The sequence below is a fragment of the Rhipicephalus microplus genome, chromosome 9 (assembly GCF_043290135.1).
Source record: "Rhipicephalus microplus isolate Deutch F79 chromosome 9, USDA_Rmic, whole genome shotgun sequence".
Classification (NCBI taxonomy): Eukaryota; Metazoa; Arthropoda; class Arachnida; order Ixodida; family Ixodidae; genus Rhipicephalus; species Rhipicephalus microplus.
In genome coordinates, this window is record NC_134708.1 from 72,850,561 (window position 1) to 72,994,739 (window position 144,179).

Genomic DNA, 144,179 nt, shown 5'->3' on the forward strand with positions numbered 1-144,179 from the left:
GTACCGGATTTTTAACGTGCGTGTTGGCGAAAATGCTCCCACGTTGTCCGCAAAACCCGAGTATGGAAAGCCACAGAGTTAATATACTGACTCTGTTACATTAACTTAATGTGGAAAGCAGCTCTCAAACACGGCGTAATCACAGAACACCTACGTGTAATCTCAACGGAACTGTATGACTCAAACCAATTGCAGCCAAGGGCATAGCCAGTAAAGTCTGACAACACACCGGCCCCCCTTATACCGAGTGTGTTCTATGCTGTCTGTGCCGAGTACGGCGTGGGCTCTTCGGTTAATGTGTAGTACTAGAACTGTGCTACGGTGAAGCAGCGCTTTGAGGCGAGCGCTTTCCGACTCACCTGAGCGCCTAGTGTTCGTGGCGTACATCGGATTCTTCGACAACCAAGGCAGGTGTATGCATATGATAACAGTTTCGATTCGCGCAGTGCCGCTGGCCTCATAGATAAAAGAACGATACCTAGTGTGTACTCATCGCCGTTTACTTTGAGCCGTGTGCGAGCTCATGCATTGTGATGCACTGCGTCTCGTACTCTGCGATTTAAAAGGCTGTTTCGTCTGCACGTAGTGTTTTTCTCAGCTGTCAACGAGCGTGGTTCATTCGTGGATGTGTTCTAAGGTGGTCGCCTGAGACAACGGTTTAGCTCTAAAACGTGCCGTAGCGAATGTGGGCTGTAGTTTTGGATTCAGGTTCGCTCGAAGTAGAATGAAATTTCCCAAGCCCACCACTTCGGCGTTATAATAGCGGTTTTAGGATGCTGGTTGGGATCTCAACTAGAGAAAGGCTGATTTGTCGCCCACGTCAATTAATTTCAGTTTGTATGATAATTGCTGCTCTACTACTAAACACACTTAGTGTACCTAGAGCTTTCTTTGGTCCAACTGCCCGTTTTGTTCGTTCTACTGTGCGCAGCAGTTGCTTTCGACAGATAGATAGCACTGGTATTGGAGAGTACTGCTCTTAATAATAATTAGTGCTAATGATAATCAGCACGCTGTGAGACATAAAAGTTACTCAAAAAGATAACAAGCGAAAAAAAAATGGAAATCCGTCATTAATGTCGTTTTCTCGCAGTCCTAACCCGATAAATTTCAAATATGAACTTAAACCAGCAACTAGAGACCGTATGCCAATAAAAATACTTAGGTGCGACGATATCAAATAATCTCGACTGGTGTGCGCATGTGAAGAACGTTATTGCATCATCTAACAAAACATTTGGTTTTTTCCGACGTCAATTACAAAGCGCTCCACAGCATGTCAAGTTACTAGCTTACAAAACACTAATACGGCCCAAACTAGAATCCGCATCAGCCATTTGGGATCATCGCCAGATATTCCTCACAAACACCCTTGAGGCTTCTCAGAATCGTGCCATTCGTTTCATTCATTCCGCCTTTTCATACGATATCAGCGTAACATCCTTGACATCGGAATTCGGTTTACAAACAGTTTATAATCGACGCCACATTGCTAGTTTGTCATCATTTCATAAATTCTACCGCAGCGCGCTAAATCGAGCACTGTATATTTTGCCACCATCACGCATATCCTATCGCATTGGTCACTCCTTAAACGTTGCCCGCCCTGAAGCTCGCATAGTCACCTTTGCATCTTTTTTTTCCCTCGAGCAGCCAAGGACTGGAACGGCCTTACACAAGAAATCGCTAACTCAAGCCCTACTGCCTTCATTGAAGCGATTACATCACATTAAATTTATAATAAAGTGTTCAACCTGTTGTATATATTGAAACCCATTCTTTATGTAATACCCCCTGGCGGGGTCTTTAAGGAGTAAAATCGAAAGTGAAATTCAGCTAAACCTTTATAAAACTTGGGAGTCTTATGAATTGTAATTTTAAGTACTAAAATGCAATACAGCAGTAAATGAAAAAAAAAGAAAGTGCGCAGTGTGGTGTTCTTGCTTTAATGGAAAGTGAATAAAAATTCTGCTATACTGTTGAACATGCTTAAATTGACAGTAAATTTAAGCTAAAGTGCTGAAAAAGGTTCCTATAAATATAGGATTCACGAAAGGGAAATTTACTTGGCTGTGAATAACGTATTACAATATTGTGACTGGCAAATCTACATAAATAGCAAATGAAAAATGTGCGGTAGAAGCCGGCTGCTCCATTCAAAAAATAGATAACAATATTGAACGACATTCCTAAGGTGATAGCGTGGTTTATCGCCTTACATAAATGGTCTGTTTGGCGCCAAACAGGCCGATACTGCATAATATATAAAATGAAAAAATGTAAGCACGCTATGTGCTAGGTGAAATGAATATTTCAGCTTAAAGTTTCATATATAGTTTGATTGTAGACATATTTTCAATCGTTGTACTTACTGCACCTCAACGGTTTGCGCACCTCCGTCATCCTTAATAGGTCATTCTGATTTCAAATTGATCATTGTGGGCCGAACCTGGTACAATGCCAAGACGACCGGTGGCACCGGCGAGGCAAGCTCTGTCCTGGCACCGCGTTACATAAATATGACTAAAGTGCCAACCACTGGCACGCGTACGTTCGCGTCTACGCGTCAAAAGCGTCAAATGCGCCTCTCGGCATCGACGTCGGAGGGGCATACGCGAGCAGGCGCGAAGGATCAAGCCGGGCTTGATATTTCGCCTCGCGTACAGGGGCGGCGCCAGGATGTTTTTACTGGGGGGGGGGGGGCAACCACGAAAAGTGAGTTCCTCCGGGGGGGGCAAGCTAGCTCTGCTCCTACTAGGTTTTCCATATATGCTTCCGGGCACTTGGGTGGGCATAGGGGGGGCAGGCGAGAATTTTGGGGGGGCTCCAGCCCACCCTTGCCCCCCCCCCCCCTGGCGCCGCCCCTGCTCGCGTACGCTACGTCACCACGCGTACAGCGGCGCCAACTAAACAGAGGCCACGCGCCAACCAACCAGAGGCCGCGATGACTCCGAATGCTGTGCCTTTTGGCCGCCGCTTCGAAGGCACAGCCGAGTGCTGAAAGCAAGCATGAAAACTACTCCAAACGTTCCTGAATGACCGCTTCGTAATCTAGAACGACAACGAAACGACTGCGAGTGCTACCAGCGTGACGCGGTTTCGTGCCGAGTTCGAGCGACACCGACAAATCCAGCGGAAGCCGGCCGGCTATGCTAGCGCCGGTCCCGTGTGCGATCGTCGGCCGAGCGAAAGGAGCATGTCAGCGTTCTTGTGCTTTGATCTGTGACTTTCTGTGCAGAAAACGAGTGTAAACAGACTTCGGAGGTTCGAAGGTTTGAGCGTGAGCCCTCGCCTACCGCGGAGGCAATTCAGATCGGTGTCATCTGCATCCAGTGCAGGCCTCTACCATCTAGTTCGTATGAACCAGCACATGCGAGGCACATCGGCTGAAAAAACTCTACGGTAGTTTCCGTCGCAACATAGACACCATATACGACGCCCGAAATATCGCGTAGTTCATACAGAGGAGTTTTTATCTGCACTGTGTTTGTTTTCAACATCAGTATTCATCATCGCTAAAAACGAACCTCGCACTAGCCAACACATTTCCGTGATTTGAAAACGTACGTACTTATATAAGTGTATTCGCGAATTGTATGACGCGGAAACATTCGTTGGCTTCAGTGCTAATTGTTTTCGTGTGTTGCCAAGCTAATAACAAGCGTGCGCTGGTTGGTAGCAGCAGTGAGATGTGACTTCGTGTCGGGAACCAGCGACGCTGACACATTGAGCTGTCAGCGGTCTCATTTCCATTCACGTACAAGACAGAAACTCGAGCGTGCGTTGCTGTGGTGATCGAAAAAGAAAGTTGCATGATTAAGTGCTGCTGGTATTGCCTGCTATTTCACTTCTCGCTTCTTCTGCTTTTGTGCCATGCTCAGTAGAACATACGTTGTTTGGAGGCATTCTAACACACACATTCTTAATGTATAGTTCATTCTGATAATCATAGCTATAGGCATACAATGGCGCTTCTCCATCGTTTTACAGTTTACTATAACATAACGCGCGTTCTGTTTACCGCTGGACAGATAACTGAAAACCTTGTGAGAAGCACCTGATTTGAAATCAGCTGCACGATGACACGATTGTGGGAAGAGAACATCACATGTATGCGCAGAATGAATGAAGGTGCACTAGTATGGTACTGCTCTTTGTATAGAAGAAATGCAAAAAGTACCTCATGTGACTTATAAGACCTTTCAGAGCTGTGCATGTATTTACCTGTGCCTCCAGACTGTAATGAGCTGAATATATTCGATGGTTTCGAACATTGAATACTTGTATGTGTTTCCAAGGAGTCCTTCATTTCTGTTCGGTTTTTTAGTATATGCATTAACTTGGATTATATATACGCATTCACTTAAGCATATTCTGTTTAGTTCTGTTGGAAAACTTGCCAAAACTTCTGTACGGTGCTCTGGTGCAATCCTTTGATCAGTATCTGTCCCATCAAAAATTTTTGGCATGCTTTATTGCATTATAGGGTATTTTGACAATTGATGACATGTGAAAGCCACAGTGCTTGGCTGTAATCTCAAAACCAATGTCTGTCTCATCAAGGAGTGTCAGATGCATTTTGTAGAGGTTAAAGGATATTTAAACTACCAGCAAAGTGCTGAAGTCTTCAACACAGCACTGATCCGCAATCACCACCCAGCTTAGAAGTCATTTGTAGAGCTCTCTAACACGTTCAAATAAAGTTATCAAACACTGGATTGATCTACTTGGTTTGATTCCCAATACCAGTGTGTCTGACTTTTTGGAGGCACTTGTAATAAAATAATGTCCTATTTCTCTCATTTATTACAGGGGTACACTCAAGGGTAGTGATATTTGTTTACCTTGGCACACTTAGTGTGATATTACTGTTTAAATCCTTTCAATTTGTATATATGTACGCCACTTTTGCAGTAGCCTCACAGTGAGTAGCCATATTTGAAAATAAATAAATATACCATCCGAAAGTGTTCCACGCTTTGCTCGGTTCCAATCTGGTCACTAATATCTGTTGCATCATGATGTGTCGGGTGTGTTTTATTGCATAGGAGAACATTTTGGCTGCCTTCCATGAAGGGTTCAGTTCCAGTATTATGACCGATATCTGTGACTTCATGAAGAGTTGGGCGTCATTTGTCGTTTTAGAGAATACTTTGACTAAAGACAACGTCCAGAAGTCTTCCATGCAGGATTCAGTTCCAATATTATGACCAATATCTGTGACTTCATGAACATTTGGGTGTCGTCTCTTGTTTTAGAGAATACTTTGACTGAAGACAACGTTCAGAAGTCTTGCATTAAGGTTTCAGTTCTAATACTATGACCGATATCTGTGACTTCATGAACAGTTGGGTGTCGTCTGTCGTTTTAGAGAATACTTTGACTGAAGGCAACGTCCAGAAGTCTTGCATTAAGGTTTCAGTTCTAAAATTATGACCGATATCTGTGACTTCATCAACAGTTGGGTGTCGCCTGTCGTTTTAGAGAATACTTTGACTGAAGGCAACGTCCAGAAGTCTTGCATTAAGGTTTCAGTTCTAAAATTATGACCGATATCTGTGACTTCATGAACAGTTGGGTGTCGTTTTAGAGAATACTTTGACTAAAGACAACGTCCAGCAGTCTTCTATACAGGGTTCAGTTCCAATATTATGACGATATCTGTGACTTCATGAACAGTTGGGTGTCGTCTGTCGTTTTAGAGAATACTTTGACTGAAGACAACGTCCAGAAGTCTTTCATTAAGGTTTCAGTTCTAATGTTATGACCGATATATGTGACTTCATGAACAGTTGGGTGTCGTTTTAGAGAATACTTTGACTGAAGACAACGTCCAGAAGTCTTGCATTAAGGTTTCAGTTCTAATATTATGACCGATATATGTGACTTCATGAACAGTTGGGTGTCGCCTGTCGTTTTAGAGAATACTTTGACTGAAGACAACGTCCAGAAGTCTTTTATTAGGTTTCAGTTCTAATATTATGATCGATATATGTGACTTCATGAACAGTTGGGTGTCGTTTTAGAGAATACTTTGACTAAAGACAACGTCCAGCAGTCTTCTATACAGGGTTCAGTTCCAATATTATGACGATATCTGTGACTTCATGAACAGTTGGGTGTCGTCTGTCGTTTTAGAGAATACTTTGACTGAAGACAACGTCCAGAAGTCTTCCATGCAGGATTCAGTTCCAATATTATGACCAATATCTGTGACTTCATGAACATTTGGGTGTCGTCTCTTGTTTTAGAGAATACTTTGACTGAAGACAACGTTCAGAAGTCTTGCATTAAGGTTTCAGTTCTAATACTATGACCGATATCTGTGACTTCATGAACAGTTGGGTGTCGTCTGTCGTTTTAGAGAATACTTTGACTGAAGGCAACGTCCAGAAGTCTTGCATTAAGGTTTCAGTTCTAAAATTATGACCGATATCTGTGACTTCATGAACAGTTGGGTGTCGCCTGTCGTTTTAGAGAATACTTTGACTGAAGACAACGTCCAGAAGTCTTTTATTAGGTTTCAGTTCTAATATTATGATCGATATATGTGACTTCATGAACAGTTGGGTGTCGTTTTAGAGAATACTTTGACTAAAGACAACGTCCAGCAGTCTTCTATACAGGGTTCAGTTCCAATATTATGACGATATCTGTGACTTCATGAACAGTTGGGTGTCGTCTGTCGTTTTAGAGAATACTTTGACTGAAGACAACGTCCAGAAGTCTTTCATTAAGGTTTCAGTTCTAATGTTATGACCGATATATGTGACTTCATGAACAGTTGGGTGTCGTTTTAGAGAATACTTTGACTGAAGATAACGTCCAGAAGTCTTGCATTAAGGTTTCAGTTCTAATATTATGACCGATATATGTGACTTCATGAACAGTTGGGTGTCATTTTAGAGAATACTTTGACCAGAGTCCTTCAATACTTTTCTGGTCACGAAACTTCTCCGTAACGCTATGGGAGAGCTTCATATGGGGATCAAAGCTCCCGCGCGGTGGCGCTACGAGTCTGGTGAAGGCGGCTTGGACGGCGGCGGCCGCATTTGCAGCGTTTGCAGTGCGTTGGAGCGCGAGCTTACTGGTTTGTTTGTTGTGTGGTATAGCTGTCTACACTCATCACGGACGGCAAACTATGTGAACTACCATGCCTCTGACGTGCTGCGTACCTGGTTGCCGCTCTGGCTATCGGAGTTGTACAGAAAAAGCTTCGCTGTTCTGCCTCCCAAGCGACCGCGAACAACGCGACAGGTGGAAGCGAGCCATTCCACGACAGGAGACGGGCGCTTTCAACTTCGAGTCGAAGGCCGTTCGTGTGTGCGAGAAACATTTCGACACCACGGACATTATTCGAGCCGATGAGTTCAGAATAAGTGGACAATCTGCGCTTCTGCAGCGCGAGAAGCCTAAGCTCCACGTCGGTGCCATACCCCGGATATTTGAAAACCTGCCGGCGTATCTTACGAAGCCCAAGCCACGGTCGCGCTCACAGCGAGAAAATCCGCCTGCAAAACGTCGTCGCGTTTCGTCGCCGAACAACGATGGCACTGCAGCTTCTGTGAGCTCCAGCACAGAGCCCTGCGATCCTGAAGCAGCCGGAGATGATGGTAAGCCTCCATTCGCGTTGCCTTGTTTTCTTGTTTCACTATGTTGAGAGCCTGTATTGCCTGTGTGCTGCGTGATGTCGCATTATATTGATCCATATTTCTTCGTTTGACAGGTGGAGTGATAAGCACTGGAAGCTGCACAGAGATGGCATGCTAGACAGAGGGAAATGTCTGCTCCATCTCAGAGCTCCACGCAGTTAAAGACCAGCTTCGAAGCACTAAGCAGCAACTTCGCTTGTGCAAAGTGAAGATTGCGAAATTGACAGTGCAAGCGAATAGGAGCAGAAGATCGCACCAAGACGTTCAGAAGCTTCCGGCTCGCGAGAAGCTCATTTTTGACCACTGGCTCATGAAAGCCAACGCGGAGTCTGCAACAGCTGCGCGGTAAGTTCCAAATACCCCATCACACACGTAACATTGCTATTGGATTGCCCCTTTTGCGTTTGAAAATGTTATCTCAAGGTGTAGCCTTCATTTATTCATCATGTATTTGTATCTGTTGTACCGCAAAACAATATGCTATTGAGGCAGACATTAGTTTGGCCGTTTTGTGTAGTGTTATTTCTAATTTCGGGAAAAATTGCAGGTTTGTTTGGGCAAATATACTTTCTTCAGTTTTTATAACACCATTCTCATTGTTTTTTGCTTCGCATGAATAGTTTCCAACACGCTCATTGTGGAAAACAAATTTGCAATTCATTCTCTCCAGGTACAAGAAAGAGTGGATTTATGACTGCTTGCTGCTAAAGATAAAGTCCACAGCAGTCTACACTTTTCTTCATGAAAATGAATTTTTCCCCTTCCAAATCCCCGCACCCTCTATGGCTACCTCAAAAATCTGAAAGCTGATTTTGGCTTCGACAGCACTTTGTTCACGGTTCTGTGTGAAAAGCTAGAAGCAGTTCCAGAAAGAGAGCGTCGAGGTAAGAAGCAGTACTCATTTTTATAATTGTATTATATTCAGCAGCGCAATTGAGACAAGATGTTAACCTACCCAAAACTTTTCAGGAGTGCTCATGTTCGATGAAATGAGCATCAGAAAAAGCGTCCACATTCGCGAGCCGGACATGGCACTGCTGGGCAAGGTGGATTTCGCCGAACACACACGACCAGGTGACCATGGCAAAGACGGCGACCACATGCTGGTCTTTCTGTTTCGGCCTTTTCTGGGAGGGTGGTCACAAACTGTGGGCACATTTTGTGCTTCTGGTGCGGCCCCAGGATCAATCGTGGCGAAGCTCCTTTTGCAGTGCATTGTTCACCTTACAAACGCTGGTGTTGTTGTTGACGCAGTGGCCTGCGACAACTCCACATCAAACCAATCGGCCTTGAGATCTCTGGGTACGTCTTTTCAAATTTTATTTAGCTGTGGTTAGTGATGTAGTAGAAAAACAAGTGTACTATTAAACTGTTTTTCTCTCAAGGTGTCAACGGGGACATGCACAAGCTTCAAACGTGTTTTGAACACCCGTGTGAGCCCTCAAAGCAAGTCCACGTTGTAATTGATCCACCGCACATATTTAAGTGCATCAGAAACAACTTGCTCAGAGTGGGCAAGTTTTTGGTAAGTAAAAAAAAAGTTGCATGTGAATGCCTTGACCTGTGCATAAACTATTCAGTTTAAAAAAAAATTGTCACTTGTCCTTATGTTGCAGCTCCCTCAAGGACAGGAGGTGTTCCACTGTCACTACAAGGACTTACTGGACTATGAAGAAGAACAGGCTGGACTCCGGGCTGTACCGAAGTTAACGAAAGCCCATATTTTCCCCAATGCGCTCCAAAAGATGAGCGTGAAGTTGGCTGTCCAGGCAAGTCATGCACGCAGCTATGTTTAGTGCAAAGTGTATTTCAAAAACATCTGCTCACACGTTTTGGGAAGTAAACTTAAAATCCCTTTTTTCCACACATTTTACAGCTGTTCAGTGAGAGTACTGCTTCGGCCATAGAGTTTTATAGCGAGCAGGAAGACTGTAAGAAGCTCCATGGGTCGGCTGCAACATCGCAATTCACAAGAACATTGAACAAGCTGTTCGACTGCCTGAACTCTCGGAGGCCAGACCATGTTCGATTCAACGAAGCACAACACATTGCTGTGAGATTATTACATGTGTTATGAAGTGTTTTTCGTGTACTATAGATGAAGCATAATTTTATTCCAGGTGTTGAAGGACAGCATTGCATGGCTGGACAACTGGGAGAAATACATCAAGACATTACCGACCCAGAGGCAAGTCTGCTTTCTGAGTAAGCAGACATGTGGAGCCCTCAGACTGACACTGCATAGCTCAGTTGCACTCATCGAGAGCTTGCTGTTGTCTGGGTTTCGTTACGTTCTCGTTGGGAACTTCGGACAAGATCCTCTAGAGGTAAACATGATGACTTTTATGTGTATAAATGTGCTATGAATTTCTCATTGTTGCGATAAATTGATTTTTTCTTTCTAGAGGTTTTTCGGCATCGTCAGGCATGTTGCTGGTGACGGAGGGCAGCCGACTGTGCAACATTTTTTGTTCATCTATCGGATGCTCTCTGTAAACAACCTAGTTCGGCCGCCAAAACGGGCCTCGGTCGAGGGAGATGGACCCCAGCTGTTGCTCAAGCTCCAGGGCCTCTTTGACAAGGGAAAACCTGCCTCCAGTCAGGTAACGTGCCCCTTGCTTTTATTTATTAGCTCTAGTTTTTTTTTTCAGGAGGAGTTTCACTACACAAATGACCAAATAACCAAATGAAACATAATGTATTTTTGCATTCACGAATCTCAACTTATACATTGAAAGATTTGAAACTTGGAATGTATTTTGCAGATTGACATGTTGGCGGTCCTCTTTGATGACGTTCTTGAGGAGCCGGGAGAGGCAGTGAACAATGCATCCGTGCCTGACGTTACGCTCTCCACCAAAGAGTGCATTCTTGATTATCTTGCCGGTTACGTGGTAAAGAAGTTTTCAACGATAAGCTGCACTGACTGCGTGGGAACACTCAAGAGCCAGACACGAGAGCCAACTGACCTAATCCAGAAGAAGTCAAGAGGATTCCTGCAAGTGCCCTCATCCCAGCTTCTCAGCCTGTTGCGCATTGTGGAAGGACATGTTGAAGAACTGACTGTGGACACAGTTGCATGTGCCGATGTGTATGCGAACATTGTTGACCAAGTTTTGCTCGACAGCCGCATTGCTTCTGCTGGTGTGGGCTGTAGGTTGCACTATGTGGGTACCACAGCAGAGGTTGTTCATTTTTTCTTGAGGTGCCGCCTGCACTTTTACACCAGGGAAAAAAACAAGCTGACACGAGCGACGCGGCGAGCAAACTGCCCAGCAAATGGTGGCAACAAGCCCCATGGGTAGCAGATGTTCTGTTTGTCATGCTATGTAAAGCCCAACTGTTGTGTTTTGTGTTTGCTAGTGACAAAAAACACTTGCACATTTGTGTTCCTAGTTGCTTGTGTGACGTTGTTTATTTCCTTTATCCGCCATGCTATTGCCGTAAACTTGTATGAATAAACACCTGCACCACAGCCGCGGCGCGTTTTCCAGTCATTTGCATGCGCTTGGCAGCTGCCTGCGACGATCAGCAAGTGGCCAGTCAGGTTACTGTCATCTGTGTGGCGGAACCAAAATCCACGGCGGCGCCATTTTGATTATCCAATCAGGTATTTTGAATTTGCAAAGCGGAGCATGGCTAGCTTTGCCTGTATTTCTTTTTTAATTTTTTTAGTGTCCCCGCCGCGGTGGCTCAGGGGCTAGGGCGCTGTGCTGATGATGATGAGCCCAAGGACGCGGGTTCCCAGCCGCTTTTCTGATGGAGGCGAAAAGAGAAAATGCCTGTGTTTTAGAGATTCCCGCGCATGTTAAAGATACCTGGGTGGTTAAAATTATTCCGGAGAGCTACACCAGAGTCCTTCAATGCTTGAAAGACTCTGGCTACACTACGGCGCGCGCCCGATTGCCTGCACAGCGTCAGCGCTTTAAACCTCATAACCAAGTAATCAAATAACTTGTCGTTTTGGTGGGACGAGTGTGTCAGACACTGACCATACGAGTTTTTCTGTTGACACCCTATACCTATGTTGGCAGCCGGGAAAGTCGCTCAAGTGTGTAGCATTTACTCCTACGCGCGCTCATTATGCTGCTTCCATTTCGTGAGCGTTTTTCTTCATCATGTTGATGCTCACTTTCCAAACCTAGGTTATTTTTGTACATTATTAGCGCGCTATAAAATCGCGCAGACACAGCGCTAACCCAACGTGCTGTACGTTTGCACACCTATTTGCTAAGCGCAGCATGTCGCCCAGGGCTGTATATACCGATTTAAATCTGGTGCTAGTTAACTAAAATGCAGGAAACTGCAAAGACTACTCAAAAATCGAAAACGCCAGATGTCCTCCTTCTCAAAGCGAGAACGTAGCGGGCGTGACTACCGCAACGAACGAACGCTGCAACATATACGACTCAGTAACACGCGTGGCCTTGCCTCTATTTCACAGCTAAGCTAAGCGTCAACTGAATCAAAAACACGCACACTTCGCTCGCGTCGCTCGCGTTTTTACAGGTCGCGTTTTTACAGGTGGAAATGAAGAGCAGATGAAATTAGGCGCATTGCCGACGGAGAAACAGCCGGCCCGCAAGCGTCGCCGGCCGCCGGCGAAGCCTTCACGCTAACAGGGGCGATCCTAGCGGCAGCTTTTGTCCCTGAATGAAACTTCGGCCGGAGTTTCGTGACCAGAAAAGCATTGAAGGACTCTGCTTTGACTAAAGACAACGTCCAGAAGTCTTCCATACAGGGTTCAGTTCCAATATTATGACCACTATCTGTGACTTCATGAACAGTTGTGTGTAGTCTGTCGTTTTAGAGAATACTTTGACTAAAGACAACGTCCAGAAATCTTGCAATAATGTTTCAGTACTAATATTATGGCCGATATCTGCGACTTTATGAACAGTCGGGAGTCGTCTGTCGTTTTAGAGAATACTTTGACTAAAGACAACGTCCAGAAGTCTTCCATACAGGGTTCAGTTCCAATATTATGACCGCTATCTGTGACTTCATGAACAGTTGGGTGTCATATGTTGTTTTAGAGAATACTTTGACTAAAGACAACGTCCAGCAGTCTTCCATACAGAGTTCAGTTCCAATATTATGACGATATCTTTGACTTCATGAATAGTTGGGGGTCGTTTGTCGTGTTAGAGAATACTTTGACTAAAGACAACGTCTAGAAGTCTTGCATTAAGGTTTCAGTTCCAATATTATGATCGATATTTGTGACTTCATGAAAAGTTGGGTGGCATTTGTCGTTTTAGAGAATACTTTGACTAAAGACAACGCCCAGAAGTCTTCCATACAGGGGTCAGTTGCAATATTATGACCGATATCTGTCACATCATGAAGTGTCAGGCACAGTTAGTTGCATTAGCGTACATTTCGACTATGGAAAATGCCCGAAGGCATTCTATGCAGTATTTGGTTCCTATCTTATGACCAATATCAGTTGTATCAATAAGAACCAGGTGTGCTTTGTTGCATTAGAGGATATTTCAAACACACACATCAGCCCAAAGCCTGCTAATCTGGCCTCAATTGTAGTCTTATGACTGGCTTAAATCTGTCAGATTATGAAGTTGCAGGCGTGATTATTAAGTTGACTGACATAAAATATGTTGTGTAAATATACTGAAGGTACCAGCATATGCAAGATATTGTTAGTAACTTTGGTAGTGCAGGTATAGAAAGCCGGTGGTTTGTAAACGTGATCAGGAGGGCAGCCACGCCTCATTCACCGCAGAGAGAAGAAGGGGGAGAGCTCAATGTCAACTCCATATATTAACATAATAGGGAGGGGGTGCTAAGTTAGCCCTGGGGAGGGGCACTGGGACAGACTTTTGCCCCCCCCCCTCTTCCTTAAGGAGAACCCTGCACACGCACATGATAGACGTACAGTTACAGTGTAGTACAGTATGCTAGACACGAATGTTCATTCGCCGGAGCAGCGCACGCACTGATGTTGATTTCAGGTGCATACCGCTGTAGTTACTTTAGGCACTGAAATGTCAATTACTTCTAAAATAGTCTAAACTGTGGTGGTTGAAACACCATCAAGTTGTTAAGGTGTTCTCATATCCTCTAAAACATACATTCCCGCTCCAGTTGAGAACGTGCCGCTCTGTGCTGAACATGGACAGTTCTAAGCCACAAGATCAAGCAACGTTGTGCATCGGCCTTGGACGCGTGGGCGTCAACGCGTGCCAGTAGTAGCGCGCCCTTTTCCTCCACAGGCGCGCCTAGACGCTTTTGACGCGTAGGCACGTGCATACGCGTGCCAGTGGTCGGCACTTAATGTCATGGGCCCGAAAGGACCAGGCAGATATTAAGCTGGTAAGAACAGATACTACGCATTTACGTACAGTAGTTTGCAATTTAGAGTACTAGGTACTCTACTATGGGAGAGCTTGAAGCCGTCCCGTGAACCAAATATACATAATTGTTAAATTCGACCACATGGGCCGAGCAGCGACGCCCTGAGCTGTTGCTTGGTTTGATTGTCTCCCAGACAACCTCAGACGTGGAACTGGCCAAGATCAATTTTAAAGACAAGAATCATGCGTTATACATTCACTTAAACAAGTAGAATGGTTGCTGTCGCTTTAGGTGGTATAGGCTTAAAACAACTTTTATGCCAGCTTTTTTAGAATTGCACGAAAAAACTTTTCAAAGCGAAATATATCTGCCGAGTGCCGTCCGAAAACGTGATTCGAGCGAGGCGGACGCGGTGGCGCTGCCGTCAGCTGCGAGGCCATCGGCGCGGGCGGCATCCGACGGCGCGCGCGACTGCCAGCCCAACGTTTAGCAAACGTTGTTCCAGCCGCCGTGGCTACAGTGTTCTGCAGTTCTACGTTCTACCGTGGCGTAGAACACAAGAATTCCGTGATTGTCGCTGCGGCCAAAACGTTGATTCGTGGCATAGAAAACTGCGTGGTTCGTGGTAAGCAGATCGAATTCTTTCGTTCACATCTCATCAACAGCAGGAGTCAGTGTGTTTGTATTGTGCATTGTCGTGAATTGATGTTTTAATTTAATTAATTGATTTTGCAATACTGTCAACTGTCTTGCGATGGTCCCTACAGAGAGGGTAAAATAACAAAATATTATAGTAAAAAAGCGCATCATTAGCAAATACACAGGTTAGGCTAAGATCAAGCGGTACACTTGTACAGATAGTCAACGACAGTCTGTTAACATTTTGACAAATCATTCTGTTCAACAACACACACCGGATATTCATTCCACGTTTCGATTGCGTCAGGAAAAAAATCAGTATTTGAACCTATCAATACGAGTCCTGTACGCTTGAATGGCCCCGTTGTGGTTGCTTTTGAGCTCTGTTTACCTGGCGGCAGTAAGTGGTAGTTGCTAATATTTAATGCTCCATTTGGTATTTGAAATAAAAGCTTAAGAGCAATTTTCTGCCTGCGCGTTTCTAACAAATGTAGGCCAGAAGATTGGAGCATTTCCGAAACTGACTCTGTAAATCGCACCGCATAGCTCTGAATTTCTTAAAATTTGTTTCTTTAAATAATATTGAAGAGGACTCCATACCACCGACGCGTACTCAAGAACAGTTCTTACAAAAATTTTGTAAGCAGCAAGTTCCACATCGGCTTTCGCATCTTCTACTCTTTTTCGTAAGAAACACAGCCTTCCATTTGCATTTGAACAAATATTGTCAATGTCTACGTTCCAGGACAGATTTTGCGTTATCGTTGATACTAAATATTTAAAATGCGCAGTGTTAATTAAACACGCGTCTCCGATGGCATACGAAAATAAAAGGCGGCCCTTCCTTGTTGTAATATGTGTGTATGTCAGTTTAGAATAATTAATTTTCATATTCCATATTTTCTGCACCATTTGCTTAACGTCTGTAAAGATTGGTTAATTGTAACTTGATACTGTTCGTTTCGCACTGTGGAATAAAATAATCAGTCATCTGCGAACGGAGTAATTAAGTTGTACACCTGGTTCCATGATAGCAGAAATGTCATTGATACACATAAAAAATAAGAGTGGTCCATGCGGGACTCCAGAGAGCACTGCCAGTCGATCGGACACATGGCCATCTATTCTTACCTGCTAGTTGCGATTAGTCAAGTATGCCTTTTTTTACTGATATAATATATAAGGAGATGTTGGCGCACCGTTATGGCGCCGGCTACTCCTTTGCCGTTGATTGAAACTTGAACACGTATCTTGAAGCAAAACATACAAAGCAGTGCATGAAAAATAGAAAACTCGGGCACAGATATTCTTACGAAGCGCGCCTCCGACGACGTTACGAAGGGCGCCACGCATCTCACCGCTGCAACCACTGTTTCGAAAGACGGCGACGCCAACACGGTCCCGAAGGCGCCACTGCTCCGATCTCCGCCGACATGGTCACCAGCCGTTTGGTAGCGTATGTTTCTCAGCTCGCGACTGCTTCTGCGCAGAGCTGATAGTCGAGCGGACGAGACGACGGTGAGTTAAACAAGGTTTATGTACAGCATATATACAGAGGCATTACAAAGTCGGCACTGGGGCCGACAGCTTAGGGACCCGAAGAGCCGAGCTCTCCTCTCTAAGGCCGCGTTCACACTGAGCATTCCGGCCGCCGAAAGATCCTCCGAAAGGGCCCTCTCCGCGCCGATCGCTCTCGGACCAATTTTTGCGGCGTCTGCCGCCGAATTGGTCACCGCGGACCAATAGGAGCGCGTCAAGGAATTTTGAAAAATGGCGGCGAAGCCCTACTCACTTGCTCTGCCGCCGTGCACGTAACTGAATGTTGAAACCAACGGGAGTTTAAGCTACTCTGTGACTACTTCGCATCCGTATTTCATGAAAGAGGTGACCGAGCTTGCTGTTGGCGTGACGGAGCTTGTTGCGGTCTTGCAGAGCAAAACGAACCCACCAACGCCGCTGGCGTCGGTGGTTTTTCTGCTCTTCGTGCATTACAAGACAGCCACTTGCCAGCAAAGTAAGCTGTGCTGTCTTTTCTTGCTTCTTGCGTACGAGAATCGTCGAAGTATACACCACCGAATAGCGTAGTAACGTTTGCGAGCTGCGACAACAACCGCGTGACAGCGCATCCATCCCGCGTTCGCCCCGTAGTAGATGGCATATTCAGCGGCGCGGGGCGCGTCCAGTGCGAACGACGCTGCGTTTCGGCGGCAGAGGAATTTCGGTCGCTGTAGAACGCGGATGTTTCAGTGTGAACTAGGCATAAACTGCCAACCACTGGCACGCGTATGCACGCGCCTACGCGTCAAAAGCGTCTAGTCGCGCCTGTGGAGGAAAACGGCGCGCAACCACTGGCTCGCGTCGACCGCGTTGACGCCCACGCGTCCAAGGCCGATGCGCAATGTTGGTTGACTTTTTGGCTTAGAACTATCCAAGTTCAGCACAAAACGGCACGTTCCTAACTGGAGCGGGTTTATATGTTTGAGAGGATACGAGAACACGTTAAAAAATTGATAGTGCTTCACTGCTTCACCCACCACAGTTTAGACTATTTTAGAAATAATTGACATTCCAGCGCCCAAAGTAACTACAGCGGTATGCACCAGAAATCAACATCGGTGCGTGCGCCACTCCCGCGAATGAACATTCGCGTCAGGGATACTGTACGTCTGTCATAGGAGTGTGCAGAGTTCTCCTTAAGGAGGGGGGCAAAAGTTTGTCGCAGTGCCCTTCCTCCATGTAGGGGCTCACTTAGTGCCCCCGCCTTATTATGTTAACATATGGAGTTGACATTGAGCCCCCCCCCCCCCTCTCCTCCTCTCTTCGGTGAATGAGGCGGCGGCTGCCCTCCTGATCAGGTTTACAAACCACCGAGTTTCTATACCTGCACTACCGAATTGATTAACAATATCTTGAATATGCTGGTACCCTCAGTATATTTACACATCATATTTTATAGCACGCAACTTATTAATCACGCCTGAAACCTAATGATCTGACAGATTTAAGTCAGTCATAATACTACAATCGAGGCCAGAGTAGCAGGCTTTCGGTTGATGTGTGTGTTAGAAATATCCTCTAATGCAACAAAGCACACGTGGTTCTTATTGATACAACAGATATTGGTCCTAAGATAGGAAGCAAATACTGTATAGAATGCCTTCGGGCATTTTCCATAGTCGAAATGTGCTCTAATGCAACTAACTGTGCCTGACACTTCGTGATGTGACAGATATTGGTCATAATATTGCAAATGAACCTTGCATGGAAGACTTCTGGAGATTGTCTTTAGTCAAAGTATTCTCTAAAATGACAAACGACACCCAACCATTCATGAATTCACAGATATCGGTCATAATATTGGAACTGAACCAGGTATGGAATACCTCTGGACGTTGTCTTTACTCAAAGTATTCTCTAAAACGACAAACGACACCCAACTGTTCATGAAGTCACAGATATCGGTCATAATATTAGAACTGAAACCTTAATGCAAGACTTCTGGATGTTGTCTTTAGTCAAAGTATTCTCTAAAACGACAGACGACACCCAACTGTTCATGAAATCACAGATATCAATCATAATATTAGAACTGAAACCTTAATGCAAGACTTCTGGACGTTGTCTTTACTCAAAGTATTCTCTAAAACAACAGACACACCCAACTGTTCATGAAGTCACAGATATCAGTCATAATATTAGAACTGAATTCTTAATGGTAATATTAGAACTGAATCCTTAATGGAAGACTGCTGGACGTTGTCTTCAGTAAAAGTATTCTCTAAAATGACAGACGACACTCAACTGTTCATAAAGTCACAGATATCGGTAATACTAGAACTGAAACCTTAATGCAAGACTTCTGGACGTTGTCTTTACTCAAAGTATTCTATAAAACAACAAACGACATCCAGCTGTTTGAAAAGCCACAGATATCGGTCATAATATTGGAACTGAACCTTGTATGGAAGACTTCTGGACGTTGCCTTTAGTCAAAGTGTTCTTTAAAATGATAAACCACACCCAACTGTTCATAAAGTCACAGATATCGGTCATAATATTGAAACTGAACCCTGTATATCAGGCTCTAGAACGTTGTCTGCAGCCGAAATATTCTCCATTGCAACAACCCTCCCGTTTCGCTTCATGATGTGACGGATTTAGGTCATGAGGCTGTAATTGTGCCCTGTGCGGAAGGATTTTGAATGATAAGCGTATTGGAAATATCCTCTAATGCAAGAAACCGCATCTGGCTCTTAATGATACAACAGATACTGGTAATAAGAATGGAACCAAGCACTACGTAGAATGCCTCTGGGCATTTTTAGTAGTAAAAATATTCTCTAATGCAGCTAACTGTACTTGAAACTTTCATGATAAGACAGATATTGGCCATAGGACTGCAACTGAACCCTGTATGGAAGACTTCTGGACGTTGTATGTAGTTAAAGTATTCTCTAAAATGAGAAACCGTGCCTAACTCTTCATGGAGTCAAAGATATCGGTCATAATACTGGAACTAAACCCTTCATGGAAGGCAGCCAAAATGTCCTCCAATGCAAGAAAACACACCCGACACATCATGATGCAACAGATATTAGCGATCACATTGGAACCGAGAACAGCGTGGAACACTTTCGGATGGTATATTTGTTTATTTTCAAACACGGCAGCCTAATGTGAGGCTACTGCAAAGGTGGCATATATATATATATAAAAAAATGAAAGGATTTAAACAGTAATATCACAATAAGTATGCCAACGTAAACAAATATCACTACACTTGAGTGCACCCCGGTAAGAAATCAGAGAAATAGAACATTATTATAATGCAAGTGCCTCCAAAAAGTCCGACACACTGGTATATGAAATCAAACCAAGTAGATCAATCCAGTGTTTGATAACTTCATTTGAACGTGTTAGAGAGCACTACAAATGACTTCTAAACTAGATGGTGATTGCGGATCAGTGCTGTGTTGAGGGCTTCAGCACTTTGCTGGTAGTTTAAATATCCTTTAACATCTACAAAATGCACCTGACACTTCCTGATGAGACAGACATTGGTTTTGAGATTACAGCCAAGCACTGTGGCTTTCAGATATCATCAATAGTCAAAATACCCTATATTGCAATAGTGCATGCCGAAAATTTTTGATGGGACACATACCGATCATAGGATTGCACCAGAGCACCATACAGAAGTTTTGGCAAGTTTTCCAACAGAGCCAAACTGGATATGCTTAAGTGCATGCATATATATAATCCAAGTTAATGCATATATTAAAAAACAGAACTGAAATGAAGCACTCCTTGGAAACACATACAAATATTCAATGTTCAAAACCATCGAATAATATCTTCAGCTCATTACAGTTTGGAGGAACAGATAAATACATGCACAGTTCTGAAAGGTCTCATAAGTCACATGAGATACTTTTTGCATTTCTTCTATGCAAAGTGCAGTACCATACTAGTGCACCTTCATTCATTCTGTGCATACATGTGGTGATCTTCTCTTCCAACAATCGTGTCATCGTGCAGCTGATTTCAAATCAGGTGGTTCTCACAAGGTTTTCAGTTATCTGTCCAGCTGTAAACAAAACGCGCGTTATATTATAGTAAACTGTAAAACGACGGAGAAGCGCCATTGTACGCCTATAGCTATGAGTATCAAAATGAACTATAAATGAAGAATGTGTGTGTTAGAATGCCTCCAAACAACGGATGTGCTACTGAGTGTGGCAGAGAAGCAGAAGAAGCGAGAAGTGAAATAGCAGGCAATACCAGCAACACCTAATCATGCAACATTCTTTTTCGATCACCACAGCAACGCACGCTCGAGTTTCTGTCTTGTACGTGAATGGAAATGAGACCGCTGACAGCTGAATGTTTCAGCGTTGGTGGTACCCGACACGAAGTCACCTCACACTGCTACCAACCAGCGCACGCTTGTTATTAGCTTGGCAACACACGAAAACGATTTCCACCGAAGCCAAGGAATGTTTCAGCATTGTACAATCCGCGAATACACTTCTGTAAGTACGTGCGTTTTCACATCACCGAAATGTGCTGGCTAGTGCGAGGTTCGCTTTCAGCGATAATGAATACCGATGTTGAAAAAAAACACAGTGCAGACAAAAACTCCTCCTTATGAACTACGCGATGTTTCGGGCGTCGTATATGGTGTCTATATTGTGACGAACACTACCGTAGAGGTTTTTCAGCCGAGGTTCTTTGCATGTGCTGGTTCATACGAACTAGACGGTATAGGCCTGCGTTGGATGCAGATGACACCGCTCTCAATTGCCTCCGCGGTAGGCGAGGGCTCACGCTCAAAGCTCCGAACCTCTGAAGTCTGTTTACACTCGTTTTTAGCACAGAAAATCACAGATAAAAGCACAAGAACACCGACATGCTCCAGTAGTCTGTGCGATGTTTCCACTCGGCCGACGATCGCATTCGGGACCGGCGCAAGCGTAGCCGGCCGGCATTCGCTGGATTTGTCGGCGTCGCTCGAACTCGGCACGAAACCATGCACGCTAGTCGCACTCGCAGTCGTTCGTAGTTTCGTTGTCGTTCTATATTACGAAGCGGTCATTCAGGAACGCTTGGAGTAGTTTCCGTGCTTGCTTCCAGCAGTCGGCCGTGCCTTCGAAGCGGTGGCCATTAGGCATAACATTCGGAGGCATCGCGGCCTCTGGTTGGTTGGCGCCACTGTACGCGCGGTCACGTTGCGTACGCATGGAAAAATATCAAGCCCGGCTTGATCCCTCGCGCCTCCTCGCGTATGCCCCTCCGACGCCGACGCCGAGAGGCGCATTTGACGCTTTTGACGCGTAGACGCGAGCATACGCGTGCCAGTGGTTGGTACTTAACACATACGTCTACTACTCGCGACGCGCCGCAGGGCTTCCTTTATATGCACCGGGTGGATTCTTTGAGTAACCAAATGTCCAACCAGAAGCGCCGCTGGTCGTGAGGTCAGAATCCTTCGATGGGGTCTCTGCTGGACCGCGTCATTCTCATTGAATCTGGAGCCGCTGCGTTGCACGTGGCTGTACCCAAGGACGGGTGACGTCGCCACGCATTGCGTCAGACTCGCCAGACAGGAAGGCGCTGGCTCGCTGGCTGAGGTGACTCACTGTGCGTGCGCGGCAGAGAGGCAACGTCGCGTGATGACGCCGTTGAGTTGTTCGCGTCAGGCGGGCTCGCGGGCTGGCCTTGACCCAGATTGCCTTTTTCAGGCATGGACGTTCGCTGTCGACTCGCAGGCATAACAGCACCCCCGCTACCAGACAATGCGCCGGAAAGACGAGCTGCTTCCACGTGGCTTGGATGTCAGGCGCGCTAGTCTATCGCCAGGACCCTCCAGGTTCGCCTCCAGGGCCATGGGGAGAATGCAGCTCCAGACTCTGTTCCGGGAACACATCCCATTATTGAGGACGGATGCTAGCTCCACTGGCTTGTCGCCACAACTTGTCGACCAGCTTCGCTCGTCTCTTCTGACGATCTTTGGTCTCAGCACTTGTCAATGGTTCTGCAACTTGTCAAGAACGGTTCGACAACAGACAACACACAGCGCAAGCAAGTGCCCTCGGTCACCCGACAGAACACCAGACAAAGCATAGTACAACATATACCTAGCTACGTGTCTATCGGAATTTCGTTCCCTCTACATCAAGAGGCACATGTGGGACACAAGACTCTTAAAAATGAGAACTCATTTTTTGGACGTACAACAACGTAACGAAATAGAATAAAACATAAAGTTGGCTCTTGAGATCACTCTGGACGAGAGAGCTCAGCTAAGGCCGTTATGAGGACAAAATTTTGCCCCGAATCGCAAGCGAGAAACCGAAAGGTGGACAAAGTACTAGCACGCACGGCTCAATGCATCTGCATTAGCGTTTAGCTTTCCTTTGTTTGTTGCGAACGTCGAAGCTGTGCTGTTGGGGTATCATGCTCCACCTCAGTAACCGGCCACATTAGGCGACGATACCAATGCGGTACCAATAGCAGCCCATACTTGCGACGTTGCACAGGGGAACAACGATACGGCTTGCTAGGGATCGGCTCTTCACAAGTTGGCTTGATATCGTGTTCAATCCCCGTCATGTTTCCGGGAAGGTCTGAAAACACGTCTTCAAACTCGGAAACAACCATTCTCAAGTCCTCCTTCTTCAACTGCTCCAAGATTACCTCCCACCCCCTTTCGATTACGTCCCTAGAAGTCAAAATTTCTGCTCCCTCTTCCCCTGAAGCATTCAACAGCAGATTTACGACCGCTTGACGTTGAACGTCTGGTTTCATTGAGTTACTGTGGTAAATTTTGTTCGGCCGCCTTCCTAATTTCACTTCATAATTGGTATCAGAAAGTTTCGATATTACTTTGGCGGGCCCTTGCCAATGAACCTCAAGCTTGTTCTTTTTGAACGGCCGCAGCAGCATTACCTGACTTCCCGCTTCAAAAGCGTGCTTTTTCACCGATTTGTCGTAATAATACTCCTTCGACAACACTTGTGCAGCTTTCATGTGGCTTTCCACAAGCGCTTTAATCGAGAGGTCCTCACGTTGCTCTCGAATGAGCGTCTGTCCATCAACCCTCGACAGCTCTCTCCAACTTTCCGCTACAGGCGAGAGCGTTGCACCCCTTTCGCTCTGACTGAATGGCGTCATGTCGTCTCCCCCTGCTTCGGAAACCGCGCCGGTCACTTCGGCGATGGGCCGCTTGAGTGACTGCTCACATGACTCACACGAATAATTTCCTCTCCGAGGTTCCGTTGACTCGCCGCCAAGGTCGCTTGAAGGTTCACAGCATTGAACAAGATCAAGCTCCTGCGAAAGCTTCCGCGCTTACGATCGCGTTAGGGCCATGTACGCTAAGTTGGGGAAGAACGATTTACCCGGCTCTTTGAGAAGATGTTCTGAGTTGTTAGAGAAAAGATAAGGAAAACGATCGGGAAGCGCGGCAGACACAGCCGCTTCGGTGCTAAGCTTACCGAACGGGCCTTCAATGACAACCGTAGCGATTGGTAAGCAAGCACTCTGCTCCTCGGCGACTTGCCTGATCCACGCGCATTCTGCTGTAAAGTCAACCGGAGACACCAATGAAGGATGGACGACGTCCATGGTTGCCACTGAGTCTCGAAGTGCTCGACACGTTTTCCCATTCACACTAATGTCTTGGAGATACGGCTCTAACAACTGCGTGTTCTTTTCCGATTGTCGGATTGTTGCGAAAGCAAACTTTTGCTTACAGTTTATTGCGATGTGCCCTTCCTTTCTGCAGTTGTAGCAGATTCGCGGCTTCCGTTGATCAGGTTTCTTTGAAAAGCCCTCTTCCCTTTCATCCTTTTCAACGCGCACTGCCCTGCTATGCAACTTTCGGCGAGTATAATACTCCTCAGCTAACTCTGCTGCCCTGTTTAGCTGTACTTCACCAAGTGTGTCCTGCAGCCAAAGCTTGACATCCTCCCCGATGCAGCGGTAGAGTTGCTCCAATGCAATGCATTCTACCAATTTATCGCGATCGTCATAAACACCTTCGCCCTTGAGCCATTCAATTAAATCGGCTTTAAGACGAAACGCGAAATAAACGTGTCACTCATTCCCCTTTTTAGCATACCGGAACCTTTGCCTGAAAGCCTCGGGTGACAACCTATAACGCCTCAAGAACACTTCCTTAACCTCGTCGTAGCTCTCAAACGCTTCCCTCGGCAAGCAAGTTATCACGTCGGACACTTCGCCGGGAAGAAGAGCTAACAGGTTCCGCGCCCAAAGAGACCGCTCCAAAGCGTTTCGCTCACAGACGTGTTCAAACTTGACGAGATACTTCGCCATGTCCTCGCCTACTACGAACGGTGGCAGTTGGTCCCGAATTCTAAAACCGCTGATCTGAATCGTCGGAGAAGCTACGCTAGGCGCCTGCGAACACTGTAGGATTGCCAATTCTAGTCGTTTCAACTCGAGACGCTCCTGTCTCTCGGCCTCCTCGCGACGTTCGCGCCTTTTAGCTTCTTCACGTTCGCGAACTTCTCGCCTTTCGGCTTCTTCGCGGCGTGCTTTGATATCCGCCCAGGCCTCATCGACTTCCTCAGCCGACAATCCTCCATCCTACATAATCTCGAGGATCGCTTGCTTTCGTTTCGCACGGCCCAAAGTAATGCCGAGTTCCTCACAAATTTCGATGAGTTCCTTCACTTTAAGGTTCTCCATCGTTCACACTAGCCTCTTGCTGTTTGCCCTGTTAAGAATCTACTTGCCGTACCCACTATAAGTCTACTAGCAAGACGCGCAAGCAATTTTAACACTCCCGTGTTTACCCCCTCCTCATTAACTTTGGTTTCAAAGAACTTCGACTTTGCTCGAAACGATCAAAGCTCACTCTAATGCTTCACACAGCCCTTCTCTAAACTACTATAACTGGAGCTACAGTAGTCTGTTGAACTGAGGGGAAAACATCAGGCACTCACCGCATCAATGTCGCTGACGCCGGCCGATCCCGCAGCTGCCAACCACTGTTGCGAAGCGCGCCTCCGACGACGTTACGAAGAGGCCACGAAATCCCCCCGCTGCCACCTCTGTTACGAAAGACGGCGACGCCAACATGTCGCCGAAGGCGCCACTGCTTCGAACTACGCCGGGAATGTCACCAGCCGTTTGGTAGCGTATGTTTTCCAGCTCACGACTGCTTCTGCGCAGAGCTGATAGACGAGCGGACGAGACGACGGTGAGTTAAACAAGGTTTATGTACAGCATATATGCAGAGGCGTTACAAATTCGACACTGGGGCCGACAGCTTAGAGACCCGAAGAGCCGAGCTCTCCTCTCTAACACATAGGTCTACTGCTCGCGACGCGCCGCAGGGCTTCTTCTATGTGCACCGGGTGGATTCTTTGAGTAACCAAATGTCCAACCAGAAGCGCCGCTGCTCGTCAGGTCAAAATCCTCCAATGGGGTCGCCGCTTGGCCGCGTCATTTTCATCGAATCTGGAGTCGCTGCGTTTCACGTGGCTGCACCCAAGGACGGGTGACGTCGCCACGCATTGCGCCGGACTCGCCAGACAGGAAGGCGCCGGCTCGCTGGCTGAGGTGACTCACTGTGCGTGCGCTGCAGAGAGGCACCGTCGCGTGATGACGCTGTTGAGTTGTTCGCGTCAGGCGGGCTCGCGGGCTGGCCTTGACACAGATTGCCTTTTTTTCAGAGACATGGACGTTCGCTGTGGACTCGCAGGCATAACAATATGCAAAGACACACTTATACGCACATATCACAACATAATGGTAAGTAAATGTTCGAAAGTCAATGAAGGAAGTCTCTGGAAATGCCCCTCGTTAATATTCCGTCCACCAGCACAAAACAGCAGAGCACACGTCTGCTCCTTATAAAGATGCATTCGCTCGTATGTACATAATAGTCAACACGTCATTCATTTCACAACACACACGTGATGGGTGTCACATGATACTGTACATAATAAGTACATGTGTTACAAATGAAAGTTTGTTCTTTCTTAATACTTGTCAGCAATCCCGTGGTCTTGTAAAAAATGTGTTAATGCTTTTAAAGCGTGTGACTGTAAAACTGCAGTTGGCCATGGGCCCAGAAGTTTTTTCATGCTATATGGTCTGCGGTTCAATGCGAACAGTTCGAACTTAAGACGGCATCTAGGCGTGTCATGATGTGGACAGTCTATGAGAAGGTGACATACGTCTTCTATAAATCCACATTCGCATTCGGGAGTTTCAGCTCTGCCGATTCTGTGCAAAAAATGTTTTGTGTATGCGGTGCCTAGCCTTAATCGGTGAATTAGAGTTTTCATACTTCTATCTAATGCCAGCGTAATTTTGAATTCAATAAACGGATCGATGTGATATAAATCGCACCTCTTTGTACTTTGGTCAAACCAAGCAGTTTTGCTCATTCTGAAAGTTGTATTCTTTATAATGCTACGGAATTCATTTTTCGAAATTGGTAAACAAACAGTAACGTCTTCACAATGTGCTTGTCATGCTGCTTCATTGGCAGCGGTGTTTCTAGGAATGCTGCAATGGCCAGGTATCCACTGGAATTTGATCTCATGTTGCGCCGTCTTTGCTTTGGTGAGCTCTTTCAGCGTTTCGTATGTCATACTATCACTTATTACGGTCCTGTTTGCACTGGAGAGTGATCTTAATGCGGCCTGTGAGTCACTGAAAAGTACCCATTTTTTAGCGTCTGCTGCCGAGTTTATAAACTTTAGAACATACAGAATAGCGAAGAGCTCAGATGTAGTAGATGACGTCATGCGACATAATTTAAACGATTCCTGAATATTGAGCTGTGGTATGATAAATGCCAATGTTGAAGACGTTGTAGTACTTGAGCCATCTGTGTAAATGTGTATGTAACCTGGATACCGCATATGTATCTGATAAAGCGCTAGTTGTCGAGCAGCTTGGATGAACATGTCTCTCTTTCTGATAATGCCATCCACTGAGAATTCAATGCTTGGTATTGCAAGGAGCCATGGAGGATGGTCCATTTCAGAGCTCCAAAATTCATTCCTGGGTAATATAAGTATATTACTCTGTACATCGTTATGAGCATTGCTTTTATCTCTTAGTAAGATCTCCAGTGCCAATGGGTGGTCCTTGTGTTGCGTCTGTAAGCGAAAAAAATGGCGGCATGTTTCAATTGTTCTCATGACTGGAAAGGGTGGTTGTCGAGTCTCTGCTATGACAAGGTTGCTGGAAGTTGCTCATGGAACACCTATGCAGGCGCGCAGTCCCCTAGCTAATAGCCTTTGAAGTCGCTCCTCTGAAGTGCGGGAAAGACCGTGTAAGACTGCTGCAGAATATGCAACTTTTTGTCATAATAAAGCATCGTGAACAGCGAGCATGGATGATACAGATCCACCCCATGATGTCCCAGCAATTCTGCGGAGTATATTCACGGGCGTATTTACCTCGTTTTCGAGTTTCTTTATGTGAGGTGCCCATGATAGCTGCCTATAGTATTACTCCGAGAAACCGATGCTGTGTTACAATCATTAGTGGTTCTCCTTCTAAATTGAGATTGAAGTTCTTTAACTTCATACGAGTGAAGGGCAATACAGCTGTCTTTGCGTGCGATAGAATCATTCCTCTTTCTTTTAAAAAGTTGTTGATAATATTTATTCCGTCTTGCAATGCAATTTAAATTACCCGTATGTCCGTGCCAGATGCCCAAATGCACACATCATCTGCATATAAGGAGTATTTCAACCTGGAAGGCAGTCTTTTAGCTAAAGCAGCCATAACACAGTTGAAAAGAAAAGGGCTGAGTACGCTTCCTCGTGGCACTCCCTGTCTGACGTCGTGTTCTGCACTTTTTCCTTCGCTCGTCTGAATGAATATTTTGCGACCTGATAAAAATTTGGATACCCACCGCAAAGACCTGCCGGACAGTCCGAGTTCCAACATACTCAGCAGAACACGAGTGTGACTGACTGTGTGAAATGCCCTTTTGATGTGCAAGAATACTGCGACCGTCAAACTACCACAGGCGCGTTCATGCTCCACATACGTTACTAAGTCCGGTATTGCATCCATTGTGCATCTCTGTTTCCTAAAACCTGTTAAGTAGTTGGAGAATACACCAGTTCTGTAGCACCACCATTCAAGTCGCGCATCAATCATTTTTTCTATTACCTTACATAGACAGCTTGTCAGACTGATTGGACGGAAGGATTCAAGCATCAAGGGCGTCTTAGCGGGTTTTAAGATCGGAATGATGCGAGCAGACTTACAAGACTCGGGTACAATTTCTGGCATCCATAGATTATTTTAAATATCTAAGAGAATAGTTGTGCCTGTTGACCCAAGGTTCTTTAGCATAATTTACGTAATGCCGTCCGGTCCAGGGGCCGATTTTTGACGACATGATGCTATAGCACAATGCCGCTCCCTTAACGTAAATACAGGGTCTAGTTCAGGATGCTGGGTCCAAAATCAAGCATTAATTTTCTGGCTGGCTAACGCGACAGAATTATCAAATAAGGCACATTGTAATGCGGCGGGCCTACTGATAAGTTGACAAAATTCATCTGCTACCACAGCTTCCGGTTTGTCCAAGGCTACAGCAAGAGCAAGAAATGGGAAGCTCTGTGATACAGGGCCACTAAGTGCTCGAATTACAAGCCAAACTCTTGGAACAGGTGTGTGGGGAGTGAGCGTGCCACAAAAATCACGCCAGCGTCGTTTACCTAAATTTTCTAGCTGTCTGCGCATTACACTGGACTTTCTGTGCATTTTTGTATGCTTCTAAACTTCCGCTGCGTCGATATGCCCTTTCTGAACGTCGTCTGATGGCTCTTAGAGTTCATACTCTCCATCGACTGCAGCATTGTCTTTTGGAATCGGGAATTTCTTTGTACATTTATTCGCAATATCTTGCAAAAATTCAGTAAAGCTTTCAACTGTCGCGAGTTCACTATTTTGGTTTGTTAGGTGGTACCGAAAAGCTTTCCAGTTCGTCAGTTTGCTGTAGCGTCTGATGTCGTCATTTCGTAAGTCGGGGTGATTTATAAGAGTGGAAAAATGGTCACTCCCACGTGTTTCTACATACGTTGTCCATACCACACCATTCACTAGATCTTGGGAACACATGGTTACATCGATGCAACTCGAGTAATTATGCCCTTGGAGAAAAGTTGGCGAGCCGTCATTTAAAATTGTCAAATTGCATTTGTCTGCGGCACACTCAACAATGTTCCCACGTGCATCACATCGATCACTACCCCAGATTATGTTGTGCGCATTAAAGTCTCCGCATATAAACGTATATGAATTATAAACGTTGAAGATATTTGTTAGCTCTTCCACCGAAATGCGGCTTGAAGGTTGTAGGTAGAAATTGATCACTGTAATGCACTGCTCACCAAAGGATACTTTGCAAGCGACGAATTCCGGGAAGTCCGAATCACTTGAGTGAACTTGGTGAGAAGTTAGGTCCTTTCTTACGCACAAATGCACTCTTCTAGGACCACTTCGACGAGGTGACTTATATATCACGTAGTTGGAGAGGCGGAAATCATCATTCATTCCTGCCTCTTGGATGCAAAGTATTTGAAAGTTATACTGCAAAAGAATTTTACGAAAGTCAGCACACTTTCTTCGAAGACCATTGGAATTCCACTGATATATGGAGACATCTTTGTAGCGCTTATTCATATGTTACTTGTCGCAGGTTTGACCCGGAGATTTGACAGAATAGTGCTTCCAGATGCAGCAGGGCTTTTACTTCTGGCAGGTTGTTTGCTTCCGGTAGAGCAGACAGGATTGCCTTAAGTGCTGCGAAAAGCATTGGTAGAATCAATTGCATGACTGATGCAGAGGCACGGTCTCCATTGAATGGTTCATTTTCTGAGGCCTGTTGAGAATGACGTGACGTTTCGATGTTGTAGTAGGGGCGACCACTGGCACTGTCGGCTTTGCTACTTTCTGGCAGAGGTCGCGTGGGCGTTCGCTGTTTTGACGCGTAGGTTGGGCTACTTGAAGGTACTTCTCGTGAGTGGTCTCTCGGGTGTGCTCTTGGCGGTTCTCTTGGTGTTCTTCTCAGCTGTTGTTGTGGTGGTCGCTGAGCTGGAACACTTACAGGATGAACAATCTCAAGATTCGAAGATGGTTCATTGGGGCACGGTTTTCTTCCATAGATGAGCTCATGCCGACGCATTTTTGCAGCAGCTTTACTTTGCGGGCAGCCTGAATATGAAACAGCGTGTTTACTTGCACAGTTTGCACATTTAGGCTGAAGAACTGACTTGCACTCCTTATGATGGTGTTCTTCTGAGCAGATCTTACCCCGGCGTGTGTTACGGCAACTTTTCGCCATGTGTCCGAATCGCTGGCAGTTATAGCAGCGAAGTGCTGGACCAAGATATTCTTCCACTGGGTGACTGGTGAATCCTAAGTAAATTCTTCCTGGAATTCGGCGGTCATCTCGAAAAGTCAGATTCACTGAGTGAAGTGGACGCGACGTTACTCCTCATCTTCCTGGCGGTAGTATTTTATTTGCCGTCACGCCGATATAACCCCTGCATCTCTCAAGTACTCTAGGAGTTGTTCATCTGAATACTGCAGAGAAACATGTTTTACTTTCCCAACGTTCCGAGTGTATGACTCTGGGAGAAAAGGCTTAACTTCCAGGCCACCTACATTCGAAAGCATCAGAAGACGCTTGGCTGAACTTAAGGAAGCAACGTTGACACTGAAGCTTCCATCTCTGGTCGTTCTGATTGACTGCACTTTTTCTTTAGCAGCGGAAACTACTTCGGCTGACACTTGATTGTGGTTCACTTTCCAGAAGCTAGCACCTTCAGCTGTTGGACGAAAGACGACTGGGATACCCTCTGCCCGTTTCTTTTTATAAGTAACCAACGTAAATGGTTCATCTTCGCCCATGTCTTCTTCATCACTTAGGTAATAGGTTGACGTTTAATCGTCGAAAGGATTCTCTTCTAAGCGAAGCTTCTTGCTCTAAGCTTCATCGTCTTCTATTGCTGCTGTGCTCGCTGGAGCCATTTCGCGGTTGTGAATGAGCAACGGGCCGGCTTTATGATGCTTGGGCGCACCTGTAAGCCCCCAGGCTTTTCATTGTGTCCTGCAGTATCACTCATGTGGTTTAACGCACTTGGACGAGCATAAGGTTCGTGGCGATGGCTACCAACCACCGTAGTGGTCGCGTACTAGCCAAGTCTTTGATAAAAAAACCTTGTATCTGTAGGGCGCCGAGCCCTCGAAGTCTTCACCCGACGTCTTGTTGGCACACCGCGAAGAAATGGATGTCAGCGTAATAGTCCAAGAAAAGAGCAGAAATTGAACAGTTTACAAAAACAGCGACCGAACAGATCCACTTCTTCTCCTTCTTCCATGGCATGTAGTCATGTTGTTACATGACACGCATCTAGTGATTAACCGTGCAACTGACCCTACTGAAACATTTCGTATGAAATCTTCTGGAAAAACTCACATAATATCCATGAAGTGAATGATGATGAATGGGACAAAGTGCTGGAGAGATTCATCGCTAAACTGTGAAACCATCCGCGAATATCAGCCATTACATCCTCAAAGACGTGACAAACACTGTATGTATTTACACACGAAATTTGATTATTCGTAAGTGGTGGCTATGCGTCTCTTCCGTTCACCCTTCATTATAACTGCTTTATGGTCGGTAGAGTGGAGGATCGGTGATGGTGTGAAAAAAGAAGAGGACGGTTGGTGTGCTCGTGCTCTAACGTTCGGTTCGGCTCGACGTCCAGTGCTGCTCCTGTGAACAGATGTTGTGGTCGTTCTGTAATCACGTGACATTTTCTGGTGAAGGTGCTGGGTAGTGTTGTATGCACTGCAATCAGCAGCAAGGTCCCGACACTAGTTGCGACTTGGAAGCACCAGCTGACCTATGGCGTAGCAGGCGACAACTAAGCCTACCTCCTGAATTCGGACCATTTCCACAACTCGGCAGTACTATGGCTAGTGCGGGAACGCAAACCCAAGAAACATCAATGCTGCCTCCTCCATGGTTCTTCGACGCCCCGCGAACCCTGAAGCCGTTCCACGGTGACCCTTACGAGGACGTCGACGACTGGCTTGACGACTACAACCGTTGCGGCAGCGTCAACGAGTGGAACGAGCAGCGAAAGCTTCGGTATGTCTACTTTTATTTCGAGGACTCTGCGTGCCTTTGGTTCGAAAACCATGAAGCCACTATGACAACCTGGCCAGAGTTTTGCAACCAGTTGCGGAATACCTTCCGAAGCTCTGACTGAAAGGAGCATGCGGAACGGCTCTTCGATTCCCGAAACCAGCGTCCGAACAAGAGTGTTGCCATGTTCGTGGAGGACATGTCGCGGCTGTTCTGGCCAGCTGACTCCTCAATGACGGAAGAGAAGAAAGTGCGCCTCCTAATGCGGGGAGTGAAAGAGCAGCTGTTCGCGGGACTAGTGCGGAACCCTCCCAGCACTGTAGAGGATATACTCCGTGAAGCCACGACAATGGAGAGAATGCTAAGGCAGCGTTCGTACCAATATGAGCATTCTGGCAGTCTTTCGTCAGTGTGATCGGCCCTGCCAACACCTGACGTCACGACTCTAAGAGACCTGACGGAGCTCGTGCGTAGTATTGTGCGCGAGGAGCTGCAAAAGCTGCACGTGGTACCTTCTCCGCCTCATGTTGCTGCTCTAAAGGATGTCGTTCGTGAAGAGGTCCAGCAGCTGGTGCACCCGATGACGACTCTGCGTGCAGCCGAAGTCCAACCCATGACGGCGCCGCGTCCAGCCGAACTCCCCTATTAACGTACCCGGAAGCAGTACGTACTCCTGCACCGGCTGTTGGCTATCCGTCCCGTCCGTCTACCCTGCAGACGGCGCCGTCATTCTACTCAGGACCACCGCAGTACGGCAACCCACTTCTTACACGGAAATCCAGTGTATGGCGTGCTCCCGACAACCGGCCTCTATGTTATCACTGTGGTGAACCAGGTCACATCTACCGTGAGTGCGCCTACAGGCACATGGGTCTTCCTGGCTTTCGTCCGGATGCTCGTCGACCCAGATATGGTGAGTGGCCCTGTGCTATCGCCGAATACTTGGCAAGCGAACGATCCTCAACCCTTCCGCGTCGCCAATCCCGCTCACCGTCTCCGCGGCGTTCTACGTCACCTGGCCAAAAATCGACCTTTGCGGACGTCCTTAAAGGAAGATCGCCTAGATCCACAAGCCCGCGCGGGAAAACTAAGAACAGCGACCTCTGGGGGTGAGGCCGCTGTTGATCGACCGTTACAAGACCCTCCCCCGATCCGCCTGCCGACATCCGACGACAATCCTTCACCAACGTGTGCTATCGACGACAAACGTGTCTCTGCTCGTATCTCTGTCCTTGTCGACAACCACCCGCTGACCGCTCTGGTAGATACGGGTGCCGATTATTCTGTTATAAGCGCTGACCTCGCTGCACAGCTAAGAAAGGTAACGACACCAACCTCCGTACTGCGGGAGGTCACCTATTGACACTGCTGGGAATGTGCACTGCCCGCCTCCGAATTCGTGAGTCGACGTACATTGTTGCCTTCGTTGTATTGCGCGGATGCTCCCAAAACCTGATTCTCGGAATGGATTTTCTCCGCGAGCATAGAGCCATTATTAACCTTCGCGACCTGCTCATAACGTTCTCTAATGACCATACAGCCCTACGAGAGGATGCAGTTGCGCAGACCACAACACTTCGAATTGCTCACGACACCATCGCACTTCCACCGCGAGCCAGTATGTTGGTTACTGTGGAGAGCGACTGTGACAGCAAGAGTAGTGGCATCGCAGAAACTAACCTCTCAGTGCTCTTGGCTCGGCAGATTTGTGTCGCGCGTGTTATCGTCCAACTGAAACATCGGAGGACTCAGCTTCTGATCACGAATTTCGGCGGCCAGTACCAACACTTGGCAAAGCGAACAGCGATCGCGAACTTTGAAGCCATTGGTGACGAAGAATGCTCCAGTATCGCTCCGATTGCCACTGCTTCCGAAAGTAACACTGCATTAGCCAGTACAGTTGACGTGAATTGCCAGCTATCCTCGGCGGAGCAGCAGCAGATACGCATGATTTTACGTACGTATAGTGACTGATTTGCGTCCACCTCCAAAATCAAGCAGGCCCCAACCGTGAAGCACCGCATTATAACGGACCCTGCTGAACGGCCTGTACGACAGCACGCCTGCCGCGTGTCGCAAAAAGAACAAGAGGCAATACGTTTTCAAGTGAAACAGATGCTCGACGACGACGTCATCCAACCCTCGAACAGTCCATGGGCGTCACCTGTCGTACTTGTTAAAAAGAAAGACGGCACTTTTCGATTTTGCGTCGATTACCGGAAGCTCAACAAAGTGACGAAGAGAGAGGTCTACCCTCTCTCACGCACAGATGATTCACTGGATCGACTTCAACATGCCCGATATTTTTCATCAATGGGTTTACGCAGCGGCTACTGGCAGATCGAGGTAGATGAATGCGACAGGAAAAAACAGCATTTATAACTCCCGATGGCCTCAACGAATTCAAAGTGTTACCATTTGGATTGTGCTCTGCACCGGCAACGTTCCAAAGGATTATGGACACCATCCTGTCCGGTCAGAAGTGGGAATCCTACCTCGTGGATTTAGACGACGTCGTTGTTTTTTCCAAAACATTTGAGCAACATTTACTACGACTTCAGTCCGTCTTCGTCGCTATTAGATCCGCAGGCCTATCGCTAAAACCGTAGAAGTGTCATTTCGGCTACGCAGAACTAAAGTTCCTCGGCCACCTTATCAGTCACGATGGCATTAGACCAGACCCAGAAAAGACCATGGCTGTTGCTGCATTTCGTCCACCTTGGAACAAGCGGGATTTGCGCCGGTTTTTGTGTGTCTGCGCCTACTACAGGCGCTTTGTCCAGAGCTTTGCCAACATCGCTGAACCCCTTACCTGTTTAACGAAGGAGGATACTCCTTTTGTGTGGGACCCAGAGCAGAGAGCCGCTTTTTCCCAGCTTCAACAGTGCCTTCAGAGTGAACCCTTACTAGGGCACTTTGATGAAGATGCCGCCACTGAACTTCACACTGACGCAAGCAACATCAGTCTTGGTGCTGTGCTCGTCGAGTGGCAAGACGGCGCTGAACGTCCCACCGCTTATGCTAGTCGCATTCTGTCATCCGCGGAAACGAACTACTCGACCACGGAGAAGGAATGTCTTGCTGTTTTTTGGGCGATAACAATGTTCCGACCGTATCTGTATGGCCGCCCATTCAGAGTAGTTACGGTCCATCATGCCCTCTGTTGGCTGGCCAATCTCAAGGACCCTTCAGGGCGCCTCGCGAGGTGGAGCTTTCGCCTTCAAGAATTTGAGGTTACAGTCGTCTACAAGTCGGGCCGCAGGCACACTGATGCTGATTGCCTTTCGCGCGCGCCCCTCGCGACGACATCGAGTGACGATGATACCGATGGCCATTTTCTTTGTGCAGTCAGTGAATCTGACTTGGCCCAACAATAGTGGAATGATTAAGATATCCGACAACTTATCAAATACCTTCAAGGTCACAGCTCGAGTCCAACATCGGCATTTGCACGTTCAGGGTCAGTTTGTCTCCGCAACGACATCGTCTACAAAGAGAACTTCGAACCTTATGCGACTGAATACCTCCTCGTCGTTCCACCAAGGCTACGTGCTGACAATTTATCTGCCTGCCACGACAAGCCTTCCTCCAACCACCTAGGATTCGCACGTACCCTTGCTCAGATTCGGAGTCGCTACTACTGGCCAAAGCTCATCCAGGATGTCGAATATTACGTTAAAACGTGCAATCATTGCCAGTGCCGTAAAGCCCCACCTGTGCGCCCTGCTGGTTTATATCAGCCTGTTGCACCCCCGTCACAACCGTTTGAACGAATCGACATGCACTTGCTTGGGGTCTTCTCGAAGTCACACGGTGGCAACCGCTGAATCGTAGTCGCTACTAACTATTTAATGAAGTACTGCAAAACGAAAGCCCTAGAACGAGGCACCACCATTGAGATTGTGTATTTTTTCATCAACAACATCATCCTCCACCATGGAGCGCCAACAGTTCTTATCACTGACCGTGCAACAGCCTTTACAGCCCAGTTGATGCAAGACGCCACGAGACTTAGTGGAAGAGCTCATCGAAAAACGACCGCATACCATCCCCAAACCAATGGTCTGACGGAGAGATTAAACAAGACGCTAGCCGACATACTATCTATGTACGTCGAACGCAATCACAAAAACTGGGATGCAATTTTGCCATACGTAACGTTCGCTTACAACACTGCGATTCAAGAGAATACGGTTTCACTCCCTTCCGGTTGCTTCACGGCCGAGAAGCAATTACGATGATTTATGCCATGCTCTTGCCTGACACGACCGATATTCCTACTGATGCGAACGACTTTATCCGGCTCGCCGACACGGCCCGCCAGCTTGCACTCTAGCGGATCCGAAAACAACAACGAATCGACTCACAGAGGTACAACTCCCATCATCGCCATGTAATTTACCAACGCGGTGATCCGGTCTGGATGTGGATCCCCGTTCGTAAAAGGGGCCACTCGGAAAAGTTACTTCACCGCTACTTCGGTCCCTACAGAGTACTACGGTGCCTCACAGATGTCAACTACGAAATTCTGCTTGAAGACACAACTCGGCCATCTCAATGTCCCAGCAGGCCGACATTGTTCATGTGTCACGGATGAAGCCACACTACCCCCGAGCCACCTGATACTGCTTCATAATGCGTCTTTGTGCGTGTATGCGATTGCTTTAACTTTTAATCGGCATTGGTCATCGGGCTGGCACTTTTTTTTCCAAGGGGGGGGGGGTAATGCCACAGGCATAGAACGAGGTTTAGCCATGCCAATGCGAGTATGTGCCATTGTATAAAAAAGAAGAGGACGGTTGCTATGCTCGTGCTCTAACGTTCGGTTCGGCTCGACGTCCAGTGCTCTCCTGTGAACAGACGTTGTGGTCGTTCTGTAATCACGTGACAATATGTTTCTTTAATGCGCATCTGGATACAAGAACACGATCATATTGCATTTTATATTGCCTACTTCTCAACAGTATTTGATTTATGGTCGGTGAAGTGGTGGATCGGTGATAAGGCGTAGTGGGATATTTGCAAGGAAAAAGTAGTGGGCAGTTTAAAAAGGGAGAGCTATAGGTGGTCACGTACATACAAGGGATGGACAGACCCACGCCCCTAGGAGCTTCACCCTTAAAAATATGGACTCCGTAAACTTTCGTTATCAAGTATACGAAAAATATATATGAATTTCTAGGAAGCATGTAGAAGTTGTATGACGTATACTGAAAACTTTTTAAGGAAAATATAGAGGGATATGGAAGTCATGTTGCATATACGGAAAGTTCCTTACGGAAAATATGGAAAGATAAGGAAGTATCGAAAGCTTTACGGAGTACACGGAAACTTTCTTAAGGATGTTATACGTAGCGTACGAACACTTTCTCACGGAAATATGGCAAAATAAAGAGTGGAAGCGGACTAATAAGACTGGAGGTGTTAATGTCACTAGACTAAAATAGCAGTCTGAGTGACCAATGCCATTCGATCCGTGGTGGTGTTACACCGTGGACGAAAAAAGTATGCTTCGTTCCACTATAGGGCAGTGTGGGGGTTCGGCGAGTGCACCGTCAGGATCCGACAGCTCTTCCGATGACGCCCGGTTTGTAAGCACTCTCGAAGAAGAAGAGGAAGAATATGATGGTTAATGAGAAAAGTCACGCTACCCTCCCGGGGTAGCTTGACGCTTCGTAGAGATTTTCCTCGAAGCTATCTGCTGTGCGGGACAAAACCATGCAGACCTCCCCTCCACCTACCTCAGACGCTCTCATGGTCCTTTCATGCTATGCGGAGGATGGCCGTTGCGTTTCCTTAATTCAGCCGTGACTGTCGGCTGTCATCGCAAGGTTTCTCTTGCGTAGAACACACAACGCGCGAGGCGCCTTCATCACCCTTTAGACTTTATGCGGGTCCTCACGACGACGGCAAAAAGAAGCCTGGCCTATCCATATAATTTCTATTGCAATAAAACATGCCACAAGTCAAACACTCTGGATTTGTGTGATGTGTCTAAACATGGATCTCCAACGCCCCGTGAAACCAGCGAAAAGAATGTATTTATTCGTTGTTGCCTTCAATGAATGACTTGCTGCGCTTGCCTCGTTTCTAAGCGACACCTTGTCGCCTACAATCTCTAGATGTACAAAACCGAAGGAAACAAGACAAACGCACAAGTAGTTTATTTAGGAACACTATATATTTGTCATTAAAGTGCATTCAATAAGACAATCAAACACCAAAATAAATAGGTCAATAGACATGCATATCTTACATCTATGTACATACATCGAACTTATGTTTCCTAGCTGCTAAATCACGCGAACCTGCGCGCGACAGGACATCGGAAAACGTGTAAAAACAGCGTACGTGTTAACAAAATGCCAAGAATCCTTTAAAGAAGAAACGTGTTCGCTATCAGAGAATCAACGTCGCTTTTGCTCAAGATAAACAATTGTGCGGCGATTTTCGCAAGGCAACATTACGGGTGCACTGAATTTCAATATCAAGTTGTAAGAGGACTTCAGTTTGGAACACTTCTTATACATGATTCAATGTACAGAAACCAAAGTCAAATAAGGTGCCGTTATGAGGGTGATGTGCTTTGTCACTCATTAGTACATAAACACAGCAGTCCATTGGATGTCTGTAGGTTTCCGATTCCCTGCTTATCTTCAGCGATGACAAGGTTCGTCGAACAGTGAGGTCTCTAATGATTGAGGTAAAATATCACTCAAAGGCTAAAAATCATCTCGATTCGCATGGGTAAAAACATATAGAAATACAATGAAAACTAATATGGCCAGTGGAGCACAAAGTCAGTATAAGAACCGCTTTAAGGGCTGGCTTTGGCTTTGGCTTCAGCCGCAAAACACAGAGACTAGTACAGAACAGGCAAGGGAGTACTCCTGCGGCGTTGGAAAAGCACTGCACGAGCCGTCGTCACTCCGTGCTCCGACCAGCGTAGACTAAATATCGCAATAAGTACAAGTGACATAGATGAAGCAATTGAAATACGTGAAATGCAAATGATTCGTCATGATGAGGCACATCGTGAATAATTAGGTGTAACTTACAAACAATATGCTCGCACAGAAGGCAAACGTGACTGACTGACGGTGGGCACTTGATTGAACATCACGCGGCGATGAAAAGTGATTAAGTGGTACAAGTAAAGGCATCGATTGGAAAGCTTACGTTGATTCCACTGCCCAAGTGCAGAACTATGTCTCAAGCCTCCAGGTGCACTATGGTGCCCTCAGGAATCGCACTTGTTGCCTCCTAACCGGAAGTCACCGCACATTCGCCCCAATAAACGTCGTAGCTGACATGCAGGATCAAGTGACAGAAAGGGAACCGCACCGAAGTGGTAGCGCGAGAGTTTTATGGCAGGTTTTAAAGAAGCAGCTTTTACGTGGATGGTTTACGAAAACGTTTCACGGAAACGTGTTTCACGTTGAAACTTTACGGAAAACGTTCACAGTAAAACGTACAAAGTGGCGCAATAGTTTTTTTTAAGAATGCGAGTGCGTGAAGTCAGAGTAGTGCAACGTTCACAGCTTTTACACATGTTGTTTGCGTCGGGAGTCGCGCATGATGGGCTTTGAGAGTGGGACCCCGACAAAAGACTCGCATGCAACTGGGCTGTTGAAAGCAACTCGAAACGACGTGCATTTACCGTGAAGTCAGGTACACTACAGAGACGGAATCGCCGCACCTCTTCCTCTCTTTTCTGCTTAACAGTGGAAAACCTCACGGAGGAGCTCTACACTGCAGACAAGTGCACACTATGTCGTTCGGTAGACTATGTACAGAAAGCCCACGACAGACACATACGAACGTGCCACATGTTCGTCAGAGTTTTGTTACACAAGCACAGTCTCTCACGTCACCTTCAATGAATGTGTGAGTTTTTGTGAATGATATCTGTGCAACATCCGATGTGAGCTACATTTTGACAGTGGTGATTATTACATGTCTTTCCGATTACCGTTTCCTTCGGTCTTATAAATGACACCTTCGTTTGGGAGCAATTTTGTCACACAGTGGCAATCTTGATTAGTAATGCGCATTATTACTGCGACCGCTATTTTTCCTAATGAATGCTTTGTGAGCATGTGCTATTACTTTGATGATGCGCACTCAATGCTCACAACCTTTGCGCCTGGAACGCTACTGCATGACCATAGTCTCTCGTATTGCTTGAACGTGCTGAGGTAATGAAATCAAATGCGATCTCTTGGATCCAATATTCTAACTCTTAGTGCCAGGAACGCTATACAGAACGCACGAATCACGAAACTGCCGTTTCTTGTAATAACCTTACCGTAGTCGTGAATGTGATAATCTTCATCATTACACAAAAATGCCGAAGATTATCGCTGTGTGGCAAAACTGTACCCTGTCGGGAGCCCAGCTTACGAATGGGCGTCGCGTGTTTGAGCCTGTATGGTTATTGTCGCAGCCAGTGCCGCATTAGTGGGAGCGTGCCAGTGGCATACGAAGGACGTCTTTGGTTCATCAGTAGCGGTAGGTGTCGCTGCCCTGGAAGCCGAGGTTCGTGACACCACCGTTATGGGCGTGGTAGAGCTGCATCTCGACGGGGTCTCCGGGGCCCCACTTTCGCTCTGGCTGGAATGCCTTTCTGGGATTCTGTGAAAACAGAAGATATGGGCAATAGATAAGAAATATTTCAGCCTTATTACAACAAACAAAAACACAACGAATTTTTTGATATATCGAAGCGATTACCGACTATTACTCGCAAATACTAGCACACTATGACAACCGCTGTTAAACAGAAATTGGATATAACTAAGGTATTTTTTTGCATTGCGTACGACGAGATTCCTCTGTAGAGCGTATAAGAAATAAATTTAGCGGCTAGTATTATTCCACGCAATTTCGATCAGCATCTATCAGTGCCACCATAATTGTAGGAAAGTGTTTCTTAGCCTGACGTTCAGCACATATTTACGTTGTTATCTCAATTTCCCGGGAGGCATCGCCTTGGGCACAGCTTATGATACGGCATCGGCAGCGTGATACCATGTGCTGGCCATGTGCTTGAATTTCAGTGGGGCGTTCATAAACCACGATTGGTAGTTTGGAGACTAGTATGCGCGTTACGTTTATTTCACCATTAGCTTTCCTTATCTATACGATTTTCACTTCACCGTTATCACACGAATTGTCCATAATATTAGCTGGTCGATCGGCTAGTGTGAGCGTTTTCTTTTCTTTTTGATACAATGCCTTGTGTGTCACCAGCTCCAGTGGACCGCATTTAATTAAGCAGCTCTATTTGAAATGCCTACATTGATTTTACGAAACAGTAGACATATGCGACGCACTTCGAACGTATGTAAGCGGAATCCACTTTTTTTTCGCTAGTTTGTCTGCGTATAGTTCATTAGGTCACCGTGTCAGTTTGAAGCCAACGAGTCATGCCAGTCAGGTCGAGGTCGTGGGTTCTATAGCAAGCTAGGTGGCCGCATTGCGATGAAAGGTATATGCATAAACGCGCTTGCGCTAGACAGATGCGCGAGAAGGAACTGAAAGTGGCAAAAAATTAACCCAGAATGCACCACTGCGGAGCACCTTATTACTGTTTCGAAAAAAAAAATCTCGGCAATTCGTTTTTTCTTTTTCATTTTTGCACGTATGACAAAATGCAGCTACGCGTTCTATATTTCAGTTCATCTTGTTAAAGTGTATTCTCACCGGAATAAGCAATAAAGCGCGCATATCGCATAAACGCACCTTCCAGTTCTTGAGCAGCATGATTGTGCCCCAGATGGGGATCTGTGCCATGGACAGCATGGCCAGGAGCCAGCCAATGCCGTCGGCCCACGTCGGGTAGGACACGATGTCGTCGTACATGATTGGCTTGTGCTTGACTAGACCGTAGATGAACAGAAACTGCGAGGGAAAAGAAGCGCGGAAAACGAATTGAAGAAACTACTTCGAAGACAGCAGGACCCTTCAAAAGGACTGCGCTGATGAGGATGCGCATGGCATATGTTGTCTCAGCAATAATGGTCAGCTTTCAAGGGGTTCTAACAATTAAGACATCTTTCTTCAATTTTAATTTTCTTGTATAAATGGAGGCTCCAGAAGCTGAGTAAAACTGAAAAAAAGCGTCTTAAATTTTAATATGCGCTAGATACATTTATTCATTGAGCTTCGCCTTCTCTTCTGAGAGAATACCATGCAGTGACGTCACGAGTGCGGTGGTCACGACACAGAAGGTTTTCATGTGGCAGCAGGGTATTGCTCTACAAAACTACACTATAGGACGTTACAATGTTGTGTCGCGGAGGCTCTCTTGATCGTTTATTACACTGCTCTTGCATGAGTCTATTCTCTGTCACGACAGCACAACAGTGTAACGTCTCCTGGAACCAATACCGGCGTTGGTTGTAGAGTATGTAGGGTTGCTTCGAGGTTTAGGGAAATTTTCTAATGGTTCTTAGAAACTGGACTCGTATCTGCTGCAGAAAATGAGCAATGGAAAGTGTGCCACTGCTAGTTCAAGGCTGCTATGTTGTAGACGAAATACTTGCTACGAACGTCGAATGTTTACGCTGCGGATATTACGGCGCGGATATGTACGGCGTGAACCTTTAAAGTGCGGATTTTAACGCTTCGGATTTTCGCACTTCGGATGTTGGCGCTGGGAATTTGCGGGCTGCGAATATATGTATATTTTTTGCAGGAGGATATATACACTACAAATCTCGCAGCATAGCAGCGAGATTGCGCCAGGTTTCTGTAAAGAAAGGGAGATTACGCATCACAGTTCACTCACCCCGAGGATGCAGGGCGAGAAGACGAGCCAGCTTGCCTTCCAGTACCAGCCGATGTCATGCCCCAGCATGAGCTTCAGATCGGCGCAAAAGCGGTTCACACCTGCGGTACAAAAAAGATAAATGGGTCAAGGTCGAGAGGGAAATGAAATTGTCGACGCGCAAGTGAAAGTGTTGCATCAAATACTTGAAATATATGAAGCTGACATATTTATTAACACACGGGGAAGTATCAAGAGGGAACTTACGCGGAACTGACCGCAGAAATTACGAAATGAAGAGAAGTGAAAGCAAGCAAACAAAAAAAAACAACCTTCCACTGGCAGTACCCGAATATACTTCAGGATTATACGCGTGCGGTCAACTACCCTAGATTGTGGCAAGAACATCATATTGTCACGGGGTCGTGACGTGGCCAAAGACAGAAAACTTCGTGTTGGGATTTAACTGTTTATTTGGGCGAACCTGTGCCCGGTAAAGGGAAAGTCTAATTACAGCAGCAGTCTTGCACAGATAGCAGTCTCGGACTGATAGCGGCGAACGCAGCGTCGGCCTTCGATCAACAACTGACAAGCGGCGAAGCGCGTCGGCATTTATACCCTTGCCGTCGAATGTTCTAGCGTTATCGCTGGCGGTGGCGTAGGTTCCAGAACAATCTGTACCGTTCGCGCAGTGGGCGTGATCTTATCGAAATAATCTACTACAGTCCGGAACCTTCTCGAAACCTGCAGGCGCGGTTTGCGCCGAGAATCGTGTGGTGTTTCGGAACGATAACAAAAACTTGTGAAATGGAACGTGGCATTGCCCCCCTCTGAAAAAATGATTGATTTGTGGGGCTTAACGTCCCAAAACCACCATATGATTATGAGAGACGCCGTAGTGGAGGGCTCCGGAAATTTCGACCACCTGGGGTTCTTTAACGTGCACCCAAATCTGAGCACACGGGCCTACAACATTTAGGCTCTGAAAAAAGGCATCGTCCCGTTGCTTTAACTAAAGATGAAGGTACAATAATAATGCAAGAATGTACAATGAATAAATTACAATACAACAATAATACAAAAAAACACTGTTTCAGTTTGTTAACGTGCATGAAACGGCTTGAGGCGCGCGACATGGACGACTTCAGGTCGCGATCGGCGTCGTTGAGAGTTCGTGATGCCGTCGGGGACAACCTCGTAATCAAGTGGGCCGAGACGTCGAACCACCTTGTACGGTCCGAAGTACCGTCGCAGAAGCTTTTCACTTAGTCCACGTCGGCGTATCGGCGTCCACACCCAAACACGTTCACCGGGCTGGTATTCCACGAAGCGTCGTCGAAGGTTGTAACGGTGGCTGTCGGTCGTCTGTTGATTCTTGATACGAAGACGCGCAAGTTGTCGGGCTTCTTCGGCGCGTTGAAGGTACTCGCTCACATCGAGGTTTTCTTCGTCGGTGACGTTGGGTAACATGGCATCGAGCGTCGTTGCCGGGCTCCTTCCGTAGACCAATTTGTATGGAGATATCTGCGTCGTCTCCTGCACCGCCGTGTTGTATGCGAAGGTCACATACGGAAGAATGGTGTCCCACGTCTTGTGTTCGACATCGACGTACATTGACAGCATGTCGGCGATCGTCTTGTTAAGCCGCTCGGTGAGGCCGTTGGTCTGTGGGTGGTACGCTGTCGTCCGACGGTGATTTGTTTGGCTGTATGCCAAGATCGCTTGAGTTAAGTCGGCAGTGAATGCCGTTCCTCTGTCGGTGATAAGGACCTCCGGGGCGCCGTGACGTAGGACGATATTTCCGACGAAAAACTTAGCTACCTCGGATGCACTGCCTTTCGGCAGCGCTTTTGTCTCGGCGTAGCGGGTGAGGTAGTCGGTAGCTACCACGATCCACTTGTTTCCGAAAGCCGCCGTCGGGAACGGCCCCAGTAGGTCCATACCAATCTGCTGGAAAGGTCGGCAAGGTGGATCAATTGGCTGCAGAAGTCCCGCTGGCCTTGTCGGCGGTGTCTTGTGTCGCTGACAGTCCCGGCATGTCCTCACATAACGAGTGACGTCGGTGGTAAGACGTGGCCAGTAGTACCTTTCTTGTATCCTCGCGAGCGTGCGGGAAACACCGAGGTGCCCTGCCGTCGGATCGTCGTGCAGGGCCTGCAGGAGTTCTGGTCGCAGAGCTGAAGGCACTACAAGGAGGTACTTAGCTCGAAGCGGTGAAAAGTTTTTCTTTTGTAGAAGACCGTTTCGTAGAAAGAACGACGCAAGTGCGCGCTTGAATACCTTCGGGACTTCGGCGGTCCTGCCTTCGAGGTATTCTATTAGGGCTTTAAGTTCCGGGTCGGCCCGCTGTCGTTCAGCGAAGTCGTCGGTACTTATCGTTCCCAAGAAGTAGTCGTCATCCGAGTCGTCGGGTAGCGGTTGGTCGACAGGCGCACGAGAGAGACAGTCAGCGTCGGAGTGTTTTTTGCCGGACTTGTAAATGACAGTAATGTCATATTCTTGAAGTCTCAGGCTCCATCGTGCGAGGCAACCTGAAGGATCCTTCAAGGTGGCTAGCCAACACAAGGCGTGGTGGTCGCTCACAACTTTGAAGGGCCTGCTGTAGAGGTAGGGGCGAAATTTCGACGTAGCTCAGATGATGGCAAGGCACTCCTTTTCTGTTGTGGAATAATTTGCTTCTGCTTTGGATAGCGATCGGCTGGCGTAACTAATAACCCTTTCAAGTCCGTCAGCCCTCTGCACAAGAACGGCGCCAAGACCTACGCTGCTTGCGTCAGTATGTATTTCTGTCGCGGCGAATTCGTCGAAATGGGCAAGTAACGGAGGCGTCTGGAGGCGATGTTTAAGCTCCTGGAAAGCGTGTTTCTGTGGCGTTTCCCACTTGAACTCCGAGTCGGCCTTGGTAAGGTTAGTGAGAGGATCGGCGATGCGGGCGAAGTTTTTCACGAACCGCCTATAATAGGCGCACAGGCCCAGAAATCGGCGCACGGCCTTCTTGTCAGTGGGCGGCGGGAAATCGGCGATGGCGGCTGTTTCCCGTGGATCGGGACGAACTCCAGACTTGCTGATAACGTGCCCCAGAAACAAGAGCTCCTCATACGCAAATATGCACTTTTCTGGCTTCAGTGTGAGTCCGGACGTCTTGATGGCTTGAAGTACAGCTTCAAGGCGCCGAAGATGCTCGTCGAAACTCGAGGAAAACACGACGACGTCGTCCAAGTACACAAGGCAAGTCTGCCACTTCAATCCTGCCAGTACTGTATCCATAACGCGTTGAAAAGTTGCAGGCGCTGAGCAAAGGCCGAAGGGCATCACTTTAAACTCGAAGAGGCCGTCCGGTGTTATAAACGCCGTCTTCTCTCGGTCTCTTTCGTCGACTTCGATTTGCCAATAGCCAGTCTTGAGGTCCATTGACGAGAAGTACTTGGCGTTATGGAGCCGATCAAGGGTGTCGTCTATTCGTGGGAGAGGATACACGTCCTTTCTTGTGATTTTGTTCAGGCGGCGATAATCGACGCAGAAACGTAGGGTCCCATCCTTTTTCTTCACTAACACCACGGGGGATGCCCACGGACTCTTGGACGGCTGGATAATGTCATCTCGCAGCATTTCATCAGCTTCTCTCTTCATTGCCTCACGTTCTCGCGTCGAAACCCTGTACGGACTCTGACGGAGTGGTCTGGCATTTTCTTCGGTTATGATTCGATGTTTCGTGATTGGGGTCTGCCGAATTTTCGATGACGACGAAAAGCAATCTTCGTATTGCAGGAGCAGGGCCTTGAGCTGCTCTTGCTTATCGTTCGAAAGTCTGGGATTGACGTCGAAAGCTATGGGAGGGGCTTGGTTCCTCTGAGCAGGTTCCGCAGAATCGGCGAGGGCGAAAGCACTGGTGGCTTCGACAATTTCTTCGATGTATGCGACCGTTGTTCCTTTGTTCACATGTTTGTACCCATTGCTGAAATTCGTGAGCATAACCGTTGCTTTGCCTCCCCGCAGCTCTGCAATTCCTCTTGCGACGCAAATATTTCGGGTGACCAACAGATGCTGATTGCCTTCAACGACGCCTTCCAAGTCAGGTGATTTAGGAGCGCCGACTGAAATAATGACGCTTGAGCGAGGCGGAATGGTGACTTGTTCTTCCAGCACATTCAAGGCATGGTGTCCTGACGGCGTGCGCGGCGGTAGTGCTTCTTCTGTGGATAACGTTATCGACCTTGTTTTTAGGTTGATGACAGCACCATGGAGGCATAAGAAGTCCATGCCAAGGATGACATCTCTCGAGCAACGCTGTAGGACTACGAAGTCTGTAGGATAAATACGGCCGTTAATGGTGACTCTCGCTGTGCAGATTCCTGCAGGCGTTACGAGATGACCTCCGGCTGTGCGGATTTCAGGGCCTTTCCAAGCTGTCCTAACTTTCTTTAACTTTGCGGCGAACGACCCACTGATGACAGAATAGTCGGCTCCAGTATCGACGAGAGCAGTCACACTGTGGCCGTCGATAAGAACGTCGAGGTCACTAGTTCGCCGTCTCGCATTACAGTTAGGGCGTGGCGTCGGGTCACGGCTGCGTCGGCTTGTTCCGCTGCTTCCATGTTGCGTCGTCCGGCCACCTTCGGTAAGTGAGCTTTTGCCTTCAGGGCTTTGCCTGGTTGGGGTTGTGTTCAAAAAGCTCCGTCGCGTCGGCGTCGTCGTCGGAGGATCTTCGGTAGTTCGTCGCACAGCAACCGCACCTCCATCGGTTGCTGCCCTTAGTTTCCCGGATACGGGCTAGGAGACCGGCCCCGCGTTGGGCCAGAGTACTGCCGGGGGTGCGGTGACATGCGGCGGCTGGGCGACGGCGAACGGGAAAGACTTCGTGGTGTCCATTGAGTTCCTGCCAGGTAGTCGGCGATGTCACGTGGCCGATCTCCTGGCTGCGGACGCGGTGCATTGACGGCTAAGCCACACAGTCCCATCTGTCGGTACTGGCAACGGCGGTATGTGTGCCCGGCCTCGCCGCAGTGGTAGCAGAGCGGGCGGTTGTCAGGTGCACGCCAAACGTCCGTTTTCTTCGGTGCACTGCGCTGGCCCGCTGGGGAACGGCAGGACGTCGGTTGGGGTGGTGGCGGCGGTGGCGTCTGGCGACGGAAGTGTGACGGGGCGGCGTTTTGGCGTGGACGGGGAGGAGCGTTGTGGCGCACTGCAGCGGCGTAGCTCATAGTTTCTGGCTCGGCCGGCGGTGTTTTGGGAATTCGAAGCGATTGCCGGACTTCTTCTCGCACAATGTCGGCGATCGAATCCACTTGATGCTGCGCCGAAGGCAACAGTTTGCGCAGCTCTTCCCGCACGATCGCTCGGATCGTTTCACGCAGGTCGTCGGAGTCACTGGCTTGAGGAGCAGCGCATTCTGGAGTCAGGCGACGATTATACTGTCTGGTGTGCATGTCCAGCGTTTTTTTCGATGGTGGTCACCTTGGATACAAATTCTTGGACGGTGTTTGGTGGATTCCTCATTAGTCCCGCGAAGAGCTCCTGTTTGACCCCACGCATGAGGAAACGAACTTTCTTTTCCTCAGGTATGTTTGGGTCAGCGTGACGGAATAGGCGGGTCATCTCCTCTGTGAAAATTTCAACCTTTTCATTTGGTAGCTGAACCCGGGTCTCGAGTAGAGCAGCGGCCCTCTCTTTGCGAGCGACGCTTGCGAACGTTTGAAGAAATGCGCCGCAGAAGACATCCCACGTTCGGAGCGTGGACTCCCGATTCTCTAGTCAGGTCCTTGTGGTGTCTTCCAGGTAGAAGTATACACGACGGAGCTTTTCTTCGTTGTCCCAGTGGTTGAGAGCGGCCACACGGTCGTATGTTTCTAGCCAGGTTTCCGGGTCTTCAAACGATGAGCCATGGAACGTTGGTGGTTCCCTGGGTTGATGAATGACGATCGCGGGCTGGGACGCTCCGGTTGTCATTGTCGCTGCAGTCGAGGTCATGGTCTTGGTCTTCCGCGCCTTGTCTTGTAGCAGGCCGTACATCGTTGGGAGACCTTGCTGTCGGCGGCTCGTTCGCTGCTCTTGGTTGGCGTCGGTGTCTTCTCCGCGAAGGGGGCTGTGTTCACGGCTTGACGGGGGCGTCCGGTACATGAACGAAGCAGCACCTCCACCAGATGTCACGGGGTCGTGACGTGGCCAAAGACAGAAAACTTCGTGTTGGGATTTAACTGTTTATTTGGGCGAACATGTGCCCGGTAAAGGGAAAGTCTAATTACAGCAGCAGTCTTGCACAGATAGCAGTCTCAAACTGATAGCGACGAACGCAGCGTCGGCCTTCGATCAACAACTGACAAGCGGCGAAGCACGTCGGCATTTATACCCTTACCTTCGAATGTTCTAGCGTTATCGCTGGCGGTGGCGTAGGTTCCAGAACAATCTGTACCGTTCGAACAGTGGGCGTGATCTTATCGAAATGATCTACTACAGTCCGGAACCTTCTCAAAACCTGCAGGCGCGGTTTGCGCCGAGAATCGTGTGGTGTTTCGGAACGATAACAAAAACTTGTGAAATAGAACGTGGCAATATTCATCTATGTATGTGTCCAGTCCTTCGAGTTTTGAGGTGCCTGTAACTCAATTAGGCAATATCTTGAGGTGTTGGATGCCTGGACGTCGGCAGGGGAGGGCAGACGGGGAACTTGCCCTCCCTCAAACTACACCAGCATCTGCCCCCAATCCAAGCTACACCAGCTTCACCCCTTCACAACCTCAGCCGCGAGTTGGAACGTGGTTTGCACCCCCCCCCCCCCCAACATAAAATCCTGCCAACGCCCGTAGTTGAAATGTGTCGGATGTCCCATGTAGTAGGCTTAGCGCGTGACGCGTAGAACCAACCTATCGTGTTCGTGTTGCCTGCCACGATAAAAATATAGACCGTCAGTGTAGAAAGTCAGGTCGAGGCTGCGATGGTGACTTGTCACATCTTGTAGTTTCTACACTACACATAATCAATTCAAATGAGCGAGCTTTATCGCTTGTTCGCAACGCAAAAATATATTTGGCACAGATAGCCTGTCGTGCTTGACAAACTGTTCTAGCATGAGCTGAAACTGTTTTTGCACATACCGTAAAACCACATGAGCCCGACGATTTCACAAATGGCGATGAACAGAACAGCGCCTCCTCCAGCGTAGGTGTCCATAAGATTCAGGACGTATTGCCCACCCTGAAAGTAAAAGCAAACGAAAGAATTACATTCTGCGTGCTTAATTAAACAACAATGCAGTGGCGTTCGAAAATCACTACAAACGCAATCTTTCGTACCACAAGAACAGTGAGGTAAATGTACAGTTTAAATTGTTATACCATGCAATCATAGTTAGTACAACAAGCCTCAACTTGAGTTCACTAACATTTTGGAGTGTTTCCTTGGGCCAGCTGAAAAGTGTGGGCAAGGAAGCATACCTGTGTGACGCAGGGCAAACCGACGAGGAAGCATAGCACGCAGATTCCGAAGGTGAGAGGAACCTTGTACCGCCTGGACCTCGGAAATTCGTCGTAGAATGCGGTCAGGAAGGTCTCCAGCAGAGCGAACTGTCAATTAAAGAAAAAAAATTGTGCAAGGGCTAAAATATGTGGCAACGCTTAAAAGAGAATTATTATGCGATATTGAATGTGGTCCCTCCAACAGCGCCGTCGCCGGGCTGTGACGTTACAGACGGACGGCCCTCGCTCGGCCTTTGCGTGAATGATTTAGAAGGCGTCCAAAGACGATGTCACATGGCTACAGAAAAACAAAACGTTCTAACTGGGCCTATAGAGCAAGCTTAGCATAATTGGATTTGCGGCGGGAACCTGGGCAACTTTCTGCTTTCTGCTACATGCATTCGGCATACGTATATATCAGCGCTCCGGCCGAACAGGTATGTGCTTACCACAACGTGGCAAAAACACAAGCTCCGAGTGGAACACACAATATAAGCGAAGAAAGCCACTCACAAAAACAAGCTTACCTGATAATCACTTGAACATCCCATTGAGACGCGGACAGGAACGCCGGGCAAAACGACGTACCACAGTATATCCGCATCATACGTTGCTTCAGACACTTGTACGCAGTTAGGACGCGATCTACTAAGGAATGGTTTTAAGGAATAGTCGTGTACCATTCCAGAGCTTAATATGAGTTCGAATGAGACCAAGTACGTTTAGCTATTGATAACTCTGTATTTTTACCACACCATAACTAATGAACATGTGCGGTCTTGAGGGCATTAGGTAAACGCAAGTAGGCCATTCCAGAGCTACGGTCTTAGGACCTGGTCTCCGGTCTTTATGTCTTAGGACACTGGGCAAACCCACGCAAAATACTTGCCCTGCAGTCATATCCAAAAAAGACATAATAGAAAAGAACTGAGGTATCCTTGGCAAGCGTTCTATAGCTCAAAACGTCGGCTGAATATGGGTATTGCGATTGCGCTGGCCTCTTTCTCATAAATTGTGACGTCACTCACCTCACTGTCCAATCCGAGCAGGAAGAGCATGAAGAAGAAGAGGAAAGACCAGAGCTGGGGAACGACGAGCCTGGACAGTGCCTCCGGGTATGCCACGAACGCAAGGCCTTGACCTGCGCGTGGGATGCGTCGAAATATGTTTTTGTAGTAAGCTCGCAGCATGATCACAAAGTTAATTCTGAAGAACGAAAACCTAATTGATAAAATTTCGCATCGTGTGGTCACACATAAATTGTGCCATACTAAATCAGTTGTAGTCTCTTCTACAAGACGCAGAAAATGGTAATTTTCCTCGTCAACAAGAAAGTTTGTGTTTTCGACCCGAGCAGCGTATTGAGCCTCGACGAGTAACCTCAAACCTTTGAAGTTGCTGAATTCGGCAAATCGAAAGTGAGAACGTGGGCTATTACTGGTGCGTACTAATTCAAATTAAAATTTCATTTCATTCTGTGTTTTCCCTACAGAAATTGCACACACAAATTGCAATGATAAGATCGAAATAACGGTACATGTAATAAGAACCCGTGCTCTAAACTACTAAACTTTATTTTTAATACTTTTAGTCACAAAGACGATCTTGTATGACAGGGTAAAAAAAAGCAAAATTTTGTCGCGTAGGTGGTGACAGCGTACAGTGCTCAAAGTATATGCAGCATACGGAAAAACAGAAACATTTTTGTAACTATTATGCGCAGAGAGTACATAGAAAAACTATTTGTATAATTAAAAAAGCGACATGCTTCAATGTCGTAACGAACCAATATAGAAATAACAAAGTGAAAATAGTTAACAAGCATCAAAATCTTATACAATACATAAACACTGACAGAAAATAAGGCAAAAAAAATTAGGCCTTCTTGGCATCATTGTGTGTTAGGTCTCATTAACATTGTGTCTTACAAGGAAAACGAGACGTTATATTTATCCTTTTTTCCTTTATAAAATATACATAATCATAAATAACAATGCAAGATTTACAACATTGCTATGAAGTTAATTAAATGCAGATAATTATGCAGGCATCTGTATTCGTCTCAATGCTATACTGCTTTGGGGCAAGATGCCATGAAACTAATTTCTCGCTATAAAAAGTTCTGCTCGGTTATTGCTTCACGAAAGAGAAATTTAGAAACATTTAAAATTTAGTTCACAGCTTACCAGCCTTGGCGACCTCCTTGATGTCGATGCCTAGTTCGGTGGACATGTTGCCAAGCACCGAAAAGATGACTATGCCGCCGATGATGCTCGTGATGAAGTCCATTGTGCTCACGAACAGAGCGTCTCTGCATGAGAAAAAAAAATAATCAGAAAACGACGTCAGCTACAAAGTTAATGTTATCATAGCCATAGCGTTTCCGCACGTCAATAGTTAACAGAGGAAGTCTGCCGTTAACGCTACGTTGCAATTTTCGTTATTGCTGTCACTACCAAAATCTCGATCTTGCTTGTTATCGGCTGTACTGCGTCTCCCTTGGCAGCTAGCCTATTCTGCAGCTTTCATACACTGCCGGTTATCAGTACCCGTATTCGTAGAAACGTCTTGCGATAAAAATTGCCGTAAGAGGATACCTCAGCCAATTACGCTGCGGTACATAACGTTAGTTAAGGTGGCTCACTGATGGGAGGACGCATTTATCGAAGATTTTTGTCACTTTAGTCTCTGATGTTGTGTCTGCTGCCGCTGCATTGATAAGGGCACTCTGCGAAGTGCGCATGCGCAAATAGGTGTTAGAAGCAGAGTGCACCAGCGCCCTTCTTGCCCGAGCCACAAACACACAAGCATGGGACAACAAACGTCACTACCTGGAACTTGTCTGGTCCTTAATTTCGGCACGTCCTGTTGCAAAACGTAACACCTGATATGTAAGAATTCGATCAAGCACACGTCTGCATACTGCCGTGCTTCTTGCGTGTGCTTTCTGCCGCAGATATCAACGCGGCGATCACGTGCGTCACTGCCGTGCACGGTGCGCGTCATCACGTGACTATAGCAATGGCTACAAGAAACAGAAACCGACCCATGGTCTCTCCTCCTGGGACTCTGTGAAACCGGAACTGCGAATTGGCGCATGAAAACATTCTCAGCCGCGATAATTTGGTCATGAGCTACTTACTTCCACAGAAAGAAAAAAAAAGCGCAATTTTTGTGCCAGTGCGCCTTTAACCATATGTCGGTATTCGGTAGCTTGTTACAGGGACGAGTGAAACTGTACCAGACATGATATATACTGACCTGTGCACTGGGTTGCTGAACTTGTTGTACGAGCCGAACATGATGATGCCTCCCCAAGAGATGCCGAGCGAATAGAACAGCTGCTCTGCTGCCTTGCGCCAAATCTAAAGGGACAAAGAGTGAAAAAAAAAGGTCAGATCAAAGGACAATTGCAACTTCGGGCAGATATAGTAAACATGCACACGGGATGTGTCGTTGCACAACAGCTGCTGTGTCATTGTACAACTAGCTGCGCCATTGCTCAGCATGGTGCAATCGCCCACAGCTAGCTTTCAGGATGTCAAACCACGCGTAGGTCACTCACTTCGATCTCAAGGAGTCTGTGCCACTCGGGAATGATGAAGTACTTGATTCCTTCCACGGCTCCCGGAAGGGTGACTCCCTTGACGAGCAGAATGATCAGCACGAGATAGGGAAACGTCGCCGTGAAGTACACGACCTGGAAAATAAGGGTGAAGTTGGGCCATTGCGCTTAACATTCCATGTTTGGCGATACTATAGGAATGAAGCTTGGGCTTGTTACGTAACTTCAGTAAAATAGCGCAAGCTTAGAGACTCGAACACAGAAGTCGAGACCGCACAGGCGCTTGTGTTGCGCTGCTTGTGCGTTTCTATCTACAATTGCGCTATTCTGCAGACTTATTCCCCGTGGTTCTGTGAGATAGGCAGCAAATCGTAAGTTTGGTAGTGCTGTTTGTGTGAAGTCGTTGATATACTTGGGATATTTGTCGGCATAAACATTGTAACACAAGATTTAATATATATGAAAGATGCCGGTTCAAGATGCCGGTGGCAGCGTCTTCAGCAAAGTTAATACATTAAACTAGCTGCTAATTAGGGAGTTTTAGAATACCGTTTGCAAGCACTGCTGGCGTTGCGGGCGTTGCGGGCGTTGCGGGCGTCATACGCGTTTCAGAATAGCGTTTGCCCTGATGCGATCCGCAACGCACGATCGCAGCGACACCGTAGCCTCGAAACCAGCGCTTGCGTGTCACATGAGGGCCGCCATTACCGCACGGAATTTCGGATTTTTTGCGTGCGGTCCACGAACGCGAACGCCGACTCGCGTTACGACGCATGCGTAGTGGCAGTGACTGCACCACAAGGGCTCGCGGTGCGCTATTCTTAAACTCCCTATTGTTTTGTCGTACACAGTGCTTTCAAATTGTCTTCAGGCAATGGTGTCGAACTATGTCGACTTTGTATATATATGCTGTGGATAAAAACATGCTAACAGTCCATGCCATTGTGCGTTGTATGACACAGGAATATTGCCAATTAGCTGTATGATCTGAAGATGAAGACTGCACTACATGTGGGTATGCAGAGGAACGATGTCTAAAGACGTGGTACTGCATGCCCCAAAAGACAAAGTATGAAGGACAACCTAGAATTTTTAACACGTTCAGCGTGCCTCGTGTTATTTCCCAATAGTCAATTAAGGTTTAAGCTCCAATAGAGAATGAAACTCAATCATGAGAACCAAATTGCCAGATAATTTCCCGAATTGATGACAAAGGGCGTTTCGCAGCATTTCAGGACATTTCGTTCGACAAGTTTTAAGATATACGAACTGAAAGCTAGCTTGAAACAGGACTTAAAAGAAACACATAGCAAAGTGTGCGTGTGTTTACGTCCGCTTTGTTTATGTCTGTTCAAGCCTTCTTTCATTGTTCTATTAGAGCACATAAATCTAAACACATTAAAACCACTCATATGAACACCGCATAACTAAACTCTCTATCATCGGATGCTATTTTGAACCTTCAGAACCGAGCTTTTCCGTACAGAAAGATATTGTTGCGTACCTTTCCGGTGGACTTCACTCCCTTCATGAGGCACAGGAATACGACGACCCAGCTAGCCAAGAGGCACAGGCTAAGGTCCCAACGAATGACGCCCAAGTCATCGATACCACTGGTGATGTTCAACACGTAACGCCTGCGAAGGCACGCGAATAACTTTTGTACTACTTCGCCAAAAGTCATCCTCACATAATTGTAAAACAGTGGCTGACAGGTCTACTGACGGGCTTGTGGCAGATTTTCATACATACTCATTTTTCATGCTTATGCGAACGTATTTCTTCCCTCAAAAGCTCTGCCAGCCCTAGAGTTAGCGGGAAGGTTCATAAACGATAGAGCAGAACCACGATCTCACAAGGACGTACGAATGTGGTGAATATACCAACACGGAAGGGACGCGCACATCGACAAGGTGGTCACACCGACTGATGTTTCCTATATAGTACCTGAGCTGTATCCACAAAAATAACCCTGCTGGGCCTAAAAGAGTGCGTTGCTGTGTCTGGAATAGTACGTTCGCTGCATTCAAATGACATCGCTGCTGTGTCCAGAATGGCATTCCTGCGGAGGCTAGAATAGTATCTATGTTGTGTCCAAGTGAGTTCCCATGCTATGCCTAGCTAGATCAGTTTTCATGTTCTGTCCAGGATAATACTTCTGCTTTGTACAGGATGGTAGTCTTCCTTCGTACAGGATAACACCCTTGCTGCGTCTAAAATGGTACCTCTGCTATGCCTAGAATAGTACCCCTGTTGCGTATGAAATAGCTCCACTCTTGTGTTTAAAATAGTGCACCTGTCGTGTCTGAAGTAGTACTTCTGCTGTGTCCAAAATAAAGCAGTCCTTCTGATTGTGTCTTTCCCCTAATGTGTGGCGGCTGACTACATGTTGATGCTACTGATAGTCCGTCGCGGGTTCTCGAAGACCTATACCACTGCTTCACCGAAAGCCGTGTCCGAAATAAACCAGCCATACTGAATGCGTATTTCCCCTAGTGTGTCGCGGCTGACGGCATGTTGATGCTATACTGATAGTCCATCGTGGAGAATTGGAGATCATCGTTTCAATGAATACTGGTTCCGTCAAACTTACTCCCAGAACTGCTGACTGGCGGTCTGGGTTGCGTTGGTGCAGTTGTCGTATCTGGAAGTGAAGACATCGGTGGGAACGACGGCTGTCATGTTGTTGGCCACTATGAGAACGCCGTTTGTCACGTTGGTGATGTTCATGTACTCTCGCACCAGGTTTCCTTCCACCGACACGCAGCGCTCCTATAGACATGCGATTAAAAACAAAACAGCTGGAGATTCGATTCACTCTCGGTGATGTAACGATACACATCGCAAAGCTGAAAGGAAAAAGAAAACGAGAAAAGACATTCACCGACGTTTGCGTGCTACGTTTCTGCTTTCTTACCTCACAAATATTAGCTCTGTATACGCCCCTTTGACACAACTATAAAACAAAGTTTGCATGCTTCATGAAAAAAAAAACGACGGTAGTTTTGGCTGAACATGCCTGCGCTACACTGACGGCTTATACTATGGTGCCCGAACACCTATAATATCATTCATAAATAGTCTATCCGAGGCCTATATTACCGTTCATAAGTATTCTTTGGAGCACGTAAGCGCTCTTATCTAGCTTCTGTAAGTTCTGTATCCTATTTATTTTCTGCTTGAAAGTGTGAGATAACTTGTAGCCACTCATTACTACAAATGGCTTGATTGTGTCATGCGTTGTTACTGCAATTGTACACAGTTCTGCATTACTTTTAATTTGTACCCTCACGAAACAGCAAGTATTCATAAGCAATACTCCCAGCCAATCTCTCTATATGCGTCAATTAATAATATTTTTTATTTATTCGATACTCTCAACCCCGTGCTTGGGGTCATTACAGGGAGGGTGTCACAAAGTACATAAAGTTCGCACAAAAAAGAAAAATTCAAAAGCACATATAAATACGAGATGAAAAACCAACAACCAAAAAATTTGAAACAAACAACAGTGACTATACACATACAAATCAACGAATAAATGCTGACAACAGAATTTAGCACGCATCACTACAAAGAAAACTGGCATTTTTGAAATTCACTGATGTTGTTTGTTGCACAACCGCATTAAGTAAACTATTCCACATATCTATTGTGTCTGGGAAAAAGGAGTCACGGAAAGCATTCGTGCGTTTGAAATAAGGTTGAATTGCTCTACTCATATTAAGACAATCACATCGCCTTCTAGGGGGCTGAAGATAGAAATCCTTATTTATTTTAATTTGCCCACTTATATTCTTGCAAAGAAATTTGAGGCGGTGTTTGCGCCTGCTATATTCCTAAGACTCAAGCTTACAGGACTTTAACAAAGCTGTGACTGAGTGTGTGCGTCGGTATCTACCACATATGAAACGGATTACTAATTTTTGTATTCTTTCAATTTTTGTCACCATTTTCTGGTGAGGCGACCACACAATACTAGCGTACTCTAAGACAGGACAATATCAATGAACTACTCGTGTAATGCATCGCTATCGAGACAACCACATGGGTTATGTGTCAGAAGCGATATATGACAGCGTGGAAAGCGCTCCGGTGCTGGAACGGTTGCTTTTGGCGTTACACAAGAAGTCTTGTAGAGTTAGTTTGATAAGCCTCGTTGGCAGATATACCGCCTATTGCAAGTCTTAGGAAAAGATCTTTTAATAAGCGCATTGCCGACGCTGTCTCGCGAGCGCAAAACTATAGCACTGCGAGCGAATAACTGGCGGCGAAATTTTGTGAGGTGACGTGTTGTAGTGTGCGAAGTCTTTACTGACGTGAAGGAGTGGCTATGGTAGCCAATATAAGCCAAGGATATTGTTTCGGTAACTTCTCATTGATAGATTGTCCAAACTTGCATTACAAGATTTCTTTCTCTTTTCTCTCTCTCTCTCTCTCTTTAGTTCGGAAAATTGGTTTCTCTTATGACGATTGAAAGAGTCAGCGAAAATCTGCTTCTGAAACTCTGCGTTTAATCGCCATGATAAGTGCCCAGCACTTCAGGATTCCCTGTCGGTCGACACTAGAAGAGCGCTTACCACGTTACTGGTGCGCACATAGCAAGTCTCCGGGTCGGCGCCCCACCACTCGAAGCAGTCCTGCCAGGGAAGCACCGAGCGAAAGCTCTGAGCCATGTAGAACACGGTGTAGGCCAGGATGACGTTGTAGTAGACGGCCACGATTAGCGACACAACAACCATGGCTGCTCCCACGCCTGGGTTTCGAAAGAGCGAGAGAAAGCAAAGGCTTGATAAAATAACTACCAAATGAACGAAAGTGCAAATTTAAGGGCTCGTTTTCTTTCTTAAGACACAATATTAATGACAATTGACAAACAATACTGTCAGGGATAATACGGGGGATATTATGATTGATTGTTATATGGGGTTTAACGTCCCAAAACCGCCATATGATTATGAGAGACGCCGTAGTGAAGGGCTCCAGAAATTTCGACCGCCTGGGGTTCTTTGAAGCGCACCCAAAACTGAGCACACCGGCCTACAACATTTCTGCCTCCATCGGAAATGCAGCCGCCGCAGCCGGGATTCGATCCCACGAGGGGAATATTATGAGAAGCAATTGTAGTGTATGTGAAGAAATACAAGTGGACAAAAAGATAACTTGCCACCGGCAGGATCCGAACCTGCGACCTTCGAATTCAAGTTACATTTGATAACACGCGCTATACTTTTCCTGTCATTATTGTTGGGACGGGAAAGAAAGGAAGATTACAATCCTAGAGTACAATCGCGGATGTTGGGGCTTAGAACACCAAGTGAAGATGTTGAGGAGGAAGAGCGCGGCTTCAGAGGAGAGTATCGCTTAATTCATCCTAGCTTCCTCGATGCTAAGGATTCCGCTTAAGTTATAATGTGATAAAATATCATTAGCTATACTTTAACCGCGTGCCTAAGAAACAAATTATGAGCAGCTTCAACTGACTTAACATCGCGAAGGACGATAAAAAACGGTAGGCCTACATGAAGCACGCAGCGCAGTCACAGTTAAAGCTAAAAGAGCGGCATTTCAGAGCCTTTTCTAAACAATCTTTGGGTAACTGCTACAAGCACACTGCTGAGTTCCCACTATACGCCATAAATAATCATAATTTTTGTGTAGTTGGCCACCATTTACTATGTTATCCATCGTCGTTCTTTGGAGAAGCTTTGTGTGCTTCTCCTGGCAAGAGAAGTTGCGTGCGGCGATGTTCAGTGCCGACACTCTCTGAAGACAAGGACCACAAATCCACTGCACACTTGTTAGGAATTTTGTGCAATTTTTATGCAGTAGTTTACGACGATGAAGAATTATGCTTGAAGTGCATATGTGCCACAGTTAATAGGTGAACAAGAACAAGCTTTTGTAATGGGTTGGAACATTGGACCCCCCACTCGTTACGCTATTAGCATTGTGTGACGCTGCGTTGTTCTTTCTTCAACCTTGATTTTGCCCGCTAATAATAAACTTATGATACTTAAACATGTGACATTTGAGTTCGCATAGTGCATGCTTGTGGGTGTGAAACAGCCCAAAAAATATAGACAAGGACTGAAAAAGAGACAACACAGGCGCCAACCCGCAACTCCTGCTTGCGAATTAAGTTGCGAGTTCAGCGCCTGCAGGCGCTGTCTCTTCTTCAGTCCTTGTCCTTATTTTTTGCGCTGTTTCACACCCACAAGCATGCACTATGCGAACTCAAATGTCACATGTTTAAGTATGATAAGTTATTTATTAGCGGGCAAGGTTGAAGTTTCGATATTAAATTCCACGCCGAAATCTCCACGCGTGACGTCAACAATTTCAAAATGTATTTTCGTATTTTCGCAATATTGGTTCGACAAATCATTCTAAAATTTGGTACGTACGCTAGGCCTGTCGCGCCCACAGATGACAATGTACTTCATTTTTTCAATTGGATGCTGCGCAGGACCCAGTAGACGCCTTCGAATTCTATGACGTCACGGTGTTTGGTGCGGGAATTCTGAGGTGGCATCTTTACCCGCATTTTCTTTTAGCGCGTTTTTTCGCTTAACAAAGCGTCATGTCCTGGTATGGGTGGAGTTTTCGAGATTGTTAATTCGTACTTTACTAACATGCGAAAACTGGTTTCGCTCTTTATGTTCCCTTCAACCATGCTCTCCTTCTTGAGGTCGGGATTCGCTCTTGCAGCTGGTCTAGAACGAGGGAAACGATCCCCAGAGATTCACCTTGGCTTTAAATAGCCCCTATATAAAAGAAAAGGTTACGGCGACCCTTTAACTGTAAGTCCAGGCGTATCTCAGATTTTCTTAGCAACTCACCCTTGGCGATGGGCAGACACCTCCACACCGACATCGGGCCAAGGCTGGTGAACTGACCGACGGCGACTTCCATGAAGTACATGGGCTTGCCCACGAGTAGCATGAGAATGATGTACGGCAGAAGGAAAGCGCCTGCACGAGGAAAACAAAAGCATGTTTGGGGACCCTGGAACGTTGATACATAATTATTTTGCTGGAATAACTATATATAGACATACAAAATCATGCACAGATAGTTTTTTTGGGGGGGTGGATGTATTATACGGCTTTGAAATGCGCCTCATTTGTTCAAAAAGCTTGCCTTTTCGTAGGAAAATGAAGCTAAAGACTTTGTTTGTTATCTGTTTAATATGAATGCATTCTTTGAACCTTGACGCCGATAACATCATTGCGTAGTTACAGTTTGACGATCCATTTGAATACGTCGCTATTTTTTTCTGCACTACCGAATCACCGAGAACCTGTTACGGTGGACAAGCAGATCTTCCACATCCGTACCTCCTCCGTTCTGGTAGGCCAGGAAAGGGAACCTCCAGATGTTGCCGATTCCCACGGAGAGACCGATGCAGGACAGGATGAACTCGGCCTTGCTGCCCCACTGACCTCTCTCGATGGTCGGCGAAGACTTTTCGTCGTCAGCGACAGGCTTGAGCTCCATAGGAGGGTGGTTGTAAGCTGCGCCATTCTGTAACGCGAAAACAAAAGCAATGGAACAACACAAAGTTGATGGTAAAGTTGCGCCCCCCCCCCCCCCGTGTGTCCCTGTTAGTGGTCAACTCAAATTTACCTAGTCATTCTATCAACCAGATTGAACAGCATCACCAGGCTACGCAGTTGAGCCTCACAAAGGGGTGATCCCAATGAAGGTTCTTTCAAAAACAGGGTTTTAGTTTCAGTTCAGGCGCAAAGCAGGGAACGGTGGAATGCCGAGCTGTCTCGCGTGCACCCGCCGAGACACCGCAACCTGATCGCCCACAAGCGTCCTGCCGACCGTAAGATTACTATATATTAAAGACGATAGCTTTCGTTGGAATAATGTTTAGAATAAGGCACTTACACTATGTAGAGAAAACAAAAGTTTCATAACATTCCAGTAATAAGGGCACATACACTTCGGCACATTTGTGTACCACGACAAACATCATTACGTTGCAGCGAAAAATTCATGTACTCAAAAGCCTCAATGCGATATATCATGATACAATGGTACAATTATAAATAGATGCAATTGATCACGATTGATTACAAACGAAATCATGAATAACGACTCAACGCGCGCTGCTTAGGACCACGTCGGTCGAAAAATTAGTTGTACCCTTTCGTGTTCAACATCGACGAAAGGGCACGACCAATGCCGCAGAAACTCGTACTCCCCGAGGAAGAAAAGCTCCCTATAGAGGAACGTGAGGATCTCTCGCCTCATTCGCCCCAGTATCGGACACAAAGCACGCCGGTGGAAATTCGCAGCCACAGTCTCGCATCGGTTTTGTCAAATGGTGAACAACCCCGCAACTATGAAAAAAAAAAGCCGAGAAGCGCCCGCGTGTAAATCGGCCGTCGGACACGAATGTTCGCACACCCTGTCCCCGAAAACCAGCATGGACCGCTCGTCAAAAAAGGCGGGAAACCACACATTCAATCGTCGCATGTCAATTGGTCTCAACCATGACGCAGTTTGGGCAAGTGGAAGTGTGAACCACCTGCCATCGCTGCAACCGATCTCGAGTGGGGAGCAATCCCTAGCCCAACCACCGAAGTCCCGGAGAAGCCCTGACAACACTGCTGCAGTTACTGGTTTCCAAGGGTAGTTCAGTGTAGATTGACCATGCTGGGGCACTAATTGCCGTATAAGGGTGGTCATTGTGTCCACCACTTTAAATTCGTCCACCTCTATCACTAAAAAAGTGGCCTCCAAGCGTCGGTGAAATGCCAGAAGGGCTCCATACAAAGATGGTTATTCATTTGATTAGAGACCTTGGTTAATTTGGCTAGCCGGCAGGAAGACACGTAGTGATGATGACCCCAGATGGTAACGAGCCAGTGTCTGTGCGGGCGTACCCCTATTGCTTAGTATTGGTAATAAAGTGCGGAGGCACAAGGGAGAAGCCGCAACGGAAACGTCGGGGAATGTGAAATCGCCTTATCTCGTGGTTGAGTCAACGCTGAACGAAACAATTCTGTACCACCAGACCAGAAAAATGAACTGATCCAGCTATGCACTTTCCTGGAGACGCGGAGCGGTGGTTTTACAGAATGGAAAAGGTACCAAAATTTTGCGCGGTAAACGTTTGAGATAAGAATAGGCGTTCCAAGAGCGGGAAGTCGAAGTGTCTGGCTGTTTTTACACCAACTGCGTTTAGAAAAAAATTATTAGATGCGAAGCAGCTCTTTAACTATCCCGTGTAACGCTGTCCCTCCGTCCGCACTGCTCTTGTCGCCGCAGGTGTTGGAGAGGTGCAAAGTTGCGCACGCCCTCCTATATTCTAGTAACGTTGCTCCTAGCAGTGCGAGGTGACGTCTCTCTCTCTCGCCTGCCGCGCACTCGCCGCGTCTCAGCTCTCTCTGGCTTCACCCTCTCCACTACTCGCAACGCTCGAGCCCACTCCTCACGTGGGCATTATCTCACCTGCGCCACCTCTCTCCATATGTCGGCGAGAAGGAGCCGCGAGCCGGCAGGTGTGCGCGCTACAGGCGCCTCGAAAATCTCGCGGCGGCGACAATATGGCCAGTGTGCCGCAGCTTGACGCGCAATCGCGCCGACGGGCGGAACGCCGTCGCTGCATGCTTCCCACTAGTGTGCACGTACCTTTCCCGGCAGTCGACGGCGTTGCGAGAGTTAGCGAAGCCGATCGCGTTCGCGATTGCTGACGTCAACACCGATGAGGAGCGAGCCCGGGAAGCCGAACGCAAGCGTCGGCAGTCGAAGACCAGTGAAACCAGGAAGGTGCGAGTCAAAAACCACGAACGCATTCGAGAATACAGACGGGTAACACCGACGAGACGCGAGCCAAGGAAGCCATGCGCAAACGTCTTCAACGCGTCCCGCCTCCCGTATCTGCATTTCAAACAGACGTTCACTCGAGTAAACGCTACACCAAATTTGACTTCAAATCTGTGCGCGCCGCTGCTGCGTCACATTACACCAGAGTTCCCGTCGGCGAGATGGCCCGTAGTTTTTTTTTTCTTTTATCGTGGGATGCTACACATTTATGAAAATGTTTAGCAGAAGTTAATTCCATCGTGGGACGCAACAAACCTAGGCAACGAGCGTCTATACAACAATGTTTACAAAAAAAGTTTAACAATTTCGAGTACTTTGTACTCAACCATAGAGAAATAAAAGGTGAAGAGCGGACACTCCCGTAGACCCCAGCGGCCCAATCGACCCTAGCACACCTGGTGGTTGGTGAGAGCAAGTGGCGTGCACTTCCTGTTTCGGTTTCACTGGCGCAAATTTTGAATTTTTATTTTTTTTATTTTTATTTCGATTAAGGTATTATAAAGAGAGATGCAGGTAGTGATAATTCACTACGATTTTATTCATCGCACTTGTTCTTGTTCTTTTGTTCACTTGTTCTTTTGGAACAAGTGATCAATGTATATATCAGTCAAAGAGACAGAGTATCCGCAATGTTTTATTCAAAGGCAAGGTAGAGTCTGAGAATATAAAAAGCACAATATGACAAAGGTAGACAACAAATGCATCTCGCCTTACAATAAATTGTAACAAATATTGTAACAAATACAGAAAGAACACAGACAACGCACACATTGCTAGAGTTGGCAGAAGCCGAGAAGCTGGTGAAGTATGACACACCGGGCCCGTGGGTAAGTAAGGATCTATGGCAAAAACACAGCGCACAATGCTGAAGAAGAAGGAAGAAGTGACATATACACAGCAATGAAGTCGCGAATCACGCCTGGGGTTAACCGAAATAATGCATAGAAAAAAAGAGTGCACAGAAACCACACGACACAATATAGCAGAAAGGCAAAGCTGCAGTGTGCTGGCTGTGCTTAAGGACAGCTAGCCCAAAATGAAAAAAAAAAAAGCAGACTTGATGCCTGCTTGTCCTCAGAAAGGTAGGGCTTTGCAGCTTGCTCACTACGTGAAAGACAAACTTTATGCTAAACACTGGCAAGTCTTGTGGCTCTTCTTATCATCAAAAACTTAAGATCCCAAGTGATTTGCGTCTGGGTGTTGCTGTGACGCTTGCGAGCTAAAATAGATTGTAGTCATCACTTATCCAGAATTGTGGACCTTAATTGTTGTTACGAGAGCGGTATTACAGGGCTAATAAACAGCAGAAGGAAACCACTTTGGCTCATTATTTTTCACAAAGGCTCTACATCGTACGTTATCACTCACAAGCTATATAAAAATAAAATGGCAGCGTCCGCAGCCCCGTCAAACGCTACAAGTTTGGGTATTCTTTTGAGAATTTTGGTGGGTGAGATGAGGAGGTTGATGAGAAGCTAAAATACAAAAAGCGTGATAACGTGAACTGTGCCCACTTCATACTGTGTTCCTTACCCGCTCGAAGACATTTCAACAAGCGGTTTTGTTATCAATATATTACTTGAGCTGGAGAGATAAAGCATACACAGTGACCAAGCGACCCACAGTAAAGTGTACAGTTCGCCCGCATTTGCTACAAAAATACAGACAGGATACCCAACACTCTTTTTAAGGTTATGCAAATCACTTCGAGCGAATACACAGTGTCCCTACTCCTCATAGCGGGTAACCAAAACAATGTATGCAACGAATGAGTGGTTAGTTTGATGAGGCTGTCTCCGCAGTCTTTTGATAGTTTTCCGCTGTGCTGCTACTTTGGCTTGCAGATGTTTATTGGTTTGCTTGTACTTCATTGATGGAGACATTGTCGCTGGCACACAGGAACGCACTGCAATAAACAAAAAAATGGATGTAAAAGCGAAGAACAACTAATCCCATACGAGCACTTTCCTCGCTCTTTCAGACCCAAGGTGCACAACTTTCTGTGGTGCAAAGTTTTCGATTCCACTACCTAAAAACAAACCATTCACAATGTTGACAATGCACAAAAAAAGTGAAAATCACTGAGAGCCCACCCTTACATTTTGTAAGTGCACACGTAGTGTCCTTTTGAGGATAGTTTCCTCAGAATGTCCTAAACATAAAATAGCACATTAAAAACAGCTGCAATAAAAGCATAGTCACCATTTTCTCTAGGGCACTCAGACGTGGAGCTGTTGGCGGAGACATCTTCTGGAGGGTCTTGTGAAGCTTGTTCGGTGCCTTAGACAGTGCTGTCGGAACAATCTTGCGAGCGGCCTGCGGAACCAACAAACCCCTTTGAATGATTAGCTAATCGATGCACAATACAAAACCAGTGATACATCTCTGACCCATAAAACTCTGACTTACAAAGATATACGTCAAGACCACGTACAAAGATCTTCAGAAGTTTCCAGGCCGCTATCCCTTGTAATGCAATGGTATCGCGGCCTGGGAACTTTAGAACACCTTCGTGCGTACGCAGTATCAGCACAGTACATTGGGAAGAAAAATCGTAGTTAAAATTTGTGCGGTAAAAGTATATTGGAAACGTCAAAAAAATTTGTGGGCAGCTTGCACTAGTGGCACAAGGCTAGCGAAGAAACGAAGATAATGACCACTTGGCTGGTCCAGATTTGCCTCCGGCACACCAAGAATTATTCGTGTTGCGAGCCTTCGGGAAACGTGTCGTGAAGCATGCGAGGCCCAGCGAACGCTTCTCAATATTTTGCACCGAGCCACCGAGCCTATGACCTAGCTGCCCAGCTATGCTCAGCCTACAGACGCTCGCGTCCGTGGCAGACGCAGCACGCGTCGCCTCGGCTTGACGCCGTGCCGCCTTTGCTATACTGCATACGTTGCACAATGTTCCCGTCTAGCCGCCGCATAGAGCCACAAACTTTCTTTTTAGCGAACCTCCCAGTCCTTACAAGCTTCAGAAAAAGGTTACAACTGCGTGAATGAGACGCCACGTAAGAAACAAACTCGCACACACGAGGCGCAACGTGTGTGTGTGCATCTTTCTATGTTTGTTTCATGGTGTCTTATTCGCACAGGTGTAACCGTTTTCTGAAAAAAAAAATGACCGAACAAGACCAACAACATGTCATTCAACAAGCTTCGCTTGAAAACGTGCCTCACCTGTTATCTCACGCACGAAAACACCGACGCAGCCGACGTTGTCGAAAGCGACGAAAGCTTCTCGCTGCCAGTCATGCATGGGCTTGTCGCTGGGTGGATGGTGTTTATGACAGTACGGCTGAAGAAAAATAATCACGTGAGGTGTGTTGAATAAATTGTTTTTATGTATAAAGAACATACCTAATTCGGGCGTATAATTATTATTTTGTGAAAACAATTTTGTTTCATTGATTATAACTGTTTTTTTTTGCGCTTGCGTCCTCTGACGTTTGATGAGAGCACTAGCTGGTTACGTAATCGTGACGCACTTCCTGAGGCCAGGTTTCGCGGAGTGTCCTCTCTTGTCTTCTTCTTTCTCTATGACTCAACTATGGGAGAGCACTAAGCCGTCCCGCTAATACGTCTAAACTCGACAATCACTCTGAATGGAAAATTTTAGGCTATCTTTGTCACACGATTCACCAACCTGGTTAAACTTTAAGCACTTGCTAAACGCCCAGTCATATTGAACTGGTGGCTGCGTTCATACTTGTCAACATTAACGATCAAAAAGCAAGTAATACGCATATCTGACGCACACCGTCAGTAATTCAGCAGTAGGTGGTGCGTTCGTTTAATAGAAAATATACAGATACGCGATTCTAAAGACCTTAGTGTTTCTTAGACTGCGCTGAAAATGCTGTGCTACGCACGAAAGAAGGCCCGCAGGAGACTATCGTCTTTTTACGAGAGAGAGAACAACTTTTCTAAAAATAAAAATTGGCAGATTCCACGTACAGTGGGAATCGATTATATGCGAAGCACGAATGAGAAAGGTTGATATATCGCTTTAAAATCAGCACAACGTTACGAGGTGGATGTAAATGATGCCATACATGCCTTCCATGTCATGATTATCATGTTAGGATGTGTCATTTGCCTTTGTCCTCTATTCACGTCACGTGATACCAAATTTAGTATATGCAGAGCTAGCGAAACGCCCGCGAGCACGCTATGAGCGTGGTATGTTGCCATGTTCTTACATTACACGCGTGTCAGGGTTATCATGTTTGCACCAGTCATATATTTGGTCATCCATTGACGTCACGTAACACCAAATTTTGTATATGTGAAGCTAGCAAAACGGCCGCGAGCGCATCATCAAGGGCCCAATATACTCCAATGAAGCGTTGACGCGCGCGCACGCTGGGCACAGCGACGCTACGTTAGCGAAACGCGAGCACTCCATAGTCTGACGCCAGGCGCGACCAGCGCGACCAGCGTCCGTCGGCGCGTTCCGACAGAAACCGGTGCGAAATGCGACATCCTGCATTTCGTGCCGATGCATTACCCAGACAACACTGCATCTCCCTCTTTTTGTGAATGAGGGACGCCGGACGCGCTGAAACGTGCATGCATCAAAGCAACGCAGTGCGGCGCGCACCTCCGAGTACACGACAGGACCGGCGCCTGACGTGGCAACGCTGGCGTGACGCAACGAAATGAACGCCGGCGAGCACGCGCACCGCGTCACGTCTAAATGTATTGGCTCCTTGACTGTAGAATGTAGTCATGTTCTCACATGACACGCATCTCATGATTATCCTGTTTGCACCAGTCACATACCTTCGTCATCCATTCACATACCGTAATACCAAATTCACTATATGTGACGCAAGCGAAACAGTCGTGAGCGCATCATGTGCGTGGCATGTCGTCGTGTTGTTACATGACAGGCATGTCATGATTTTCATGTTAGGGTCCATCCCTTGTGTTCGCCATGCAATCATGTCATACCATACCAGTTTTGCAACACGTCATGTGAAGGAAACCAGCGCAAGAGGTGCAGGACCACTAAATTTAAATCATGACATTCATGACATGTCATGAATTTCATGTTATGACTAGTCAAATACGTTCTTAATACAGTCATGCTATGCCACACCAAGTTTGGTATCGATACCATTATCGAAACGGCCAGGAGAGCTAAAAGTCATAGGTGGCTAGATAGATAGATAGATAGATAGATATATAGATAGATAGATAGATAGATAGATAGATAGATAGATAGATAGATAGATAGATAGATAGATAGATAGATAGATACGCTCAAATTTGTTGAATTTCGCTAAGAAATGCTTGATTGATTGATTGATTGATTGATATGTGGGGTTTAACGTCCCAAAACAACCATATGATTATGAGAGACGCCAAATATATACGCTCAAATTCGCCAAGTTCGCGTTTAAAAAAACAATGCTTCGCATTTAAAAGAAACAGGTGAAGGCGGTGGCCCCACGAAGGCTGCAGACGCACACGTATCCCAACACATCGCGGTTTAACAGTATATATATCCGACGAAAATATGCAAGATATGCCATATGGAGGTTGCCACATTAAATCAGATGCTCTGGGACAGCGCCGAAAATCCGCAAGGTGCTTTATCCGAAACCCTTCCGCCGTGGTGGGCTGCTGCCCAGTGCAGCCCCAGCTTCGGCGACCAACTCCGGGCCGTCCAGTAGGCCCATGAAGCAGCGGTCAGGCAAGGTCTTGACGTCCCCACGCGGGAGACCTAAGGCCCAGTCGGCGAAAGCTCTGCCGGACTTCCAATAAAGTTGTTACCAACCAACCAACCAACCCCAGTCCGGGTCTACTAAAAAAAAGCCTATCCATCAGACAGGCCTATAAGTTGCAAATGCTGGAGCAGTGTCTTCATGATGTCTGGGGAGGAGTCCACCAGCCACTCAGTCCTCCAGGGTCGCAGGTCTAAGGTTTATAGGCATGTGCTTGAGGCTCTCCCACATGGCTGCGCGACCACCCGGACAGTCCCACAGAACGTGAGCGCTATCCGGGAAGCCACCGCAGGCCATGCAAGCAGGAGACCCTTGTATGCAGTGTTGAATGTGAGGTGTCATTAAAGAGTGACTTTCGGCTTGCGTTATCAGGGGGTCCTCAAGTCTCGTCATGGAATGAGGAGGATCGGAATAAACCCTGTGATTGTTGCGCATCTCATCTAATTGTTCGCCCCTGTCTAAACGAGCCATGGCAAGTAATTCGGTGCGCTTAATTGAATCCGGCCACCACAGAGGGGGGTCAGGGATATTTACGCAGGAGACGGCGTGTGCCACTTCATTCTCTCTGAGTGACCATGTATCCACTGTATACGGATATGTAACGAAGGCTGGTCAGCTAAGTGCTTCGTAAGTTTGCTGTATTGTGTGTCTGGAATGTCGCGAGGGTTCAACAGGTTGCTTGGCTATCTGTGCGTATCAGTGAAATACGGACATTTGGGTTGGGTATGGTAACTGCATCTACCATGGCCATGATTTCGGCAATGCATTGCGTACTGATGTTGCAATGGAAGCCCCATGACAATGGTAGTCCATCGGAAGCTATTCCCGTTCGAAAGCCCTCGCCGGTATGAGACGAAGCTGCAGGACCACTAAATGTAAATCATGACATTCATGACATGTCATGATTTTCATGTTATGACTAGTCAAATACGTTCTTAATACAGTCATGTTATGCCACACCAAGTTTGGTATCGATACCATTATCGAAACGGCCAGGAGAGCTAAAAGTCGTAGGCGGCTAGACAGACAGACAGACAGACAGACAGACAGACAGACAGACAGACAGACAGACAGACAGACAGACAGACAGACAGACAGACAGACAGACAGACAGACAGACAGACAGACAGACAGACAGACAGACAGACAGACAGACAGACAGATAGATAGATAGATAGATAGATAGATAGATAGATAGATAGATAGATAGATAGATAGATAGATAGATAGATCCACCCTCCTGTGGATTATTGGAGGTGTTGCACTCGTGATTCACGTCGTCCTGCTTGGGTATCTCGATCCATGTGCCGCTGTAATGGTTTGGTGGTGACCTGGTCGAGCGTCACCCATGGGGGCCGGGTTTCTTCAAATGCGACAGGTGGACATATGTCGTAAGCAAAGCGTATCCTTGTGTGGAACGTCTGAGGCGCGTGCATTGTGCTTCGCGGTGAATTTGGGCAAAGTTGTCGAGGTTTGGCAGGATCGCAGTTCCTTGAACCCTATCAGACTTTGCGTAATGAGCGGTACCCAGTATCGTGCAAGAAATTTGACGAAGCAGGGTCTCGAGCTTCGATTTTCGGGTCTTGGCGATGTCAAGGTATGAATATTGATACATGACGCGGGGAATGAATAAAGCTAAAGTCATGTTCCCGAGTTGGTGTTCCTTGATGCCTCTTAACTTCCGCGTTGTGCTTTTGACCACATTTACAACAAAGCACGCAGATACGCGGCCAATATTTTTGTGCGAAATTCTATGTAGTACGTGCTATACTATGGGTGAATATAGCCGTCCCAATTTCCAACTTTATACGATGCATGCATACTGAAGCGTGTTGGAACAATGGTTTAAGATACATATAGTAATATATGGGAGTGGGCTATCTCTAAATCAGTTTATCAGAAACACTCGATGATTTAGAGTGCGGTGTACTCTACAATGGGAGAGCTTTAAGCTGTCACGGTAGAATGAGAAAGGGAAGTTTATTGTACACCTGTACATACACAAACGAAACATCGAAAACCAGTAAAGACAGCGTATGCATCTTACAACTGAGCACCAAAATCTAGTTGATCACTGGGTATCCAAATGTTACAAGTCAAAGGAAAATTAAAAGGAATCAAGGTAATCACATTTTACAGGATAACACTTATGCATGCGCGCTAGAGTGGGCGCATGGCTAGTACAGAACAATTGAAAACTTCAGCTGCCCCTCTCTTTGAAGAAACGTGTGGGCCATCGATTTTAAGTACTCGGTACTCAACTATGGGAGAGCAGTAAGCCGTCTCTCATCGTGTGTTTAGAAAAAAAAAAAGGTTAACGATTTTCAGTGCTTCGTACTCAACTATGGGAAAGTGGTGAAACGTCCCTAATTCCCTACTACCAGTGAATGAGACGGTGACAGGGAAGCTGTGTTTGTTTAGAAAAAAATGTTTAACGATTTTGAGTACTCGGTGCTCAACTATGGGAGAGCAGTAAGCTGTCCCTTGCTGACACAAGCTCCGTCGAAGGACTTGGCGAATGCTCAATTCAATCAGATTACGTCATGTGATCTTTAGACGTTAGTTAAGTTTCCTTAACACTTCTCTTTGTGCGCACCTTTTGGCAAAAAGTGAAGGAAAGCTTTCTCAATGAGTAAGGGTGTTACCGAGCCACCACCAATCATCTCAAATCACCATCAACAATTACACCGAAATGTAAAACTAAATTTTCATCACACAACAACGATAACAATTACAACGACGATAATATATCCATATTTAAAAAAAAGATTATGCCCCGTCGCGGTTACTTGTACTGGTGGTCAGTGCGCCGCGTTTCTGGAGCTTATGCAATACGCTGTTTTTTTTATGTTTTGTTGTAACTGTCTTGTCGTCGATGTTCGTATTATCTCAACTACCCCATATAGATAAGTTCTGCCATGAAAAAATAACGAAGGTTATCCAAAATGAACGATGAGATAAAAGCCAAAACAACACACTGAAATAAGTTTAAATTACATGGCAGTGTACATACAGTTTGGTTACAGCTGTTCACACTGCAACAAAGCATTCACACGCACACCCATTTCTGCCCCTAGTATATGTACTAACACGTCACTTCATATGTCACCACACCAGTATATCACAGTGCTTATCCTGTCCAGCGTCCGCTAAGAAGGAAGATGTTCGCCTTCTTCTGAAAATGCATTTGAGGCCATAATCTAATTTCTTTAATGTGAAGAGCCACCTCTCCAAACTTGCTAGTTTCTTCCTTAATTTTGCTCTTTCAATTGCGCATTTTACGCACTCCATAACAGTATGACCAACACGCCGTTCGATGTGTTTTATGTTTGCCTTCGTATTTAGACGCACACATGCAACGCGAGAGTAGGGATGAAGAGGAAGACGAAGCAGCGGAACGCGGCCCCGCTGCACGTGGCGCACAAGCGGTCAGAAGAAGACAGCTACCGTAGCAGCGTGCAGCCACGCAACCCGGCTCCATGGCCAATGTACGGTGTTCTGCTGGCCGTGCGGCGGCCTTGGCGACCGTGGTGACGCTCGGCCTGGTCACCGCCGTCGCCCTACACAAGCTCTCCAAGGCGAACCAGGAAGACCCTGCCCAATCCAGAGCATGGTGAGCTTCTAGGCGCAGGTCCCATTTTTTTTTTTTGAGGCGATGGTACATCTGCGTAATCTGTTGAATTGCAGCGGAGCCTGTAATCGATACACGGTTTGCTCCAGTCCTTAGCTTGGGATTTTCGACTGTACCAGTTCAACAAGGACGAAGAAATGTCCGCTTATAACGGTCCTTGACCACCGGTTGATGGTCGCACGTAGTTGCAGTCACAGAAGTATAGACAACTAGCCCCAGTCAACAATACCTCGGATTTAGCGGTCTTCGTTGCTGCAGAAGTTGGTGCGCCCCCGTTAGTGGGTGAGGGCAAAAAAAAAGACGAAGTTTTAGAGGGTGCCATGCGCCATGCGCTCTATATACGGGGTGGTCGAATAAAGCTAGGGGGATTCATTCGGTCCACTGGTGTCCTAGTCACTGATGTAGACGCGCCTAGTTTCGATCTGTATGTTGCATCGTACATGGCGGCGCATCGTACAGAAGTAGACAAGCTTATAGCCTTTGTAGATACCGGCAGTGCATAATTTACTCGTACCGTTGCGCACTTTAAAAGAGCTTCAGGACGGTGTCTAGCTATAGGAGTACGGCGCAAGTCGAAATGGCTCCCAGTCTACGACTTGCTTATTTTGCCTATGCCGTGTTGATTAATGGAAGACTCCATCTTCCTTAGAGCATTCTGCTTTTGTTTTTGTTTTTTGAGTTCAGCCGATGCAGAAGAACAGTATTCGCTTTTGATGATGTTTGCAGAGTGGCAATAGTTTTTTTCGAAAAGGCCTGACTGATCGAAGAACATTTATGAACTTTATGGAACCGGACTGACGATGTTCTAGCGACAATGTTGATAGCTTCACCTCTACATTCACGGGAACTTTTTTTTTACTTGCCGTGCTTTGACGTGTCTGAAGCAGAGAGGTTCGACGCTCTTTGTCACCCAGTGCACGCATGCAACAGTTGAAGCGATGCTTGCGACGACAGTCAACTTGCCACGCAAAGGAGTTTTTGAACCTCCCAGGAATCGGACGTCGCCCAAACAGCCGAGGCTTCTAGAGATACGGGGTAGCACAAAGGGCCTCGCCCAACAGCGTACCATCACCCGACGCGCTACCGCCACCCCCGCCACCACTGCTCCTGTCGCTGCTGCTGCTGCTGCCATGGCGCCCGTGATCAGGGACGACTGGTACCCACAGTCGCCGGACGGGGCCCGCCACCACGGGCGTTCCCGACCGAGCTTAGTGTGCAGTCGTGAGGTCTGTGAACGCCAGGATGCATACGTGCACGCGAGGCTAGACCAGCAGCAGGAACCGTGCGAGAACTTCTACGCCTTCGTCTGCTCGCGAAGCTGGGCCGTGCGAAACGCCAAGGTATAGTACTGCGTCGTGTAACTGCTAGCAGCAATAATGGCGCAACACCCCCCCCCCTTTTTTTAGGAGCCACAACACACCGCGTAATAAGTTTCCGGCTAGCTTGGCATCTCGGTCTCCACGTGGGAGCTGCCTGCAAGAGAGTGATCTGTGTTTTGGAGGACCAAATAAAAGTTTATCCAATTCAATCCAATCTTTCCCCCGAAGGAACTCATTTGTCACGGGCGCCCCTCTCCCACCAGTATATATAGAGAAAAAAAAAGATCCTGGTGGTACCCCCAGATAGCTGCCCGAATGCAGAGTGGGGAATCGCAAAAAAAAATGTGTAAGAAGTCACTGACAAGATACCTTGCTTTGGCAGACTGCCGCGAACCCACGAAATCTTCGTTCAGCAAATTCCTGCGTTGATGGGGCCTAATAATTCCACTTTGTTTCTACTATAGTGAAATCGAGAATAAGAACATTTGGTTTCAATTTACATGAGACTCATGCGCAAAAAGAAATAACTGAACTCCTAGAGGTTATTACGGGTAATGAAAAAGCCAATTGAGCTTCAACGAGGCCGTCGAGTTTGTGTCCCACTGCTGCTCTAGCGCGGTTTTAAAGAAGTTTGTTTAAGTGAAATGGTCTCTTATACACGATACTTAGGGCTGTCGCGTGTTAAATTTGTTCAACTCCAAACTAAACAGCGCTGCTTTCCCAACTTAATTCATGTTTTGAGTAGTCTAGCCAATATCGCAAACCTTGGGCATCGTTTGCTTTGGTTAGAAAGCTGAGTCGTTTTTCCCGCCTGCACAATGAATTTCAGGAAACTACGTCGTGAACAAGTTTTCCTAATTTCCAGCTGTTGGTTTCATTCACGGCAACCTTTCTTTGGTTCTCGTCAACAGCCGGACGACGCGCCCTACAGGTCTCAGACGACGTCTAAACTTATGTACGACCTGCCGAAAACGCTCAAGCAGTACTTCGAGCTGAAGCAGAAGACCTACTACGAATTCCCCGGGAGCTTCATCAGCCAAGCTCTGTTCTTCATACCGAACTGCACCTCCATCTACAGTCGTAATGGCATGGGCTGGGACCCCTGGCAGGAGCTCCTCGGCAAGCTGGGTCTCCAGGGATGGCCGTTTCCGAACGTGTCGCCCGAATGGAACGTGTCCGGCACCGCGGGGTTCGTCGACGGCACGCTGGGAATCTTCCCGTTCACTGAGGTGAGAGTGGTGAGCGAGTACGCCCGCGACTACTCCGTGCAGCTGGATGTTCCCAGGACAATACTACGCCGCCACCAGCTGCGGTACACCAACGAGAACCTGTTCAACTACAGCCAGGTTGTGGCCAGGGCCCTGAGCATCCTCAGCGTGATGGAAAACGTCGATCTGCTCGCCGAGAACATCGTCATTCTTGAAATGAGGCTGGAAGAAGCCGTGGAAATGAAGACGTTTGTACCACCACTCGCCCGCAAGAGGTCTCTGGCGAGCTTGCCCCGGAGCCAGAAGTGGAGCTGGAGAGACTACGTGGACGTCATCTTCCGGTACCCGCTCAACAAGGTGGATGTCGTGGACGTGTTGGCCCCGGAGTACCTGACCGACGTGGCTGACATCATGGACAACACGTCTTACACGACGCTGGCCAACTACATCGGCTACAGGACCATGGTTCACCTGTCTGCGATGCTGCCAGACGAAGCCGAGTTCCTTGTGCCACTCAGCCGGGAAAAACTCGTCGTGGGCGTCGGAGAACGCTTCCAGGCGTGCGTCCACCTTCTAGAAGACCTGTTCCCGTTTGGCATGCGCATGTTCACCCTCATGACGCTGGGCGGCGACAACCCGCTCAAGTACTCGACCGCACTGGACAATCAGGTGGAGCACATGTTCAACCACACGCAGAACCTGATGGCCAACTTGGTTCAGAACGCGTACTGGCTCAATCCCGTGGAACGGGTCATCGCCAAGGAGAAGATACTGAACGTCAACTTCGACTTCATGGGCAACGCCATTCGCGATCTGAGCATTCCGGCGCTGTACTACGACCCCAAGGCGCCACCGTTCGATGGCTTAAAGTTGCTGCAGAGCTTCTACGCCATCCAGGCGAACACCAAGCGGACGTACTTCGACCCTTGGCACCGGACCATGGACTTGGACAACCGCCACCACGTGAGCAGTCTGCACCCGGACATCGAGTACGTGCACGGAAAGAACAAGCTGTTCATGCCGTACGTCGTGGTGGCCTTCTTGAGGGGAATGTCGAACAGTGTGGAACCCCTGTTTGTGCCAATCGTGGCGCAGTTCTTGCTCAAGGGACTGTTCTACGCAGTGGACGATAGGGGAGCTTCGATAGACCACCGAAATAGGTTTGTATTGAGGCTCGAGTATTCATACTTACGTTCATAGTGTATGTATGGGGTGGTGCACAAATATAAATATTGCTTGCGTTACCTTACACTTCAAATGTAGAAAAAACGCTTATACGCATCATAAAGCATTTATGTATCCACTTCACTAATTATTCTAATGTTTCTAATACAGGTTCTATGAACAAGTGGATACACGTTCTTTTATAAGCGCAATATCTCGATAAATGACCAACAAAAACGTGGGAATCACTATAGGTGAAGAATAAAACTGGACTAAATCTTCGCAGATATGCAGAACAGGACTGAGGTCATGTGTGGCACAGACCACTTGAAACTGCCATCAGGACCAACACAAAAACCAGGCTTAGAAATTACTATTTTTTTTCGCATGTTGACATATCTCGCACTACGCGCGTTTTGCTCGATATGCGTTGTTAGAGCTTCTCAAAGTAACGCATTTAATTCGAGAGGCATCGTCGTAAGAAGGCCTGGTGAGGAACTTGGCTTAGGTAGGCGACTGAATATCCAACTCTTGGCGCGATGCGAGAGAATCTGCTCGTAATAGCCGCTGAGCACCCGCACAGAGTATTCAGTAGCGTTACCTGTCAAGTCTGTAAATCAAAATCGTCTGTTAAATACCGTGCCAGGATCATCGACTGGTGGAGCAAGGCTACCGCCGAGAAGTACGCCCACATCCGGGACTGCTTCTTCAAGCAGTACAAGGAGGAGATGCAGCTCAAGCTTCCGGACTTGGACATGGTGGGCGACCTGGCGGACGACATCGCCGACAATGCGGCGGTGGCCCCGCTCTACGACTACTACCTGAGCCTGCTGGGCATGGATACCATGACGGCGCGCAGGACCAGGGCGCCGTTTGGGGGCTTCACGCTGGAGCAGATCTTCTTCGTGTACTACGCGCTCAGCCAGTGCGATCACCGGAGTCTGGCGTACGCCAAGCGGGTGCTGGGATTCGGCGAGACGTCGCCCGAGATCAAGGTCAACATCCCGCTGCGAAACTTCGCGAAGTTCTCGGAGGCCTTCGGCTGCCAACCGGGAAACGAGATGAGCCCGCAAGACCGCTGTCTCGTGTGGTAGCGGTGCAGTGGTCGGCTGGCGGTTCGTTTCAATAAACCTGCCGTCATTCGGTTCCGATTCCCGCACGTTGTTAAGGTTTGCATCAGATTTTTTTTTTGCGCGTGAAACACTCAATAACACTGCGATCTTTTTCGCCTGTGTGGTTTTAGTGCCGAGGTTCAAGGTGTAAGTGTTAACTGATCAGGGGTCACGACAAAGATTAATCTGCAAATAGCACGCATGTTGAACTTTAGCACTATGTTGCAATAAATACTATTCACCCTGATATAATGATCATTTTGTACTTAATATATATACGTAGAAGAGCATGGAGTCAACACAAGGACATCTAAAAGAACCCCAGGTGGCGAAAATTCGGGGTTTTCCAACGCGGATTTTCTCCAAATATACACATCGTTATTTTCGGCTTCTTAGACAACTCTGTAGCAAATTATCAATTATCCAGAGCAGCGTATACGCAAAACCAGTCGAAAGGTCTGCAGAGCGACCAGAGGTGTATATTCCAATCGTCAAACGAAACATCCTCACTTACAGTACACTTCATCATGCCATATGCTTATAAATGAGATTGTGTCAGCATGCAACAGTTTTGCACCGCGAAAAGTAATTCTCAAAAAAGCTTACTTCCACAACATGCACATAGAATAATGTGGCATGCAGCCCCACACCACTCGTAGATTAACGAACATGTGCATATATCCCACACATGTAGAGCCGGACAACTCTGGCAACTATCCTGGAGCTTGGTATCTCACGGGTTACAAGTCGCGCTCAAGGCACATTCCTGGGTAGTTTAGTGGTTGCTCAGAAAGTCGTGCATGCGAGTGAATACGCAGTGACGCACATTTCCACGTCAAAGATCAGGGCCCTGCTGATTGACCTGTTAGGTGTACGTATTGCCTCGCCACATCCGTCGTCATAAGCGTTTCATATACAATTTTCCAGGCATGATGATGACCCTGCTCTACACAACGTTACTATCCAACACCACATCGAGAACACGGGAGACCAAGTGGCTTGTCAAACAGCTGGCTAGTGAAGCCGACGCAATGGTGAATGGCCCAAACCTCTCGACACTTTTTAGCTTGCTGAAACGTCCAACCCTCTTTCGTACACACAAGAAAGCCACACGCGCGTCTTAACTTCGGCCACTTTGTGTGCTTTTTTTCCCGTTTTTTAACTGCGGGTAGGCCATTTAAAATGCCTGGATAGCTTCGAACAGATGAACTCACCACTGACACCATGGGCCCATCTGGAATCCCGCCGCGACGACTCAGACTAGCAGTCGTTTCAGAGATATGTTTCCCATTTCATTTTCTCTTGCCCTCTCCCCCATAAAACTCACGCCTTCGCGAAGCTTTAATGATGCTGTTTTCACGCGCAGTGAAAGTCTTTGTGTCGATGTTAAGAGTTGCAGAGGGGAGGAGCTATACGCCCACGTCGTCTCTGACAGACTAATACATGTTCTCGCACGTCCAGTAAGAATTTAAAGAAAAAAGTAGGGGGAAGAGCCTCCATGGCTTTGACTTACCGCGACAGCGCCATTTGTGTGGCCGTTGGCTTCAATGGCTTTCTTCTCGTCGTCTTGAAACCCCGGATTGATGAACGTGGGCACGTCCAGTTTCATCTGCGAGCACGAGAAAAATAAAAATATTGCCAAGTAAGAAAGGTGCGTAACCTCCACCTGCGAAGTGAGCAAGTATGTGTGGCGACGCACTATGTGCATCAATCGGTGCAGCCTTCACCCACGGGTGGCGCCGAAATTTTTTTACCGGAAGAAGGGGGGGGGGGGTCGGCCACGATAAATGAGACCCTTCAGGGGGCGAGGGTGGCATTGTGTTACGACTTATAGGCATTGTATTATTACTTTGTTCTCTCTTGGGGGCCAAAGGGGGTGGGGCAGGCGAAAATCTGCAGGGAGGTTCCAGCTCCCCCGTGCACCCCACTGGCGCTTCCCCTATAGCTGCATCCACCTCGTCATTATATAGCCCGACGAGAAACGCCTGAATAAGCGATGGCGCCACAGCAGCGTCACTGAAGAAATGCGTCACCGGTGGTGGCTACAACAAAACTCAGCTGCCAATATCGCCTCGCTACCCAGACGAACGTAGCGTATAGCGTAGGCATGCTTGGACGCTCCCGTTCTTAATCGAATAAATGTTTGTTACGTTTATTGTAAAGCTGACTCTTTACGAAGACGTGAAATCTCACAAGTATAACTTTGGCGGGACAGGTCTATTGCGTCAAATTTATGTCCGATCGGTCAGCTATGGCCGGAAATGCATTCAAAGGGACTGTCGCAATGCTCAACGCCGCCCAGACGCAAGGCCGACTGCCTCGCGTCGTAATATTCTGGACGCCGACTACCTGGCACGAGTTCCTGGCCGCGCACTATAGCCCTCGTCCGTCTGTCACCACGCACTTAAGTTTGTAAATCTGGATGCCATAATCTGGGTGTTGCCTGGCACGCAATTTTGGCACACTCTGCGCATGAGAGTTTTATCCGTCTATGACGAAGTGGTTTAGCTTGAAGGTAAACCTGAACGTTTCAATGGTTGTGCCGTGTGTAATTTCCACTTATTAAGTTCGCATTTGACTAAGATACCTGATCCATCCGTCCATCTGTCCGTGCGTCGGTCCATACGTCTGTCCGTCGGTCTGTCTGTCTTTCCGTCCGTCTGTCTGTCTGGTTTAGACAACTCTCCGTAAGAGAGTTGTCTAACGACAACTCTCTTACAGAGAGTTGCACCTTAACATTAAAGTGCCGCTCGTGCTTGTCGTTGAGTGTTTCTTTACTTTGTGTGTGTGTGTGTTATTTGCGGCCAAAGCATGTCAGTGCCAACTAGGCCAACAATCAGTATTGTTACAAGACAAAAGGAAGTTAACGTGTATCTTATATACGTGGCAAACCATACCAGGTAATCCTTGTTTTCTAAGAATTCAGCACTTGATCGCACTGCCACACGTTATTGAAGAGGTGGGAGGGGAGAAAATAAAATCAGGAGATCAGAGCTCGCAGAGCGAAAAGAGATCGTGCCCGCGCAGTCATTGCGACATCTCTGCGAACTGCGGGACGCTGAGGACCTTAACGTTCTCAGCAGGACAGACCCCGGATATCCTGACGCGGGTGTTGACCTCGAAATCGACGTGCGGCTCTCTACGTGACGTGGTTAAAAAAGAAATATGCGTGAGCTGTACCACGGGTGCAAGGTGAGTGCAGGGATGTGGAGGCTGTGACCGACTAAGTTGACGTTTGAAGCTAAAGTAAAAAAGAAACGCTCACGGATGTAAACTTTGAATGAGTTGCGGTTCTGGCGTAGACGAATATTAAATATGGGTGTAAGCTATATAACGCATGCGACTCTAAGTGAACTTGATGAAAAATTGTTAGGAACTGTGACTTAAGCCAACGCTTCGACCAGTGCACTTGTCTTGGTCAGATGTTGTCTTCACGTAGACAAGCCTTCTTGCCGAAACGTCGGCTAGCGTCATTCTCGAGTCAACGTTTTTCAAATCGCTTCGAGCATGCAGCTCCGCCAAACGTCTGCGCTGTTTGGTTGTACACCATATGATCCATAGCGTAGTGTTCCTTTTGCAGGCGGGAACCAAAAGCCGCGCAACAAGAGAGCGGAAATCTCGGTGGAAAAGGAAAATGCAAACGGACGTGAACAGAAGCGTTGCGTGATCTCGCAAGTCAACGTGCTCCACTTGCCAAAGCTATAGCCGGGGCAACGCAAAGAGAACGACGAACGCTGTTCTCTTTGCGTTGAGCGCGCGCGCGCGTGTGTGTGTGCAATGGCGTCAGGATATCCACAGGCGCTCGTGCAGGAAATCCGCACAACAGGAGAGGCGCGAACGCACCTCCTCCATTAGCTCTGTACTCGTCCTTTTGTTGTTCGGAGGCGGCGCAAAACGAAAGAAAATGAAACAAAAATCCCTGATTCAAAAGAAGCGCCGGCGGAGGCGGGAAGAAGGTTGCCGTAAGTGGCATGGGTTTCCTGGCGCTGAAAAAGCAATGAGCGATGTCGGCGCTACAATCGTTGCGTGCTCTCGCACGACGCAGACGACCTGCTAATAGTCGTCTCGAAGCCGACGTGTTTTGGATGAGTCATAAAGAAACGTGGCGTCGGTAAAGCGCGTCGTCTGGCATTGTGACGTCGCAATGTTGACGGTAAGCTCACTGTATACGAATGGGTACTGTCTTAATATCACACAGCGGCTTGTAGCTAAAATGAATGCACTCCCTCCCACCCTCCTTGAATATTGGTGTAGAGGGGAAGGTGTTCTGCCCCCCAAAAATATAATCAAAACAGGCGTTTCTCTCCGCAGAACAAAAAAACTTCTGTAAAACTCTGTAAAACTTCGCCAATTACCCCCCTTACTCAATGCCCTGTAAAGGGCCTGTAAGGAATTTTAAATAAATAAATAAATAAATAGTCAAGTTATTAAGCAACTGGCTCTGCACACACGCTACTGACACGCAACTGCACACATTCTCAAATGGACGAAGCGTTTATGTCGTCTAGAATGCAGTTAATTACTCCAACCTTCCCCCCGATTTCTGTTTCGTGTTCTCAACATTCGGGCAACTTCTTTTTCTTTTTAGTATACCGTGCTTTGAGCCCTTGCTGAAGTACTAGCGACGGTCGGAATCAAGCCCTACAGTACACACAGCACTCCACAAACCGGCGTGCATATCCAGTGCTGTAAGTCCAGCTTAATTTTGGCATCTTATACTCTTTCTTTCAACTGTAAACTAAACCACGAACTTAATCCCCTTATCTATACTCGTCATGGCTTTATATCTAATTGAAATGCCCTCACACATTTCCGTTACATCGCTCATATATATCGCAGGACCTTTATAAGTATACATCTGATATTTTATACGTACCAAAAGCATTATGATTGCAAAGGACGCCGTTCTTGAAGGCTCCGGAAATTTTGATCGTGTGTTTAGAAGAAGTGGTTAACGACTTCGAGTATACTCGGTACTCTACTATGAAAGAGCCGAAAGCCGTCCCTTGGAAAAGAACATAGTGAATTTCGATGTGTGTTTAGAAAAGGCGGGTAACGATTTAGAGTACTAGGTACTCTACTATGGGAGGTCATACAGCCGTCTAGAGTTCTTTAAGGTGCACTAACGACGTATACTGTATACACGGGCTATTGACATTTCTTTTTCATCGATATGGGACCGCCATGCCGCCGGGCTCGAACCCACGACCATCGCCAGATTCCCATCGAATCGCGTAGTTTGCCACGGTAACATTCGCCTGGACGGAAGATTTACGATCCCTTAAGCACGACTTTTGTCCGAATAAAAGACTGCCTAATAGACCGAACGAACAATAGCGAATTCGACGGAGCACAAAGAGCGAGACGTCTTTGAACGCCGCGGAAGCAGACCTTTTGAACGCGGCCAGCGATGCTGGACAATCGCCGAAAGCAAATTGCTCGCGTCAGACTGTAGAGGGAGAGAGGGAAAAGCACCTGGAGCGAGCGAAGGGGCATTACAACGAGCTGCACAGCGCTACGCCCACTGACTGGCCTTGTATCGGTCTGACCATGCATATTAGACTGGATATATATGTATGTGTATATATAGAAACGCTTCGTCGACGACGTACCGGTCGTGCTGGGCGAGTTATTGCTTTCGCGGAAAGCGGTTTAGTTGCGCGAGTACGTGTCGCTAAGAGAGAGGGAGAGAGCGAGAGCGACAAGTTTCGATGCAAATGGGCGCGTGCGTTTTGCTGGTGCAGCGTTGTTGCCACCTTGAGAGCCAAGGATTGATTGGTATTTTCCTCGTTCGGGTTTTTCGTTTTTCTCTGACGTTTCGTTTGACAGAACTGCTAACGCGATGCTTTTTATATGGGAAGTAAAATGGAATTTAATAAATACTTTGGGCTATCAGGAATATTCGTGAGCTGATTGGTGCAGTACTGGGAATCCACCCCCTTCTCTTCCCCCCCCCCCCCAGAAAAAAGACGACAGACAGACAACGCTAGTAACCGCAATCAGTGATTCATACTGTCTTTTAATGTACCTGATTTTCTGTGCACTCTCATTCTACTCCGTACTTCTACACGTTCATCGCCAACCCCCTCCATCGCGCAACTCCCCCCCCCCCCTTCCGATATTGTAGAATAAGTTGACGTAAAAAACTATTCATGTAAGGTTTCTCGCGATGTAGCATGTGTATACTCCAATACAAAATAGAAGGAATACGAAATACAGAACACAATATTAAAAAAAACAGCTTACAGCTTGTGTGCAGGCTATTGCGTATATTTGCAGATTACTAACAGTAAACAAGTGTTGGATACGTGTTTGCTTATTGTTGATAGACGGTTGCCTAAATATCGGTCGTTTTCCAATATAACGATGGTGATGAAAAACTTTCTTTTTATTCCTTTAAAAAGTTTCTGGGCAAGTGAGTTGGGTCTTGAGTCCTTTACTCAACTTTGCTCGACCAAGCCCAGTGAGCCGCTTGGCTTGGTCGAGCAAAGCCAGCTGACTTTCCCGATATTTGCTAGCAAGCCAGGTCACCCACTGCCTCGGTCGACATTGATACACGGGTAATTCACGAGCCTTCATCACTACAATAAATGTCAGTTCATTCTAGAGAAATGTTGGAAGTAAACTTGCAGCGTGCGGCATTGATTCGTGAAGCCCGTTTTGAGTGAAGGGCTATTGAGCGTCATACGTACCTCAGAGGCATAACATTTAGAACTAACAGACAAGAAATTCATAGAAGTATAGGTGAAGATATATGTAGCAAACATAATGTAAAATGTGAATAAAGTAAAGGGCGAGCGCGTACGATTCTCTATGAACTGAGCTACAGCGGCCGGTGGTCATCCGACCGTCCACTATATGGGATATAAATGCACACCTAAACCTGGAAGTGCTAATGAGCACCTGCGAGTGTTAATCACACTCGTCGCCATGGAAACTAGTGGCACTGTTGTGCCCTTCCAGGTTCAAGCATTCTTTCAACGTCATCTCGTATTTATGCTCATGTAAATGACGTCTGTTTTGTTATCATCGTTATTGTATGTCTAAGAAGAAAATGTTCTGTTGAGTGTTTTGACATTTGCGTTAATAAATTTTTCTAAACAAGTGCAAACATGTACACCATAAAGAAGTGTATGACGGGACGATCGCCGCCGTAGCTCAATTCGAAGGTCGCAGGTTCGGATCCTGCCGGTGGCAGGTTATCTTTTCGCCAGCTTTTCTTTCTTCACAATTATACTCCAATTACTTTGAATCAAGAACACCCCTATGATTTCCTCGGCATAATTGTCTGTCAGTTATTATTGATATTGTGTCTAACAAACAAAATGAGCCCGTTTCCTTCTTTTTTTTTCATTCACTCGTCCACGTAGTTGCCCGGCAACGGTTAAACGGCTAGAAGCATTTCGTTCACGAGTGAGATTTGTCATTTGTCCTCGTACGACCACATTCGCTAAGATAGTCTGATCGTTAACATTCTGTGTGTGTGTGTGTGTGTGCGTGTGCGTGTGCGTGTGTGTGTGTGTGTGTGTGTGTGTGTGTGTGTGTGTGTGTGTGTGAAAACAGTTAGACAGTTGGATGTTTTTCTTTAGAATTTGGGCCCTACAGTTGTGTACATGTCCACGTGTGAACCTGATTGCGAGGTGCGTGTGGTGGGACAGACATTACTTTTTGACCTCAAACCCGATGTTTCTTTGACATGTACGTACACGCATACCTACGAGGGCGTTCTTGTAATTTTCAACAACAAGGACAACTACGACAACAACAGAAACCTCAAATCAACGGACACTGATAAATCACTCCATGGTCACTATACGCTAACAAGTTCAAGTTTGAGAGGAACAGATTAAGCGCTATAGGATCATGAAAAGTTAGAACATCACAACGACATTTTAGTGTCGCGACTTCAGCACAAGGTTCCCGGAACTAGGAAAGCTTTGTCTTCTATTTTACTCATCCTAAAAATCGACAACACTCTACTCTTCTCAAAAATAAAATAACAGTTTTAAAACACCCATTACTACTGTGATCTGAGCAATGAGTGTTAGCATGCATGTGAACAGCTGCGTTGACGGCCCAAGACGGTTTCTCGAAAAGACTAAACAGCAATTTTCGTTCTTTAATTTGTATGTCAAATGTAACTCTCGCTGTGCTAGCCATGAGCCCTTCTAACGGGGGCGGTGGGCTTGTCAAGCTGTCGAAAGTCAGCGTTTATTCGCCGCTCCTCTATCTGTTTTCGAAAGTGATAAAAATAAAGTTGATCGATCGATCGATTGATTGATTGAGCGATTAAGCGATTGATTGAATTGAGGCTGGATATAAGCCTCTGATTCTAGTACTGAACTTAGTACGCAGAGTGCACTGTACGGCACAGGATGAGTGAAATGCTCGCCAGCATTTTCTTGGTGTTAAATCATCGCACGTGCACCAAGACAGCAGTTTGGATGGCTGGCTCATATTTATTGGGCAACCCTTTCTCGTACAGACGGCAAACGCGCTTCCTCAGCGCGCGAGTCTTGGCGAAACAAAAAAAAAACGTGGACGAATGCAATTTCGCTGTTTAGACGGGCTGAAGGAAACAGTGGCGAAAGCGCAGTCGATGGACCCATCAAGGTAAACGTGAGCCTGCAGTCACGGGTTATACGGGAGAGATAGCGTCAGGTCTGGGCGGTTGCCGTGCCAAGGCAGGCGTGGTGATTTGCCGGGCACAGTAGGAGTGTGGTTGTGCAGTCGAGGGTGATGAGAAAGAAAGAAAGAAAGAAAGAAAGAAAGAAAGAAAGAAAGAAAGAAAGAAAGAACGAAAGAAAGAAAGAAAGAAGGAAGGAAGGAAAGAAACGCCATGTCCTGCAGCGCGTGAACATGCAACATAAAATATTTTTTTCATTATTTTTCGGAAAAGCCCTCCAGCAAGTACTATCACGTGCTCTGCTTATATTCATGACGGAAGCGGCCACGCATTCTAGGTGCGAATTTCATATGCACCAAAAGGGGGCCAAGATCACGCGCTCGTCTACTGGTTTCGTCGCGTGCTTGACAAGTAGCCATAAAGAGCGTCACGAAATCGTGTTTTCATTTCTTTCAATACACAGGCTGATAAAAATTCTGGTGTCTTACGAGTGAAGAACGTGATGAAATTATGAGGTACACAACAGGGGGTAGTATTGATTGGTTTTCACTTCAATGGGATTGTTTTAAGTACAATGTAAGTACGTGAATGTTCTTTCATTTCGCTTCCCCGTCTATATGCGACCGCCGGGCATGAAAATTGAACCCTCGCCCTGGAACTTAGCAGCGCGACCACTTAACCTTTTAAAGGCATAATTTAGCCGCGAATTAAAAAAAAAATGGGAGAAACTCAAGTGTGGCACAAGTTTTTTAAGTAGGTATACCAACTATAGACTAGCAAACAGTCTTGTTAACCTGTGAAACTGCCACGGCAGCTGTTCGTTTTCAAGATCCTTTGCTTTTGAAAGAGCATAGATATTTCATCTCCACTACAAGACCAAACGATTCGTTGGGCAGAATCAAGCTCTTTTGGCGCCAAGTAAAAACGGGCTACATTGGTCTAATAAAGCGTAGGTTAAATAGCGCCCACCTGCGCAAACGGACGGTTATAAGCAAGGCGATTTCGTGAAGCCTTACTTACTGCGTTCCTAAGTGTGTTCTCACATAACTTCTTTCATATAGATCTCACATAAGTTCTTTCATATAGATCTACAGACACCTTATATAGATATACTGTCTAAATACATTTTGAGGCTGCTCATAGACTGTCTATATTGATTTTTATAAAGTTTATGCACCCAAAAGCACCAGTTCCTCAATCTTAATCGTATCATTATACTCACACGCGTCATGTTTGCGGAATAAACACCACTACCAGGAAAAGACAATGCAAAAACTACTACCCTGCTTATTGTATAGGGCACATGCTATGATCATTCGGCATGATAATGTTGTCGGTTGTGCATTCTGTATAGCTGACATCAATGAAGTGCAATTGAGCTCTTGGGGTATACTCAAAGCAACGCTCGACTTGCGTTTTCTTCCTCTTCGTTTTGTCATCGTTAAAACTTCCGCGCTGCTCCTGAGAAAATGTCTGATTGCAAACTCGCTCAAACGTGCATATCCTTCTAGGTAGAAAAAAACAACAACAAAATACTACGCCCGAGGCCAACTACACATTCTCTCACCCATATCCTTTCGAGCATGTTTTGCCGGGACCTTTTTGAGCGAATCATGGAAGAAGGCACATGTCGCAAGGCCTTCTCATCGCAAATCAAGGTCCATCACTCGTGCGCAAAAGGTCGCTTCCATTTCTTCCGGCCTTAACGACGGTGGCACCATTGGGCACCCGGGCACTGCAGCCGCAAAGCTTGCAGTCTCTGGGCAACGCACTGATCCGGTATTCATCCTCGCCGCATTTTCTCTACGGATGCGTTTTCATGCAGTGATTCACGAGGGTCGCGTCTTCGGGGCTTTGTGAGACGGCGCTGAATGTCCAGTGACTTCCGTTGAGTGACTCAACCTGGAAACTATGTTCTGGCTACCCCGTATAGGGGATCAAAAGCTCATGCAGATGTACGCGTACAACAAACAAACCAACCAAACAACCAACGAACAAACAAACAAACAAAAAAAAACAAATGGAAGCTTCGCACTGCGCTATAGTAGCGCTAAGCAAAGGTAGTGCGGCGTGAGACAGCTTTGCTTGTTTGTTTGTTGCCTGTAAGCACTGGCACACACCCATGCACTTTAACTGGATTGGCCATGAACGTTTGTAGTAGTCTATATGTGATGCAGCCTTCTTTGTTTCTCCTTCCCCTCTCTTTCGTGATTGTTCTCTTCCCCGTTTTTCTGTCTTTTCTTTCTCTCCAATGTTATTTTTTTCATTTTCTCCTTTATTTTTTCATATCTTGCTTGCTCCCTCATTTTGTTTTACATTTTTATACAACGTTTCACCTGCGTTTGCCCGGGCCCCTAAAACCGCTCCTCACTTCATACCCTCATCAAGGCGCTCGAAGAACAAGAGGAAGAATACTTCTCCTTGGCCCCAGCGCGATCAGCAGGTGGCTATACGCTATAACTAGCTTTGTGTGAATTGCGCCCAGCTATACGACAGCATGCATACCGCAGCCCACGTCCACCTAAAGCGCTCAGCACTTAGAAAGCTAGGAATACATTTATTTTAGGGGCGAAATCCTTAAAGCCATGGGTCTCTCCATCCCTTGTACATCTCTCCTGGTACGTGACCACCTAGTTGTATGATGCGCTCTCCAGAGTGATATGAGTGCACAGACAGACAGACAGACAGACAGACAGACAGACAGACAGACAGACAGACAGACAGACAGACAGACAGACAGACAGACAGACAGACAGACAGACAGACAGACAGACAGACAGATGGACAGACAGACAGACCATTCGCCCCACTCATCTTCATTCACTCCGCGGATATGCTGAAAAAGTGGCTTTTATCAGGAACGAGTTTTGACGAAGGCCAGTGCTCGGCCGAAAGGTCGAATATACAAAGATATACATATGCGGGAAATGGCTCGTGACTGCGCGGGTATGGATGCGTTCATGCCAGGGAATCGAGACTTGGGCAACATAACTATTGATGGCGTTACACGTACCTCACTACATACGTCTTGTGTGCACTCAATCCGCAATAAAATACGCCTCGTGTTTGTAGTAATAGTTAAGGCTTAACGTCCCGCAACCACAGTATGATTACGAGAGACACCGCGGTGGAGGGCTCCAGGAATTTAGACCACCTGGGGTTCTTTAACATGCACCTAAATCTCTAAACACACGGGCCCCTATTGCATTTTTGTTTCCATCGAATTGCAGCCGCCGCGGCCGGGGATTCGATCTCGCGAGCTGCGGGTCAGCAACCATAACCACTTGACCGCCGTGGCGGGTAACGCGCGCCTCGGCTTTCTCTGTTCGCCGCACTCAGTAGCACGTTATACATTTACAACAATGTGCTCTACCGTGTCACCTCGCACGATTCGGTATTGCAAGCGTATGTGTCTCAGTAATATGTTAGATTAATACAATGTCACGCGTTAACTTATTTGCACTTATTGGATAATGTCCTTTAAAATCCAGTTCGTATAGAAAGTACAGCGTGTAATCACGATTACTGCGTTTTATACTATATAAAATTACCTAATTATATAACTGAAATATTTCTTAACTCTACGCCAAGCTCCGCTGTCAGGGTAGATTGCCCATCTGCAACAATTACGGTGACCACAGGATTCGAACACGCAAGCAGTTGGTCGAGATGCCAATGTACCATAGGAACAGATTTATCAACAGACTCTTTTATGTTTATACCCTACTTTTTCCCTGCAATACGCTTCTTCTACCCTTCTAGTTTATTCAGTGAATCGTAACTGTTTCTCAACTGTCGTTCTTTTAACACGGAAGTATTTTATGCGGGGTTCACCACGGCTTCGCCGACGTATTTCCGTCACGGATATGACGCTGTAAAATATATATTAACAGATTGCAAAGAAAAAGTTCTGTTGCGTGGCGTCGAACTAGGGACTTACTCAGTCCGCAGTGCGTGGCGCCAACCGCCAAGCCTCGGAACGTACGTTGTAGAATTTGCTAACGGCAAGCTATTTATATACACCATATACCTTTCGGCAGTCCTCAGAGGTCCGCAGCTTTAGCGCGTTTTCGTCAGCAGCAGCGAGATGGCGCGAAGGTCTCGCGTTAAGCCCGCTTTAAAGGTCGTCGCCTCTCATGTTTCGACGAGCGCCTCCTCCACGGAACGTGGTCTCTCCTGCGCGCGCGCTTATCAGACTCGTGATTTGGGAGAGGACGAAGGTCAAATCACTCGCTGCCGCGGCCGCGTTTACAAAATGAGCATGCTGCTCGCACATGAAGTGAGATTTGTGACAATTGTTCGCACTTGTATTGCGCTTTCGTTTCGTGTGTCTTTCCTTCTGTTTGAACAGTGTGTTTTAGGTGTCAAGATGTGACAGTTGTTAGTCCGTGCACGTCCCATGTTTGCCCATTTCGTGCGTCCTTCTTGCTTCAGGTGCGCGCTGCAAATTTAGACCTGCTTGTCGTTCTTCGCGTGTCTTTGCAATGTGTTGCTGTAGCATTAATTCCTTCTCCCTTGTGGCGAAACAATGCATAATAAACGCTCAACTACCTCTGTGAAGTCACGGTTTCACTTTCGTGCTATACCGATTCCTAAAAAGAGGGATCACCCATGTTTTTTTTTTCAGTTGTGGAATGGGCAGGAACGCAAAACACGCTGCTTGAGATTGAAAGCATAAACTGTGTGCAACATCTTGCACTACAGTTGCGTGCAGTAGGAAGGAGAATCACGTCAAGCAACTGATTGATAATTTTTTTTTCTTTTTTGCTTTACTTTTACTTGCCTCGTGAGAAGCGTCAGGGAAGGAGTCGGCTGTCCACGAAGTCGACAATGAATCAAACCCCGAGCCCTGCGAGAAACCAAGATCGGCGACTGTTACCGAGGGTTTGCCGGAGACACGGGAAGCGAAAAGCGGCAACGCGCATAATACTTATCGATTTGTGGGATTTAACGTCCCAAAACCGCGATATGATTATGAGAGACGCCGCAGTGGAGGGCTCCGGAAATTTCGACCACCTGGGGTTCTTTAACGTGCACCCAAATCTGAGCACACGGGCCTGCAACATTTCCGCCTTCATCGGAAACGCAGCCGCCGCAGCCGAGATTGGATCCCGCTACCTGCGGGTCAGCAGCCGAGTACCTTAGCCACTAGACCACCGCGGCGAGGCGCGCATACGTATACGTCGGCAAGGAAAGGAAAAGGTTCACAGGGGAACAGACGGGAAACGGGAGGGCACCTTCTTGATACAAGAGTACCCGCAATTACAGGCCGGGGTGCCTTCCGCCTCATTGGGAAAACCTGGTTACACGTACCCGCGGTGGCACTGTAAGTGGAACCCAACGCCTCCCACGTTGCAGTCTGACGCTATAATCATTGTACCACCGCTAACATGTTCTCATGGTCAATTTTTGCAAGCGAGCATAAGCAAGGAGAGATACTTAGGTGTGTCAAAGGAAAGAAGTGTAAATTTATTGTCTTGCTTTTTTTTGTTAGACACAGTGCTAACGAGAACTAACAGACAATGGTGCCGAGGAAAGGGTAGAGGATCCTATAGCTAGTAATTGTAATGTAAATATAAAGAAAGAAAAGTGCACGAAAAGATAACTTGCTGCCGGCAGAGACCGAACCCGCGACCTTCGAATAACGCGTTTTATATGCTCGACCACTGAGCGTCGAGTTTCTTACAAATATTACTGGAAGGGAGTCGGGATCTAGCGTGCTTACGGTTACAATACAAACATTATGGTTAGTTGGCGTGTGTTTAAAGAAACGACACATTGAAGGACATTGACTTGAAAGTACACTACAGTGTCGAAGTTCCTTTCTTTTGTGGAGAACGTACGGACTATGTCAGTAAACACGAGTGTCTGTCAGTGCGCTTTTTCCACCAAAATATTCGCGGTGGTTGTGAGCAGCATGGTCCCTTATTCATTTACAGAGATGATTGAATAGCACAAGGACTTGCCTAACCTTTGTACGATTGGTATAACAGCAGTGAATTGTTAATTGTCACAGAATGATGCGTCGCAAATAAAAAAAAACTGGTAAGATTATCGCACAATGGCTAAGCCAGTTCATTAAGTCGACGTTGTTTATTGGCTAATGTATAGCGCGTAGCTTTCGCCGCGTCACGCTCTAAGCTTGGTGAGACGTGGTAGCACATATAACTACTGAGGTTACACGATGAAAAGAACGGCTGTAGCTGCCGCGTTGCGACACAATTAAGTGACGCATTATGATAGGTGAAATAACAACGTGCATTTTCCCCTTCACATTCCGCCGTGCTCTTGAAGCTGGAAAATCACACGATTCGGGTTTCTACAGGCGCTGTCTGAAAGACATCGACGCTGTTTCATCAGGCAGTGCTATCAGGCACTGTTTACGACGATCACTGCTCACGTCGTCATTATCCCCCAGTTTTGAAGGTATAACGCAAAAACATCTTGCCGGCTTTCTGTTTTTTGTAGCGTTAGCTACACTGGCCTTGCTGAGCCAATTTCGCGTGGCACGGGTCTGCGCATGCGCAATGATACTCCGCCGCCACCAGTGTGCGCGCAATTCGATGCGCTGCGCAGACGATCAGTGGTGTCACGCACCGGAGCCGGCACCTCCCTCGCACTCGGCCACGGCCGCGCGCGACTCACCACCGCCGGTGTGCGCTTTCCAGAGGAGGGCCGTCATAGCCTTTTTTTTTCTTTTTTCCCTCAGGCTACTATTTTACTCGACCCGTGGATGAAATTTGCTACACCAATACCGACTTCACTCACACAAGTACGCGCTAACTGCCAAGTCAACGGGAGATAAGCCGTATTCTCTCTTGGACGTCCTATGAGCAGCAGATCGGTGCAGGAGATCATACGGTGAGCACAAGGATAATTGTGTTTATTATTTGATACTTGATAAATATTTCACATTATTGTTTTCTGAAGAAACTGAGAGGGGGGGGGGGCATTGGAAATTATAGAGGAATTAAAAGGAGGACAACTCAACCACGCGCCATTCCATTGTCATAAAAAGAATGGAATCGGCACCCAGACTAACACCAAGTTATTTTTAGGGCCAAAGCTCCTTATGCCATGGGTCACGCGCCCGCGTTGTATGTACCACTACTACTAGTAGTAGTAGTAGTAGTTATAGTAGTTGTAGTAGTACGTAGCGACCTCTCATATAGTCCTTTAAACTAAATGAGAGGTCATTTAGTCAGACAGACAGACACAAAAACGCGCGGACGGATGGGCCGACGGACGGACGCACGGACGAGCGAACGGGCTGACTGACGGGCGCACGGACGGACACGGGGACAGATAGACGCACGAACGAAGGGACGGATGGACGAACGAATGGACTGCGGACGCTTCGCCCCAGTTATCATCATTCACTCGGTGGATATGCGGGGATTTTTTTTTTTTTTTGCCCAGCCTGTACTTTGTATATGAGAGAACGGGGTTGAGAGAGAGAGTGGTGTCAATGATTTTGGGCCGCTGTAATTATACTTTCCATTCTATAATAAAGACAAAGGAGAAATGCATTTTTGTCGTTTTCAAGCCAGCACACAGCCACAGTAAGTAAGACGTTGGTGGCCATCCTTACTAGACGATGGTGAAGACGTTGCTAAGCCACGTGCGTCTCGTTAGAGTTGTAATAGGCAAAGACAGGAGCGAGAGTTCCGGTGTTAATTAGCCCTAGGTACACAAAGGGGGTTTCGCCAGTGTGACTCGAAAAACGACACGAAAGAGAGAGAGTTAGGGCGGTGTGTTGCTTATTACCGGTATGTCACTTGTAACCTGATGATCGAGCCCTTATACTTGCACTGTACTGCACGCACTTATGGAAACACAAAAACGAAAAAGAAAGACTGAGCAGGTCTTCCATGGTGTGGTAAACGCCAAGGAAAGGAAAACGAAAGAAACGTGTCCTGTCTAGATTTCGTTATACCTCAACAACACTGCTTGCCTCGACCAATCACCCCTTTGGGTAAATTCCGAGTGCCGTCCGCATTGCGTCACAGTCACCCTCGCACTTAACACTCTCCCTCCCTCTAACTCTAATGTCAAAAGTGAACCACCACCCCTCGCCCCCTTTGACCCCACAGCCAGTGCCGGCAGTTTGTACGGGGACAAGCCGACGTTGGGGTGAGGTTGGTGGTGGAGAAGGCGGTTAACAGGCCTCCGATTTGATCTTGAACTGGAAAAGCACGGAGACGTGTCTCCAAATGACAGTGGCGCTGACGGACGCTGAAGACATCATTACGGCAAGGGGTTGTACAGGTGGAAAGAAAGGGGGGTGAGGCACAAATGTAAAAAAAAAAAGAGTTCGGACGCAAAAAATAATAAAGTTATGAAGAAGCAGTGCTTGCAGGCGCCGATATGGAGATTTGACCTCACTCTTCCCGTCCCCCTTTAAGAGTGCATGGCGTCCCGCCCAATGAACTCCCGCGGTGACTGCCTAAGGGGGAAAACCTGCTCCCCCCCCCCCGCAACTCTTTCTTGGCGTTGACCTGCACGCGATGGAAAAATATCGCGTCCTGCTGCCGGCTCTTCCTGGCCGGTGCTGGCCCAACACCACTCGGCTATATCATTGAGGGGATCATTACTGAAATGAAGGACCGCTTCTCATCCCAACTTTCGTGAATCGCGACGCTTCGGACAAAGACGAGACGGTGCGAAAAAAAAAAAAAAGAAAGACCCGCCGCCTCCCTCCCCTCCACCTTCCGCCGCCTCCATCTTGTAAACGTCTTTCTCGCTTGCATTCCTTCATGACGTGTTTATCCCATAACTTACTCCCCTTAGCCTGATGGGGATGAGGGAAGTAAGTTAACCTCCCCTCAGCAGGATGGGGAGCACCTGAAGGCGTTCACCATCCTGCTTTATCCTTTGTATAACCTTCATCTTTTGTTTGTGAGCTCTCTCTCATGCCTGCGAATTTTTCCTCTAGTTTGATATCACACCCCATAGTTATATGGCAGTCTCGACGGCGCTTGTACTATCTTTCACTTGGCACCATGCCAGCATTGGCCCTTTGTAAAGGGATTTACCGGTACCGTGTGGTCATCAAATGAACAATAAGAAAAAAACATATTCTCGCATAAGTAAATTGCTTTTTCACAATATCGGAATCGCCACTCTCGATGTGATTGGACTTCGCCGTCGACTGTCCCAATATGGATAGGCAGTTCGATTGATTGATATGTGGGGTTTAACATCCCAAAACCACCATATGATTATGAGAGACGCCGTAGTGGAGGGCTCCGCGAATTTCGACCACCTGGGGTTCTTTAACGTGCACCCAAATCTGAGCACACGGGCCTACAACATTTCCGCCTCCATCGGAAATGCAGCCGGGATTCGATCCCGTGACCTGCGGGTCAGCAGCCGAGTACCTTAGCCACTAGACCACCGCGGCGGGGTGATAGGCAGTTCAATCATTTTATATTGATTGAATGAATTCAACGATGCTGCTAGAGTAAGAGTGGTACACCCGATAGCAGGCGTAAAGGTAGCCATTAAAAGATAGCGTTTGTGTAGCATGCGGGCATACTATATGATAGGTAGGTAAATGAGGATTGTTTTCCAAACAAATTGAATTACTCTAGAGTTCGCCGTGCATGGTGGTCTAGCCGTTACGGTGCATAACTGCTGATTCGAGGGCCGCGGGTTCGATTCCGTCCACGGTGGTCACATTTAGCTGGCAGCGAAGTGGTCCGTGTCCAATGCGACCTCAGTTCACGTTAAAAAACACCAGATGGTCCAAATTTCCGCACTACCGCTTTCCTTATAATCATATGGTGGTTTTGAAATTGAAATGAATTTTAAAAAATCGTTATTTTCCTTTGTCAAAAAGTAGGGGGATGGGATTGCGTTGTAAAACCTCATAATAATCATTATTATCGATTACTTCAGATACTATAATATAGTATGTCGGAAAGCATCGTTATATACACCAACACCGAATTTGCTGAAAATCGGTAATTCTGCCATTCACTATTCTGACGCGTTTTACTCGTCGATGCTGTAAGGTCCTGTGTCCAGACAAGTCAGGTTGAACTCCTGAAACAGTGATTGTCGGAAGTTATGTGCTCTCTCGCCACGCGGTGAACGGTCATGTCGAAAAATAAAAGTGGGTTTGCTGTGCGATCAAACGTGGTAGTTCCTTTTCGCCCCATCGGTATACATCTTCCATTGTTTCACACGTTCCAGCTACATTTTCTTTCGTCAGTTTCCTCGCTATCAACACCTAAACTTCTTTTCTTTTTGTCTCTGTGATGCATAGAATGCGTCGACAATATCTATACTGTCCCTTGCCAGTGTGTTTCTGGCTTTACACGTACTTGAGTAGTAACTCAAGTACATGCAAAGTACATGAACCCCCATGTATCTTTCAAGCAGCCTGTTTTGACTACACCGCTCCAATATTTACACTGATATCCCCATTTTGTCGATTATAGAAAGGCGGAAGTTTTTGTCATCGAGAAAGGTCTTTCTAAAGGCGGCACACTTGTTGTGCCCGCACAAAGGCCTAAGGTGTGACAGTCCTCCAAAGATAAACAAAGAGGCATTCGAAGTGATTGGTGGGAACATTGCACACGCACTCGATCTTATCCATCTCGAGTACTCATTTTATCGCACAGTATATCACACCGTGGAGCCTTAGGTGTGTAACCACAATAGACGTGTCGTTTGAATCACTTCCTGAATAGCAGTAAATTTGAATTATCAGCACCACACATCGGAGGAAAAACCGCGGCAAGGTTTAAAAGCCCCATGAACGGCCTCTGAATATACAAAGAACGTGTGCATTATCAGAGAGTTTTAGCAAGTTGCGTAAATACGATACGCAAATATGGTACGGTATTACCGTACCGGTCGCTGACCAGTGAAGACACCTCAACAACACAAAAGCGTTTTCAAAAAAATACTCTGGGGTTGTCACGCAACGTTGTGTCCTGTCAGCCTATATACATGTTGTTAATGAAGGCCTGTCGTCCTGGGGACTCAGTGTCGCTGGAAAGGAGGAGCGCTAGCATACTGCTTTACCGTATTTGGGTACCGTATAGCGGTAACTTGCTAAAATACCCTATTTTCTTCTGGCGTTTCCCGTCTACTCGGCACTGTTCGTGATGCCAGGAATCCGTCAACGTGACGTCACGAGGAAATGAGCTCGCTATTGGTCCATGTGCGAGACACAACGGTTGAGAATTGTCCTCCGCCCTGTAATGCAATGGACCCGCGTGCCCAGCCCGTTCTGCCTCGTATTGGGCATCTCGATTTAAATATATATATATATATATATATATATATATATATATATATATATATATATATATATATATATATATATATATATATATCTTACGACCTGAACATGAATTCTGAGAGATACATTTTCAAAACGCCGTTTGTGCCAAACTTCAATGATCTGTTAATTCAAACGGTTGTTTTGAAACATTTCTGGTCCAAAGAATTCCTGGTTCCGTATGTTACTTCTCGTTCTTTAAGGCCCAAAGTACGTTACTGGAGGCCACGGTGTTCAACAAAGTATGGAAATAGAATGCGAGCCCGTTATGTCCCAACCTGTTTGAATGTACTACCCCCCAGCATTTTTCGCACAAAACCAGAACAAAAATCAAAGCAACTGCTACGGCGTATCTGTTTACAATGGTAATGCATGTCGTGTGTTATTTCATATACACTCATTAGCAAGCAGACTGGCACACGAACTAAGCCTAACGCAGCACCGGTAGACGCCGTCGCTCGCGCTGCAGACGCGGCCGGCGTCTATGCCGAACCCAGCGAGCAGTGCGACGCCCCTTTGCTACTCGCTTAACGGCTTTATCCTCGACTGCAATGGAAGTTGTTCACGTAGACGGTGAAGAAATATCGCCGACAGATGTCCGCAAGGAGAATGGCTGGCTCGAGGTTCGGGCCAAATACAAGGAACGCAAGGCGCGCGTCGCGGGCACTGACCCTGCTGCGCAGACCGCTGACGCGCTCAACGATGATGAAGCGTTTGTCAAAAGAGCAGCCAGAAACGTGCGACGACTCAGCATGGCGACCAAAAAACCGAATCTGCCGGTGGACGACATCAAGGTCATCGTACGCCCTAGAGATGGCTTCAGCACCAGGACACATCGTGCTGCTCGGATCGGCGACAGCATACGTGCCGCTGCCGGACTGAACCAAGAGGAAACCAGAGGCGATATCTTTCGCGTAAACGAAAGACAGAATATTGTAGTAGTGAGTACTCCATCGGAAGAGAGAGCCAGAAGATATTGTGAAATCTCCAAGCTAACCATGGGAGACAAAGATTACGCAGCGAGGGCATATGCAGCCGCGCCGGAAAATACAACCAAGGGCATCATCCGTGGGATTCCCGACGAAGATTCTCCTGAGGATATTGAGAGACACCTCGTCAACGAGCACAACCCTTCGTTATTGCACGCGAAGAGGATGGGAAGCACGGCACACGCTATCGTCGTATTCGAAGGAAGTGTAGTGCCGCGCTACATATACTACAACGGAACGGAGCACCGTTGCGTGCTCTACAAGAAACAGTACGAGACGTGCTACGCTTGCGGCCGACTTGGACATCGATCCGACGTTTGCCCCAACCCAGAGAGTAGAAGATGCAGAGGCTGTGGCTGTGATGATCCACCGCAAGACCACTGCTGTGAGCCCAGATGTCGACTTTGCGGCAAGGACCACCCTACCGGAGACAGGAAATGCCAAGCCAAGTACAGAACTCCTTACATAGTGAAGAAACGCCAGTGGGAAAGAAGGCAACGTGAGGAGGACGCAGACAAGAGCTATAGGGTGTACGGCGAAAGTGGACACGCCTGTTCGGCGCTGCGTGGGGAGAGACGAGGCCGATCCGCCTCGCGTTCTCGCTCCCGCTCCCGGTCCCGGTCTCACTCCCGCTCTCGGTCGAGGAACGCCGAGCGCCAACGAGCCAAGGACAGACCTAAGTCCCAGGGCACGTCTCCCGCCAGTACCGACACTACAGCGACGCGAGCTGCCGGACCCGGTGGTAACGACAGTCTACCCAAAGCCTCCAAGGTGAGCTGGGCGGCAGCCGCCTCCGGCGAGCGTGCGCGGTCTGGCACTGCCTTTTCTAACAGTGAAGGTCAACACGACATGATCATGCAAATTCAAAAACGACTCGAGCAATTGGAGAGAGATAACATTAGATACAAAAACGTAATTGAGGAACTCAGGGAGGAAAATGCTAGTCTAAAAAATGAGGTAGCTAAAAAGGGCGGAACGATCCGATTGCAGGACAATCCAGGGGAGGTACTATCTAAGGATGAAACGGTGCCGACCCCCTCGAAACGCAGGGCAGTTGAAGTGGACCCGGCGCAAGCCGAAATTCAAACACATAAAACAGAGGAAAGGGATAGGAAACGGCACGATGTCGAAGACGACATAAGCATAGTCAGGAAAGAAATAGAGGATGAAAAGAACACGCGTAAAGCAGAAATGGAACGAATGCTTAGCCAGCTTACAGGCGCGATGCAGCAGATAACAACTACAATGCAGCAAATACAGCAACAACTCGCCACCCTGCAGATGAGGGTTGAAAACAACGAGCGAAGGTTACCAGCTAGCAGCTGCGGGCCCCTCAAACAGACTGGGAAACCGTACCACAGACCAGTGGACACAGAGACTAGGGAGAACACTGGCAAATATTAAATTTTACTATCATCATGGCTACTCACAATACTAAAAATTACGTAATTTGGCAATGGAATTGTAGAGGATACGCTAGAAAGCGGGGACATCTTCAACAGTACCTGATTAACAAGGAGAAGCCAGATGTGATACTTCTACAGGAAACTAACGTTAAAGCTAAGTTATCCGGTTACAGGTCATTTCAGGATAGCGCTCCTCGGGACAAACCGGCCGTCGCGACGCTAGTCAAACGTAACCTAACCGTAACGCAGCATGAGATAAAGGTAAACGCGATACCGCACCTGTTGGTGGAGATAGTACCTCCAAAGAATCGAGACAATAGTCTTTTCATTCTTAATGTGTATAGTAGCCCTCGACTTAAGCACCGCTTCCGCGCGCTACTCAAGAAGGCGGCCGGCATCGCGGGGACCCGAGCGCTCCTCGTAGCGGGAGACTTTAACGCTCATCATTCCGCATGGGGCTACAAATACGAAAACCTGAAAGGCAAAAACCTATGGGAGGATGCTCTACTGGAGGGTCTCACTCTCATTACCGACCCCTCCGCGCCTACGCGACAAGGAAATAGTGTTTGTGCTGATACGTCACCAGATCTCGCGTTCGTTAAAAACATAACAAACGTATGCTGGACGAATACACAGGAGGATTTGGGCAGTGATCACACTATTGTAGAAATTCGTGCCAATGCGGGGCCGTGCAAAAAGAAAAGCAAGCTACTAAAACTTGTAGAGTGGGACAAGTTTAGGCAAAACAGGGAAAATAGGATTGACTCCTCGGAAAATATCGAAGATATAGAAAAGTGGACATCAATGCTGAGGCAAGATGTCGCGGCAGCAACGCATGAGGTCCCTCCTGAAGCAAACCTCCAGGTCCTAGATAGTAAGCTTCTGCATATGTGGGAGGCTAAACGTAGCCTACAAGCCCGGTGGAAAGTACAACGACACAATAGGACTTTACGTAGGCGAATAGCTAAACTGAATAGAGACATCGAGGAATACGCTTTACAGCTTTGCAAGTCACAGTGGGAAGAGACGTGTAATAGCATGGATAGTCGGGTAGGGTTCACCAAGGCGTGGAATCTCCTCAGGTTCCTGCTGGATCCAGAGGAGACTAAAACAGCATATAGGCAAAATGTCAACAAGATAATCAACGTCTACAAAGGCACCCACGCAGAACTCTTGCATGAACTCAGGATGAGATACACTAATCCGACTAGACCCGTGCTCCACTCTGAATACAAAGGCACTGCGAACGAGTGCTTGGACAGACCTTTCAGCATTGCTGAAGTACGCGCGGTGCTGCACAGGCTCAACACGAAATCATCGCCCGGACCAGACGGGGTTGCGAACAAAACGCTTCGGAATCTAGATGACACATCGATAGAGCACCTCACGGTTTTCCTTAACGAATGCTGGGAAAAGGGACGTATTCCCCGACAGTGGAAAACCGCCCGCATCGTTATGATACCCAAACCAGGAAAGCGCATACAGCTGGAAAATCTAAGGCCGATATCGCTGACGTCCTGCGTTGGTAAGGTCATGGAGCACGTGGTCCTCGCGAGGCTAACAAACTTTCTCGAGGACCACGATCTGATTCCTCACACCATGCTGGGCTTCAGGAAGAGCCTCTCCACGCAGGACGCCATGCTACAACTCAAGCACCAGGTAATAGACAGCATGACCACTTCTACCAAAGCAATCTTAGGCCTAGATTTAAAGAAGGCGTTTGATAATGTCAAGCACTCGACTATACTTACCCGAATAATAGAACTAGGACTCGGTAAAAGGACGTACGACTACGTCCGTGATTTTCTAACGGACAGGACAGCGAGGATCACATTGGGAGAATTAGAGTCAGGAGAGATAGAGATGGGCAGCGCCGGCACTCCTCAGGGTTCGGTGATTTCGCCCTTGCTCTTTAACCTCGCACTCATAGGGTTACCAGCTAAATTAGAAGAGATTGACGGGCTCTCCCACAGTCTGTACGCAGACGACATTACTCTGTGGGTAACTCGGGGATGTGACGGCCAAATAGAACAGACGCTACAGCGAGCCATCGATACGGTTCAAAGATTCCTAGAGGACACGGGCCTCACCTGCTCGGCTGAGAAATCGGAGCTACTGGTTTACAGACCTACGCGCAGAGGTCGAAAGCCCAAATACAGCGAACAAAGCGCAAATCACGCAGAGGAAGCGATACAGCTAACGACCTCGGAAGGCCACGTCATTCCCAAAGTAGACGTTATACGCGTGTTAGGCTTGTATATTGCAGCCAATGGCCACAATGGCGAAACTGTTCGCAGGTTGGAACACGCGGTAAATCAGACAATCCGACTTCTAAAACGAATTACGAACCGACATAGTGGTATGAAAGAAGGGAACACTATTAGACTTGTGCAAGCCTTTGTCCTCAGTAGAATCACGTACGTTGCCTCTTACTTGAATTGGCACGTCGCCGAGAAGATAAAATTAGATTGCTTAATCAGGAAAGTGTATAAGCAAGCTTTATGCTTACCCATGAACACAAGCACAGTGAAATTATTAGAACTAGGCTTGCACAACACGCTTGACGAATTAATAGAAGCGCACAACGTAGCACAGTATGAACGACTTTCTAAGACTAAAACGGGCAGGTACATCCTCGAAAAACTGGGAATCCACTATCACACGCAGCAAGGCGAAAAAGCCGACATAACCGTGATGGTAAGGGAAAAGATAGTGATTCCGCCGTTGCCCAAAAATATGCACCCGGAACATCACACCGGCCGAAGAAACCAGAGAGCGCAGGACTTGCAGAGAAAATTCGGAAATTGCAAGGAAGCGGTATTCGTGGACGCGGCCAGATACGCGCGAAGGTGTGGTTACGTGGCCGCGGTGGTCGACGGTAAAGGGACATGCATGACGAGCGTTACGGTGCAAACGCCACTGACCGAGACGGCCGAGGAGGTGGCCATAGCACTCGCGGTGGCGACCACTGAGGCCGAAGTAGTAATTAGTGACTCGCAAGCAGCGATACGCAACTATGCGAACGGTCGTGTCTCCCGAGAGGCGCTGCGAATCCTAATGACTAACGAAGACAAAATTCGGGAAAAAAATGACACTTTCGTCATATGGACCCCCGCACACACACAAACCCCGCTGGCCGGCAACGAGGCGGCGCACGCGGCGGCTCGAGCACTCACGAACCGAGCCGTTGCGAACGCCGACGCCGCCTCGGACGAAGTTCCACGCGGGGGGGAGTGGGAGTGGGGGGACCGCATGACTAGTTACCACGAAATAACGCAGCACTATAAGCTAGAAAGGCGAAAGTACCCTCCGCCACACAACAGGTTAAATAAAAAACAGGCAGTTGCGTGGCGACAACTGCAAACATATACTTATCCGAATCCAGTTCTCTTTAGTCTCTGTTACCCTGATCTGTATTTAACAGAAAAATGCAAGGTTTGCGATGAAAGGGCGACACTTTCACATATACTATGGGAATGCTCGAGTTTAGATGAAAGCAACGATGAAAACCACGAAGAGGCAGTTTCGGACCGCAGGACACGCTGGGAGGGGGCTCTGCTCAGCTCCTCATTCGAACAACAACTGTGGGCCGTCCAGCGAGCCGAGGAAGCCGCCCGAGCCCAAGGGCTCGTGGCCGACGCCTAGGCCCGCCCCAAATCAACTTCGCTGGACTTCATAAATAAAGTTATTCTTCTTCTTCTTCATTAGCAAGCATAATGCTGCACAATCATCCAGTGTGGTAGTTTGCTTAAGAAGCATTTGCTATAATTCTGTTCTTTTTTTCCTTTATACCTTTTCAGTTTCAATTGCTGTAACTATTGCATAATTCTTGTAACTATTGCTTGTATGCCCTGTTGTTTCTAATCTTATATGCACGTTGTTTTTTTGTCCTATCATCCCTCTTAGGCCATGAACTACAATCTTGTAACGCGTCCGGTTTATTTTACTGTCTGCCAGGCTCTGCCACTCAAGCCACCAATTGGCTTTGGCAGGCCTAGTCACATGTACTGTTTTATTGGAAGAAATAAAAGGTATTATTATTATGATTAATATTATAATCATATTATTATTATTATTATTATTATTATTATTATTATTATTATTATTATTATTATTATTATTATTATTATTATTATTATTATTATTATTATTATTATTATTATTATTATTATTATTATTATTATTATTATTATTAATGTTAGTATTATCATATTATTATTATCGTGCGCAATCAATTATACTCACTTCGCTTTGTGCGTTTTAGCCTGCGCAAGCGGAAGTAACGGCGTGTAGCCAAAAACCACCAAATCTTGATAGGCTCAACGCTCAGCGCTTATTCCACGTTTATTATGAAGGAAGGAGCGGCGAGGAGGGCTTGCGCGAAGGTTAGTAAAGGCGAGAAAGAAACCACTCTGTCGTCCTTGAAGTGGTGTCGGGGCCCTTGAAACCCGGTTCTTATCGCTGTGTTAGTCACGGCACGGGCCCCCACGATGACGCGCGTCTCTTTACAAAGCGCGCGTTCGAACACAGCACGCGAAAAGGGCTTGTCAATGGACAGTGGGTCTGATAAGATATCGGATAAAGTGAGCGAGGTGTACCTCCTGGTAGTCAGGGAAATACGGGTGGTGCTTGGCAAATAGATTAGATGACCTCTAGATGTTTTCGTATCTTCTTTCGTGCGTTTAACGTCTTGCGCAATCGGCGATACTTCCCTGTCTGGGTGAGAATGTCAGCGTTGCGAACATGTGGCGCAATCACGGGCGTCGGCGGGAATTCGTCGTGAGGGGGGGGGGGGGGGGTTCAAACCCGCGTTGCATCACGGCTGGGAACGGAGGCGGCCTGTGCAGAGGCACGGAGGGGTGAAACATTGCGCGGGGTTGAGTAATGGTGCGCCGTAAGGGGGACGAGTGCCCCTTTTTGCACCCCTCTGCCGAAGCCCATGGTGGCAACGCTAACAGTCGACGCAGTTGTCCGGCGTCAGATTCGAGATGCACATGACGGAACCTATATTCCAAAAGACGGGCCTTCTAACATCGACACCTCGCAAAGGTGGCAAAAAGGCACCGTAAAAACACCGACTATCAACTGAACTGGAAGATCTCACAACCTTCCATATGTCCTCAACCTATTTTCACCTACGAAGAGTAGCCTATATACATAACATAAAAGGTGTCATAGATTCTGTGTACCTAATAAGGACCTTTCTACATACCTCGCTATTACACAATATAAACTTCGTTTCTTCAATCTCATGTTCACAAGCATACATTCTCACTGACCGATGAGACCCTGTTTAACCCTTCATTAGCACCACGATTAAAATTAGTGCGGTACAAAGAGATAAAAGCGCAGACAAAATTAAGACACGCGAGAAGAAACCAACGTCTCGCGTGTCCGGGTATGAATGCCTACCTTCTATTACCACAAATCTGTACCTACTAGCTAAATTTGCTGTCGTAAATGATTCGTGTATTTCGAATGTACAAACTACGTGGTTTAACTGCCTCATGTGAGCGAATAGCGTGTTTTGATTATTATGTAGGCTTGAGATATTAACTATTCTTAACCAATTTTCGTCCAATTATTTTCACAGATTGCCATGGAAAAAAAGAAACCATGTGGTAAGTAGGCAAAAAAGAAACTGTTTCTTTCCTGTCAACGCTGTTTTCTTGTTTCCGTACCAAGTCAGCGCTCATCTTCTTCCCAAATGTCGCACCTCGAAGAAATCCCCGATCCCGATACGCCCAAAACACGCCAGGGCTACTGCCTTAGGTCTCGCTGTCTCACTTGATCAGTGTTCCGGCGACAAACCACAAGAAATTTGCGTACAGTAAAGAAAGAGAAAACTAAAAAAAAACAATAGGGCATTGAATCGGACTTTGACGTTTCGCCCTATTGTTGGTCACGTGAACACAACTAATATGCTTGTACGCGGAACGTGTATAGAAAAAGTAGAAAAAAAAAGACGTGAAACTGTACGGGCAGGCCATTATAACCAGACACGCATTCACGACTACTTTACGTGTGTTCGTTTCGTGGTACAGGGTATCCGCTCCTTTTGCGCCGCGTAATTGCGCACAATTACAGGGGTGATGGCGGGTGGAGGCACCGGAACGAGCCGCACGAACCCAAATAAAACGACGCCAAATGACACGTCGTCGCAAAACTGCTTCGTCGAATTCGTCACGCGGTGGTCCGCGCCGACTCCTTTCACACCGGCCATGGCGTATTCCGAAGAGGTAGTTATAGCGAAGTCGGTCAGTGTCCGCCACGGTGAAACGGTGGCTACTGCGCCCGGCTACTGACCTGAAAGGTTACGGGTTGGTCTCGGTCACGGCGGTCGCACTTCGGCGGAAAGGAATCAATTGCTAGAGACTTAGGCCGCTTACATGTGAGCTGTGAATGACGGACGTTAGAGAACACCAGAAGGCCTAAGTATCCTTAGCCTCCCCCCCCCCCCCCCTACGGCGTTTGGCAAGTGAAATCCCGCATGATAATATTATTTGGACCCTGATTGCACCGTGTTCGCAGTTAGATGGGTCTTTACGTCCCAAAACCATGATGATTACGAGAGACACGTCATTGTGGATGGCTGTGGAAAATTTCGACATCTAACAGTACACGCGCCTTGACCCTTTTGTTCCCATCGACATGCGACTGGTCGCCGTGGTTGGAATCGAACCCACGACCTTTGGGTCAACAGCCGAGCAACGTATACCCACTGTTCCACCGAGGCGGTTTGAGTCAACCACTGAGAACGCAACGCTGAACAAACCGGGGATGACAGCACGTCAAAGTCGACAAAGTAGCCAACCGCCCGCACCCGTGGGACAACTCGAGAGAGCGTGTCGGGTTCATGAACTATATAGCTGCTCCGCGTGTGGCGTTGCGGCGTGCATCTTTAATTCGTTTCTCTGGGCCCGTATCTTTCTTCAGTGCCGCCACGATGCGGGAGTACACGTGTTGTGGTGAGCGAACACAGCTGCACTTAAATCTCCGGTCAAGTGAGGCAGTTGATTGATTGATTTGTGGGGTTTAACGTCCCAAAACCACCATATGATTATGAGAGACGCCGTAGTGGAGGACTTCGGAAATTTTGACCACCTGGGGTTCTTTAATCAAGTGAGGCAGTTCTTCCGCCCGTGTCCTGTGGGCCGCCTTGAATCGTTAGCAATCTATTTAGCGTGAATTCGACCCAACAGTGACTTACATCCCTTTACAGTTGGCGCGCGTATAACAACGCCGTTTTACTTGGCCTCTAATCACCCGCTTGTTAGTGCGGAGCTCTCTTTAAAAGCCCGCGACTTGTCCATCAAGCATTATATGTGGCGTGATCATGTTCACAGTAGTGCGCTCAGTACTGGTCATAACAAAACTAGCAATGCTCGAAAACAGGTTGAAACAAGTGAAGGAGGTCTAGAATAATATGATTAACAGAAGTAACCAAGAAGTATTCGTAATAACGAACTCAAAAACGGCCAAAGATATTTCTGAAACATGCACCTGGCTTCCGTGTCGCGCAAGACATGCCGCCACAACATCGCCAAAAGCGCGATAGCTTCTCCCATTTGCACTTCACCGGCGCTTGGTCACTACACGTGCAGAGGGAAACACCCTAATCCGCAGTCACCGCATTAAACTAGTTTGCCCCCTTAGAAGATATTTTGCCGTGTCTATAACTAACACTCTTCGATATATTTTGACAAACCAAAACGTCCATGTCATGGGTGTTTTGCTGTTTCAAAACGCGTCAAAACATCCTCATAGTAGAGTGTTATAGACACGGCTAAACATTCTTGAGGGTGCAAACTTGCTTACTGTGTGGGACTCGCTGCGAAAGACGCGTATCTCTACTGCCGGAACAAGCAGGGAGTCGGTGTAAAGGGCACCAAGTAGTTCGCGTGACGAACGCCCAGTTTTCGAATTTCCCTGACAAGATCCCACGCGTGCCGGAAGAACTCTAAATGCTTACTTCCGCCATTTACGTCATCGACGCTTTGGTGAACGGAGTAGTTGGAACTCTACACGAACGGGAATCGTTGGGTGTCCGTGCTATAGACGGTTTCAAGATTGAAAGCGTTGTGCCCCCCAAAAAACTTCCGGTCACCTCATTCACCAGCTCGTAACGTCGAAACTGAAAGGACGTTTTCACGTTTTTTTTCAAAGGTAAGAAAAGTCTCTTAGTTTTTCAGATCAAAAAGAACGTGCGTAATGTTCAAAGTAATCTCTTGCAGCTTTTATGTAGCCCAAAAGAAGATTTATTTGAATATATTTTGTCAAGTGATGGAAAGAAAGTGTAGAAAAGCAGCGGGCTATTATTTTAATGCTCTTCTTGCCCACCTATGCTATTCCGGCACATTGGCGGACAGAATTGGAAATCATCGATCGTCTGTGTTTTTAAACAGTATAAGGGTCTATATACGCACTTTCTCAGGTTTCACAGTAAACAGGCTTCTATAAGTTTCTCTCGTTGATGCTTATCTTCAATTTTTTAAACACATCTTGATTTACAGTGAATGGTATCGCACGTGGGGGGCCATCATTTTCGCACCACATTTTCCTCGAAGAATAACCACCCTCCTCTCACAGCTTGATTAAGCTGAGGAACCGTGATATCGGAGCCAATCTCGTACCTGTCACTTTTGACGAGCATCCATAGTATTGCAGAAGGCAACTTTGGCGTGTGCTGAGACTGACGCGATTCGTTTGCGATCAATCTCCGCAAAACTTTTTTTTTTTTTTTGAAATCCCGGCCGCCTCGTTAACATACGCATTACGATTATAGTTGACTTCTTTCGTGCATGCAATCTTCTTTAGACTGTGACTCCAGCTAACCCAACTTGGTTGGGGTATAGCCTCCTTTTTAACGGGACAGTAAAGATAGATTATGCGAATCAGTTCCATACTCATAAACTTCTTTCATAACTGCACGAAAGCGGCATAGTTTAGTAAGAGTTCAGTTGAGTCAAGGTAGAAAAGCGAAGGTTTCGCATTTGGAAGTGGAGCGCCGCTAATACGCCACAGGGAAGTCGATGGTTTCAGTTACGCACATGCTTGAAGCTTCGTTTTATAGACTATATTCCGTAACATATATGGGTACCGCCGTTTCGGAGTGTAAAGCAGACGTTTTCTCGTTTTTTTGTGTATCGCGACGGGAATTAATAAGGCCACGAAAAATCGTATGCACTAACTCAATCGTTTTCATGTGTATACGTCTACCATTACACTATTCGTCTAAATGTTAAAATTTTAAAACACAGATGTCGACAGCCAAATATGGTGGCACTCAAACCTATCCGTAAAACAGTCAATAGCGAGAGATCTACAAGCTTGCCCCCTCTCTGCCTTGTGTATGGGGATTGATCATTTCAACTGCACCTCGGCAACAGCCTCATAACCGCTGACCACATAAAAAAAAAAGACGTTTGCTTTGCAATAGTTAACAGAAGGATTTAACTTTCTCAGCAATGCTGCGCTGTGCCTCTTTTTTTCATTTTTTAATCGTAGCTTGCTTAAAGCCGCTTTTATACGACAGTGGGGAACTGTCGACATCGTTTTCGTGGAACGCGCTCAAACGGATCGAGTGCCCTGACTTCAAGCTAGACAGCGTTGTCACGAGCATGCTAATTTGTCGACTTCCCCACTGCTCGACAACCACTGAGTCATAGATGCCCAAACTGGAACGAGATGCGCAAGGCAGTGCATATTGATGAGAGAGTTTGAAGTTCGTCCACGCCTCGGTCACGTCTGCACGGCGACACTGCGCAGCTTTAATCGCGCAGTTTTAGTTCTTGCCGCATTCCTTTTTTTTTTTCTAAATATAGCTCGAGAGACGCTTACTGACACCGCACACTCAGACCTTAATCGGCCGTTTCTTTTTCGCCAGCTTGGCGCGTGAGGCTCGCATTAGATTAGCAAACCCACCCGAGGGGAAAAAAATACAGAAAACTGGCCTTCGTCGAACTTATGAAACGGGTTGTTATAATAACTCCTTGCCGGCCGCCTGGCCTTCGCAGGGAAGTGCGTTGCTATGCTCTTGTGGAATGATTCGGCGCATGCGCTGAGAGTGGTCGGTCGACCGGCGATGCCACACTGTGATGCGGTTTTTCTCGGAAGCCTAACCCCCGTATTCTAGAACGTCCCTTCACTCAACGCTTCACCTTCACTTGAGAAACCCGATGGGAGCGACATCTCTAGGCAGGTCAAGTCACTACATATCAGCGATAATCTGCTCCGATTCTTGTGCAGCGCAGCGTCATCTTCACCCGAGCGGTGGCGCAGTGCTCAACTCTGTCAAGTGAATGCCGAAAGTCGAGTCGAGGAGCGTTTGTTAATACGGTGGTTAGTGTAATATAACAATGACTTCTGGAGTCAGCTGGAAACCAACTTAAGGCAGTCCAGAGGGCCCAAGAACTGGCGGAACGCCACCACGTTCCCGCCCCGACTCGGGCGTCGCCTACGGTAGCGGCTGCTAGGATGTCCCACGTGGGCACCCTGGTGGCTTAAACTCCTCAGGACCATATATTAAAGTTCTTGACTGACTGACTTCTGGAGTCTTACACGTGCCGAAACCACGCTGTGGTTATGCAGGCTGCTCGTAGTTGCGGATGTCAGATTCATCTCTTACCCCGGAGGGGGTTCTTGCATTTCACTCCCCAATCACACAAAGCGGCCGCTTTGACAGGCAGTCGAACTCGTTCGTGCACTCGATCTAGCTTAGCAATACGACACCTTACCTGCCAGGCTATACCACGTGGGGGTGTTACAGAAGACCTTTGTTCGTGTGAAAAACGCTTCTTATATCTTCCCCCTAAACATACTTAAATTTGCGTTAGAAAAGAGTTCACGCTGCGTTTTTTTTTTATTCTTTTGCCACATGTCATGCACCCTAGGCGGTGATTCAATGATTGCAGTGCGCCCGTTCCCATAGTTACCATGTAGCGCGCGATAATTCAGGCATGTAGTGGGATGGAAGTGCAATGCACAGAATCCTCGATCACTAAACATTCGAGGCACCGTGATTCGATGTAACTGATCGTATGTGTGATAAAAGCGATTTCTGAAGTCCTTATCTACAGCAAAGCTTCGTGGGATATTCGGTCACATCGATCATTTTTTATTCGTAATAACGAAGAGAACGAATGAACATTGCTTCAATCAGTGGCAGTTTCGTACGTTGCAGCGTCGAATAAGTGCTTATCAGCACGCGTGCAACACGCGTTGATGGAATAGTTACAAGCGTCGCACGTTTTCGTGACTCTTCTGGTTAGCGCCGAAGCTCGAAGGTTGCGATAAAGCAACAGGTTGCGGCGAAAGCATTCAAAGCGATGCAGATCTGGCGAGAGGCGGCAGTCAAGGCATTCATTCGCTTGCACGCGGCCACTAGAGCATGAAGGTCCGTTCGCTTTCTTTTAATTGTGTAAGAAAAGGGAAGAAAATTGAGGACAAACAGCTGCAAGCGCCATCGGCAAAGACTCGATTACTTGGATGCACTTTTTGTCCCTCCATAAGTGGTACATTGCTTATACAATACTCGGCCACCGAACCGAAGGTCGCTGGTTCGATGTCGGTCATGGCGGTCGCATTTACATGAAGGCGAGATGCGCGAGTCCCATGTACTGTTTGATGTTACTGCACTTTAGAGAACGCCAGACGGTAGAAATTCTAACTAAGCCTCCGCTACGGCATCTCTCACAATCATATCGTGGTTTTGTGGCGTTAAACCCCGGAGAATATAATTTCATGCGTTTGTCTCTCTAGAAGGGATCCATTCTTTTCCTTCACTATATGCTCTGGATTCTATGAGGTGAGCAGTGCAGGGCGATAGATAAAACCTATAGTATACCACCTAATAATTTTCGATAAACAATCACTGCTACTGCATAATTCGTGACGCCTTAAAACACAATGCGTGCTTACCTCATCTGTTCTTTTAACCATGATGCCCGTCTGTGGTCCAAGCGAAATCCTTCACTGTAGTGCTCCGTCTTGCCTCGCTGAGGTTCGAACCCGTGACAATGGTAGCCTATTTTTTTTAAACAAGAAGGTTCGCCAAACGATGACGCTACCTAGACGAGAGTATCGTCTGCGCTCCACCGCGAAACAAGCGCCCCGGAGAAGCAGACGACGCGCGAATGAAAGAGCGGCCATGGAGGCCGCCATGTTTATACGCCGGGTGAGAGGAGGCGAGCGGCTACTTTTCCGGCGGAAACGAGAAGCTCGTGACGTTTAGAAACGTCGCGGTGACGTCAATTAGCCCCGCCCCCTCCCAACGTCGTGCGATGAATGGACGACGTAACAACGCTGCGCGGGCAACGTTTGAAAGGAAAAGGCTAACAGGAAGAAATCGTTAGCGGAGGAGCGGCGACAGTACAGAACTTGTGTTTTGTTGGCGGTGCGAGAAGGCGAGGGGGACCGCGATTGCCCACGGCCGACGCAAGGGCAAGTGGCTGGGGAGCGGCGAATCTACAAGCGTGTGGTATGTGAGCGTGTGCGTACAGCACGGAGGCGTACAGCGTCGTGAGTCGCACGTGTCGGCGGCCGCCGGAACTAAAGATTCGGCGAAAAGCGGAAAAATACAGGCGATCTAACAAACAGAAAACGACAGTCGCACGCGTGTCTGGAGGGGAGGGTTTCGTCCGCGCTACGCTGGCTCGCCTTTTACACTGAGAGGTTGCAACGTCGAAGCGGCCGCGGCGGGGGATTCCCGCGACTACTGCTGGTGCAAGGATGTTATGTTATTGGCCGCCGCCGCGTCCTGACATCATGCGCGTTTCGCCGGCGTAGTTACTTTTTTTCGCTTTCGAGGCAAGGATTTACCGGGAACAACCAACACGTGCTGGTGGCGGCGGTATAGGATAACGGTGACGCATTCCGCATACCGCCTGAGTATAGAGCGATCGGAAGAGTTTATTTTTATGTTTTCACGGAAGATAGACAAAGATAGACGCTGACTTTGGACGGGTCTTTCTTGGCTGTCTGTGTATTATGTTACTCAGTTCAAGTTGAAAAATAGCCGGGAAAGTTGCTTACATAGTTATTTATGGAGCCCCGCGAATAGTAAGCAACTACCGTGTGTTCGCTTTCTTCACACCCTGTAGCAGGTGTTTCAGACTCACCCGAGACAAGGTCGTGACAGTGAACAATATAAGAGTGAGGGTGGGGGGGGAGGCAGAGTTCGCACAGAATGACAGCTAACGTTACCATTTGAAAAAGAGATCGCATATCTCATACACACTGTAAACCAGTTCGCACTCTTAAGGGGGTTTCAAGCAAGCAAATCACCCTTTGCCGTACCCAAATTCGAAATCAGGGTGTAAGGGAGTTTTCCTTTCCCAAATCCATCTAAATCCCCCTTTAGGGGTTAAGGGTGTTTGGGTTATTAAAACACTCGTACAACAGCCTATCACATGATAACTGGGACTCGCCGATTGAGGGGTCATTGGACCTTAGGGAAGTTTAGATTAAAATATATACCTAGTAGCATACCATAAACTTACGCCTATTCTCTTAAAGTTTAGTGCTCACTTATAGGGAACAGGACTCCCCACCGGCATTAAACCATGGCTTAAGAATACTACGACTACATATACAAGATGGCCGCTTTAAGGTGGTGTAGCACGAAGGTGTTGTCCGTAGAGTATTATACTTGTCACTCCGTGGTCTGTATTATTTGGTGCGTGCGTGCACCTTCTATTCTGATGTCAACTGCGATTGCTAATTCCCTGACTGGCGCATTTTATTATTGACGTTTTTTTAACAGTGATAAGGGGGTTTAGGCCATTGGAAATGTCACCTCACGACATGGGTGTTTTGATACACGAGAACACTCTTTTTCTATGGAGTAAGGGTGTTAGAGGCACGGTAAGACCCCCCAAAGGGCGTAAGTTGGTTTACTGGCAAATTGGCACGTCAATCTTTCCTTCTGAAGAGAATTTGGCGCCATGATTGCAACATACCGATAGCGTTCTCCTAAACGGCTAAAATTCGCAAATGTAGTTATTCTTTTACGGCCCCGTTTGAACACATGACGACCACATGAAGTATCTCACGAAGACAATGCTTCAGATCAGTCATGCCAATGTAGAACACGTGCATATATATTTGGAGAATATATATAATAATAAAAAAACTTGTGACGAAGACAGTCATGTGCGGCCGCAGGCAGCAAGCGAGAGGATAGAGAGACCCCTGTGCTAGAACTAAAATATTTACAATAAATTCTCAATGTCAGCTGAAGGTCGCTTTGCCTTCTCTCACAAAGCTACGCTACGGACTGAAAAATCACTGCAGCGCAGGCCGGGTATATGGCATTCGCTGACTTGAGCACTGCCGGTCGGCCGGCCGGTCAGCCGGCCGGTCAGCCATGACTTGTCCACGCCTGCGCGCGCGATCGCACTGAAAAGTCGCTCAAAAAATGAAAAAACAGGGAGAAGCGCTCAAGGTCACGAGGCGCCTGTGACGTATTAGATCCGAAAGAGCTGTTTGATTAGCCTGTGTAACTCTGTCCCTCCGTCCGCATCGCGTTCCTCTCTTTCCAGGTGTTGGGGCGGTGCCAAGTAGGTCAAGCCTTACCTCGCAGTGATCGCGCGTTGACGTCAATATTTCCCTAGCCTGTCACCGCTCACCGCGTGTCATCTCTCCCGATTCACTCTTTCTACAGCTCGCAGCGTTCGAGCGCACATCGAGTGGAAACACTCTCTCGGCTCGTTTATCCGCCATTGAACTTACACGGAACCCAACCCGCCTCCAGTGTCGTTGCGTTTCAAGGAAACGTTTAGTCGAGTAAAGGCTACAGCGAGTTTCGCTTTAAACCGTTATTCCAGCACCCGCGCCGACGCCTGTTTTTTCAGCCTGGTGAACGGCGTGAGCACCGCTGCTGCTTCGCATCCCATTACGGTTCTCTTCAGGGAGTTCTTCTCTATCCCCGTGCCATCCGTTCCTGCATGCTTTGCTTTCAGCACTTTCACCGAGACGAGAAAAGAGAGAAGGCAACTTAATAAAACCACTTGTTGTGCTAGTTGGTGCATGCTTACAGAAATAGAAAAAGAAGACGTGTACCATCATGGAAGAAAAATTAAGGATAATTTTGCTTCCTTGATAGTACGCGTCTTTTTCTATTTCAGTCAGCGTGCGACAAATTTTGAAACTCTGCACGTACTGGACGGATTCTAAAAAAGAAAATGCGGTTTTGAATTCAATAGGCAATTAGCTTCTTTATTGAATCCCTACCTTGGCTACTTGGAAAAGTGTTGCAGGAACAGCCGTTCGATGATTTAGGGTACTATACATGGCAGTAACCCACTCCACTTACGTTTAGAAAATATAGTAGGAGTGCGCGAATATTCGAGTTTCCGAATAAAATAACAATCCTTAATCGAATATTTTAATTTAACTTGAAGTGGCTAATAGGCGGTGTTTCGAATAATTGGACGGGACAAATATATAAAAGGCGACAAAGGGCAATGATGCAACATAGGCTAAAACTGGTAGGCCTTCCGTAAAACTTTCACAGATAATCTGTTTTTTTTTAAGTGTGCGCATGTTTATTTTTGAAAAAAATAATATAATTTCGTCACGTAAGAAAAGGAATTGAAAAATTGTCAAGCCCTCCAATACTTCCTTTCTGAAATGAAGGCACGGAATTCTTGCGTAGTTCGCTCGATTGTGCCGCAGGCGCCGTAAAACGTCCGGAATTCGGCCCACTATAAACGTTCTCCGATTGTCTTCGCATGTGAAAATCGGTTCAAGCCGCACAACAGTACTTATTGAGAAATTCCCATTGTTCCGGCGCGATGTCAAAAACCACTCCTGTGAATGGGTGATCGAATGTTTTTTGTACCCGAGAACTCATGACAATGAAGCGTATTAGCTCTATCCCTATCCCTTTGATAATTCCTATCCCTTTTAATCCCTCCTTACCCCTCCTCCCTTGAGAGCCACTGTATAGGTGTCGCACTATGATGCAGACAGTTAAGGGGCTCACTTTTATCCTCTTTTCTGCTTTTTTAGGACCACTTACATCGTAGCCTCGAAGTTCTAGTTCAATTTTAGTCTTTCTGCGGCAGCCCCTCACCACGTGACGTACTACAAGAGACATGCGAAGATTTTGTTAGAGAGAGAGAGAGAGGAAACTTTATTAGAACTTGGCCGGCAGCTTGGTCTTGGTGGCCTCAGATGGCGGCGCTGAGTCCCTGAACTCGGGCGGCATCTTCGGCCTGCCGGACAGCCCAGAGCTGGTCGTTGAGCTCCGAGCTTCTGAGCGCCGCCTCCCAGCGGCGGCGTCGCCGACGGAGAAGGTCCCCCGCGGCTCCCGCAGACGAGACGGCGGCGGGAACGAGTGAGCTCGAGGCTTCCTGTTGCCTGGTATTGGCAGCCGCCATAGGCGCATCGCGAACGGCGGCCGTTTCTCGACCATTGTTACCGGCGCATTCCCAGAGCATGTGGCGCAGCGTTGCTCTGTGCCCGCATGCTTTACATAGATCGGTAATGTGTAAGTGCGGGTAGCAGTGGCGTAAGACGACCGGGCTGGGGTAAGAGTGGGTTTGTAGTAAGCGATAGCTTACGGCATCGTGTCTGTTTAATTTGTCATGCGGTGGCGGGAACTTTCGCCTTTCCAGTCTGTAGTGTTGCGTAATATCTCGGAACGTGATGAGACGATCACCCCACGACCATTGTGGTCTGTGTTGTCGCTGCGTGTCTGTCAAAGTGTCTCGATCCGGCAGATCAGAAGCCCCGTTCTCGGGAGCGGAGGCGGCGGCCACGGAATGTGCCGCGGCTCGGCGAGTGAGACCTCGAGCCGCGGCGTGGGCCGCCTCGTTGCCCGGAAGCGGGACATCGGTGTGTGCCGGGGTCCAAAGGAGGAAGACTGTTAAATTTTGTTGTGGCGATCGCGACGCTGAGTCACCATCACCGCACATCTTAAGGATGCGGGCCGCTTCCCGCGAGACGCGGCCGCGCGCGAAGCCGCGGATTGCTGCCTGCGAGTCGCTGATTACGATCGTAGCGTTCGGCACCGTGGCGATTGCTAGGGCTATCGCGGCTTCCTCGGCCGCCTCCGTATGTTCCGTTGTCACCGTGGCGCTCGCGAGGCATTTGCCCGCACGGTCAACGACCGCAGCGGCGTGTGCGTGTCTCCCGTCCCCATATCTCGCGGCATCTACGAACACAACTTCGTCGCTAGTGCCGTACTTCTTTTGAAGGTCACTAGCTCGCTGGTTACGGCGCCCGACGTGGTGCGTCGGGTGCATATTCTTAGGAAGCGGCGGAACAATTAGGCGGTCGCGAACCGAGGCAGGAACATCCGCTTTTTCTCCCTGCTGAGTGTGGTACCGGATGCCAAGTGACTCGAGGATGTGTCGACCCGTCTTAGACCCCGACAAGCGTTCGTTTTGCGAAACGACATGGGCCTCAATTAACTCGTCGAGTGAGTTGTGCAGTCCAAGTTCTAGTAACTTTTCAGTGCTCGCATTCAGTGGAACTCCAATTGCTCTCTTGAAAGCTTTTCGTATTATACATTCGATCTTGTTTTTTTCTGAGCCTAGCAATTTGAGGTAGGGGGCAACGTATGTTATACGGCTTATTGCGTACGCCTGCACTAGACGGATCGCGCAGTGTTCGCGCATACCAGTACGTCTGTTCGTGATACGACGTAGGAGTCGGATCGTGTCGTCTACCGAACGACGTAGTCTTCGCACCGTCTCACCATTATGGCCGTTTGCCTGCAGGTGTAACCCCAGAATTCTAATTTTGTCTACGTGTGGAATGGGAGTGCCATCTGCCAATAGAACGTTTATTTTGTAGCACTCCCTTTCCTCGTCGCGCGGGGTTTTGCGACCTCTACTTGTAGGTTTGTAGATTAGAAGTTCCGACTTGGTTGCCGAGCATTCGAGGCCCGTTCCTCGCAAGTACTCCTGAACTTCGTCTACTCCTGCCTGGAGCGTACGCTCGACGTGACCATCACAACCTCCGCCGGGAACCCAGAGGGTGATGTCATCCGCGTAGATACTGTGATACAATCCTTGTATGCCTAATAATTTCTCGGGTAGCCCCAATAGAACTAAATTAAAGAGTAATGGCGAAATTACGGAGCCTTGTGGCGTGCCCCTCGAGCCCATCTCAAATTCTTGCAGTTCCACATCTCCAACGACGACGCGTACGCGTCTGCCGGCAAGGAAGTCACGTATGTAATTATATGTTTTTTGTCCTAGTCCTAATGTTTGAACTCTGTTTAAAATTGCTTCGTGTTTAACGCTGTCGAAGGCCTTTTTAATATCTAGGCCAAGGATCGCCTTGGTTGAGCTGGTAATGTCATCAACAATGTGGTGCTTCAGCTGAAGCAACGCGTCTTGTGCGGAGAGATTGCGGCGGAATCCTAGCATGGTGTGCGGAAATACATCGCGGACTTCGAGAAAGTCAGTCACGCGTTTGAGGACTGCGTGCTCCAGAACTTTTCCTACACAAGACGTGAGCGAAATTGGCCTTAGATTATCAAGCGCAACCTGCTTGCCCGGTTTAGGAATCATGATAACTCGAGCTCTTTTCCACGCTTCAGGAAGGGAACCGCGTTGCCAGCACTCGTTGATATAAGTCACAAATCGGGAGATTGACTCGTCATCTAAGTTGCGGAGAGCCTTGTTCGAAACCCGGTCCAGGCCGGGCGCCGATCGGGTGTTTAGTTCAAAAAGGACTGCCCGAATTTCCGCTTCGCTAAATTCGGCGTCTAGTTGCTCATTAGCAACGCCGTCATAATCTGGGTGTTGGACGCTCTCTGCCGACTTAAAGTAACGGTCACGTATTGCACCGAGCAGGTCATCGCCTTTATGATCGTTCACAAGTCTCCGAGTTTTATGGCCTTGTGTGGCACGAGTATCTTCCGGATCCAATAGGTGCCGGAAAAGGCGCCAAGCACTCGCCCTGCTTATCTGTCGCTCGAGGCCGTTGCACAGGTCTTCCCATTGTGACCTACAGACTTGAAACGCATGTTCCTCAATTTCTCTGTCTAACCGTGCTATACGTTTCCTCAACGCCCGGTTATGTCTTTGGCGTTTCCACCTCTTGAGTAGGGCTTGCTTTGCTTCCCACATGTGTAGGAGCCTGCTGTCGATTACTTCGAGCTTCGCTTCGGGCGGGATGTGGCACGTTACCGCGTCTACGTCCCGATTGAGCGTCGCGGTCCACTCGTCTATATCCGTGATCGGCTCGTCGCCCTGCCCGCCTTCTGCTCTCTTTTTGCGGAACGCGTCCCACTGCACTAATTTGAGTTTACGGCCTGTGCTTTCAGACTATGTTCTACGAACGCTCGGGCCCGTGTCTACCGTAATCTCTATCAGAGAGTGGTCACTCCCTAAGTCCTCCTGCGTGTTTTGCCAAGACGCCGCTGTGACATTCGACACGAACGCGAGGTCCGGTAGCGTGTCTGCGCTCACGCTGTTACCCCGGCGCGTCGGATCGGCGGGGTTCGCGATCAGTTCAAGCCGTTGGTCTTGCGAGTCTTCCCAAAGGTGTTTGCCCTTGAGCGTTTCACGCGTGTATCCCCAGGCCCCATGGGGCGCATTAAAATCACCCGCAACTAGCAGAGGTGCGCCGTTGGCGGCCGTGCTTGCTCTCCGGAGCATCTCCCCAAATCGGTGCTGTAGCGTGGGTTTACTGTAGACGTTAAGTACAAACAGGCCTCGGCCGCGCTTAGGAATTAATTCTACAAAAACATGCGGTATCCTTACGCACTCAAGTTCGCGCTGCGCCACCGTGATGTTACGTCTAACTAGCACGGCAGCGACCGGCGCCGGACGCGGCGGGGGCGACGGCAGCGACCGCGGTCGCGCCGACGACAAGAGCGGATCGCCCCGCCCTCGGCGACCCGCGGCCGCCCCCGGCGTCCCACCACGCGCCGAGTGCTGTGTAGCACGTTTTTCTTTCCGCCTGTTGTCCGCCGCGGCCGCATTTATGGCTTTGTAACCAGCTAGTTTTGCCGGATAATTTGTTTCCTGCAAAAGGATAATGTCCGGTTTCGTCTCACGGCTTCGAATAAATTGCTCGAGATTTCCCCGCTTCCTCCTATATCCCCGGCAGTTCCACTGCCAGATCGTGTACTGTTGTTTGTGAGTGTTAGTGTGAGTGTGCGCGTGTCTAGCCATGGTGATGCTTGTGTTTAATTTAGCCCATCGCCGTCGAGGCGACTGGGGTGCGGCTGAATCTGCAGCTCGGCGTCTGGCAGCGCGTTCTGCTGCTGCTGACTCTGTTGCTGTCTAGCGTAGGGCTTACTCACCGTTCTAATCGGTCTGCCCGCAGATGGCGGGAGTCGCGCTTCAATGTTTTCTATGCGCGCCGTGTGCGCGGTGAGCATTTGTGTCATTTGTTCAGAAAGCTTAGCTATCGCACTATTGAACATGTCATTCATCTGTGCCACCTGTTTAGCAAAACGTTCATCGAGGCTGGTCTCGATAGTATCGATTTGTTTCTGTAGCTTATCATAACGGCCAAATCGCTGTGTGGATTCGTGCCTGGCAGGATCTAGTGCTATCCTTTTCGCGATACACGGGCGGTCTTCGCGTCCGCCTGCCCCCTCTCCCGAACTGCTCTCGTCATCCGTGTCCATCCCCGCCGCCTCGGGTCTCGACGGAGTCGAAGACCGAGGCGTCGGTGGTGGCGGCGCCGTCGACTGTTGCTGCGGTTGTTGCATTCGTGGAGCCTCTCCTTTCAATTTGGAATTTTCCGCTCTAAGGGCGGCGTTCTCGCGTTTCAGTTCTGAAATTATCGATTGTAATGGTCCTAGGCGTTGTTCTAGCGCTCGCTCTACCGCTAGCTCGAGCTCGCTCCCACCGCCGCCACCGACGGCGGGACCGCCAGGACGTCCCGCCGAAACAACGCCGCCGGCGCGATAGGCGGCTACATCCGCCTATCTCACCTGCTGCCATGTGCCCATGGGTCCTTGTTGTTGCGGCTGCCGCCACGTCTGATGCTGCTGACTTTGTTGGATGCCTTGGTTGACAGCTGCGGCGCCCGGAACGGCGCCACCGCGCGTCTTCGACATGCTTCTCGGCCTTGGTGTCCGGCTGCGAGAGCGGGACCGGGATTTACCGCCGCCGCCTCTCGCGTCTCGGCTTGTCGAGCGTCCTCTTCGGGTGGCGTTGGATGAATGACTGTCAAACGCCGGATAATGATTGTAGTAACCTCCGTTGCCTTCGGTGCTAATGCCGCTGTTGTAGATGCTGTCGGACGCTGCGGCCGCTTGCTCTTCTTCACGCCGCTTTCGCTCTAGGCGGCGACGCTTGACTATGTAAGGAGTCTTGTATCTCGCCTTGCAGACGCGGTCACCCGTGAGATGATCCTTGCCACACAGTTGACACCGCGGCTCGCAGTGATGGTCAGACGGTGGGTTACTGCTTCCGCAGCCACGGCAAATCTTGTCGGCAGGGTTAGGACACACGTCGGAGCGATGGCCCAGCCTCCCGCACGCGTAGCACACGTCGATGTGCTTTCTGTAGAGGGAGCATCTCACAAGCATAGGTCCATAGTATACGTGTCTGGTAACATGGAAACCGTCGAACAATACGATGATGTTGTCCGTGGTGCCCATTCGCTTGGCATGCAGCACGCCGGGGTTGCGCTGCGTCACTAGGTTGTTAACGATGTCCTCCGGGCTCTCGTCTTTGGAAATGTTCCTAATCAGGCCCTTGGAAGTGTTCTCCGGGGCGGCCTGATAGGCGTTCGCCTCGAACTCTCGGTTCCCGATGCAAAGCTTGCTGATGGCTCCGTAGCGTTTGGCTCTGTCCGCGGACGGAGTGCTGAGCACCACGACGTTCTGTTTAATGTTTAGGCAGATGCTGTCCTCTCTAGCCGCTTCTCTACCGATACCTGCCGCGTTACGAAGGCAGCAGTAAATGCGATCTATCTTGTATTCAGCCCCGTTGAATCCGCCGCGGGGGCGCACAATGATCCTGTAGTCATCGGGCGGTAGCTCTGGCATTCGGCTCGCCTTAGCGAGGTGCTGCAAGTAACGAGCACACTTCTTTTTATTCTGCGCCGCTGTGGCAGTATCCGGGGCAATCCCTGTAGTCTCCGCGGCAGCCGCCTGTTTCTGCGTCTCCGTCTTCTGGTCTTGCGCTGACTCGGACGCGCCGTCGGCCTGTTTCGTTCTCTTTACGCTGCACCATCCTGCTCACTCGCCGAAATTTTCCGGCCGAATGTCCTCTCCTTCTACCTCTACGACATCCATTTAGCCCTGGCAAAGGCCTTGTACGCTACCGTCGGGGATCGGGAGCTCCGAGGAGGTCCGGCGACACGTAAGGCTTGCAGGCCCCACCGCCGCAGTGGCCGGCCTATGGCGTGCGCAGAGACGCTGGACTTGGCGTTCTTGCTTTCGTGGTGGAATAAAAGGCGCCAATAAGTGGCTAAAAAGTGGTCCCACCTGGCAAAACTTGGTGTCAGGGAAGTCCTTGAGACTGCCGCCGATCGATGGGGAGAAGCGTTTTCCACGATAAATTCGACAATCCACCGAAAACATAGGAAAGTTGCGGAGCCGACGCGCAACACGTCCGCACTCCGTGGCCCCCTAGCGGTGTCCCCAAGATTTTGTTAGTTATTTTTTATTATCCTATGAAGCATATTGAAGTCGATATTTTTGGCCACTCTTAGCACACCTCTAAAAATTGCTGCCTATCGATCTCAACGACTCTTATGTGTCCGATGGTTTAAAGTACGGTGTGTTTTGAAAAAGTTGTTAACGCTTGAGAGTACTTGGCACTCTACTATGGGAGAGCATGAAGCCGTCCTGCAAATGAGATTGAAAACAATTGTGTGTTTAGAAAAATTGTTTAAGAGAGTTTTATTTCTGAAAAAATCACACATACACAAAAGACGTTTATGTGTTACATTGTTTGTTCTCAAGACATTGCTAATATATCTTAATATACATTCAAATGCACAACAGGAATTGTTTGTACCTGTAAACAGAAATTCTAACACGCATAATGAAAACTATGCTCAGTGGTACGTACAGTTCATGAAAAGGAACAAAAAACAACATTAAAAAATGCGTATAAGAATAAATAAATTCTTATACAATACTGAATGCAGGTTCAGTGAAACCACAAATGCTAGCCTACCTTCTAAGTATCGAAGGCAAGGCATAGATGCTTCGTTCTTTCTGAGAAGAATAAATCGTGTTGACCACCGCAGGAGGAACGCTTCCTCTCCCAGAATGACTAACTGTTCGTTCAGATGTGTTACCACCATGGTTCTTAAGCGATGTAGCAGAGGAAACATGACCCTCTAAGGGCGTCCCCGCAGGCATGCCAGTCCCCTCCGCTTCTACAATACAAAAGCGCCAATAAATATTATCAACTCAACAAAAATGTCTCTGTACCGCGACTGCCATTGCATGCTCACTTGAAACATGCTGGTCACCAAACGCCAGAAAGTACGTGCCACAGGACATTCGTGGATTGGATTGGATAAACTTTTATTTGGTCCTCCAAAACACAGATCACTGTGCTGCGGGCAGCTCCCACGTGGGGACTGAGATGCCAAGCTCCTCAGCCACCTCGCGGGCTTGGTAGACAGCCCAGAGCTGATCTGCCAAGGATGAGCTGCGGATTGCCACCTCCCATCTGGCAGAGGTTATGTTCGATATATGAGCGAATTTGGTGCACTGCCAGAGCATGTGTTCTAATGAAGCTATTTTCCCACAATGTGGACAAAGATTACTTGGGTATAGGTCAGGGTACATGATGTGTAACATTTTCAAAGTAGGGTACATCCGCATTTGCAAAAGCCTTGATGTAAGTGCTTGGGGCCGGGTTAGATTTTTGTGAGGTGTAGGGAAAATCCTTCTAGACAGGTAGAAATGTTTAGTGAGCTCGTTCCACCAGCACTTTCTTGGGCAAGCATGTGTCACGTGCTTGCCCAAGAAAGACGATGACAGTTGTGCATGTGCCACGAAGGACTACTGCTTTTCGCGTACGTCAAAGGTCCAGCGGACACCATTGACCAAGCACCGCATCATCACCGAAGACAACACGCGACCGATTCGGCAGAACCCCTACCGTGTGGCTCCGAAAGAACGCGAGGAGATTCAGAAGCAACTACAGAAGATGCTCGTAGATGACGTCATACAACCTTCGAAAACTCCTGGGGCGTCCCCCGTAGTTTTGGTCAAGAAAAAAGACGGCAGCTTGCATTTCTGTATTGATTATCGCAAGTTGAACCAAGTCATGAAAAAAAACGTCTATCCCCTGCCTCGCATAGACGATTCACTCGATCGGCTGCGTCATGCGCGCTATTTCTCTTCAATGGACCTCCGAAGCGGCTACTGGCAGATAGAAGTCGACGAGAGTGATCGTGAAAAAACGGCCTTTGTGACGCCCGATGGTCTTTACGAATTTAAGGTGCTTCCTTTTGGGTTGTGCTCGGCGCCAGCCACTTTTCAGCGTCTCATGGACACCGTACTATCGGGCCTGAAGTGGCAAACATGCTTGGTCTATCTGGACGATGTTGGTGTATTCTCAGCATCATTCGAGGAACATCTCCGCCGTCTATCCACCGTACTCCAAGCCATACGCTCGGCCGGCCTGACTTTAAAACCAGAAAAATGTCATTTTGGTTTTAACGAACTCAGCTTCCTAGGCCACGTCGTCAGTCACGACGGTGTTCGACCTGACCCGGCCAAAATAGACGCCGTAGCGCAATTTCCTGCACCCCGTGACAAAAAGGCTGTGAGACGCTTCTTAGGGTTGTGCGCCTAATACCGGTGATTTATCGAGGACTTTTCGTCTATTGCGACGCCATTGACACGACTCACACGTGAGGACGTCCCCTTCTTTTGGGGTGAACAGGAGCAAATGGCATTCAATGAACTGCGACAACGCTTGCAAACACCTCCAGTCCTTGCGCACTTCGACCAGGACGCCCATACAGTACTTCGCACTGACGCCAGCAATGTAGGTCTAGGTGCCGTTCTGGTGCAGTGGCAAGACGGCTGTGAAAGAGTAATAGCCTACGCCAGCAGAACTCTCTCTCGCACGGAGGAGAACTACTCGACCACCGAGAAGGAGTTTCTCGCCGTGGTGTGGGCAGTCATCAAATTTCGTCCGTATTTGTACAGCCGCTCCTTCAAGGTTGTTAGCGACCATCACTCTTTGTGCTGGCTCACCAACCTTAAAGATCCATCTGGTCGTTTGGCGCGCTGGAGCCTAAGACTTCAAGAGTTTGACATGACCATCGTCTACAAATCTGGGAAGAGGCACACCGACGCCGACTGTCTCTCACGGTCGCCAGTGGAAACTGTCGCTCCTGATGACGAAAACATCGACGCGGCATTCTTGGGAGTTGTCAACACAGTCACTATTGCACGAGAGCAGCGCAGTGACCCTGAGCTGTTACCACTCATTGAATATTTAGAAGGACGACGTAAAGACGTGCCGCGGTTATTTGCTAGAGGACTGCCATCTTTTTGCTTGCGAAACGGTGTTCTCTATAAGAAAAACTTCTCACCAACTGGTAATCCGCACTTGCTCGTCGTGCCTGCTTCTCTTCGAAAAGAAATTATGGAAGCGTGCCATGATGAAGCAACTTCTGGTCATCTAGGCTACACCCGAACATTGTGCCGACTACGATGCAAGTACTACTGGCCAAAGTTACCTGCTGCTGTTAACCATCACGTGCGAACGTGCACCGACTGCCAAAGACGCAAAGCGCCTCCCAGCAAGCCAGCCGGTCTTTTACATCCAGTCAAAGCACCAGAAAAGCCGTTCACCCAGATTGGAATGGATTTCCTGGGTCCCTTTCCAACTTCCACAACAAGGAACAGATGGATTATTGTGGTCACTGATTACCTGTCCCGTTATGCGGAGACTAAAGCTATGCAGCGTGGCACAGCAGCAGAAGCCGCTCAGTTTTTCATCGAAAACATCGTCCTTCGGCATGGCGCTCCGACAACAGTGATCACAGACAGAGGACCTGCCTTCACCGCAGAGCTTTTGTAGTCGGTTCTCAGACTCAGCGGTACAGCTCACCGGAGAACAACTGCATACCATCCGCAGACAAACGGACTGACGGAGCGCCTCAATAGGACCCTCACAGACATGATCAGTATGTACGTTGACACAGAACATAAAAACTGGGATCAGATATTGCCGTACGTGACCTTTGCTTATAACACCGCTCGACAAGAAACCACTGGAATGACACCGTTCAGTCTGATCTGTGGTCGGGAAGTCACGACAACATTGGACGCAATGTTGCCGCATGAGTGTGACGACATCCATGTAAACGCCGAAGAATTCACTCAGCGTGCCGAAGAAGCCAGACAGCTCGCGCGCGTGCGCATCTGTCATCAACAGCATCAAGATGCACAACGCTACGACAATCGACACAAGTTTGTTAGCTACTCACCAGGCGACAAAGTGTGGGTCTGGATTCCGATACGTCGACGTGGACTGTCTGAGAAACTGCTTAGACGGTACTTTGGTTCATACAGCGTCACGCGACGCTTGAACGACGTGAACTACGAAGTTGTTCCCGACACTAATTGTAGTTCTAAGCGTCAAAAGCGTTTGCCCGAAGTCGTGCACGTCGTGCGTATGAAACCATATTTATTCAGTTAATTAGCTCCCGGTTACCGTTTTCGTACGACCACTTCATACGCCTGGTAGAGCACCTAAGTTGCGCATCGGGACGATGCTTCTTTCGGAGGGAGGCAAATGTCACATGCTTGCCCGAAAAAAGACGATGACAGTTGTGCATGTGCCACGAAGGACTACGAAATGGACGAAGAAGAAGAACTCGCTTGCGCGTTCTAATTAAAAAGATCGACCTGCTTCTGGTGTCTCAGTCTCTACGGCAAGACCTCTGTTTGGACGTCGTGACAATATGTTGTAAGAATTTCCCGGTTATCCCCTACACCGGTAGAACGCATCCCCGGGGAGGCGCGGTTGGAGAGTTCTCGCGCCGCCTCGTGTGCTGCTTCATTGAGATTGGGAGGGGAATCGTTGATTTGCCCAAGGTGAGCTGGGAACCAACTCAGAAGATGATACGTTATGTTCTTGCCTTGCAGTATTCTCAGCGTTTGTTCAGAGACCGTCCCCTTGGCGAATGCCCGTAGTGCCACCATGCAATCACTGCAGACGACTTCAATGTTATCCATCTTGAGTGCTAAGGCGATGGCCACCTGTTCCGCAATGATTGGGTCTTTCGTCCTGACCGTCACTGAGTTGACGACATGGCCAGCCCTATCAACCACCACTGCCACAAACGCTTTTCCATTGGCGTAGGAAGCCGCGTCGACAAATACGACCCCTCGTTCCTCGTTTGAGACTTGACGAAGTATAGTCCTGGCCCTCGCTACTCTTCTTCCGACGTTGTGTTCTGGATGCTTGTTTCTTGGTATAGGAGACACCGTGATATTCTCCCTGATGTTGTCGGGGATATTATTGTAATTGTGCCTGATTGCCATTGGCTGTTGGCCCAGCTCCTGCAGGATCATTCTCCCCGATCTTGTTGTAGATAACCTTGCAAACTGTGCTCTCTTTTGTGCTTCTGCTATTTCTTCGAGCGTGTTGTGGATGCCAAGCTCAAGCAGACGCTCGGCGCTGGTATGTATGGGTAGACCCAGGACCTTCTTGATAACTTTCCTGAGGAGCACATTCAGTGTCTCGGACTCTGCTCTTGACCAGTTGTGAATTGCTGCGTCGTACGTGAAGTGGCTTAGAACAAACGTATGCATCAACCTGATTTTGTTGGCCACTCTGCGTATGCGGTGCACCGCACTGTCTGTTTTCCAAGTTAACTTGGCTATAGATTTGCTGTTGGCGTCGGTAGACTCTATCAGCATACCCAGGACTTTGATGGAGTCGACCCTCTGGATGGCATCCCCTTGATTTGTACGGAGGTGGATGTCTATCTGGTTTAACGGCTTCCATCCCGTGGGCTTCGGTCCCCGGCGTGCAGTCCGATAGAGTAAAAGTTCTGACTTACTCGAGGAGCACTTGAGCCCAGAAGGACGAAGGTACTCTTCTACGGTGTCAATCGCCTCTTGCAGGGTGCTCTCAATCTGCCCCTCGCTTCCACCTGTGCACCAGATGGTAATGTCCTCTGCATAGATGCTGTGCTTCAATCCTTCAATGCTCGATAATTTTTTTGACAGTCCAATCATGGCAATGTTTAACAGCATTGGTGAAATCACTGCCCCTTGCGGCGTGCCCCTTGCTTCTAGTTCGATTGCTGCGGTCTCGATATCTGCAATGTTCATCACGGCTTTGCGATCTGTAAGACAGGACATTCGTGAAGCACATGATTTAGAGTTACCGTCCTGTCGCACTGCGGACATGAGGAAGAGGGCGCCACACCCGACGCCGCAAGGCGGTCGGCCGTCGGCAACGCCTGCCATTCTCTCAACCAAGTGAAGTCTCGGGCTTCAGCGGGTATAAGGTCGTGGTTTTCATGAACCAGCGTCGACTTTTGCGTCATTTCTAGCGCTGATCATCATTTAAAATTTTTACAGCAATACATTCACATATTTCAGTGGGTGACATATCCATTATTTCACAGTCTGCTAAGTTATCTTGCAAAAAATGCAGAGATTTCACTACGTACGTATAGTAGAGCGGTGGCCGCTCAACTGTCGGTCCCGTTTCGTTTGCTAATCCAAAGAAACGACGGGAAGTTCCCAAAAGCTTTACTTTGTGAGCTCTCGTCCTCAGTATGTCGTATTTGAGATGAGTTCCCATGTGGTTCTCAAGGCCGACACACGACACATAACTTCGTAGTCCGGAATGCTAAAACCTCCCATTTTTGTGGGTAGGTGGACTAGTGCTCTGGCGACGCTTTCCACATGGCCGTCCTAAAAGAAGGAGCCAGATGCAGTTGCTACTTTTAACAAAACTCGTCGAGGTGGCTGTGCAATTTTTGCTACATAAAAAAATTAGCAGATCCCACGTACAGTGGGAATCGATGATATGCTAGGCACGAATGAGGAAGGTTGATATGTCACTTTAAAATTCCCACAACGTTACGAGGTGTAGGTAAATGATGGCTTACATGTCTTCCGCGTCATGATTATCATGTTTGGATGTGTCGTTTACTTTCGTCATCTAATCACGCCTCGTGATACCGAATTTAGTATATATGTAGCTAGCGAAACGGCCGCGAGCCTGCTATGAGCGCGGTTTGTTGTCATGTTCTTACATGATGCGCGTGTCAGGATTATCATGTTTGTACTAGTAATATATTTCGTCATCCATTGACGTCACGTAACACCAAATTTGGTATATGTGAAGCCAGCAAAACGGCTGCGAGCGCATCATGAAGGGCCCAATATGCTCCAATGTAGCATTGACTCGCGCACACGCTGGGCACAGTGACGCTACGTTAGCAAAACGCGAGCACTCTATAGTCTCACGCCATAGTGCGACCAGCGTCCGTCGGCGCGGCACGACGGCAACCAATGCGAAACGCAACATGCTGCATTTCGTGCCGATGCGTTACCCAGACGACACTGCCTCTCCCTCTTTTCGTGACGGAGGGACGCTGGACGCATTGAAACGCGCATGCGTCAAAGCAACGCAGCGCGGTGCGCGCCTGCGAGTATATGGCAGGACCGGCGCCTGGCGTGGCAACGCCGGCGTGACGCGACGAAATGAACGTCAGCGAGCACGCACATCGAGTCACGTCTAAATGTATTGGCGCTTTGACTGTGGCTTGTAGTCATGTTCTCACATGACACGCATCTCATGATTATCATGCTTGCACCAGTCACATTCCTTCGTCATCCATTGACGTCCCATAATACCAAATTTGGCATATGTAAAGCTAGCGAAACAACCACGTGCGCATCATCAGTGTGGCATGTACTCATGTTGGTACATGACACGCATGTCGTGATTGATTGATATGTGGGGTTTAACGTCCCAAACCACCATACGATTATGAGAGACACTGTATAGCGGAGGGCTCCGGAAATTTCGACCACCTGTGGTTGTTTGACGTGCTCCCAAATCTAAGCACACGGACCTACAACATTTCCACTTCCGTCGAAAATGCAGCTGCTGCAGCCGCGCATGTCGTGATTATCATGTTTGGATGTGACATTTATCTATGTCGTCCGTTCGCGTCGCGTAATACCGAGTTTGGTACATGTGAAGCTATCGAAACGGCCGCGAGTGCATCATAAACGTAGCATGTAGTCATGTTGTTACATGACACTCACCTCATGTTTACCATGTTTGCACCAGTATCATACCTTCGTCATTCATTCACGTCCCGTAATACCAAACTTGGTATAAGTGAAGCTAGCGAAACGGCCGCCAGTGCATCATGAGCGTGGCATGTAGTCATATTGTTACATGACACGCATCTCATGATTATCATGTTTACACCAGTCACGTGCCTTCGTCATCCATTGACCTCACGTAATACCGAATTTGGCGTATGTGACGCTAGCGAAACGGCCGTGAGCGCATCATGAGTATGGCATGTAATCATGTTACATGATACGCATGTCATGATTTTCACGTTAGGGTATGTCGCTTGTGTTCATCATGTAATCATGTCATACTATACCAGTTTTGCAACATGCCATCTAAAGGAAACCACTGCAAGAGCTACAGGACCATGAAATGTACACATGACATTCATGACATACATGTTATGACTAGTCAAATGTGGTCTTCATACAGTCATGCTAGGCCATACCAAGTTTGGTATCGATACCATTATCTAAACGGCCAGGAGAGCTAAAAGTCGTAGGCGGCTAGATAGATAGATAGATAGATAGATAGATAGATAGATAGATAGATAGATAGATAGATAGATAGATAGATAGATAGATAGATAGATAGATAGATAGATAGATAGATAGATAGATAGATAGATAGATAGATAGATAGATACGTTTAAAGTCGCCGAAGTTCGCTAAGAAATGCTTCGCTTTAAAGGGGAAGCTGCTGTGCTTGTCTTTATGAGATAGGCACGTTCAGTAAAAGGTAAGTGAAAAGTCCTCGCAATCTCAATACGTTTATCCATTTTGCGCTTAATTTCATTCCAGGTGGCACGGTCTACTTTACCGGACGCAAGGAAGGTCACCCACAGAACCCTTACTCCGTCTACCCAGTGGACTCCATCGGGAAACTGTTCAGCGAAGCTGCCAAAGCGGATTCCTTTTCAAAATTGTGTTTAGAAAAAGGGGGTAGTCATTAAGAGTACTAGTTGCTATACTATTGGAGGGCTTAAAGCCGTTCCATGGCTACACAACATACTCCAAACTGTGTGTTTGGAAAAATTGTATAACGATTTTGAGTACTTGATACTCAACTATGGGAGAGCAGTAAGCCGTCCCTTTCTGAGAACTCTGTACTTGGGACCTCGAGTACTCAAAAAAATATTGCCTTAATATACTCGAAATGTACGTGTTTAGAAAAAGTGGGTGATGATTTAGAGTACTACGGACTCTATACTAAGGGAGAGCTTAAAGCCGTCCCGTAGGCCTGTATATCAAGGCCCGACTTCACCCATCGTGCAACGAATCAAGTGAAGTGGGTATTGTATATGTGATTCTCCAAATTGTGTGTTTGGAAGAAGTGTTAAACGATTTAGAGTACATCGTACTCTACTATGGAAAGAGATAGAGCCCGAAAAGGATTAGTTCGGTTTTATCAACAGCTAAACCAAACGGAACGACCAAATGAAAAGGTGGCAAGGCATTTCATTTAATGGACACACATTTCTTCACCTGGTTACTGGTCTATGTTTGAACTTCCTGCGAAGTTCCAGAAAAAAACTTCAATATCGTTGCTCGGCACAGTTTGATAGTTTCATTAGGTGTGAGAAGCTGTTAATTACAAATATGAAGAATACTTGCACAAACAATTAAAAAATACACACAGTTAGCCCGGAAACCACCCAGCTCGACTCTATGGCAAGTTTTCCAGACGAATGACAGGCGCGCACAGTGGATCTGTTGGTGAAGCTGTGGTTGTATAAACATTATACTACTCGATCACAAGGCCCCATAACAAATTTTAGTTAGACGCTGGTAGTTGGGTGTTCGATTAAGAGCATATATGCCACTAGAATATTTCAATGGGTTTATTACGAGCTGAGAAAACCAGTGTTTCGAAGTAGCGTGAAACCGTGATGAGAGAAGGCAAGCTCGAAACCCTTGCCGCTCGCCACGCGTAGCCTTCGCAACGCAAAGCCCGTATTCTAGAACCTCCCTTCACTCGACGCTCCGCCTTCACTTGAGAAAGCCGATAAGAGCGCCATCTATAGGCACGGCAAGTCACTGCATATCAGCAACAGTCTTCTGCGATTCTTCAGTAGCACAGCGTCATTTTCAGCCGAGTGGTGACGCAGTGCTCAACTCTGACAAGTGAAGGGTGAAAGTCGAGTGGAGGAGCGTTTGTGAATACGGGGGAAAATCTCTTCCCCTCCGACATTTGAGCAAATGGTGACGTGCGCATGACGTCCCCGAGCAAGTCTGACCCGGCGGGGAGAGCGGCGTTGTTTTGTTGAGTAGCGTTTATCGTGCTCTACTGCTAGTATCTGCGGCACGAATGCCTCGGTGTGTGCTCGTTTGGAAACACTGGCTTAGACGCGATAGAATAGATGAGCATACTGAGTGTTCGAACGCTCAAGACCATTAGTTTAGTTTTCAGGGCTGGTGTCTGCTCGATGTGCTAACCGCGAGGATAGGAACGCATGCGAAACGCAGGAGGGTCGGCCCTGCATCTGGTTCCAATTCACAAGGGGAAAAAAATGAAAAAGACGCGCACGTTCCTCTTTTGTGTCTCGTCATTTATCTCAACTTTTGATCATTTATCCAAGCAACAAGTTACACAAACGTGAGAAATAATTTTTACCTTGTCACGTGCTGCTGTTGGCGACGTCAGAGCACAGTCGGCTACGTAGAGGACCGACGTCACAGAACTATCATCTACGTAGGGCAATTCTTACGTCTACATCATGCCCTCCTTCGCGGAAGAAAGGACAGGCAGCGTTCATCTGGAAACGTTATTCATTTCCGCGGCGATTAGAGCTGCGAATTTCAGCAGACTTGATCGTGAACGCGCCATGTATTCATTCCACTCGTCAGCTAAAAATTGTCAAACCTGGTGAAGGGCCCTTTATGATGAAAGATGTCTCACAAAACGCAAAAATTTGACCGGTAGCGTCTCGCGTCAGTGACTGTCGGCGTCCGAGACGACTGGCGCAAAATATCATCGTCGTGTCATCGCGCCACTATATCACGTCCCAGATACCAAATTTTTTGACGTCATCGGGACGTGAACACGCGCCACCGAAGCTTGGTCAAAGGTGGGCCGATCATGCACGCAATGCGAAACCAGGTACGATGCCTGTCATCTTTAAGGCACTGCATAAGAGCATTTGGTCAGAAAGCTTTCGAAGGGTGGTGGGGTAGGTTCAGCAAATTGACGGAGAAGAAAAAAAATTGGCTGCATATTCACGGAGTGAATGATGGAGAGTGGGGCGAAGCATTCGTCCGTCCATTCGTTCTTGCTTCCGTCCGTCCATGTGTCCGTCTGTGTGACCGTCCGTGCTTCCATTCGCCCGTCCGTGCGTGCGTCTGTTCGTGCGTCCGCACGTTCGTCTGTGCGTCCGTCCCTGCGTTCGTCCATGCATCCGCCCCTGCGTCCGTTCATGCTTCCGTCCGTCGGTGCAGCACGGATGGCTCCATAGCAGCTGTTGGGCTCGAACTTCGTGCGTTCCCCGAATACCTTATGTTACCCACCCCGCGGCCGGCGACCCCTCGCCAACAAGGAAGAAGGGCCACCGGAATGCGGGACGATGACTGTCTGCTGGCCAAAAAGGACGCGACAACTCCCGTGCCCCAAGAAGTGCAATTATGGCGCCTTACAGGAGACCAAGCCCGGCTGCAGGTGGCCGGTACACGTTGAAGGCACACGTCCGCGTCCGCCGGACAATCAGAATCAGCGGAGGCGACGGCATTGGCGCAGGGGCCAATTGTATTGATGGCCTGTCAACCCGGCATCGCGGGAACTTACTCGGAGGCGCTTTTCCACGACCTGGCAACGCCCGTCGTCGACCATTCCGGGAACCGGTCTGAAAGCAACCTGAGCGACGGCGGAGAACTGATGAGTGGGCAAGAGGCGGTGGGTCTTCGAGGTTGTGTCGAGGAGAGACACATCCGTGCGTTCCGATTGGACTGTAACAGTGGTGCGTTACGATTGGACTGTAAGAGTGGTTGAATGGGGAGACAGGGGATAAAACTAGGGGTGCAGGGACAGTGAAGGAAAGAAAAGAAACGAATAAACGTCTCTATATCTAGATGATGTCGGAGCGGTCGTTTCCTCAAGGTGCCAGCAGATGAAAAGTTCTCGTCTTCGGCTTCCTTGGCGGCAGCAGCAAATGTCGCGCAACAAGCGAGAGGCGAGTGGAAAGAATCAAACGGAACGTAACTGCAGCCATTGGCATGTACATTGAGCACTATGTTTTATTGTTCAAAAACGAACAGAAGAAATCTCTCACCGGCACAACCTTGGAGGTCAAAATGTTATACTTGTTACACTCTACAACAGCTACGAGGGACGAACGGTTGCCGTTATAAGGAGCTTCGCCCCTAAAGAAGCCACGGCGAGACTGGTAGGAACGCTTGTCTAGCAGCACTGGGATCGCTTTCTTCCTTTCGAAAAAGTACGCCCATTTTGACAATCGTGATGCCAGGTGATTCTGGCACGGTGCGCGGAACTTCGCAAACAGTGTGAAGTGCCCCGAAGCTGTGCGTTCCGGCTCCTTCATACCGCGTTCTAAAGAAAGTGGCTCTAGAACTCGTCAAGCGTGAAATGTTCCCGAAAGTGCGTTCGGTAAACCTTCCAGCTGTGCTGTACGTGCATCGTATAGTGAACTAGAATATATTCAAGTTCACTGCATAGTGCATATAGATACGAATGACGGCCTGAGTAAAGAGGAGCGGCATGCGCAGGGCGCGCGTGCTGCTCCATCTAGTCCGGCCGTGTTTCAGTTAGCGAAGTGTAGAGGAAACACCCGCATTTCGTTCATAGCATAGAAATGTCAGCGCAGCGTAATGAACACGTTGGTTTTTAGAGAGAGAAAGAGAGAGATAAATAGAGAGGGAAGGCAGGGACGTTAACCAAGCTTGGCTAGGTTGGCTACCCTCACTTGGAGTGGGGGAAAAGAAGAATAATAGAAAGGAAAGAGATGGAAAAGAAGAGGAGTAAGAAAGATAAGGCTGAATAGTTACCTCGAGACTACACAGCGCGGTCTCACACTGTTCTTTCACCAGCGGCCGTGAAGTCTGATGGCCCTTAAGAAGTACAAGAGGGCTTTCGTGGCTTTGCGCGTATGGGAAGCCGTCGGCCAAGGTCCCAGGAATTTCTCTCCTGTAAGCGGCCGTGAAATCAACTGACAGAGCTTGGCTTCCATAATGCGTCGTTCAGACTGGTAAATTAGAATTACGTGTCTATGTATAGGCACACTGGCTAACTCTTACGTATGGATGTTGCGCCTCAAATATGTGTAATACTTGCTTTTTGATTGTGAACGCAGCCACCAGATCAAGATAGCTGGGTGTTGAGCAAGGGGTTACAGTTTCGCTGAGTGGCTAAATCGTTGGACCGTCACCAACAGACAGACCAAAATTTTTGCGTTAATGCCTGTTTTCCCATTGTTGCCGGTTCTTTCTGCCTCTGGTGCAACCGCTGCGAAGTGGTTGCAGCGGGCCGCCGCCGCTGCCGCACGCTCTAGCCTCTTCCCGATCCTAGAGTGATTGTACTTGGAGCTGCTATCTGTTTAGTTTGAAGAGCTTCTCTTCCTCAGTGAAGGAGAATTCCTTTGGCACTGGTATTGCCTTTTTGTGTCGGTCTCTGACGGATGAGTGAAACCTGTCTTTCAGCCTGTCTAGTATTGGTAGTCTGATGTATCGATGCGTTGGCAGGAACGACATGTCAACATGGAAACACGTGAAATGCAAGTGTTCATGTTTTATTTGTGCCTCTTGTTTACCTTGCAATATGCACATGTGTATCTGTCTTTTTGTGACACATTTTTTGTGGCATATTCATGCATATTAAATCTGTTTTGTCATGATCTAACGATCATGACAAAACACTAGGATGTCTAACAAGAAAATGGTCTGCTGAGTTTTTATTGACGTCTGTGACAATTTTTATAAACACAAGTAGCTCAGGAAAGACCACCGTCATTAAAAGACGATGGCTTTCGTTGTTGATCTTCAGTGAACGCATAAAGCACCTTGTGAGTTTTGCGAATGTATGAACGCGGCGGCTGCGCCCCCAACATTAAAGTTCTCTATATAATCTATTTTTAAAAATGGCAGATTCCACTTACAGTGGGAATCAATGATATGCGAAGCACTAACGGGAAATGTTGATATATCACTTTAAAATCAGCACAACGTTACGAGGTGGAGGTAAATGATGCCGTACATGACTTCCGTGTCATGATTATCATGTTTGGATGTGTCGTTTACTTTCGTCATCTATTCACGTCACGTGATACCAAATTTAATATATGTGGAGCTAGCGAAACAGGCGCGAGCACGCTATGAGCGTGGTATGTTGTCATGTTCTTACATGCCACGCGTGTCAGGATGATCATGTTGGCACCATTCATACATTTCGCCAGCCATTGCTGTCACGTAACACCAAGTTTGATATATGTTGATCTAGTCTGACGCCAGGCGCGACCTGCGCGACCAGCGTCCGTCGGCATGGCCCGATGGCAACCAGCGTGAAATGCGACATGCTGCATTTCGCGCTGATGCGTTACCCAGACAACGCTGCATCTCGCTCTTTTCGTGACGTAGGGACGCCGGACGCCCTGAAACGCACATGCGTCAAGGGGACGCGGGCGCTTCGCGAAGTGATCGGACGCGACGCTCCTCGGCTCCGTCGATTTTCGGCTGGAACCGTGCTCTTTTCAATGTGGCTGCTCTAAAACTTGTGTGACTGCATCTGCCAAGTCAGCAAGATTCTGGAGACACCGATTTTACCCAGGTACGCCCAATTTTCGGCCACTTCGAGTAACTTTGCATCACAACGTAGCGAACGATCTAAGCCTCACGGCGGTGGCTCCGCCGCTGCTGGATGCGGAGACGCCGCTCGGTCAACTCCTCAACATGGCGCTGCCTGAACAACGTGGCTACGACCCTACGACTCTGTCGTGGTCGTATATCCCGACAAATCCATCAGACGACGGGCCATCCACCATTTCGGCGGAGCAAGCTGACATTTTTCAACTCGTCGAGGGTCGGCGTCGCCGCCGAAGAAACACGGAAGGAGCGTCTGCACTGAAAACTCCTATCAACAATTCAGCCACTGGAGACGCTCGCGCTCCATCTCCTAAAGCTCCACAAAAGACTTCACCAGTCTCCAAGTGGACGCCGAAACCAACGGTCAGGATGAATCCTGGCGACTACGTGATCGTGCTCAAGCCACGCATCACAGTAGCCCTCAAGGCAGCGTTTCAATAAGGTGAGCTCGGCGCTGCCATTTCCCAACTCATCGGAAGGCAGCACATGAATGACATCACCATTTCTCCCCATTGGAAGCAAAACATCATCATCTGTGGCACGCAGAATAACGAGGTGGTTCAGAAACTGCTGTCGGACTTTCAAATCAACACCAGCAAAGGACCGCTGCCGCTTCGCGGTCACCTCAAGCTCACCGGTGATGTGTGTCGTGGCGTGATTTCTGTGCACAACCTCGAAACCAGTGCGTCCCTGAAACATAGTGTGCAGTGGCGTGGCGGTGAACTAGTCTATGCGCGCAAGCTGGGGAACTTCAACGTAGCTGTGTTGACTTTCGCGGGAAGGAACGTTCCGCGTTTCGTCCACTATAACGCAGAACTGACTCCCGTCAGGGAATACAAGAAGACAGGGCCAGCGTGCTACCGCTGTGGTGCACTGGGGCACCGGGCGGATATCTGTCCCAACCCGGTCACCGAAAGATGCAGCCTTTGTGGCCAAAACGTGGGCGCTGGTCCTGAGGGGATGGCCCCCCACGAATGCAACCCAACGTGCATAGTTTGCGGGGGTCCGCACCTCACCAGCTCCCGCGAATGCACTGAAAAATTCATCAGGCTTCAGCAACCAGGGTCCAGGACATAGGGGACCCCAACAAAACCAAAGCGCCGATCAACTACTAAGCCCTCGTTGAGCGACGAAGAGGAAAATATAACAGACAGGGAGATTCCTACTACTGTAGAGAGTCGCGTCGCGGCCCTGGAGACCCAGGTGAATGCAATAGAAACACAATTGGCCGACCTCCCCAAAATTATCCACGACACCATCGCGCGTCATATGGAGACTGTCATCGCACAGGTGACACAAACAGTAACTCACATTATCCAAAAGTGGATACAAGACAATCCACGCGTCCTCAAGCGCGTAGGGCCAATTAGGGACGTTAATCGCCCCTCAAAATTTAACAGAGTGACTCCAGATGAGTCGGACTTTTCTGAAGACTCCAGTACGTCAGCACAGGGTGCTAGTGAACTGAGTAATCTTAACAACACAACCCCACCCTCTATCTCCGAACATGGCCTCCAACCCTAGGTTGCGAGCCAGAGCAACTCAGCCGTTGTTACTTACACAGTGGAACTGCAGAGGTCTCAAGAACCACAAGAAGCGGGCTCATTTCCGCCTCTATCTTGAGACCTTTGAGTTCCTCGTTGCCGTGGTTGCCCTTCAGGAACCCGGCACGGACGTCAAACTCACAAACTACACTACATTTCAACACAACCCGGAGACATGTATACTTGTTCACAAGCAATATACCGCCCAGGAAGTCACACTCCCCACAACACCGCCTTTCCCATACACGATGGTGTCGGTGCTGCCTATAAGGCGATCTGACCCACCTGTTCATATTTTAAACATTTACTGTCCCCCAAAGCTTAAGAACGTCACGTTCAGCGCAACTTTCACACAAGCTATGCAGGTGGCAGGACGGGACCCCCTCCTGATCGTCGGCGACTTCAATGCCCCAAGCAGGTTATGGGGTTACCCACGGGAGGACACGCGTGGAAGGAAGCTTGCGGAACTTCTTTCTACACTTGGACTCACCCTCCACACTGATCCCATCAGCCCAACACGTGTAGGCAACTCTGTTCAACGAGATACTTGCCCAGACCTCACAATTACACGCAACATACGCCATGCCGACTGGCTGAACACACAGGACACTCTCGGTAGTGATCATTGTGTATTAAACACAACCGTGTACATGCGTCTCTTAAAACGCCCACTTACACAAGCTCATATCCCAGAATGGACAACTTTGGACAATTGTAGACCCTCTCCAGTCGGGATACGACACCTGGTCTAAATCACTGACGTCTACACTGAAACAACACGAACAGCTGATACAGCTCACGGAAACTCAAACGGACGTGGACAACCACCTCCTCCATCTTTGGCAGGCCCGCCGCAGCCTCACCAAACGATGGAAAAAACAGAAACATAACAGACGCCTCAAGAAACGCATCCTAGAACTCACGGAGCAAGCTGCGGAATATGCTGCTCAGCTAGCCGACAGTAACTGGGTGGACAGGTGCAACACCGCTGCACGCCAGATGTCTGGTCGCAACACGTGGCGTCTGTTTCGCGCTCTCATCGATCCAACACAAACACGCACGGAAACTCAACGTCAGTTACATAAGGTCATGCACAACTTTACAGGAACGACAACACAGCTGGCAAACACGCTCAGGGACCGATACCTGTGCACCACCAAGGACCCCCGGACGGCCGCATACTCCTACGCAGGCAAAAAGAACACGCAGTTGGACACCCCGTTCCAGCTCCACGACCTCCAGGCGGCCTTACGCAAGATGAAGCGTGGCACTGCACCAGGGCGTGACCAGGTTACGGTCAAACTGTTGGCCAATCTTCCCGACGCAGCCTACGCCACGCTCCTCAAATACATCCATAGCATTTGGGACGGAGAAACTCCTCTCCCTCTTGAATGGAAATCAGCTCTCGTGACCTTCATCCCGAAGGCAGGTGAACCTATTAACGTGGAGAACCTTCGCCCCATCTCCCTCACGTCTTGTGTCGGCAAGCTGATGGAAACGATGGTGCATGACAGACTCTCCGAGTTTCTAGAAACACAGCACACTTTTGCGGACATGTTTGGATTCCGCCCTCAGAAGTCAGCCCAGGATATACTTCTACAGCTCCACCATGACATATTAGATCCTGTTGAATGCCCCCACAATGACAAGGTAGTCCTGGCCTTGGATCTTGAAGGGGCATTCGACAACGTGAAGCATGAGGTAATTCTTGACCACCTCAGTCAGACCAACTGTGGTTATAAAACATTCAATTATGTTAGACAGTTTCTTACAGACCGTCAAGCCTACATACGCATACCAGATGAGGAACATGGGCCTTACGTCATCGGCTCGAGGGGAACTCCTCAAGGCGCGGTCCTCTCTCCCCTCCTATTTATATAGCCATGCTTCATCTTCCCCCCAATTTGGCTTCTTTACCAGGGATACATCACGCTCGTTACGCGGATGATATCACAATCTGGGCCACGCAAGGTAACCTGGGTCACATGGAGTCATGCCTGCAAGCAGCAGCGACTGTAGTCGACGACTACGCAACCTACTGCGGACTCCAGTGTGCCCCGGCTAAGTCAGAATTTGTGCACGTACGTCCCTCCCCTCAGGACACAACTCAGCTCCATATCAGTCTTCCCTCGAGACTGATCCGTGAGGTCAAGGAGATCCGCGTCCTTGGCCTCTTCATACACCACCAACGCAAGGCCGACACCACAATAGCCAAACTTCGCATGGTGGGAGACCAGGTGGGCCGTATGGCCCGCCGGGTCTCCAACAAGCGGGGCGGATTACGAAGCAGGGATGCAATGCGGCTTGCCCATGCTTTCGTAACGAGTAGAATACTCTACTCGACTCCCTACTTGCCCCTACGCAAACACGAGGATGATCAACTCGAGGTCATCCACCGTAAAGTTATCAAGCGGGCTCTCGACCTCCCTATCACCACGTCCAACCAGAGACTTCTGGCCCTAGGCGTGGTGAATACCTACCGGGAACTTCGAGAAGCCTACCTCGTTAACCAGTACACGCCCCTTGCACAGACCTATTCCGGTCGCCGCCTCTTGGACCGAATACACATCAAACACGATTACTATATTGAGGAAAGGGTGAGAGTGCCAGAACCTTAGAGACGCGCCCTCCGGGTCCGACCCCTTCCCCGCAACATGTCCAAAGAAAACCACAGTGGTCGCCGCCAGGCGCGCGCGGAAGCGTTGCAGCGACACTTTGGTCAAGAGGATCACGTGTGCTACGTAGACGTTGCCGGCCCGCACCATGGGGGGTGGTATACTGCCGCAGTCATACACAACGCAAACACCGTAAACGGGCTCACTTTCAAAGCCTACAGCGCAACACACGCGGAGGAGATTGCCATCGCTCTGGCTCTCACCTATCCCTCTTCTAAACATATCATCACCGACTCACGAGGGGCCTGTCGGAACTATCAGCTAGGGTGGGCTTCACCGCTTGCTCGGCGCATACTGGAACCTAGCTGCCGATACGTTAATCCAAGTCCACGAAATCTGGTTTGGGCACCCGGTCACCAAGGACTCAGGGGTAACGAACAGGCCGATCAGGCCGCCCGCGCACTCTCTTCCCGGGCTATCTCCCTGTCTTTTGAAGCCTACTCGCAATCAGACAATTCGGCCCTCTCATTCAAAGATATTACCAATTACTACAAGGAGGAGCACCGGAGCTATCCAGACCCTTGTAAGGGACTGCATCGCGCTGACGAGCGCCTCCTTTTAAAACTGTTTACCAATACTGTACTGTGCCCGGCGGTGCTAAAACATTTCAATTCATCCTCTGATGGCACGTGCCAGTTCTGTGGTGAGGTGGCTGACACCTTTCACATTGTCTGGGCGTGCCAGTCTAATCCATCTATCCCCCCCAACCCCAATCCCACGAGAGAGGACTGGGAGGCGGCCCTGCTCGGCTGTCAAGACCTGAAGGCCCAAGAAGCTCTGGTTCAACGGGCGCGGGCAGCGTTGCTTGCCAATGGAGCCCCGGAATAGGGGTTCCACCTTGTGCTGTGAGGGTAGGAGGCCAATAAGGCCCCAACCCAATCACCTCTCTGTAACCGTTTAATGGTTATTAAATGTTTTCACCACCACCACCCATGCGTCAAAGCAACGCAGTGCGGCACGCGCCTGCGAACATACGGCAGGACCGGCGCCTGGCGTGGCAACACCGGCGTGACGCGACGAAATGAACGCCGGTGAGCACGCGCACCACGTCACGTCGAATCGTATTGACGCCTTTACTTTGGCACGTAGTCATGTTCTCACATGACACGCATCTCATTATTATCATGTTTGCTCCAGTCACATAGCTTCGTAATTCCTTGACGTCGCGTAATAACAAATTTGGCATATGTGAAGCTATAGTAAAACGGCCGCAAGTGCATCATGAGTGTGGCATGTAGTCACGTTGTTACATGACACGCAAGTCATGATTATCATGTTTGGAGGTGTCATTTACAAATTTCGTCCATTCGCGTTGCATAATACCGAGTTTGGTACATGCAAATCTATCGAAACGGCCGCGAGCGCATCATGAGCGTAGCATATAGTCATGACGTTACATGACACGCATCTCACGTTTACCATGTTTGCACCAGTATCGTACCTTCGTCATCCATTCACGTCCCATAATACCGAAATTAGTAGAAGTAAAGCTAGCGAAACGACCGCCAGCGCATGATGAGCGTGCATGTAGTCATATTATTACATGACCCGCATCTCATGATTATAGTGTTTACACCATGGAGTCACCTACTTTCGTCATTCATTCACGTACCGTAATACCTAATTTGGTATATGTGACGCTAGCGCAATGGCCGCGAGCATATCATGAGCGTGGCATGTAGTCATGTTGTTGCATGACACGCATGTCATAATTTTCATGTTAGGGTCTGTCGCTTGTGTTCGCCATGCAATCATGACATACCATACCACTTCTGCAACATTTCATGTGAATGGAACCACCGCAAGAGCTGCAGGACCATGAAATGTAAATCATGACATTCATAACATACATGTCATAATTTTTATGCTATGACTAGTCAAATATGTTCTTCATACAGTCATATTTTGTCATTCCAAGTTTGTTATCGATACGATTATTGAAACTGCCAGGAGAGCTAAACGTCATAGGGGGATAGATAGATAGATAGATAGATAGATAGATAGATAGATAGATAGATAGATAGATAGATAGATAGATAGATAGATAGATAGATAGATAGATAGATAGATAGATAGATAGACAGACAGACAGACAGACAGAAAAATAGATAGATAGATAGATAGATAGATAGATAGATAGATAGATAGATAGATAGATAGATAGATAGATAGATAGATAGATAGATAGATAGATAGATAGATAGATAGATAGATAGATAGATAGATAGATAGATAGATAGATAGATAGATAGATAGATAGATAGATAGATAGATAGATAGATAGATAGATAGATAGATAGATAGATAGATAGATAGATAGATACGCTCAAAGTCGCCGAAGTTCGCTAAGAAATGCTTCGCATTTAATACAAAGACCTTACCGTATACATAGCACGTCGGTGCTCTCTGTGAGGGGGAACTTTTACAAAGCTAAGGAAAGCACCTGATACGCAATCTTCTTCATCGTGCAGGAGATGGCCCGGCACTAATTGGAAGCAAAAAAGATTGAAGGCTATGATGGTCTCCCAGGCGCGTCG

The 144,179-nt window shown here is 47.8% G+C and overlaps 2 protein-coding genes across 3 annotated transcripts; one reads left to right on the forward strand and one right to left on the reverse strand.

Moving 5' to 3' along the window:
* The first annotated feature begins 14,416 nt into the window (after window positions 1-14,416).
* Window positions 14,417-78,319, forward strand: LOC119163239 (neprilysin-2-like). Its single transcript, XM_037415197.2, has 5 exons — window positions 14,417-14,592; window positions 72,979-73,246; window positions 74,256-74,604; window positions 75,495-76,951; window positions 77,602-78,319. Exons 2-5 carry the CDS (start codon window positions 73,113-73,115, stop codon window positions 78,047-78,049), a joined length of 2,388 nt encoding a protein of 795 aa, XP_037271094.2. The 5' UTR covers window positions 14,417-14,592; window positions 72,979-73,112; the 3' UTR covers window positions 78,050-78,319.
* LOC119163238 (sodium-dependent proline transporter-like) lies at window positions 38,431-112,527 on the reverse strand. 2 transcript variants are annotated; one of them, XM_075873831.1, is made up of 17 exons: window positions 112,301-112,527; window positions 91,477-91,542; window positions 79,581-79,676; window positions 61,399-61,585; window positions 60,901-61,032; window positions 58,639-58,814; window positions 56,652-56,830; window positions 55,563-55,695; window positions 54,059-54,193; window positions 53,755-53,858; window positions 52,680-52,804; window positions 51,522-51,634; window positions 50,473-50,601; window positions 50,134-50,233; window positions 43,064-43,164; window positions 42,016-42,174; window positions 38,431-40,905 (listed from the first exon to the last, which is right to left on the reverse strand). In XM_075873831.1, exons 1-17 carry the CDS (start codon window positions 112,319-112,321, stop codon window positions 40,774-40,776), a joined length of 2,088 nt encoding a protein of 695 aa, XP_075729946.1. In that variant the 5' UTR covers window positions 112,322-112,527; the 3' UTR covers window positions 38,431-40,773. The 2 variants fall into 2 exon arrangements, with proteins under 2 accessions (XP_075729946.1, XP_075729947.1); XM_075873832.1 differs by lacking the exon at window positions 91,477-91,542 and having other exon boundaries at window positions 112,301-112,526.
* Between the last annotated feature and the right edge of the window lie 31,652 nt (window positions 112,528-144,179).

What these genes read in the sequence shown, in the direction of transcription:
- LOC119163238 (XM_075873831.1), bottom strand. Translation starts at nt 112,321, where the DNA reads ATGGTTAAAAGAACAGATGAG. An exon ending in TGCTCGGATTGGACAGTGAG is followed by an intron (nt 50,602 to 51,521) that starts GTGAGTGACGTC and finishes TTTAATTGACAG; the next exon opens with TTCGCTCTGCTGGAGACCTT. An exon ending in CGGGCTCATGTGGTTTTACG is followed by an intron (nt 43,165 to 50,133) that starts GTATGTGCAAAA and finishes TTTGTACCGCAG; the next exon opens with GTGTGAACCGCTTTTGCGCC.
- LOC119163239 (XM_037415197.2), top strand. Translation starts at nt 73,113, where the DNA reads ATGGCCAATGTACGGTGTTCTGCTGGCCGTGCGGCGGCCTTGGCGACC. An exon ending in CCTGCCCAATCCAGAGCATG is followed by an intron (nt 73,247 to 74,255) that starts GTGAGCTTCTAG and finishes TGAACCTCCCAG; the next exon opens with GAATCGGACGTCGCCCAAAC. An exon ending in TCGATAGACCACCGAAATAG is followed by an intron (nt 76,952 to 77,601) that starts GTTTGTATTGAG and finishes ATACCGTGCCAG; the next exon opens with GATCATCGACTGGTGGAGCA.